Source organism: Chiloscyllium punctatum, chromosome 24, assembly GCF_047496795.1.
Source record: "Chiloscyllium punctatum isolate Juve2018m chromosome 24, sChiPun1.3, whole genome shotgun sequence".
In the NCBI taxonomy this organism is placed as follows: Eukaryota; Metazoa; Chordata; class Chondrichthyes; order Orectolobiformes; family Hemiscylliidae; genus Chiloscyllium; species Chiloscyllium punctatum.
The window spans coordinates 63693056-63835836 of record NC_092762.1 but is presented as its reverse complement, the minus strand read 5'-3'; the positions used below and the strand labels follow the sequence as shown (position 1 = coordinate 63835836).

General features: G+C 39.7%; 1 protein-coding gene across 1 annotated transcript; it reads left to right on the top strand.

The window, feature by feature from the left end:
• The first annotated feature begins 26419 nt into the window (after nucleotides 1-26419).
• LOC140494637 (uncharacterized) lies at nucleotides 26420-117347 on the top strand. The gene is made up of 134 exons (XM_072594035.1): nucleotides 26420-26547; nucleotides 33498-33644; nucleotides 33946-34092; nucleotides 34411-34581; nucleotides 34902-35051; nucleotides 35353-35487; nucleotides 35894-36052; nucleotides 36373-36537; nucleotides 36840-36986; nucleotides 37305-37475; nucleotides 37796-37945; nucleotides 38247-38381; nucleotides 38788-38946; nucleotides 39267-39431; nucleotides 39734-39880; nucleotides 40200-40370; nucleotides 40691-40840; nucleotides 41142-41276; nucleotides 41683-41841; nucleotides 42162-42326; nucleotides 42629-42775; nucleotides 43095-43265; nucleotides 43586-43735; nucleotides 44037-44171; nucleotides 44578-44736; nucleotides 45057-45221; nucleotides 45524-45670; nucleotides 45990-46160; nucleotides 46481-46630; nucleotides 46932-47066; nucleotides 47474-47632; nucleotides 47953-48117; nucleotides 48420-48566; nucleotides 48886-49056; nucleotides 49377-49526; nucleotides 49828-49962; nucleotides 50370-50528; nucleotides 50849-51013; nucleotides 51316-51462; nucleotides 51782-51952; nucleotides 52273-52422; nucleotides 52724-52858; nucleotides 53252-53410; nucleotides 53731-53895; nucleotides 54197-54343; nucleotides 54662-54820; nucleotides 55141-55305; nucleotides 55610-55756; nucleotides 56075-56245; nucleotides 56566-56715; nucleotides 57017-57151; nucleotides 57559-57717; nucleotides 58038-58202; nucleotides 58505-58651; nucleotides 58971-59141; nucleotides 59462-59611; nucleotides 59913-60047; nucleotides 60456-60614; nucleotides 60935-61099; nucleotides 61402-61548; nucleotides 61868-62038; nucleotides 62359-62508; nucleotides 62810-62944; nucleotides 63337-63495; nucleotides 63816-63980; nucleotides 64282-64428; nucleotides 64747-64905; nucleotides 65226-65390; nucleotides 65695-65841; nucleotides 66160-66330; nucleotides 66651-66800; nucleotides 67102-67236; nucleotides 67643-67771; nucleotides 68092-68241; nucleotides 68543-68677; nucleotides 68923-69084; nucleotides 72105-72266; nucleotides 72397-72561; nucleotides 72862-72996; nucleotides 73315-73485; nucleotides 73622-73789; nucleotides 75298-75411; nucleotides 76255-76412; nucleotides 76502-76569; nucleotides 77028-77197; nucleotides 77817-77843; nucleotides 79539-79699; nucleotides 79849-79916; nucleotides 80446-80615; nucleotides 80771-80797; nucleotides 82132-82292; nucleotides 82444-82511; nucleotides 83050-83216; nucleotides 83392-83418; nucleotides 84037-84197; nucleotides 84347-84414; nucleotides 84950-85116; nucleotides 85292-85318; nucleotides 85952-86112; nucleotides 86247-86314; nucleotides 86903-87072; nucleotides 87239-87265; nucleotides 88799-88959; nucleotides 89107-89174; nucleotides 89635-89804; nucleotides 89963-89989; nucleotides 91774-91922; nucleotides 92011-92078; nucleotides 92938-93107; nucleotides 93259-93285; nucleotides 95116-95264; nucleotides 95450-95517; nucleotides 96604-96773; nucleotides 96931-96957; nucleotides 98278-98426; nucleotides 98517-98584; nucleotides 99377-99546; nucleotides 99705-99731; nucleotides 100727-100875; nucleotides 100968-101035; nucleotides 101870-102039; nucleotides 102198-102224; nucleotides 103123-103271; nucleotides 103365-103432; nucleotides 104965-105134; nucleotides 105309-105335; nucleotides 106672-106832; nucleotides 106939-107006; nucleotides 109462-109631; nucleotides 110015-110187; nucleotides 110400-110467; nucleotides 110924-111084; nucleotides 113743-113855; nucleotides 115427-117347. The coding sequence occupies exons 1-134, from the start codon at nucleotides 26478-26480 to the stop codon at nucleotides 115517-115519; spliced, it is 18147 nt and encodes a 6048-aa protein (XP_072450136.1). The 5' UTR covers nucleotides 26420-26477; the 3' UTR covers nucleotides 115520-117347.
• Nucleotides 117348-142781: the final 25434 nt, after the last annotated feature.

Here is a 142781-nt window from a genome sequence, read left to right as displayed (position 1 = left end):
TGTCTTCCCGCTGTTGCCTCAGTTTCTTAGAAGTAGGTGTTGTGTACAGTTGTGCTTGAAATTATTGTAAAGCTCCCCCAAATTTTTCTGACAAAATGGCATCACAAAGAAACAAGTATACAGCATGGTTTAAACTAAAATTTATTGAAGGTGCAGAGAAGACCAACAATAGCATAGCAGCAAGAGAGTTCTGTTTCTAAAAAACTTGTTTGAGATTGGAGGAAAAAAGCCACACAGTTAAAGGCTATGCCAAAACAGCAATATGCAAACCGAGGAAAGCTGAACAAGTGACCACAACTAGAAGAAAAGATTGCTGACTGGGTAATTCAGTGTCATCAGAACGGAAACATAATGACTCAACAACATATAAGAATATGTGCTAAAAACAAAGCAAAAAAAGATGGATTCAGTAACTTCAAAGCCAGTGCCGGATGGTGCAGTGGCTTTATGAAAAGGTATGATTTAGTGCTTAGACAGAAAACCAAGATTAGTGGTGCTGGAAGAGCACAGCAGTTCAGGCAGCATCCAACGAGCAGCAAAATCAACGTTTCGGGCAAAAGCTGCCTGAACTGCTGTGCTCTTCCAGCACCACTAATCCAGTATTTGATTTTCAGCATCTGCAGTCATTGTTTTTACCTTAGAAAACCAAGATTGCCCAACGTCCACCAGCAGAACTTAATGACAAGTTAATTGGGTTCCATCGCTTTGTACTCAGAAATTGGAAGAAAAATGAATACAGGCTCTCATACAATTGTCTAAAAATTCTGGTATTTTTCATATACCTCTTGTGTAGGTATAAGCTCCATTGAAGTTTGATATGCCGGGGAACAGATCTGTGGACAAGATTGGAGCAAAAACAATATTGGTTAAGACTACTGGCCATGAAAGAAGTTGATTCACTTTGGTACTTGGTTGTATGGCCGATGGAACAAAGTTAAAGCCTATGGTGATTTTTAAATGGAAAACTCCACCCAAACAGAAATTTACGAAAGGCATTGCTGTCCTCCTCCATGAAAAAGGGTGGATGGATGAAGGTGGCTGCAAGATTTGGATTAGGGAGGTCTGGAATATGTGACCAGGTGGACTGAGAAAGGAAAAAAGCTTACTGGTATGGGATGTGTTCAGATCACACAGAGTGAAGTGTTATCAGTGAACTTCGAGCTAACAACACTGACATTGCAATGACTCCTGGAGACCTTACAAACATGGGGCAGCCACTGGATGTTAGCATCAATAAAACCTTTTAAGGACTTAGTATGGAAGAAATGGGACACTTGGATGCAAGAAGAGGAAAAAGCTTCACAAAGGGTGGCAACATGCATGTGAGTGGACTGTTGAGTCCTGGAAGGAGGTGAGAACTGAAATTATTGTGAAAGCCTTTAAAAAATGTGGAATTTCTAATGCTTTAGATGGTACTGAGGATGTCTGTTTATGGTCAGATTGAAGTGATGATTCCCTTGAGAGTGCAGATGAAGATGATCCATACGATATGTTTGACCCAGGCGACTGGAATAAATTATTCAGTGGTGCAACTGCTGAGGACAGTGAATTTGAAGGATTTTAATGGACTTTTGCATGTACTGGTAACTTTTGTTTTAAGCAGCTATCCCATAATATTTGTGATATACTGTGAGAAGAGGTTTTTGCTGTGAATATAAGTTTTTTGATGTGATGTGTTTTTCATACATTATAAATAGTTGCATGCAGTCTTTTCAAATAAAATAATATCAAACTTTTTTCTTGTTTTTACTGCTCCTCTGTTTTTATTTCATGAATTGTGTGTTATACCAATACCCCCGGTAGATGGCCTGACCACCTGCTGGTATGCCTATTACCTTTTGTGCCTCTGTGTAAACCTACATGCATTTTACAGTACTGTTAACTGGAATACTTTATGACATTACCATTCTACCATAGTAGGCAGAATGGAGACAGTTATTTTAGAACATAGAACATAGAACATTACAGCGCAGTACAGGCCCTTCGGTCCTCGATGTTGCGCCGCCTTGTCATACTAATCTGAAGCCCATCCCACCTACACTATTCCATGTACGTCCATTAGCCTGTCCAATGACGACTGAAATGCACTTAAACTTGGCAAATCTATTACTGTTGCAGGCAAAGCATTCTATACCCTTACTACTCTCTGAGTAAAGAAACTACCTCTGACATCTGTCTTATACCTATCTCCCCTCACTTTAAGGTTGTGTCCCCGCGTGTTTGCCATTCCCATACTTGGAAAAAGGCTCTCCCTGTCCACCCTATCTAACCCTCTGATTATCTTGTATGTCTCTGTTAAGTCACCTCTCAACCTTCTCTCTAACAAGAACAGCCTCAAGGCCCTCAGCCTTTCCTCATAAGACATTCCTTCCATACCAGGCAACATCCTAGTAAATCTCCTCTGCACCCTTTCCAAAGCTTCCACATCTTTCTTATAATGCAGTGACCAGAACTGTACACAAAACTCCAAGTGTGGCCTTTTTACAGCTACAGTACAACCTCCTGGTTCCAGAACTCAATCCCTCTATTAATAAAGGCCAAAACACTGTATGCCTTCTTAACAACCCTTTCACTTTGGGTGGCAACTTTCAGGGATCTGTGTACATGGACACCGAGATCTCTCTGCTCATCTGCACTCCCAAGAAGCTTACCATTAGCCCAGTACTTTGATTTCCGTTTACTCCATCCAAAGCGTATCACCTCACACTTTCCCACATTAAACTCCATTTGCCACCTCTCAGCCCAGCTCTGCATCCTATCTATGTCTCTCTGCAACCTACTACATCCTTCGTCACTATCCACAACTCCACCAACCTTAGTGTCATCTGCAAATTTACTAACCCACCCTTCTAAGCCCGCATCCAGGTCATTTATAAAAATGACAAACAGCAGTGGACCCAACACCGACCCTTGCGATACGCCGCTAGTAACTGGAAACCAAGATGAACATGTTCCATCAACTACAACCCTCTGTTTTCTTTCAGCAAGCAAATTACTGATCCAAACTGCTATGTCTCCCACAATCCCATTCCTCCACAGTTTGTATAATAACCTCCTGTGGAGAACCTTATCGAACGCCTTGCTGAAATCCATATACACCACATCAACCAGTTTACTCTCATCTACCTGTTTGGTCACTTTGTCAAAAAACTTAATAAGATTCGTTAGGCACGACCTACCCTTCACAAAACCATGCTGAATGTCCCTGATCAGATTATTCTTTTCTAGATAGTTATAAATCCTATCTCTTATAACTTTTTCCAACACTTTACCAACAATTGAAGTGAGAGTCACTGGTCTGTAATTATCAGGGTTGTCTCTACTATCCTTTTTGAACAAGGGAATCACATTTGCCATCCTCCAGTCCTCAGGCACTATTCCTGTAGACAATGACGATTTGAAGATCAATGCCAAAGGCTTGGCAATCTCTTCCCTTGCTTCCCAGAGGATCTTAAGATAGATCCCATCTGGCCCAGGGGACTTGTCTATTTTCACACTCTGCAGTATTTCTAATACCTCTTCCTTGTTAACCTCAAAGCTTCTAGTTTAGATGCAAGTATCTCTGTATCTTCCTCGCCAACATTTTCATTTTCTATAGTGAACACTGTTGAAAAATATTTATTTAGTGCTTCCCCTATCTCCTCTGACTCCACACACAACTTCCCACTATTATCCTTGATTGGCCCTAATTTAACTCTCGTCATTTTTTTATTCCTGACATACCGATGGAAAGCCTTAGGGTTAACCCTGATCCTATCCGCCAACAACTTCTCATGTCTCCTCCTGGCTCTTCTGAGCTCTCTTTTTAGGTCTTTCCTGACTTTCTTGTAACTCTCAAGTGCCCTAACTGAGTTTTCACATTTTGACCTAACATAAGCCTTCTTCTTCTTTTTGACCAGGGATTCCACTTCCTTAGTAAACCACGGCTCACGCGTTCTCTATCTTCCTCCCTGCCTGACAAGTACATACTTATCTAGGACACCCAGGAGCTTTTCCTTGAATAAGCTCCACATTTTTAATGTGCTCATCCCCTGCAGTTTCCTTCCCCATTCTACACTTCCTAAATCTTTCCTAACTGCATCATAATTTCCCTTTCCCCAGCTGTAACTCTTGCTCGGTGGAGTACACCTATCCCTTTCCATCACTAAAGTAAACCTGACAGAATTGTGTCTCCTAAGTGCTCACCTACTTCCAAATCTAACACCTGGCCATGCTCGTTACCCAGTACTAAATCTAAAGTGGCTTCGCTCCTTGTAGGCCTGTCTACATACTGTGTCAGGAAGCCCTCCTGCACACACTGGACAAAAACTGACCCACCTATAGTACTCGTACTGTAGTGATCCCAGTCAATATTTGGATAGTTGAAGACCCCCATGACAACTACCCTGCCTCACTCACTCCTATTGAGAATCATCTTTACTATCCTTTCCTCTACATTTCTGGGACTATTTGGAGGCCGAAAGAAAACGCCCAGCATGGTGACGTCTCCTTTCCTGTTTCTAACCTCAGCCCATACTACCTCAGTTAACGAGTCCCCAAACATCCTTTCTACAACTGTAATATTGTCCGTGATCAACAATGCCACACCTCCCCCTCTTTAACCATCTTCTCTGTTCTTACTGAAACATCTGGTAAATATTCAAAATTGGCCATAATACTGTTCCCTTTTGTTGTTTATTATTTTATCTAGACATCTGGCTCTTTGTCCACTTTTTGACTCATGCCAAGCATACATTTCATTCCTTCGAAAGCAATAACTCGTATATAAGCTGACCCCCTAATTTCAGCTTTAAAAATGGTCTTCAAAACTTGACCAATACACAAGTAAATATGGTACATTTATTTTAAACTTGTATCATTTTTAAAAAATCTTTCAATAACTAGTCCTCCCATCACCTGCTGCCGACAATCAAAATTTATATTGTGTTTTAAATATGCAAGATGAAAGTGCTAAATGCACTTTGCAGGGATCAGAATGTCAAACAAATGAAAATAGTTTAGGAGGATTTTATTCAATTATTTCATGGGTTTTATTGGCAATGCCAACATTGATTACCCACCGAACTAAGTCAGATAACTGGGACAGTAGAGAAGAATGTAAACTAAATAATGGAAGGGAGGGATTAAGTTTGGGAAGGTTCACTGGATGAAGAAGCTCCAAAAACCCCATCAGGTCTTTTTTTGTGACTCAGACTTGCTTCAGTAACACATCGTCCTGTTCCCTGGCCAACATCTTTGTCTCAGGTATTCCTGCAATGCTCCAGCAAAGCTCACCGCAAGCTGAAACAACAGCACATCATTTTCCACTTGGAGACCGTCCCTCCCTCCTCAATATCGAGCTCAATGATTTTAGATCCTGATCTCTCCCATGCCCGAGCCCCCTATCCTACACTTGAGACTTTGTTGCCACATCGGCTGCCGTTACACATTATCTACTGTTTGTCGCTAACAGGCCCCATTAACAACTATTCAACCTCCAAGCCAGATTCTCATCCATTTCTTTGTCTTTCCAACTGTTCTTCTCTCTCTTTGAGCTCTATCCCCACCTATCATTTATTCCTTACCCCTCCCTCCACCCTATCTTCTGCATATGAATGGACATTTTCCTAGCTACCATCAGTTCTGAGGAAGGGTCACCAGACCTGAAATGTTAACTCTAATTTCCCTTCACAGATGCTGCTAGACCCGCTAAGCCTTTCCAGCAACTTCTGTTTTTGTTTGTGATTTAGAGCATCCACATTTTTTTCAGTTCTAACTTTGTCTCGTAGTTTAGACCTCTGAGCTAGGTACCATTTTGGCTTTCCCGCTTCTCTATTGTCACTAAATAGTGGGAATCCTTGGTATAGCACATCATCCAGAGTTCCACAGCAATTCCATAATGGCCATTTCAATATCTTGTATAGATTCCTTCATACCTTCTGTTAGGATATCTCCTGTTTCTCTAGTTATAGATTTCAAGATCCATGTAGCTTTTCTGATAGTGCAGACGCACATTGTTTTGTTCATTCAAACGTCCTTCTATGTCTCAGACAATTGCTCCAGATTGAAGATAACTAGCTTCCATTCCAGGTCGATAGGTTTTGAGATGGCCAGTAAATCCAAAGCATAATCTACAGACTCTATCATATGTGGGATATCTGCAAATTGAAGTCAGATACACGAATTGTTGGGAGGTTTGTGTGCTCTCTCTGCTTTTTCAGCACTGCCTTTGAGTGTTCTTTGATTTTGATGTACCTTCCTGAATAAATCCTCTCTGTTTAGCTTGGTCACATGCGAGGGGTCCCGAAGACTTTTGACCTCTTCATGGATACATTAAGGGTATCCCTAAAGCTTTTCTGTCATCGTCTGCGGAGGTTCCAGTCAGGAACAAGTTCTGAGTAAATCTCTTCATAGAATTCCTACAGTGAAGAAAGAAGCCAATCAGGTGATTCAGTCTGTACCGACAATTTGAAGACCATCGCACCCCTTACTTGTGACCTCACATTGGGTTTTTAACCATGACTATCCCACTTAACCTGCATATCCCTGAAGATCACAGGGTAACATTTACCATAGCCAATCTACCGAACCTGCAAATCCTTGGACAATGGGAAGAAACTGGAGCATTCGATGGAAATCCATACAGACACAGGGAGAATGTGCAAAGTCCACACAGACAGTTACCCAAGTCTAGAATCAAACCTGTGTCCCTGGCACTACAAGGCAGCAGTGATAAGCACGTTCCTTGCAAAATTAGGGTCAGACATGCAAACAACGTATCTTACTCTGTGGAACTGGCTCTACATACTTAAAGGTTTCAATAGGCTATTTGCCAGCACCCAAAATGATCTCCTGCTAATATTGAAATGAACATGTTCAGAGATGTTGTTACACATCTCTGGAATACTGAGGCTAAAACACTGGCCTCCTGGCTCAGAGATATGGACACAAACACAGGGCCATGAGATCTCCAAAGTTCTCTTCTGTACTCTGTTCCTTAAACCAGAGGCAATTTTCCCTTTTTTTTGTGTGTGTGGGGCAGGCATGTTATCTTGTGAGTATCTTGCTGTCCTCACTGGAAAGACATCAAACTATATCGCCTGTCAATCAGATCATGAAAAGCTGAGCTGAGTATCTCTCCATCAGAGCCCTCAATATTGTCAATTCTGGGTCCTAATGCCCACTGCTCATTCCCACCACACTCCCTGAGAGATACAGCAGCAAGAAGAAACCTTTTCTTTCTTCTCTTAGGGTGTGTGTCCCTGGGGAGGAGGGTCAAAGAATTAGAGTCGGAGACAGAGAGTTGGCATTCAGAGGCTGCACCCTTTTCCACCATCGATACCTTCGATTGTCCCCATAAAGGGACGTGGTGAGTTAAGACTCTTAAATGACCATCAATTGAACCTTAGGTGCTGCTGAGTCCAGAAAGCCGACCACAGCCCTTCTCAAACAGAATTAATTGCAGAGGTAACAAGAAGATAGTGAGTATCTCTCCAGGGCAAAGTCACTCAATTATTTCCCCTTCTTGCCACCTCTTTTACTATCTTCAGAGGAAGGTAAATTCCATCCAAGTTCTTCAGACTGCAATCACTACTATTGTTTTAGTTTGACGTGGATAGGCATAATAGCTTATAAATGTGGTAAGCCCATGTACAGAAAGTTCAAGATGTGAAGAATGACTCAAATTTTTTCAGCATTAACATTTAGGAAAGGAAAACAATGGCCTTCAGCTTGATTTAGGGTGGAGCCAAATCTCCACACCTTTTATTTATGTCTGTAGCTATGGACTACTGAAGACATTCCGCACAACATCCAGTTGTTTCAGTGTGCAAAATAAGGTGTAGCCATTTGAAAATATCATACATATTTTCTATTGGTCTTTAAGTAATGTTTGTTCCGACTGAATGGATGAGTAGAAAAGAGCTTGGTAGCATCACAGGTAAGAGGTTGTGACAAGTGTCAGGTCTTGTCTTGAATATACTCTCATGCATTGAAGCAGTAAACACTTATAAGTGTCAAATGTCGAGGTGTTGAGGGCATTTCGTATACATTTACTATTTTGTACCATTTTGCATTATAGTATTTGGGGTTTTTTACACTGCTCAATATCTAACCATATGATGGCATAAAACAGATACATAACAATCAAACTCTCATGATATAAATTGAATATTCATGTCTTCTACAAAATGCTCCTCAATATGCATCTTCAAATTTTTAAGAGCTAAGAAAATGTTTTCTCAGAACAAGATGACATACATTTGTTATTGCTCTAAGAAGCCAACATTTAATGGCGACTCTGCCATTAGATAGCACCAGTGAAGAGCTGACACCTATCAGTTGCTCAGCAACATCAGAGCACATCTTTGAGCCACTTATGACTTTTGCATAGCTGCTTTCTCAGGGTTGCTTGCTTATATCTAACAACAACTCCCAGATTTCCACAAATCCAGAGTTTCTGTTCAATTTAGAATCATAGAATCCCTACTATATGGAAAGAGGTCTACCCTGTCTCCAAAATTACAATGGCTAATCTATCCAGCTGGCATATTCCTGGACACTTCAGCATGGCCATTCCTGCACACCTTTGATCTATGGGAAGAAACCAACTGTCTGTGTGGAGTTTCTCCACACAGACAGTCACCTGAGTCTGGAATAAAACATGGGACCCTGGCACAGTGAGGCAGCAACCATGCCACCGTCTTACCCATTTCCCTTGCAATGATTCACATGTAATGACAAAATCTAACATAGCAGCTGAGAAAATCCATGGCTGGAATAATCAACAACATTCTTAAAAAAAAGTTCATTCATCCTATCTGCATGTGTTAATGGATCCTTTAAAACATTCCAGCTTTTGTTAAAAACTAACCTGTTCTTCATTGGTCTATACCCTGTCTGTGTACCATGTTCGGTTGAAATTGTCTATTAGTTTTTTGTTTACATTGCTTCTGAATAAACTGAATCAAAAAATACCTTCTTCCACCTTCGATAGTAAAAGTAAAGACTTTGAAATATGCCGTAGCAAGATAATAGAAAAGTCTCAATGGTCTGTAAAGAGCCCAAGTGTCAGCTAAACAAAATCTCCATAAAGGTTAAATCTAGTTATCTCAAAACTGTGCAAAAAGGAGAATGAACTGAAGACGGAGGAGGAAAGGACAGGCATTAAAGAGCAGCTGAAAGGGGCTTTCTCCAAATTGGGGAATTATATGAAAAAAGTATTTGACTTTGGAAACTCATGGCACTGAAGAGCATTTCTACAATTTTCATTCATGGAAATGTTTTGAAATTTGTTATCAGAATCCAAAACATTTAGACATTCTGCTCATTCTCCACCCAGTAGATGATTAATCAAGGAGATATTAGGGAGGAGTGCCATAAATTCCTAAGAAGTTTGGAAATGTTGTTCCCTTCTTTGCAATCTCCAGAAACAGAAATACTATTTTTTGCTTAATCAGGTCAGAAATAAGGGGTTTCCTTTTATAAAAATACACTTAAAACTGACAGCAGTGAAAAAAGAACTTCTTGAATTAGAATCATTCAGAACAGGGAAAAAAATATCATTCCATTTAGCTCTGTGAAGGAGTTTTCACTTAGTCCTACCTCTGGCTCTTACTCTGAGCGTCAGAAATTAACACACTTCAAGGGGAGGCGGGGAATGTGTGGGGAGGGTTGGCGGGTGGTATTCCTGGAAAGGAAGTTAGCTTGAAGCTGCTTTTATATTGGAAACCTGCTGCCACGGGAATATGAGGCCACTGGTCTAAATGGACGAACTGTGAGACTTCTGCTTCAGAGGAGCTCTCACCCTCGGTCAATCTCATTGTCAGCACCAGCAAGTGTGTGCAGCCATTACAGCTCTCAGGCTGCTTAGAACTTGACCTAAGGTACTTCCAAGTATTGGGCATATTTTGGTGTGGGCAACATACTTATTTATTATTGATTTGCTTTTGCTTTCTCTGTGAATTAAGCTGTACCCTCAAAACCTTCAGTCATTCATGCACTGGGACACTCAGATCTCTCCCGATCTTAGGCCTCTGAAACCTCTCACCATTTGGATAACTTATCTAATTTCATCACCCTTTCAAGCAGTTCATTTTAGACCATAACTTCATATCTCAATAAAATTATCCAACATTCCTCACTGATTCATTTCGCAGCTATGTAAAATGCATGTCCACCAGATACTGATTTTGTCCCCAGCAGAAGCATTCCTCCCCTTCCTTTGCTATCAAAATGTTTCATATCTTTATTAAATTGCCTCGTGATCTTTAATGCACCAGGGAAAACAATCTCCCTGCTCTCAAAATCTGATTTTCATTCCAGTAAACCTCTTCCCCACTGCCTTCAAAGCCTTAAAATCTTTCAGAGTGCTCCACCCATGTTAGATCACAATTCCCCAGCTGAGGCCTACAACCAGAAGATTGTAATATTTCACATAATGTAATTGGTTTTGCACTCTATGTCTTTATTCATAAAGCCAATGATCCCATATAGTTCAGTAACATATTTATTCATCACGTTCAATGTAATTGTGCATTCCAAAGCATTTAATGCACATGAACATTATGAAAGAAGGTATGATGGAGACCTACATAAGGTGGTGTTATGACAGTTAACCAAGAGGTTGATTAAAGAGGTAGATTTTAAAGAGGGCTTTAAAGCAAGGGAGTGAACTAGAGGTGCATAGAGTTGTCGAGAGGTTAAGGGACGAGTAAAATGCTGGCAGAGTTGGCAGGGTAGGCAGCATTCTGGCACCTGAGCCTGTCTGTTCCCCAGCACTAGGCCACCACAGCCTTCTTCCTCCCTTTCTACTTTTCTCTTTCATCTTCATAGTTTTCTTCTTTTCGGCAGCCATGGCAAAAGAAGGCGGTATCAAGAGTGGAAGCATGCAGCGCAGGATGGTGAGAACAACAGCAGGCAGCAAGGGACAGTGAGGGAGAGAGCAGTCAGGAAGGGACGATGAGGGAGGGAGTAGGCAGCACAGGACGGTGAGGGAGAGGGAAGGCAGAACGGGACAGTGTGAGAGAGAGAGAGAGTAAGCAGCACGGGACAGCCAAGGAGGGAGTAGGCAGCACGGGATGGTGAGGGAGAGAGCAGGTAGCACATGATGGTTAGAGAGGGAGTTGGCAGTATGGGACATTGAGAAGGGAGAAGACAGCATGGACGGTGAGAAAAGGAGTAGGCAGCACGGGACAGTTAGGGAGGGAGTAGGCAGCATGGGACAGTGAGTGAGGGAGTAGACAGCATAAAACGGTGAAAGAGGGTGTAGGCAGCATGGGACGGTGAGGTAGGGAGTAGGCTGCATGGAATAGGGAGTGAGGGAGAATGCAGCATGGGACAGTGAAGGAGGGAGTAGGCAGCACGGGACGGTGAGTGAGGGAGCTGGCAGCACGGGACGGTGAATGAGGGAGAAGGCAGCATGGGACGGTGAGTGAGGGAGTAGGCAGCACGGGACGGTGAATGAGGGAGAAGGCAGCACGGGATGGTGAGGGAGGGAGTAGGAAGCACAGGATGGTGAGAGAGTGTAGGCAGCATGGGACGGTGAATGAGGGAGCAGGCAGCATGGGACAGTGAGTGAGGGAGTAGGCAGCACGGGACAGTGAGTGAAGGAGGAGGCAGCACAGGACGGTGAGAGAGAGTAGGCAGCACGGGATGGTGAGTGAGGGAGTAGGCAGCATGGGACAGTGAGTAAGGGAGTAGGCAGCATGGGACAGTGAGTGAGGGAGTAGGCAGCACGGGACGGTAAGTGAGGGAGGGAGTAGGCAGCACGTGACACTGAGGGAGGGAGTAGGCAGCATGGGACAGTGAGTGAGGGAGTAGGCAGCACGTGACAGTGAGTGAGGGAGTAGGCAGCACGGGATGGTGAGTGAGGGAGTAGGCAGCACGGGACGGTAAGTGAGGGAGTAGGCAGCACGTGACACTGAGGGAGGGAGTAGGCAGCATGGGATGGTGAGTGACAGAGTAGGCAGCACAGGACAGTGAGTGAGGGAGTAGGCAGCATGAGACAGTGAGGGTGGAAGAAGGCAGCATGGAACGGCGAGGGAGAAAGTAGACAGCATGGGATGGTGAAGGAGGATGTAGGCAGCAGGGGACAGTGAAAGAGGGAATAGGCAGCACAGGACAGTGAGGGAGAGAGTAGGCAGCACGGGACGATGAGGGAGAGAGTAGGCAGCATGGGACAGTGAGAGAAGGAGTAGGCAGCACGGGACAGTGAGGAAGAGAAGACAGCATGGGACAGTCAGTGAGGGAGTAGGCAGCACGGGACAGTGAGTGAGGGAGTAGGCAGCACGGGACGGTGAGGGAGAGAGTAGGCAGCATGGGACGGTGAGGAAGAGAGTAGGCAGCATGGGACAGTGTGGGAGAGAGTAGGCAGCACGGGAGGGTGAGAGAGAGTAGGCAGCATGGGACGGTGAATGAGGGAGTAGGTAGCATGGGATGGTGAAGGAGGATATGGCAGCACGGGACGGTGAAGGAGGGCATAGGCAGCATGGGACAGAGAAGGAGGGAATAGGCAGCACAGGACGGTGAGTGAGGGAGTAAGCAGCATGGGATGGTGAGTGAGGGAGTAGGCAGCACGTGACAGTGAGGGAGGGAGTAGGCAGCACGGGACGGTGAGGGAGGGAGTAGGCAGCACGGGACGGTAAGTGAGGGAGTATCAGCACAGGACGGTGAGGGAGAGAGTAGGCAGCATGGGATGGTGAGGGAAAGAGTAGGCAGCATGGGACAGTCAGTGAGGGAGTAGGCAGCATGGGACAGTGAGGGAGAGAGTAGGCAGCACGGGACAATGAGGGAGAGAGTAGGCAGCATGGGATGGTGAGGGAGAGAGTAGGCAGCATGGGATGGTGAGGGAGAGAGTAGGCAGCATGGGACAGTCAGTGAGGGAGTAGGCAGCATGGGATAGTGAGGGAGAGAGTAGGCAGCACGGGACGATGAGGGAGAGAGTAAGCAGTACGGGACAGTGAGAGAAGTAGTAGGCAGCACGGGACGGTGAGTGAGGAAGTAGGCAGCATGGGATAGTGAGGGAGGGAGTAGGCAGCATGGGACAGTGAGTGAGGGAGTAGGCAGCATGGGACAGTGAGTGAGGGAGTAGGCAGCACCGGACGGTGAGAGAGAGTAGGCAGCATGGGACAGTGAGTGAGGGAGTAGGCAGCACGGAATGGTGAGTGAGGGAGTAGGTAGCATGGGACAGTGAGTGAGGGAGTAGGCAGCACAGGACAGTGAGTGTGGGAGTAGGCAGCACGGGACGGCGAGGGAGAGAGTAGGCAGCATGGGATGGTGAGAGAGGGAGTAGGCAGCACGGGACAGTAAGAGAGGGAGTAGGCAGCATGGGATGGTGAGAGAGGGAGTAGGCAGCACGGGACAGTGAGTGAAGTAGTAGGCAGCACAGGACAGTGAGCGAGGGAGTAGGCAGCACGGGACAGTGAGGGAGAGAGTAGGCAGCATGGGACAGTGAAAGAAGGAGTGGGCAGCATGGGATGGTGAGTGAGGGAGTAGGCAGCATGGGATGGTGAGAGAGGGAGTAGGCAGCACGGGACAGTAAGAGAGGGAGTAGGCAGCATGGGATGGTGAGAGAGGGAGTAGGCAGCACGGGACAGTGAGTGAAGTAGTAGGCAGCACGGGACAGTGAGCGAGGGAGTAGGCAGCACGGGACAGTGAGGGAGAGAGTAGGCAGCATGGGACAGTGAAAGAAGGAGTGGGCAGCATGGGATGGTGAGTGAGGGAGTAGGCAGTATGGGATGGTGAGTGAGGGAGTAGGCAGTATGGGATGGTGAGTGAGGGAGTAGGCAGTATGGGATGGTGAGTGATGGAGTAGGTGGCACGGGACAGTGAGTGAGAGTGTAGGCAGTATGGGACGGTGAGATAGGGAGTAGGCAGCACGGGACGGTGAGGGAGAGAGTAGGCAGCATGGGACAATGAGTGAGAGAGTAGGCAGTACAAGGCGGTGAGGGAGGGAGTAGGCAGCATGGGACAATGAGTGAGGGAGTAGGCAGTACAGGGTGATGAGGGAGGAAGTAGGGAGCATAGGACGTTGAGTGAGGGAGAAGGCAGCATGGGACGGTGAGGGTGGGAGCAGGCAGCATGGGACGGTGAGGGAGGGAGTAGGCAGCATGGGACGGTGAGGGAGGGAGCAGGCAGCACGGGACGGTGAGGGAGGGAGTGGACAGCACAGGACGATGAGGGAGGGAGTAGGCAGTCTGGAGTGGCATCTGCGAGAGCAGGAGTGGACAGCCCAAGGCAGTGGTGTGTGTAAGGTCAAACTCGAAGTGGGAGTGATCCAACCCCTGTGAGGAGTACAAATTCAGCATGACCAGGCTTTTATGGACTTCGGTGTTGATCTGTTAACGATGTTTCCCAATGTTTAACATGAAGGATGTAATGTTTAACTTTATAACTTTGTTTTTCGTATTTTTTTGCTTTGGAGCTAAGATTCTGAACCTACATTTATATCTAAGATGGCGCCATCACTGACAATGTGTAAACTCTCCACATGCACTGAGTCCATGTGACAATAAACCTAATTCAGTTCAAATTCCAGCATTCAGAAATTACATGCGGAAGAGACCAGGTTACAGGAGCATAAACATCTCTGAGTGTTGTGCGCCTGGAAGACATAGGGTGTGGTGAGGCCATGAAAGGATTTAACAACACGAGTGAGAATTATAATAATAATCACAGGGTAAGAATTTCAAAATCAAGATGCTGCTTCACTGGGAGCCAATTTTGACCCAGTTAGAGACAAAAAAGTCTACAGATGCTGGAAGAACACACAAGCCCGGCAGCATCAGGAGGTTGAGATGTCAACGTTTCGGGTGTAACTCTTTTTCAGGACTGACCCAGGGACAGCAAAAAACAATGATATATTTCCAAGTCAAGGTGGTGAGTGGCTTGGAGGGGAACTTGCAGGGGGTGGTGTTCCCATGTATCTGCTGCAATTGTCCTTCTCGATGGACGTGGTCATGGGTTTGGAAGGGGCTGTCTATTGATTAGGGAAGAGTTGTTGTGAATTAAAGCATGGACATAGAGTGTTAGATGACATCAGGTTTACAAAGAATAGAATGTGTGAGAGTAATTAGGAGTGTATTGGAACACGTAAGTCTTGAGGTCATGAAATATTAAATTGGGTTTCAGCAGCACATGAGTTCAGGCAGGTGTAAAGCTGGGTAACATAGAAACATAAAGAATTGGAGCAGAGTAGGGAATATGGCCCTTTGAGCCTGCTCCACCTTTCAATATGATCATGGCTGATCATCTAACTCAGTATCCTATTCCTGCTTTCTCCCCACATCCTTTGATCCCTTTAGCCCTAAGAACTGTATTGAAAGTCTTCAATATTTTGCCTCCTCAGTTTGCAGTGGCAGAGAATTCCACAGACTCACTACGTTTTGGGTAAAGAGATTTCTCCTGATCTCCCTGAGTTATGTTATGTGGAACCCCTTTTACAGGAAATTGAATTGAGGGGGGATTTGATTAAGGTTTACATGATTATGATTGGTTTGGATAAGGTGGATAAAGAAAAACTGTTCCCATTACAGAAGTAGAAATAACCAGTCTTTTTGATGACACCATCACGAGGTCAGACGCTCACCTTCAATCAGATGTGACAACCAGTTTGCAACAGATCGGCTTAATCTCAGGTTGTTGTCAGGGAGAGTGGAATCCGTTGTTATGAGCTGGGGAATGGAGATTGGAAACAATGCCTTCAATCTTCATAATATTTAATTAGTGGCAATTTCTGTTCTACCAGTGCTGCATGTCAGATAAGTAGTTAAGCAATTGTGATGATGATTATTTATGATATATGATAATAACTGGGTAATCTGGTTTTATGTGTTGATTGAAGGAGAAATAATAGTGAACTCCCCAACTCCACTTTAAAATAATGCATGGCTTTTATTTAACATTTCATCCAAAGGGAACACTGAAACAGAGGCATCCCTCAATACCCCACTGCAGTTCAATATATGCTCACCTCTTCAGCGATTTAGCCTTTTGATTCAAACAGCATTACTCACTGATCTATGTGTTGCAAGGTTTTGTCAAGAGCCTGGATGTCCACTCCACATCAGTCAACACTTGCACAAAGGCTCTGGTCATTATTCATATGGAATGTTATTATGTTTTTTTTTCCCCAGCTCTTGAATATGCAATTAATAATATATGATATGAACAAAGAACAAGATAGGCCATTCAGCCTTTCTGTTCAAATTATCTGCCATGTCTTTATCCTCCATTAGCATCTCTTCCACTTCCCATACCTCTGCCTTTGAACCTTACCCCTCCAACCACAAAGAATAGAACCCCTGATCCTCGCTTTCCACCCCACCAATCTTCGGATACAGCGCCTTATCCTCCACCATTTCTGCCACCTACAATCAGACCCCCCCACCAAAGATATATTTCCCTCCCAATCCCTACCTGCATTCTGCAGAGACCATTCCCTCTGCAACTCCCTCATTAGATCCATGACCCCCACCAACCATCGTCCACTCCCAGCACCTTCCCCTGCTGCCACAAGAGGTGTAAAACCTGCGCCCACATCTCCCCTCACCTCCATCCAAGGCCCCAAGCGATCCTTCCACATCCAGCAGAGATATTCCTGCACTTCCACACACGTCATCTACTGTGTCTGTTGCTCTCGATGAGGTCACCTTTACATCGTGGAAACAGGACGCCAACTCATGGAACGTTTCAGGGAACATATCTGGGACACGTGCACCAAACAACCCACCGCCCTGTGGCTGACCACTTCAACTCCCCCTCCTACTCTCCCAAGGACATGCAAGTCCTGAGCCTCCTCTGCTGCCAAATCCAGCCCACCTGACGACTGGAGAGTCCAGCCTTGGGACCCTCCAACCACATGGCATCAACATCGATTTCACAAGTTTCCTTCCCTCCACCCACCTCATCCCAGATCCAACCCTCCAACTTGGCACTGACCTCTTGAACTGTCCTACCTGTACATCTCCCTTCCCACTTATCCTACCTGTCCGACCTATCACCATCACCCTCCACTAATTCATTAGCTCTGCTTTCATGTCCTCATAATTGTCCTTGTTTAAGTTCAAAACAGTAGTCATAGAGTCATAGAGTCCTACAGCACAGAGACATGCCCTTCAGCTCAAACTGGACAATGCCAATCAAAATGTCCATCAACATCAACCCATTTCCCTGCACTTGGCCCATATCCTTCCAAGTCTTGCCAATCCATGTATTTGTCCAAATGCCTTTCAAATATTGTTAATGTATGCACCTCAACCACTTCTGCTGGCAGCTCATTCCGTACGTATACCACCCTCTGTGTATAAAAAGTTGCCCCTCAGGTTCCTTTTTATTCTTTCCCTCTAACTTTAAACTGATGCCATCTCATCCTCGATTCCTCAACCCTGGGAAAAAGTCTGAGTGTATTCACCCTATCCATGCCTCTCATGATTTTTTACACTTTTATAAGATAGTGTCAAACTCAAAGAAAACTCAGATAATTGTGTAAAGTAGGTGGTAGATCAGAAGACAGTACATAATATAAAATGCAAAGAATTACTAAAAGATTAATGAGGGAACAGTTAGAATCCAAGAGAAAGTTAGTGTAGTGAGTGGAACGAGGTTGGCCAGGTGGATCTCATTGATTATGATCTCGGATCCACACTTAAACTGGATGTAAAATTCAATCACATTATCCAAGATGTGCTTTCACTAAGAGGTCAGTAATTAATCCTATCTCATTGATCAATACCAGGTCTCGGAGAGCCTGCTCTCTGGTTGATATCATAATGTGCCTGTCTAAGCAACTGATCCAAAACTATGCAACAAATTCATTGAACAGTCTATATTTTTCCCCATCTGATTTTTCTGGGTCTGTGTGTAGGTTAAAATTCCCCCTGGTAATTGCTGTATTCTTTTGTCAGGTTCCCATTACTTTTTCCTTGATGCCCTCTTCTACCACAGCTGACAGGGGACCTGTATGCAATTCTTACAAGGGACTCTTACCTTTATCATTTCTCATTTTGACTAAAACTGCTTCTAAAACCTGACTTGCTGAATTTAAGTCATCTCTCTCCACTGTGCTGGTATGACCTTTATTTAACAGTGCCACTCCTTCACTCTTGCCTAACTCCCTGTCTTTCCTAAATGTCACATGCCTTTCTGTATTCAGTTCTCAAACTAGGTCATCCTGCAGTCACATTTCAGTTTGGCCATTAGATTGTAACTATTCATCTCAATTTATACTATTCATTCACCCGCTCATAAAAAATGCTACATGCACTCAAATGTGACTCCTTAAGTTTTGTCCTTTAACCAGTTTTGAAACCTCTAGTTCTATCGGCTGATGTGGTCTTAGATCTGAATTCTCTGCCTCTTCCTGTCATTATCTGTTTATCATTTCCCACATTAATTCCTTCTTCTGTTGCAGTTTCCATAACATCCCAAATTTGGGCTCTAAAGTCTGCTCCATAGTTTAGTCCCTAGCTCCTCATACTGGCTATGCAGAATCCACTTCGACCTATGTCACTGGTGCCGGTATGAAACATGCCAATTGGATCCTCCCCTTCCCACTGCCATGGCTCAATACACGCTCAATGACTTGGCTTACACAGCCCTCTGCCACTATGCATTCCACAGAGTAACCACCCTCTGGCTGAAGAAAGTCCTCCTTATCTCAGTTCTAAAGAGTTGTCCCTTTGCTCAGAGGCTATGGTCTTGGGTTCTAGTCTCTCTTACCAGTGGAAACATCTTCTCCACACATCCACTCAAACCAGGTCTCAGTATTCTGTAAGTTTCAATGAGATCCCCTTCATCCTTCTAAACCCCATCAAATACAGACTCCTCAAATGACAAGCTTTTCATTCTTTAGATCATTCTTGTAAACCTCATCTGGACCCCCTCCAACACCACTACATCCTTTCTTGGATATGGGGCCAAATATGCAGCTTATAATATTCCAAATATGGTCTGGCCAGAGCCTTATAGAACCTCAGCAGTACATCTTTGCTCCAGTATTTTATCCATCTTGAAATGAATGCTAACATTCCATTTACCATCCTTACTGTCAATTGAACCTGCCAATTAACATTAAGAGAATCCTGCTCTAGGACTCTCAAGTCTCTTTGTGCTTCAGATATCTGAAGCTTTTCCCCATTTAGATAATAGTCCATTCCTCAATTCTTCCCACCAAAGTGCATAACCTTGCATTTTCACCCATTGTATTCCATCTGCATCTTTTTTGCCCAGTTTGCCAGCTTATCCAAGTCCTTCTGTAGCCTCCCACCTGCTCAGCACTACCTGTCCTGCCACTTGTCTTTGTGTCATCTGCAAACTTAGCAACAATATCCTCAGTTCCTCTGTCCGGATTGTTAATGTATAACGTATAATCTACAGTTGTGGTCCGAACACTGACCCTTGTGGAACCCCATTAGTCACTGGCTGCCATCCTGAAAAAGAACCTGTTATCCCTGCTCTCTGCCTTCTGCCAGTCAGCCTGTCCTCTATCCATATCAGTACTTTGCCCCTAACACCATGGTCTTATCTTCTTTCACAGTCTCCTGTGTGGCATTTTGTCAATGGCCTTCTGGAAATCCAAATAGATCGTGTCCATTGGATCTCCTTTGTCTAATTTGTTCAGTACTTCCTGAAAGAATTCTGACACATTTGCCAGGCATCACCTCCTTTCATGAAGCAGTGTTGACTCTGCCCTATTTTACCATGCACTCCTAAGTACTCCTCAAACACTATCTTAATGATGGACTCTAAAATCTTATCAACAACTCAGGCTAACCAGCGTATCATCTCCTAACTTCTGCCTCCCTCCCTTTTTAAATAAGGGTGTTATATTAGCAACTTTCCAGTCCTCTGTATGCTTCCTGACTCCAGTGATTCCTAAAAGCTCATTATCAATGCTTCTACAATCTCCTCAGCTACAGAATTCTGGAGTGTAGTCCATCTGGTTCAGCTGATTTATCTACCCTCAGACTTTTCAGTTTCCCCAGAAACTTCTCCTTAGTGATGGTCACTACACTTCCCTCTGCCCCCTGACTTTCTTGAAGTTCTAGTACGTTACTGGTGTCTTCCATCATGAAGACTAATACAAAGTGTCCACTATTTCTTTGCTCTCCATTACCAGTTCTCTAGCCTCATTTTCCTGTGGACCAATGTCCAATTTTGCCTCTCTCTTGCCTTTCATATATCTAAAAAGTCTCTTATTATCTTCCTTTATATTACTAACTAACATACCCTCATATTTCAGCTTCTCCTGCCTTATTGCTTTTTTATTTGTCCTCTGCTGGTTTTTAAAGGCTTCGCGATCCTCTGGTTTACCACTATCGTCACAACATCTTCTGTAAATGTTCACTTACTTTGCCCGACAGGTCACACAAAATAAATTGTTGATCCTTTTGCCTATCTGATGTTAAGATTCTGAATTAGGCTTTCCCTTTAAGGCCTGCACCCTTGTATAAACTGGTGTAACCAGTCCTTGGAGTGATTTAAAATTGATTGTTTTTCTTTCACAGGTAAGTAGCTGCCTGCTTCTTTTTATACCAACAAGTTCAGATTAACTCGGGAAACAACAGTGACAAAACTGATATGTTGTTTGTACAGTTTGTAACACTTAACTTTGATCCATTTTTCACTTTGTTGATGTTTAAGTGTGTTATCCAAACTCTGACATTATATGACTGACATGCTCAAAGAAGATATAAATAGCTAATTTCAATCAGAAAAATAGTGAAAATACTCAGCGGACTTGGCATATCTGTCAAAGAGAAAGAGAAGTAAGGGTTGCAGATCTGTGACTTTTCATCAGAACTGGGAAAGAAACAGATTTTGAGGAAATGATTGGATGAGGGTGCAAAGAAGAATGAAAGGTCTATGGCTGGGTGGAGTGCAGGAGAAATTGACACACAAAAGGTCTCAGAGTGCAATAGGTCAAAGGATTCAATAACAGAAAATACGTGTAGTGGAAGTTTCAATGAACATAAACATAAAGAATAGGTGCAGAAGTATATCCTGCTGCCCCTGAGATCTGCCCTTCCATTCATTTGGTCATGGCTAAAGTGCTTCAACTCCACGTTCCTGCACGCTGATCGCTATCTTTTGGGTTCTATGGGACACAAAATAATCTGTCTATTCCAGCCATTAATATTTTCAACAACAGAACATCTACAATATTAAGGAAATGAATTTGAATGATTTCCAACCTGTTAAGTGAAGAGATTTCTCCTTATCTCAGCCCAAAACAACTGACCACTCCCCCTGAGACTGTGACCCTATAATAAATCATAAGGTATAGGAGCACAATTTGGTCATTCAGCCAATAGCTTCTTCTTTGCCATTCAATGATTTCATGGCTGTTTTGATTATCTTTAACTCCACTTTCCAGCCTTATCCTCAGAATCCTGGATTTCTTTCATGATTAAATATCTGTCTATCTCAGCCTTGACTAAACTCAACAACCTAGCCTCAACAGCCCTCTGCAGTAAAGAATTCCACAAATTCACTATCCTCTGAGAGAGAAAATGGGTAACAGCTTACTCTGAGATTGTGCTGAGATTACTCTGAGATATCAGACTCTTCTATAAAGGGAAACAATCTGTCTGCATCTACTCTTTCCAACTACCTGGAAATCTTCTATATTTGAATAAGGTCACTTCCTATATTTTTAACTCAGAAGGGTACAGGCTCAAACAAATGGATGTGGCTAAGGAAAGGTAAACTGTGTGCCTGGTGTTTAAACTGCAACTGGTGTAGAAATATGCAGTTGCAGGTGTAAGCAAGTGTGAGGCATGCCAATGTACCACAGGAGGTTTTGGTTTGTGGCTGATGTTCTACTATGTTGATGGTGAAAGGCAGTTCCGACTGCCAATGCTTGTCTGGGAGCACAGCTGAAAGTCAAGCATGGTGCCGGCACCATACTTCCAAGGATTCCTGGCTGTGGTGAGTACTTCCACCCACAGTGACTGGGAGAATTCAGGTTAGAGAAAAGAAGCATTAAAGAGTCCTGGGACATGGCATATGAAATTGGAATGATCACATCAGAAAACTCAAGTGCCTTCAGAGAGAAACCCTGCCTGAAATTTGACAGAACTGACACTTAACCAAATTCTAATAAGATTCAATCCAAACAGACAATGTTAGCTCTCTTGATTGGTAACTTGTTAATTTTAACCTGCATTTATTCTGACATTTGTACTTAAATAATATCAGGAACCAAGCTCCAAAGCACTGACTTCTAGCTTTAAATTGAAACAAATTAGCTTGTTCATACACACCCTCCTCAGGAAATGTGGGTTACCTATTAACATGTCCTAATTTCTCCCTCAGAGTAAAACTTCAACATACTTTTCATAACAGATCGTGTTTTCCAGCAACTGAAAGAACTAATTAAGTATTGCAGTAGATAGTTGTGCAGCTGTTTTCATACTGATGCACTTTTGTTGCAATTATACTTTCTACACTTTGCAGGGACTTCAGTTTCCTCTCACAATCCAGATATGTGCAGGTTAGGGTGAATTGGCCATGCGAAATTGTCCCATAGTGTTCAGGGATGTGTAGGGTAGGTACATTAATCAGGGGTAAATGTAGGGGAATAAGTCTGGATGGGTTACTCTTTGGAGGGTCGGTGTGGACTTGTTGGGCCGAAGGGCCTGTTTCCACACTGTAGGGATTCTGTTAGTTGATTTTTATCAGAAGGGTGCGTGCTGTATTGATTGCCTTAGATTGGACATTGGGGGTATGAGCAAAAAACTGGTCATACTGTTGGGAGAATTACAGGTTGATGGTAGAGAGCAGCCCAGCCGTAACAGTGTGCAGCCTTCAGGAGGTGTTTCAGTGTGTACACAGGCTGAATTTCCTTGACATGTCAGAAAGCCAGGAGGCTTTCAGGAGGCACAGAGTGTGATGTCAGGTGGTGGCAGACATCTGTAGTCTCTGGGAAAGAGATATACTGTCTGCTGGACCTGGTGATTGCATGTTGCCAGTGGCTGTCAAAATCACCAGTCCTCTCCACTGTTTTTCTTCCTACTTTTCCTCTGGCTCTGCTGGAGACATATCCTCAATTTCCCAGGTGTCTGTCCACAAACGCATGTGACTGTTGTCTGATGGATTACTCGCCAGGCCAGCAACTATGTGAAATTTGTCTGCAGCAATGTCTGTGAGACTGAGCAGGTGCTCAAACTTGCAAGTGTGCCTTTTCTCCACAGATGCATGGAATACCTCCATGGCATACCTGACATCCTCTGATCACTCAGTTATCTTCATGAGTCCCCAGGAATGCATCAATGTACAAGTGCTGTGCAACCATAAGAAGATATGTTTGCGTATACGCCAGTCCCTCAGAACAGAATGATGCTGGGCTCATTGCAAACACCTGCACGCAGAGACCTTTAAAGTGGGAAGGTTTTTGCACTGACATTACTGCACTGTTATAGTTAAACAGATAACTTTTCTGCCCTTATGTCTGCCACAGGGGCTTTGGAAGGATTTCCAGGTTCCAGACAATCAACCTGTCTGATATATCTGCCACCGCCTGAGATAGAAATTAGTCATAAAGATATACAGCACGGAAACAGACCCTTCAGTCCAACACGCACACACTGATCAGATATCCGAAATAAATCTAGTCCCATATGGCAGCATTTGGCCCAGTCCCTCTAAATCCTTCCTAACCATATACCCATCCAGATGCATTTTAAATGCTGTAATTGTACCAGTCTCCATCACTTTCTCTGGCAGTTCATTCCATACACACACTGCCCTCTGCTTGAAAAAGTTGCCCCTTAGGTTCCTTTTAAATCTTCCCCCTCACCTTAAACCTATGCCCTCTAGTTTTGGACTCCCCCACCCCGGGAAAAAGACTTATCCTAGTCATGCCCCTCATGACTTTATAAACCTCCTTAAGGTCACCCCTCAGCTTCCAACACTCCAGGGAAAACAGCCTCAGTCAATTCAGCCTCTCCCTGTAGCTCAAGCCCTCCAACCCTGGCAACATCCTTGCAAATTCTTTTTTGAACCCTTCCAAATTTCACAACATCCTTCCTATAACAGGGAGACTAGAATTGAATCTGTAGATTCCAGCCCAGACAAAGGGACACTACTGTGAACTCCTGTTCATAAGACGATTTTTATTGTAGATTTATGTAGGATTCTCAGTGAGATTTATCATCTTCCTTTTCTCATTAGATACATTGCCCTTTTTAAAACTCAATGCCTGTACATTGAGCATGTATTCGATGTTATGTTTTAGTGTTTTCCTTGAGATTTGTAAGCAATAAAACTCTTTATTTTGCTCTAGAAAACCTTGCAGTTTACTTCTTCAATTTTGAGTTCACAAGAGGCGGGTGGTGGCTCAGTATGACTACCTCACAGTCCTAGGGACCTGGTTTCAATTCCAACCTGGAACAACTATCTGTGTGGAGTTTGCACATTCTCTCCGTGTCTATGTGGGTTTCCTCAGGGTGCTCTGGCTTCCTCCCACAGTCCAAAGATGTGCAGTTTAGGTGAATTGGCCACGCTAAATTGCCCGTAGTGTTAGGTGAAGAGGTAAATGTTGGGGAATGGGTTTGGGTGGGTTGCGCTTCGGTGGGTCGGTGTGGACCTGTTGGGCCGAAGAGCCTGTTTCCACACTGTAAGTAATCTAATCTAAACTGTTTGTAGTGCCTAGGCAGTGCAGGCGAAGTAGATTAGCCAATGGAAATGTGGGGGTATGGGAATAAGGTACAGGACTAGGTCTGGATGGGATCCTGTTCAGCGAGTTGATGCAGAACTTGATGTGCCAAATGATCTCTTACGATGTTGTAGGGTTTCTATGCAACTGCATTGTATTTGAAGTGTGATTAAAGAATTAAACTTTTTTGTTGCGGGTCTTCAAAAAAGAGTGCAGCTGATTCACCTTTCCTCAGCTGGTCATAACATGTTGGCATCCTTGAGAAATCAAAATCCAACGCCATTACAATTAATGCCTCCAGATATGTAATAGAAGATGACACCAGAGGGCTGAAGATACATCTTAAGTGCCACAGAGGTTCTGGTGGTGGCATCTCATAGTCCACCCCAGTCAGAACAGCTGTAACATGCTGTCCAATACTGCTCAGCAATGAGCTTTGAACATGTAGGAGCAAGGAGGGGCAGAATACAGATCTTCTGAAGTCAACTTTAAGAAGGAGGAATGTAAGGAAAGGGAATGGAATGAAGAGAACTGCACCACTGAGTGCTCATATTGCCATCTGAGGCATTTTTATTCATGTGGGAATCACCTAGTTTCAGAAGTGGACCAATGTGAGCACTATTTGCAATAGCCACATGTTCCCAACCATCAGCCATCCAACGTCACTGATACAAAGCAATTCTACGACATACTGCCCCACTCAGATAATTTGGGAACGTGAGCTGCAGTTAATCGGGTTGTTAGCAATCAATAATCCCCCCCTTGTGGGCAACCCCTGCTCCCTAACAAGAATCTTGCCTCAATGCCTGGGACTTTTGATTAAAGATAGTGAGCTGCTTCCAACATCGAGATAGTCCTCACTGGATTTCTCAAGTAATTCTGCCATGTTTCTCACCATAGCCCACATTGTCCAGACCCCTACAAGATTCAACCCTTTCTTTCTGTTCTCCAATTCCACCTTTGGATTGGCCTTTCAAATTCTAGCCAAATTGAGATCATGCCATATTGGTCCTTATATCTCAACCAATGCCGTGCAATCCACTGCCAAAAGCAAACATGTAAACCCGCTCATTCTAGATGTTTTTAGGAAAACCACTGAAGCCATCAGAACAGGATGCTCTAAGAAAAGAATCTTTACTTTCTCTCGAACAAGAAACCGGTCATGAGTTTTACTCATTAAAACAGAAAAGATTGCATAAAATATCTGCTTCAAATGATAAATTCTAACTAATTAGAAAATACCTACAGTATAGTGTCTCACTTAATTTCTTAACCTCGTGTATTCTGAACTAAAGAAAAATACTAATGCCAGTTAAAATGGAAAGGAACGTCTACATTAGAACACACCCATAAGTACATTATTGCTGAGGCTAGGATACGAAGTCTTCTGTCCATTCTGTTTCACTTGAAGTATATAAAGTATTGCACAGTTTCTGTGGTAACAGGAAACATTATTTTATGCTTTTCACTTGTCTGACGGCTGTTATATTTATAAATAGTCTATGTCTACGTCTAAAAGTTCCTTCATAACTAGAGAGACTGATTAGTCAGCTCATGGATATTACGGAACAGACAATATCAGACTGAAGAACTTTTGGGTGGGGAAGCTCTTTCTGTGGTCACTACAAAGGTTACACCTTTTACTACGTATTAAACCTATCTTTCTGTCAGTGAACAAAATAAGGTGTGGTTTTATTTGAGACGTCAGGCATACCAAAACACTTCATAATTTGAAGATGTGATATATTTGATTTTAGCAAGGCTTCAATCACTACTGAACTGCTTTCTGTGGGAGAGGACAGACTTGATTTCCTGCAATTAGCAAATTTCAACTTCTGGAAAAATGAATTGTAAAAAGTTTAAATCAATCATGTTATTTTGGCATGTGATTGTGAGTAGCCTCTGTCTTTCAGGTAAGAGTTCAAAGTGACAATACATTAATTAATTATGACAACATGTAGAGTGATTATTCTATTTTTCAGAAGTATTATGGTAATCTTTGCTAGCAAGAGAGGAAAAATAGTGGTTTGAATAGTCAGGTTAGTTTAGTATTTTTCATTGCAATAATGTTTCATCTTCTTGGATTTAGTTTCTCATTGTTCCTAGATTATAGAAATGAAGGAAGCCTTTACAATGAGATAGTCAAGAATATATTCATAATGAGAAATGTGGTAAAATCTGATTTGTTTATGTTAGATATAAGACTAGTTTAAGACAAGACTGTTTCATGAGGTGAAGTGCAGGTCTGTGAAGAAATGTGCACATGATAAACGTTGATTGCAAAACACTTTGCAAGTTCAGCTATATTGACAGTTTAGGGCACTTTACATATTTATGAGACAAATCTTTTTCACAAAACGCGCTGCCTGGAAGTATGGTGGAGGCATGTTCAGTTGATATATTCAAAAGGACATTGGATAATTATTTAAATAGAAACAAGGCAAAAGGCAGAAGACTAGCACTAAGTCACGATGTTCATTTGGTGATCTGGTACAGACCAATGGGCTGATTGGCTCCTCTTCTGTAACACTTCTGTGATTATGATTTTTGCAAACCATTGCCACGACACATCAAATCTGACAAAACAAATGAGAGCTGCTGGAATACTCCTGAATCCAATGTTTCAACATGAATCATTTTCTGTTTCAGATCCTTAAGTGTAGTGATCTTGTATCTAATTAGAAAATAGTAAACATCAATGAGATAAGTTTGGGACTGGTTTAAATTATGTTTCACTGTGGAGAATTACTAACATCACTGGAATAATAATCCAGAACCCAAGTCTAATGTTCTGGTGACATGGGTTTGAATCCCAACATGACAAATGGTTAAATTTGTAATCCATGAAAAGAAACTAGAATAAGAGGAAGTGAATAAAAACCCACCTGTCTCACTAATGTACTTGAGGGAAGGAATTCTGCCATTCTTACCAGACCTGACCAACATGTGACACCAGATGTAAAATAATCTGTTGGAATTTTGACAAGGTGGAGGCAGTTGATGTGGTGTATTTGGACTTTCAGAAAGTGTTTGACAAAGTCCCACATCAAAGATTATTGTGCAATATTAAAGCACATGGAATTGGAGGAAGTGTATTGAGATGGATGCAAAACCAGTTTGCAGAGAGGAAACAAAAAGTAGGAATTAATCAATCCTTGTCAAATTGGCAGGCAGTAACTAGTGGGGGTGCCACAGGGATTGGTGCTAGATCCCCAACTATTCACTATATATATATTAATGATTTGGATGTGGGAACGAAATGTATCATCTCAACATTTGCAAATGATACCAAGTTGGGTGGGAGGGTGAACTGTGATGAGGATGCAGAGATCCTTCAGTGTGATCTGGACAGATTGGATGAGTGGGCAAATTAATGGCAGGTGCAGTATAATTTGGATAAATGTGAGGTTATTCACTTTGGAAGCAAAAACAAGAAGGCAGATTAAGCCTGGAATGGGTGTAAACTGGGAGATGGGAGTGTGCAGCAGAACCTGGGTGTCCTTGTGCAGCAATTGCTTAAGGTAATCATTCAGGTGTAGCAGGCAGTAAAGAAGATAAATGGTATGTTGGCCTTCATTGTGAGAAGTTTTGAGTACAGGAACGGGGATATGTTGTTGCAGTTACACAGGGCACTGGTGAGGCTAAGTCTCCTTTTTTGAGGAAAGATGCTCTTGTGCTTGAGGGAGCAGTTTACCAGACTGATTCCAGTCAGTGGGACTGATATATGAAGTGAGATTGACTCGGCTAGGATAGTATTTGCTGGTGTTCAGATGAGTGAAGGGGGAATCTCATAGGGACTTATAAAATTCTAACAAGACAAGACAAGGTAAATGCAGGGAGGATGTTCCCAATGGTGCATGTATCCAGAAATGAGATCACAGTCTGACAATTTGAGGTGGACCATTTAGGAGGGAGATGAGGAAACATTTCTTCACTCAAAGAGTGGTATGCCTGTGCAATTCATTACCACATGAAATAGTTGATGCCAGAACATTGAATATATTCAAGAGGTAGCTAGATATAGCACTTGGGAAGAATGGGATCAAAGGTTATTGGGAGACAGCAGGATTGGGCAGCTACCTGGATTACACCTCTTCCCACCCTACCTCTTGCAAAAATGCCATCCCGTATTCCCAATTCCTCCGCCTCCACCGTATCTGCTCCCAGGAGGACCAGTTCCACCACAGAACACACCAGATGGCCTCCTTCTTTAGAGACCGCAAATTCCCTTCCCAAGTGGTTAAAGATGCCCTTCAATGCATCTCATCTACATCCCGCACCTCCGCACTCAGACCCCACCCTTCCAACCGTAACAAGGACAGAACGCCCCTGGTGCTCATCTTCCACCCTACCAACCTTTGCATAAACCAAATCATCCGCCAACATTTCCGCCACCTCCAAAACGGTCTCACCACCAGGGATATATTTCCCTCCCCACCCCTTTCCGCCTTCCGCAAACACCGTTCCCTCCGTGACTACCTGGTCAGGTCCACGCCCCCCTACAACCCACCCTCCCATCCTGGCACTTTCCCCTGCCACCGCAGGAACTGTAAAATCTGCACCCACACCTCCTCCCTCACCTCTATCCAAGGCCCTAAAGGAGCCTTCCACATCCATCAAAGTTTTACTTGCACATCCACTAATATCATTTATTTTATCCGTTGCTCCCCATGCGGTCTCCTCTACATTGGGGAGATTGGGCGCCTCCTAGCAGAGCGCTTTAGGGAATATCTCCGGGACACCCGCACCAATCAACCACACCGCCCCGTGGCCCAACATTTCAACTCCCCCTCCCACTCTGCCGAGGACATGGAAGTCCTGGGCCTCCTTCACCGCCGCTCCCTCACCACCAGACGCTTGGAGGAAGAACGCCTCATCTTCCGCCTTGGAACACTTCAACCCCATGGCATCAATGTGGACTTCACCAGTTTCCTCATTTCCCCTTCCCCCACCTCACCCTAGTTCAAAACTTCCAGCTCAGTAACTGTCCCCATAACTTGTCCGGACTTGTCCTACCTGCCTATCTCCTTTTCCACCTATCCACTCCACCCTCTCCTCCCTGACCTATCACCTTTATCCCCTCCCCCACTCACCTATTGTACTCTATGCTACTTTCTCCCCACCCCCACCCTCCTCTGCTTATCTCTCCACGCTTCAGGCTCACTGCCTTTATTCCTGATGAAGGGATTTTGCCCGAAATGTTGATTTTGCTGTTCCTTGGATGCTGCCTGAACTGTGCTCTTCCAGCACCACTAATCTAGAATCCGGTTTCCAGCATCTGCAGTCATTGTGTTTACCTTATTGAGTTGAATGATTGGCCATGAAAGTGATGAATGGCACAGTAGATTTGAAGGGCCAAATGGCCTCCTCCTGCTCCTATTTTCTATATTACATTGACTTTTAACTGCCCTCTGGGCAACTAGGGATAACCAGTGATAATAAATTCCATGAATGAATTAAAAATAAACTTCAGGAACAGAAAGAGATAACAAATTAAGTTATGAAAACGTGACAGGAATAGGAATTCCAGAAGACAAATCTTGAATTTCTTTCAATCTATTTTAATCAGTTTGTGTTTAGCTATTCAGACAATATGTTTAAATTTAAAAGGCCTAAAGCATATAATTTGCCTCAATATATTTTGAATTAGAAAACTTCTGAAATGAAATTATGTGACTGCTTAATAAATAAAATATTCCATAATAAGGTGGAGGATTTGGTCATCTGCATATGGAAGAGCATAAAAATATCCAATATTATTTTCTTTAAAATTGATGCAAATTGACCCATCACAACATGCTGGGAAAAGATTGAAATTGATCATCAACAATCATCATGTGCTTTTTACAAACAATTTTGGCTCTTTAAAGTTGACTATGTTGCAAGCTTATAATATTCTTTAGTGAACATCATTTCAATATGGCTAAAGAAAAAATAAGGCCGTGCTGATACCGAATTTGCTGCAATGCTCATCAAAATCTGTCAGTGATCATTAGGTGTTCTAGCTCAGTAGCAGACAATTACTACAAAAAAATTAATTAACTTATGTGATTAAATTTTAAATTAACTTGCAGTTATGTTGTAGTTTTAGTTATGCAAAACATATTGCAATACATGCTACTACAAGCATGTCGTAAATTCAAATTCTGAGGAGATTCACTTACATCGAAACAATTTGTAAAACATGTTGGTTCTATGCCTACGATGCAATGCAAAAATAAAAACTGGAGGATTGTTTTCTAATATTTTAACTGGACATATGTAATACAAAGAGATCAGAACAACATTTGGTGCCAACATGTGCTGTCTCAGCATTGTTCCTTTGATGTTTTGACTAATTTAGATGAGAAACCATTGCCTTTACAGAATGGCTAATTGCCAAAATGTTGCTGCAATCAGACTGGTTTCACAATTTTTAACATATATTCATTTCTATTTCTATGACCTTTTTCTATTGTCTTCATACATTTGAGGTCACGTTGCTTTTGGGCAGAGTCCAATGTTTCATTGGGAATAAGATTTTGCAAGACTATAATGCTGACACAGTACTGCTGACTACAAACTGCAATATGTGCAGCGTCACATATGTGATTGCCCACATCATAAATTTTGCAGCAACGAAAATTAGGGAGCAAGAATAGACTGACCTAAGACACAACCTGAGCTGCATTTCAGATTTGTACACTAATTACAGTCTTGTTTCACAGCAGATTTTATCTTTCTCTCATTTATTCTACCTTTGCTTAAATAGCACCTATGCAAATATGGATATACCTATTTGACCGGCCTGCCTTGCAGATAAAGACTTAAAACTGGCTTGCAATTCTGTTGTGCTTTTTTAACTATTACATATGTTTGATTTTCTTGCTTCTTCTTTCTATCTTTACTCATGCATGTTTTCATTCTAACATTGTTTTGATTGCAAGACAGATATCAATAGTTTACTGGAGCTTTTAGGTATTCCTATCATTTTGAGTCAGATTTGACCCATTGGTAGAAACATTGTCAGCTATTCTTTTTTCAGGTCTGCTATTTATCCCTTGTGGTAGACTGGTCCACTCGGGATATCAATGACTCAATATATCACAAATACCCTCTTAAGCTCCTTTTGCATGGTTGTTAGGTGCTCAGATAATGGGGGGGTCAAACAATTTAACATATTGTATGAGTTGAGCTTTACACCCCCTTCCACCTGTATAGAAGCTTTATCGACCTTGTGCATATCTACTCATTCCCAATTTGGGCTGGGATCTATGGGTACGAGTACACATAGTGATCAAGCAGTGGACCTATACAGCTGTCTTACTGAAATTCAGTTGTGTTGAACTTGGCTGCAGGGATTGTAATGGAGCTGCTTGTAGTTGTTGATTCTGTTGTACAGGTGGATGTAATAGTTAATGTTGAACTCAATACTCCAGTAGTGGCCACTGTACTTGCATTTGAGGTTTCTGCTGTTGCAGAGTTGATGCATAGTTGTTGCATAGTTAATGGCATAATTGAAATTTAAGATCAATTCATATTAAGGTACACAAGTACATATTGCATTTATGTACGGTCTGTTCTTGCTATTCTGTGGTTTTTGTTGAGCAATGGAATAGTTAATGGTATATTTGAGACTCACATCAAATGTAATCAGATGGACGCAATTATGCATATTTTAGAAAGAGTACTTACCTGCCAGCTGTCCAAACTATTTTAAATTGCCCAGAATTTGATGTGTTATATTAAAACTGAAGCAGAAAGGGGTTTGACATTTATGCTTCTCTCCTACATCACCACAGTCATTAACATGAAAGTGGTAATGTTCTGAGTTTATCGTCTGGCAGCCACACTACTCGTTCTATTGAATACGTAACAGATAGAATTTTTCACAGATAGTGACCAGATGAAGTAGTGCCCTGTGCTGTTGAAACTGTGAATGATTCCACTGCTGATGTTGAGGGGGAGCTGCTTGCAGTTGTTTATGCTGTTGAACCTGTTGCTCCTGGCAGTCGTTGCTGTAGTCGCTGTCTCAGTTGTTGTCTGCACTGGTAGTTGAGCTCAGTGATGTGACTGTGAAAGTGATTAATGACAGTTTCCAGACTATCCGGCGACTTGGAGGCAAATATTACAATTGTTCACCATTACAAATCGCTAAATTCTCTTTGTGCCACTGTACTAGAAAATTTGCAATAACATAAATGTGTGAAAAACTGAAACAGGCCAAATGCATAACGAGCCATAAGCTTCAGCGCTGGGTTAACAAAAATGCACCTGAAATGTTTTCATAAATTTACGACCTCACTCAGAATGGCTACAATGCACTGAAATCAAGGAAATGCTGAAGGTCCAGGGCAGACAGTTCCACACAAACCAAGATCTCGTCACACAAAAGCTATTAATAAATAAAGTAATAAAGGATATACTGCTTTGAACCAACACTATCAAAAAAAATTTTTGGCCTAAGGCAGATGTAGGTGGAAATAGTACCAATGAATGATTGACTAATTTGTCCAGGAAATCAGGTTAAGGGCAACACAGTGGCTCAGTGGTGAGAACAGCTGCTTCAGAGCAACAGGGGCCAGGATTTGATTCCACCTTTAGGCTACTGTATGAAGTTTGCACATTCTCCATGTGTCTGTGAGGGTTTCTGCTGGGTGATTCGCTTTCCACCCACACTCAAAATGTGCACATTAAGTGGATTTGCTGTGCTACATTGCCCACAGTGTTCAGGAACAATGAGGTTACGTGCATTAGCCATAGGTAACACATTGAGAGGGTAAGAGGATAGGTATGGGTGGGTTGCACTTTGGAGGAAATAAAAATGCAGTTTGCAGATTCTTGTACATTTCAATTCTGGCATTAATTATATTCACTGAAACAGCAGAAACATCAACAGCAAGTACAGAGACCACCACTGGTGTACCAAGCTCTACTTCAACAGCTGAATCAACAACGACAAGCACTTCCACTACAACCCCTGCAGCTGAATCCATGACAACTGAAACAACACAAGGACCTACAACAACTGGTGAGAATCCTAGTCCCATTGGCTGTAATGTATTGATTTATAATGTTGAGAAATACAGGTACAACAAACTCAATGAAGAAACAATAAATGTTGTTCCCAGATTCTGGTAATTTTACAGAGAGGCGTATTGATTTGCCATCTTCACATTCACAGTTTGATCTTTCACGATGAAGTTTGGAAAGCAGCTGTACATCTCATTGTGAATAAATCAATGCAGTTTGCACATTGAAACACATTTGTGTGTATGGTTTTCCTTGTACACCTATCTGAATCGCATGTTCGACTTTCACTGCACCAACAGCAACATCAACTACAAGTACAGAGACAACCACTGCACTGGCAACCTCTTCATCAACTCTTGCATCAACTACCCCACCTGGTGCAACAAGCACCGTGACCTCCACTCCAGCATCGACAAGCATCTCAACATCACTGCTCATGACAAGTGGTGAGTTTGCAATATACAATTATCGCCAGTTCCACCCGATTGATTGAAATCCAGTGTAGCAACTGAAGAAATTCAGGAAGTTTAAAAAACATTTCTTCCACATCTACTTTTAGAACTATGACACAGCAGGTGTCAGGTGTAGAGGTTGTTGGTGGTGCATTTCACAAGCTTCAATTTTTTATATATTTATCGTCCTGCAAAATTTCATAAACCGTGGTTCTAAAATAATATACCAAATTATCAGATGGGTGAACATTTGCACCATTCGATTCCAAATGGCCTGATAGCCTGACCAAACCTATTATTTACTTTTCACAGTCACTCCAGAAACCTCGACACCCAGTGCAGAGACCACGACTGAGACAGTGACTACAACATCAACTCCTGCACCAACAAGTTCAACAGCACAAACAACTGCAAGCAGCTCCGCTTCAACATCAGCAGTGGAATCGACAACAGTTTCAACAACACAGGGCACTACTTCAACTGGTCAGTGGAAATAAAAAATTCCATATGTACATTAAATTTGGTTACATTCATTAGAAAACTGCATAATGAGAATTTGCTGGATTAAGTCAAAATATTACTGCATTTTTGTTCATAATTATGAGAACGAAAGTGAGTCACATAAGTTTTCTTCCCACTTCTGTTTCAATGAGACATCATCCCACCATTACATACTGAATCAATTAGAATAGTGAGGACTTATCGCAGATAAAGGCAATGTGTAAATTAATACATAACTAAAAATATTTTAAAAAATTGAATGTAAGTTTCAATTAAGTCATTAATTCCATTCACTACAACAGCAGAAACATCAACTGCAAGTACAGTGACCACTACTGGAGTACCGGGTTCTACGTCAACTGCTGTGTCCACCAATACAGCAGAATCAACAACTACAAGCTCTGCAGCTGAATTCACGACAACCGAAACAACACAAGGACCTACAACTTCTGGTGAGTTTCCTATTACCTTTGTGTTGTCAAATATTAATATCTCAATTTGAGCAGTACTTGGTCAAAAACTCAATGAAGAAACAATAAATGTTGTTCCCAGACTCTAGTAATTTTACTCAGACGTTAGTTGATTTGCCTGGTACGCATTCTCAGTTTGATCTTTCCCGATGAAGTTTGGAAAGCAGCTTTACATCTCATTGTGAATAAATCAATGCAGTTTGTAAATCAAAACACATTTCTGTGCATGGTTTTCCTTGTGCACATATCTGAATCGCATGTCTTCCTTTCACTGCACCAACAGAAACATCAACTGCAAGTACAGAAACAACCACGGCACTGGCAACCTCTTCATCAACTACCACGCCTGGTGCAACAAGCACCGCAAGTTCCACTCCAGCATCGACCAGCATCTCATCGTCACCGCTGACTACAAGTGGTGAGTTTGCCATAAACATTATCGCCAGTTCCACCTGATTGATGGAAATCCAGTGTAGTATCTGATGGAATTCAGAAAGTTTAGCAAACAATTCTTCCGCTTCGACTTTTAGGTCTATGATTGGGCAGGTCTCAAGAGTACGGGTTGTTTTGGCGCATTTCACGAGATTCAATTTTAATGATTCGGAGATGCCGGTGTTGGACTGGGGTGTACAAAGTTAAAAATCACACAACAACCTGGTGTTGTGTGATTTTTAACTTCAATTTTAATATGTTTATCGTCCCGCAAAGTTCCAGAAACTGTGGTAGTAAAAGAATATAGCACACTATACAATGGGTGAACATTTGCACCATTCGATTCCAAGTGGCCTGATAGCCTGACAAAACCTATTATTTACTTTTCACAGTCACTCCAGAAACCTCAACCACCAGTGCAGAGACCATGACTGCGACAGTGACTACTACATCAACTCCAGCACCAACAAGTTCAACAGCACAAACAACTGCTTCAACATCAGCCGTGGTATCGACAACAGCTTCAACAACACAGGGCACCACTTCAACTGGTCAGTGGAAATAAAAAATTCCATATGTACATTAAATTTGGTTGCATTCAACACAAAATTGCATTCTGAGAAGTTGATGGATTCAGTCAAAATATTACTGCAGTTTTGTTCATAATTATGGGAACATAGATGAGAAACATTAATTTTCTTCTCACTTCTGTTTCAATGCGACATCATCCCGCCATTATATACTGTATCAATTAGAATAGCGAAGATTTATTGCAGATTCAGGCAATTTGTAAATTAATACATGACTAAAAATATTAAGACAAATTGAATGTACGTATCAATGATGCCATTAATTTCATCCACTGCAACAGCAGAAACATCAACTGCAATTACAGTGACCACCACTGGAGTACCAGGTTCGACATCAACTGCTGTGTCCACCAGTACAGCTGAATCAACAACTACAAGCAGCTCCACTACAAACCCTGCAGCTGAATCCACAACAACCGAAACAATACAAGGACCCACAACAACTGGTGAGAATCCTATTACCTTTGTGTTGTAATATATTAATATCTCAATTTGAGCAGTACTTGGCCACAAAGTCAAGGAAGAAACAACAAATGTTGTTCTCACATTCCAGTAATTTTACTGAGATGTTAGTTGATTTGCCAAATTCACATTCTCATTTTGATCTTTCCCAGGGAACTTTGTAAAGCACTTTACATCTCTCATTGTGAATAAATCAATTCAGTTTGTAAATCAAAACACATTTGTGTGTATGGTTTTCCTTGTACACCTATCTGAATCGCATGTTCTACTTTCACTGCACCAACAGCAACATCAACTACAAGTACAGAGACAACCACTGCACTGGCAACCTCTTCATCAACTCTTGCATCAACTACCCCACCTGGTGCAACAAGCACCGTGACCTCCACTCCAGCATCGACAAGCATCTCAACATCACTGCTCACGACAAGTGGTGAGTTTGCAATATACAATTATCGCCAGTTCCACCCGATTGATTGAAATCCAGTGTAGCAACTGAAGAAATTCAGGAAGTTTAAAAAACATTTCTTCCACATCTACTTTTAGAACTATGACACAGCAGGTGTCAGGTGTAGAGGTTGTTGGTGGTGCATTTCACAAGCTTCAATTTTTTATATATTTATCGTCCTGCAAAATTTCATAAACCGTGGTTCTAAAATAATATACCAAATTATCAGATGGGTGAACATTTGCACCATTCGATTCCAAATGGCCTGATAGCCTGACCAAACCTATTATTTACTTTTCACAGTCACTCCAGAAACCTCGACACCCAGTGCAGAGACCACGACTGAGACAGTGACTGCAACATCAACTCCTGCACCAACAAGTTCAACAGCACAAACAACTGCAAGCAGCTCCGCTTCAACATCAGCAGTGGAATCGACAACAGTTTCAACAACACAGGGCACTACTTCAACTGGTCAGTGGAAATAAAAAATTCCATATGTACATTAAATTTGGTTACATTCAATAGAAAACTGCATAATGAGAATTTGCTGGATTAAGTCAAAATATTACTGCATTTTTGTTCATAATTATGAGAACGAAAGTGAGTCACATAAGTTTTCTTCCCACTTCTGTTTCAATGAGACATCATCCCACCATTACATACTGAATCAATTAGAATAGTGAGGACTTATCGCAGATAAAGGCAATGTGTAAATTAATACATAACTAAAAATATTTTAAAAAATTGAATGTAAGTTTCAATTATGTCATTAATTCCATTCACTACAACAGCAGAAACATCAACTGCAAGTACAGTGACCACTACTGGAGTACCGGGTTCTACGTCAACTGCTGTGTCCACCAATACAGCAGAATCAACAACTAGAAGCTCTGCAGCTGAATTCACGACAACCGAAACAACACAAGGACCTACAACTTCTGGTGAGAATCCTATTACCTTTGTGTTGTCAAATATTAATATCTCAATTTGAGCAGTACTTGGTCAAAAACTCAATGAAGAAACAATAAATGTTGTTCCCAGACTCTAGTAATTTTACTCAGACGTTAGTTGATTTGCCTGGTACGCATTCTCAGTTTTATCTTTCCCGATGACGTTTGGAAAGCAGCTTTACATCTCATTGTGAATAAATCAATGCAGTTTGTAAATCAAAACACATTTCTGTGCATGGTTTTCCTTGTGCACATATCTGAATCGCATGTCTTCCTTTCACTGCACCAACAGAAACATCAACTGCAAGTACAGAAACAACCACGGCACTGGCAACCTCTTCATCAACTACTACGCCTGGTGCAACAAGCACCGCAAGTTCCACTCCAGCATCGACCAGCATCTCATCGTCACCGCTGACTACAAGTGGTGAGTTTGCCATAAAGATTATCGCCAGTTCCACCTAATTGATGGAAATCCAGTGTAGTATCTGATGGAATTCAGAAAGTTTAGCAAACAATTCTTCCGCTTCGACTTTTAGGTCTATGATTGGGCAGGTCTCAAGAGTACGGGTTGTTTTGGCGCATTTCACGAGATTCAATTTTAATGATTCGGAGATGCCGGTGTTGGACTGGGGTGTACAAAGTTAAAAATCACACAACAACCTGGTGTTGTGTGATTTTTAACTTCAATTTTAATATGTTTATCGTCCCGCAAAGATCCATAAACTGTGGTAGTAAAAGAATATAGCACACTATACAATGGGTGAACATTTGCACCATTCGATTCCAAGTGGCCTGATAGCCTGACTAAACCTATTATTTACTTTTCACAGTCACTCCAGAAACCTCAACCACCAGTGCAGAGACCATGACTGCGACAGTGACTACTACATCAACTCCAGCACCAACAAGTTCAACAGCACAAACAACTGCTTCAACATCAGCCGTGGTATCGACAACAGCTTCAACAACACAGGGCACCACTTCAACTGGTCAGTGGAAATAAAAAATTCCATATGTACATTAAATTTGGTTGCATTCAACACAAAATTGCATTCTGAGAAGTTGATGGATTCAGTCAAAATATTACTGCAGTTTTGTTCATAATTATGGGAACATAGATGAGAAACATTAATTTTCTTCTCACTTCTGTTTCAATGCGACATCATCCCGCCATTATATACTGTATCAATTAGAATAGCGAAGATTTATTGCAGATTCAGGCAATTTGTAAATTAATACATGACTAAAATTATTACGACAAATTGAATGTACGTATCAATGATGCCATTAATTTCATTCACTGCAACAGCAGAAACATCAACTGCAGTTACAGTGACCACCACTGGAGTACCAGGTTCGACATCAACTGCTGCGTCCACCAGTACAGCTGAATCAACAACTACAAGCAGCTCCACTACAACCCCTGCAGCTGAAACCACAACAACCGAAACAATACAAGGACCCACAACAACTGGTGAGAATCCTATTACCTTTGTGTTGTAATATATTGATATCTTAATTTGAGCAGTACTTGGCCACAAAGTCAAGGAAGAAACAACAAATGTTGTTCTCACATTCCAGTAATTTTACTGAGATGTTAGTTGATTTGCCAAATTCACATTCTCATTTTGATCTTTCCCAGTGAACTTTGGAAAGCACTTTACATCTCTCATTGTGAATAAATCAATTCAGTTTGTAAATCAAAACACATTTGTGTGTATGGTTTTCCTGGTACACCTATCTGAATCGCATGTTCTACTTTCACTGCACCAACAGCAACATCAACTACAAGTACAGAGACAACCACTGCACTGGCAACCTCTTCATCAACTCTTGCATCAACTACCCCACCTGGTGCAACAAGCACCGTGACCTCCACTCCAGCATCGACAAGCATCTCAACATCACTGCTCACGACAAGTGGTGAGTTTGCAATATACAATTATCGCCAGTTCCACCCGATTGATTGAAATCCAGTGTAGCAACTGAAGAAATTCAGGAAGTTTAAAAAAATATTTCTTCCACATCTACTTTTAGAGCTATGACACAGCAGGTGTCAGGTGTAGAGGTTGTTGGTGGTGCATTTCACAAGCTTCAAGTTTTTATATATTTATCGTCCTGCAAAATTTCATAAACCGTGGTTCTAAAATAATATACCAAATTATCAGATGGGTGAACATTTGCACCATTCGATTCCAAATGGCCTGATAGCCTGACCAAACCTATTATTTACTTTTCACAGTCACTCCAGAAACCTCGACACCCAGTGCAGAGACCACGACTGAGACAGTGACTACAACATCAACTCCTGCACCAACAAGTTCAACAGCACAAACAACTGCAAGCAGCTCCGCTTCAACATCAGCAGTGGAATCGACAACAGTTTCAACAACACAGGGCACTACTTCAACTGGTCAGTGGAAATAAAAAATTCCATATGTACATTAAATTTGGTTACATTCAATAGAAAACTGCATAATGAGAATTTGCTGGATTAAGTCAAAATATTACTGCATTTTTGTGCATAATTATGAGAACGAAAGTGAGTTACATAAGTTTTCTTCCCACTTCTGTTTCAATGAGACATCATCCCACCATTACATACTGAATCAATTAGAATAGTGAGGACTTATCGCAGATAAAGGCAATGTGTAAATTAATACAGAACTAAAAATATTTTTAAAAATTGAATGTAAGTTTCAATTATGTCATTAATTCCATTCACCACAACAGCAGAAACATCAACTGCAAGTACAGTGACCACTACTGGAGTACCGGGTTCTACGTCAACTGCTGTGTCCACCAATACAGCAGAATCAACAACTACAAGCTCTGCAGCTGAATTCACGACAACCGAAACAACACAAGGACCTACAACTTCTGGTGAGAATCCTATTACCTTTGTGTTGTCAAATATTAATATCTCAATTTGAGCAGTACTTGGTCAAAAACTCAATGAAGAATCAATAAATGTTGTTCCCAGACTCTAGTAATTTTACTCAGACGTTAGTTGATTTGCCTGGTACGCATTCTCAGTTTGATCTTTCCCGATGAAGTTTGGAAAGCAGCTTTACATCTCATTGTGAATAAATCAATGCAGTTTGTAAATCAAAACACATTTCTGTGCATGGTTTTCCTTGTGCAAATATCTGAATCGCATGTCTTCCTTTCACTGCACCAACAGAAACATCAACTGCAAGTACAGAAACAACCACGGCACTGGCAACCTCTTCATCAACTACCACGCCTGGTGCAACAAGCACCGAAAGTTCCACTCCAGCATCGACCAGCATCTCATCGTCACCGCTGACTGCAAGTGGTGAGTTTGCCATAAACATTATCGCCAGTTCCACCGGATTGATGGATATCCATTGTAGTATCTGATGGAATTCAGAAAGTTTAGCAAACAATTCTTCCGCTTTGACTTTTAGGTCTATGATTGGGCAGGTCTCAAGAGTACAGGTTGTTCTTGGCACATTTCACGAGATTCAATTTTAATGATTCGGAGATGTCGGTGTCGGACTGGGGTGTACAAAGTTAAAAATCACACAACAACATGGTGTTGTGTGATTTTTAACTTCATTTTCATATGTTTATCGTCCTGCAAAGTTTCACAAACTGTGGTAGTAAAAGAATATAGCACACTATACAATGGGTGAACATTTGCACCATTCGATTCCAAATGGCCTGATAGCCTGACCAAACCTATTATTTACTTTTCACAGTCACTCCAGAAACCTCGACACCCAGTGCAGAGACCACGACTGCGACAGTGACTACTACATCAACTCCAGCACCAATAAGTTCAACAGCACAAACAACTGCTTCAACATCAGCAGTGGAATCGACAACAGCTTCAACAACACAGGGCACCACTTCAACTGGTCAGTGGAAATAAAAAATTCCATATGTACATTAAATTTGTTTGCATTCAACACAAAATTGCATTCTGAGAAGTTGCTGGATTCAGTCAAATTATTACTGCAGTTTTGTGCATAATTATGGGAACATAGATGAGAAACATTAATTTTCTTCTCACTTCTGTTTCAATGCGACATCATCCCGCCATTATATACTGTATCAATTAGAATAGCGAAGATTTATTGCAGATTCAGGCAATTTGTAAATTAATACATGACTAAAAATATTAAGACAAATTGAATGTACGTATCAATGATGCCATTAATTTCATTCACTGCAACAGCAGAAACATCAACTGCAATTACAGTGACCACCACTGGAGTACCAGGTTCGACATCAACTGCTGCGTCCACCAGTACAGCTGAATCAACAACTACAAGCAGCTCCACTACAACCCCTGCAGCTGAATCCACAACAACCGAAACAATACAAGAACCCACAACAACTGGTGAGAATCCTATTACCTTTGTGTTGGAATATATTAATATCTCAATTTGAGCAGTACTTGGCCACAAAGTCAAGGAAGAAACAACAAATGTTGTTCTCACATTCCAGTAATTTTACTGAGATGTTAGTTGATTTGCCAAATTCACATTCTCATTTTGATCTTTCCCAGTGAACTTTGGAAAGCACTTTACATCTCTCATTGTGAATAAATCAATTCAGTTTGTAAATCAAAACACATTTGTGCGTATGGTTTTCCTGGTACACCTATCTGAATCGCATGTTCTACTTTCACTGCACCAACAGCAACATCAACTACAAGTACAGAGACAACCACTGCACTGGCAACCTCTTCATCAACTCTTGCATCAACTACCCCACCTGGTGCAACAAGCACCGTGACCTCCACTCCAGCATCGACAAGCATCTCAACATCACTGCTCACGACAAGTGGTGAGTTTGCAATATACAATTATCGCCAGTTCCACCCGATTGATTGAAATCCAGTGTAGCAACTGAAGAAATTCAGGAAGTTTAAAAAAATATTTCTTCCACATCTACTTTTAGAGCTATGACACAGCAGGTGTCAGGTGTAGAGGTTGTTGGTGGTGCATTTCACAAGCTTCAAGTTTTTATATATTTATCGTCCTGCAAAATTTCATAAACCGTGGTTCTAAAATAATATACCAAATTATCAGATGGGTGAACATTTGCACCATTCGATTCCAAATGGCCTGATAGCCTGACCAAACCTATTATTTACTTTTCACAGTCACTCCAGAAACCTCGACACCCAGTGCAGAGACCACGACTGAGACAGTGACTACAACATCAACTCCTGCACCAACAAGTTCAACAGCACAAACAACTGCAAGCAGCTCCGCTTCAACATCAGCAGTGGAATCGACAACAGTTTCAACAACACAGGGCACTACTTCAACTGGTCAGTGGAAATAAAAAATTCCATATGTACATTAAATTTGGTTACATTCAATAGAAAACTGCATAATGAGAATTTGCTGGATTTAGTGAAAATATTACTGCATTTTTGTTCATAATTATGAGAACGAAAGTGAGTTACATCAGTTTTCTTCCCACTTCTGTTTCAATGAGACATCATCCCACCATTACATACTGAATCAATTAGAATAGTGAGGACTTATCGCAGATAAAGGCAATGTGTAAATTAATACATAACTAAAAATATTTTTAAAAATTGAATGTAAGTTTCAATTATGTCATTAATTCCATTCACCACAACAGCAGAAACATCAACTGCAAGTACAGTGACCACTACTGGAGTACCGGGTTCTACGTCAACTGCTGTGTCCACCAGTACAGCAGAATCAACAACTACAAGCTCTGCAGCTGAATTCACGACAACCGAAACAACACAAGGACCTACAACTTCTGGTGAGAATCCTATTACCTTTGTGTTGTCAAATATTAATATCTCAATTTGAGCAGTACTTGGTCAAAAACTCAATGAAGAAACAATAAATGTTGTTCCCAGACTCTAGTAATTTTACTCAGACGTTAGTTGATTTGCCTGGTACACATTCTCAGTTTGATCTTTCCCGATGAAGTTTGGAAAGCAGCTTTACATCTCATTGTGAATAAATCAATGCAGTTTGTAAATCAAAACACATTTCTGTGCATGGTTTTCCTTGTGCACATATCTGAATCGCATGTCTTCCTTTCACTGCACCAACAGAAACATCAACTGCAAGTACAGAAACAACCACGGCACTGGCAACCTCTTCATCAACTACTACGCCTGGTGCAACAAGCACCGCAAGTTCCACTCCAGCATCGACCAGCATCTCATCGTCACCGCTGACTACAAGTGGTGAGTTTGCCATAAACATTATCGCCAGTTCGACCTAATTGATGGAAATCCAGTGTAGTATCTGATGGAATTCAGAAAGTTTAGCAAACAATTCTTCCGCTTCGACTTTTAGGTCTATGATTGGGCAGGTCTCAAGAGTACGGGTTGTTTTGGCGCATTTCACGAGATTCAATTTTAATGATTCGGAGATGCCGGTGTTGGACTGGGGTGTACAAAGTTAAAAATCACACAACAACCTGGTGTTGTGTGATTTTTAACTTCAATTTTAATATGTTTATCGTCCCGCAAAGATCCATAAACTGTGGTAGTAAAAGAATATAGCACACTATACAATGGGTGAACATTTGCACCATTCGATTCCAAGTGGCCTGATAGCCTGACTAAACCTATTATTTACTTTTCACAGTCACTCCAGAAACCTCAACCACCAGTGCAGAGACCATGACTGCGACAGTGACTACTACATCAACTCCAGCACCAACAAGTTCAACAGCACAAACAACTGCTTCAACATCAGCCGTGGTATCGACAACAGCTTCAACAACACAGGGCACCACTTCAACTGGTCAGTGGAAATAAAAAATTCCATATGTACATTAAATTTGGTTGCATTCAACACAAAATTGCATTCTGAGAAGTTGATGGATTCAGTCAAAATATTACTGCAGTTTTGTTCATAATTATGGGAACATAGATGAGAAACATTAATTTTCTTCTCACTTCTGTTTCAATGCGACATCATCCCGCCATTATATACTGTATCAATTAGAATAGCGAAGATTTATTGCAGATTCAGGCAATTTGTAAATTAATACATGACTAAAATTATTAAGACAAATTGAATGTACGTATCAATGATGCCATTAATTTCATCCACTGCAACAGCAGAAACATCAACTGCAGTTACAGTGACCACCACTGGAGTACCAGGTTCGACATCAACTGCTGCGTCCACCAGTACAGCTGAAGCAACAACTACAAGCAGCTCCACTACAACCCCTGCAGCTGAAACCTCAACAACCGAAACAATACAAGGACCCACAACAACTGGTGAGAATCCTATTACCTTTGTGTTGTAATATATTGATATCTTAATTTGAGCAGTACTTGGCCACAAAGTCAAGGAAGAAACAACAAATGTTGTTCTCACATTCCAGTAATTTTACTGAGATGTTAGTTGATTTGCCAAATTCACATTCTCATTTTGATCTTTCCCAGTGAACTTTGGAAAGCACTTTACATCTCTCATTGTGAATAAATCAATTCAGTTTGTAAATCAAAACACATTTGTGCGTATGGTTTTCCTGGTACACCTATCTGAATCGCATGTTCTACTTTCACTGCACCAACAGCAACATCAACTACAAGTACAGAGACAACCACTGCACTGGCAACCTCTTCATCAACTCTTGCATCAACTACCCCACCTGGTGCAACAAGCACCGTGACCTCCACTCCAGCATCGACAAGCATCTCAACATCACTGCTCACGACAAGTGGTGAGTTTGCAATATACAATTATCGCCAGTTCCACCCGATTGATTGAAATCCAGTGTAGCAACTGAAGAAATTCAGGAAGTTTAAAAAAATATTTCTTCCACATCTACTTTTAGAGCTATGACACAGCAGGTGTCAGGTGTAGAGGTTGTTGGTGGTGCATTTCACAAGCTTCAAGTTTTTATATATTTATCGTCCTGCAAAATTTCATAAACCGTGGTTCTAAAATAATATACCAAATTATCAGATGGGTGAACATTTGCACCATTCGATTCCAAATGGCCTGATAGCCTGACCAAACCTATTATTTACTTTTCACAGTCACTCCAGAAACCTCGACACCCAGTGCAGAGACCACGACTGAGACAGTGACTACAACATCAACTCCTGCACCAACAAGTTCAACAGCACAAACAACTGCAAGCAGCTCCGCTTCAACATCAGCAGTGGAATCGACAACAGTTTCAACAACACAGGGCACTACTTCAACTGGTCAGTGGAAATAAAAAATTCCATATGTACATTAAATTTGGTTACATTCAATAGAAAACTGCATAATGAGAATTTGCTGGATTAAGTCAAAATATTACTGCATTTTTGTGCATAATTATGAGAACGAAAGTGAGTTACATAAGCTTTCTTCCCACTTCTGTTTCAATGAGACATCATCCCACCATTACATACTGAATCAATTAGAATAGTGAGGACTTATCGCAGATAAAGGCAATGTGTAAATTAATACAGAACTAAAAATATTTTTAAAAATTGAATGTAAGTTTCAATTATGTCATTAATTCCATTCACCACAACAGCAGAAACATCAACTGCAAGTACAGTGACCACTACTGGAGTACCGGGTTCTACGTCAACTGCTGTGTCCACCAATACAGCAGAATCAACAACTACAAGCTCTGCAGCTGAATTCACGACAACCGAAACAACACAAGGACCTACAACTTCTGGTGAGAATCCTATTACCTTTGTGTTGTCAAATATTAATATCTCAATTTGAGCAGTACTTGGTCAAAAACTCAATGAAGAATCAATAAATGTTGTTCCCAGACTCTAGTAATTTTACTCAGACGTTAGTTGATTTGCCTGGTACGCATTCTCAGTTTGATCTTTCCCGATGAAGTTTGGAAAGCAGCTTTACATCTCATTGTGAATAAATCAATGCAGTTTGTAAATCAAAACACATTTCTGTGCATGGTTTTCCTTGTGCACATATCTGAATCGCATGTCTTCCTTTCACTGCACCAACAGAAACATCAACTGCAAGTACAGAAACAACCACGGCACTGGCAACCTCTTCATCAACTACCACGCCTGGTGCAACAAGCACCGAAAGTTCCACTCCAGCATCGACCAGCATCTCATCGTCACCGCTGACTACAAGTGGTGAGTTTGCCATAAACATTATCGCCAGTTCCACCGGATTGATGGATATCCATTGTAGTATCTGATGGAATTCAGAAAGTTTAGCAAACAATTCTTCCGCTTCGACTTTTAGGTCTATGATTGGGCAGGTCTCAAGAGTACAGGTTGTTCTTGGCACATTTCACGAGATTCAATTTTAATGATTCGGAGATGTCGGTGTCGGACTGGGGTGTACAAAGTTAAAAATCACACAACAACATGGTGTTGTGTGATTTTTAACTTCAATTTTCATATGTTTATCGTCCTGCAAAGTTTTACAAACTGTGGTAGTAAAAGAATATAGCACACTATACAATGGGTGAACATTTGCACCATTCGATTCCAAATGGCCTGATAGCCTGACCAAACCTATTATTTACTTTTCACAGTCACTCCAGAAACCTCGACACCCAGTGCAGAGACCACGACTGCGACAGTGACTACTACATCAACTCCAGCACCAACAAGTTCAACAGCACAAACAACTGCTTCAACATCAGCAGTGGAATCGACAACAGCTTCAACAACACAGGGCACCACTTCAACTGGTCAGTGGAAATAAAAAATTCCATATGTACATTAAATTTGGTTGCATTCAACACAAAATTGCATTCTGAGAAGTTGATGGATTCAGTCAAAATATTACTGCAGTTTTGTTCATAATTATGGGAACATAGATGAGAAACATTAATTTTCTTCTCACTTCTGTTTCAATGCGACATCATCCCGCCATTATATACTGTATCAATTAGAATAGCGAAGATTTATTGCAGATTCAGGCAATTTGTAAATTAATACATGACTAAAAATATTAAGACAAATTGAATGTACGTATCAATGATGCCATTAATTTCATCCACTGCAACAGCAGAAACATCAACTGCAATTACAGTGACCACCACTGGAGTACCAGGTTCGACATCAACTGCTGCGTCCACCAGTACAGCTGAATCAACAACTACAAGCAGCTCCACTACAACTCCTGCGGCTGAATCCACAACAACCGAAACAACACAAGGACCTGAAACAACTGGTGAGAAGCCTATTACCTTTGTGTTGCAATATATTAATATCTCAATTTGAGCAGTACTTGGCCACAAAGTCAAGGAAGAAACAACAAATGTTGTTCTCACATTCCAGTAATTTTACTGAGATGTTAGTTGATTTGCCAAATTCACATTCTCATTTTGATCTTTCCCAGTGAACTTTGGAAAGCACTTTACATCTCTCATTGTGAATAAATCAATTCAGTTTGTAAATCAAAACACATTTGTGTGTATGGTTTTCCTGGTACACCTATCTGAATCGCATGTTCTACTTTCACTGCACCAACAGCAACATCAACTACAAGTACAGAGACAACCACTGCACTGGCAACCTCTTCATCAACTCTTGCATCAACTACCCCACCTGGTGCAACAAGCACCGTGACCTCCACTCCAGCATCGACAAGCATCTCAACATCACTGCTCACGACAAGTGGTGAGTTTGCAATATACAATTATCGCCAGTTCCACCCGATTGATTGAAATCCAGTGTAGCAACTGAAGAAATTCAGGAAGTTTAAAAAAATATTTCTTCCACATCTACTTTTAGAGCTATGACACAGCAGGTGTCAGGTGTAGAGGTTGTTGGTGGTGCATTTCACAAGCTTCAAGTTTTTATATATTTATCGTGCTGCAAAATTTCATAAACCGTGGTTCTAAAATAATATACCAAATTATCAGATGGGTGAACATTTGCACCATTCGATTCCAAATGGCCTGATAGCCTGACCAAACCTATTATTTACTTTTCACAGTCACTCCAGAAACCTCGACACCCAGTGCAGAGACCACGACTGAGACAGTGACTACAACATCAACTCCTGCACCAACAAGTTCAACAGCACAAACAACTGCAAGCAGCTCCGCTTCAACATCAGCAGTGGAATCGACGACAGTTTCAACAACACAGGGCACTACTTCAACTGGTCAGTGGAAATAAAAAATTCCATATGTACATTAAATTTGGTTACATTCAATAGAAAACTGCATAATGAGAATTTGCTGGATTTAGTGAAAATATTACTGCATTTTTGTTCATAATTATGAGAACGAAAGTGAGTTACATAAGTTTTCTTCCCACTTCTGTTTCAATGAGACATCATCCCACCATTACATACTGAATCAATTAGAATAGTGAGGACTTATCGCAGATAAAGGCAATGTGTAAATTAATACATAACTAAAAATATTTTTAAAAATTGAATGTAAGTTTCAATTATGTCATTAATTCCATTCACCACAACAGCAGAAACATCAACTGCAAGTACAGTGACCACTACTGGAGTACCGGGTTCTACGTCAACTGCTGTGTCCACCAATACAGCAGAATCAACAACTACAAGCTCTGCAGCTGAATTCACGACAACCGAAACAACACAAGGACCTACAACTTCTGGTGAGAATCCTATTACATTTGTATTGTCAAATATTAATATCTCAATTTGAGCAGTACTTGGTCAAAAACTCAATGAAGAAACAATAAATGTTGTTCCCAGACTCTAGTAATTTTACTCAGACGTTAGTTGATTTGCCTGGTACGCATTCTCAGTTTGATCTTTCCCGATGAAGTTTGGAAAGCAGCTTTACATCTCATTGTGAATAAATCAATGCAGTTTGTAAATCAAAACACATTTCTGTGCATGGTTTTCCTTGTGCACATATCTGAATCGCATGTCTTCCTTTCACTGCACCAACAGAAACATCAACTGCAAGTACAGAAACAACCACGGCACTGGCAACCTCTTCATCAACTACCACGCCTGGTGCAACAAGCACCGAAAGTTCCACTCCAGCATCGACCAGCATCTCATCGTCACCGCTGACTACAAGTGGTGAGTTTGCCATAAACATTATCGCCAGTTCCACCGGATTGATGGATATCCAGTGTAGTATCTGATGGAATTCAGAAAGTTTAGCAAACAATTCTTCCGCTTCGACTTTTAGGTCTATGATTGGGCAGGTCTCAAGAGTACAGGTTGTTCTTGGCACATTTCACGAGATTCAATTTTAATGATTCGGAGATGTCGGTGTAGGACTGGGGTGTACAAAGTTAAAAATCACACAACAACATGGTGTTGTGTGATTTTTAACATCAATTTTCATATGTTTATCGTCCTGCAAAGTTTCACAAACTGTGGTAGTAAAAGAATATAGCACACTATACAATGGGTGAACATTTGCACCATTCGATTCCAAATGGCCTGATAGCCTGACCAAACCTATTATTTACTTTTCACAGTCACTCCAGAAACCTCGACACCCAGTGCAGAGACCACGACTGCGACAGTGACTACTACATCAACTCCAGCACCAACAAGTTCAACAGCACAAACAACTGCTTCAACATCAGCAGTGGAATCGACAACAGCTTCAACAACACAGGGCACCACTTCAACTGGTCAGTGGAAATAAAAAATTTCATATGTACATTAAATTTGGTTGCATTCAACACAAAATTGCATTCTGAGAAGTTGCTGGATTCAGTCAAAATATTACTGCAGTTTTGTTCATAATTATGGGAACATAGATGAGAAACATTAATTTTCTTCTCACTTCTGTTTCAATGCGACATCATCCCGCCATTATATACTGTATCAATTAGAATAGCGAAGATTTATTGCAGATTCAGGCAATTTGTAAATTAATACATGACTAAAAATATTAAGACAAATTGAATGTACGTATCAATGATGCCATTAATTTCATCCACTGCAACAGCAGAAACATCAACTGCAATTACAGTGACCACCACTGGAGTACCAGGTTCGACATCAACTGCTGCGTCCACCAGTACAGCTGAATCAACAACTACAAGCAGCTCCACTACAACCCCTGCAGCTGAATCCACAACAACCGAAACAATACAAGGACCCACAACAACTGGTGAGAATCCTATTACCTTTGTGTCGTAATATATTAATATCTCAATTTGAGCAGTAGTTGGCCACAAAGTCAAGGAAGAAACAATAAATATTGTTATCACATTCCAGTAATTTTACTGAGATATTAGTTGATTTGCCAAATTCACATTCTCATTTTGATCTTTCCCAGTGAACTTTGTAAAGCACTTTACATCTCTCATTGTGAATAAATCAATTCAGTTTGTAAATCAAATCACATTTGTGTGTATGGTTTTCCTGGTACACCTATCTGAATCGCATGTTCTACTTTCACTGCACCAACAGCAACATCAACTACAAGTACAGAGACAACCACTGCACTGGCAACCTCTTCATCAACTCTTGCATCAACTACCCCACCTGGTGCAACAAGCACCGTGACCTCCACTCCAGCATCGACAAGCATCTCAACATCACTGCTCACGACAAGTGGTGAGTTTGCAATATACAATTATCGCCAGTTCCACCCGATTGATTGAAATCCAGTGTAGCAACTGAAGAAATTCAGGAAGTTTAAAAAAACATTTCTTCCACATCTACTTTTAGAACTATGACACAGCAGGTGTCAGGAGTAGAGGTTGTTGGTGGTGCATTTCACAAGCTTCAAGTTTTTATATATTTATCATCCTGCAAAATTTCATAAACCGTGGTTCTAAAATAATATACCAAATTATCAGATGGGTGAACATTTGCACCATTCGATTCCAAATGGCCTGATAGCCTGACCAAACCTATTATTTACTTTTCACAGTCACTCCAGAAACCTCGACACCCAGTGCGGAGACCACGACTGAGACAGTGACTACAACATCAACTCCTGCACCAACAAGTTCAACAGCACAAACAACTGCAAGCAGCTCCGCTTCAACATCAGCAGTGGAATCGACAACAGTTTCAACAACACAGGGCACTACTTCAACTGGTCAGTGGAAATAAAAAATTCCATATGTACATTAAATTTGGTTACATTCAATAGAAAACTGCATAATGAGAATTTGCTGGATTAAGTGAAAATATTGCTGCATTTTTGTTCATAATTATGAGAACGAAAGTGAGTTACAAAAGTTTTCTTCCCACTTCTGTTTCAATGAGACATCATCCCACCATTACATACTGAATCAATTAGAATAGTGAGGACTTATCGCAGATAAAGGCAATGTGTAAATTAATACATAACTAAAAATATTTTAAAAAATTGAATGTAAGTTTCAATTATGTCATTAATACCATTCACCACAACAGCAGAAACATCAACTGCAAGTACAGTGACCACTACTGGAGTACCGGGTTCTACGTCAACTGCTGTGTCCACCAGTACAGCAGAATCAACAACTACAAGCTCTGCAGCTGAATTCACGACAACCGAAACAACACAAGGACCTACAACTTCTGGTGAGAATCCTATTACCTTTGTGTTGTCAAATATTAATATCTCAATTTGAGCAGTACTTGGTCAAAAACTCAATGAAGAAACAATAAATGTTGTTCCCAGACTCTAGTAATTTTACTCAGACGTTAGTTGATTTGCCTGGTACGCATTCTCAGTTTGATCTTTCCCGATGAAGTTTGGAAAGCAGCTTTACATCTCATTGTGAATAAATCAATGCAGTTTGTAAATCAAAACACATTTCTGTGCATGGTTTTCCTTGTGCACATATCTGAATCGCATGTCTTCCTTTCACTGCACCAACAGAAACATCAACTGCAAGTACAGAAACAACCACGGCACTGGCAACCTCTTCATCAACTACCACGCCTGGTGCAACAAGCACCGAAAGTTCCACTCCAGCATCGACCAGCATCTCATCGTCACCGCTGACTACAAGTGGTGAGTTTGCCATAAACATTATCGCCAGTTCCACCGGATTGATGGATATCCAGTGTAGTATCTGATGGAATTCAGAAAGTTTAGCAAACAATTCTTCCGCTTCGACTTTTAGGTCTATGATCGGGCAGGTCTCAAGAATACGGGTTGTTCTTGGCGCATTTCATGAGATTCGGAGATGCCAGTGTTGGACTGGGGTGTATAAAGATAAATATCACACAACAACCTGGTATTGTGTGATTTTTAACTTCAATTTTAATATGTTTATCGTCCTGCAAAGTTTCACGAACTGTGGTAGTAAAAGAATCTAGCACACTATACAATGGGTGGACATCTGCACCATTCGATTCCAAGTGGCCTGATAGCCTGACTAAACCTGTTACTTACTTTTCACAGTCACTCCAGAAACCTCAACCACCAGTGCAGAGACCACGACTGAGACAGTGACTACTACATCAACTCCAGCACCAACAAGTTCAACAGCACAAACAACTGCTTCAACATCAGCAGTGGAATCGACAACAGCTTCAACAACACTGGGCACCACTTCAACTGGTCAGTGGAAATAAAAAATTCCATATGTACATTAAATTTGGTTGCATTCAATACAGAACTGCATAAAGGGAAGGTGCTGGTTTCAGTCAAATTATTACTGCACTTTTGTTCATAATTATGAGAATGAAAGTGAGTTACATAAATTTTGACCCCGCATCTGTTTCAATGGGACATCATCCCAGTATTAGATACCGGATCAATTAGAATAACAAGGACTTATTGCAGATAAAGGCAATGTGTAAATTAACACATCTTTAAATATATTAAGACAATTTGAATGTAAGTTTCAATGATGCCATTAATTCTATTCACTGCAACAGCAGAAACATCAACTGCAAGTACAGTGACCACTACTGGAGTACCGGGTTCTACGTCAACTGCTGCATCCACCAGTACAGCTGAATCAACAACTACAAGCAGTTCCACTACAACCCCTGCAGCTGAATCCACAACAACCGAAACAACACAAGCACCCACAACAACTGGTGAGAATCCTATTACCTTTGTGTTATAATATATTAAGACCACAATTTGAGCAGTACTTGGTCAAAAACACAATGAAGAAACAATAAATGGTGTTCCCTGATTTTAGTAATTTTACTGAGATGTTAGTTGATTTTCCAGGTTCACATTCTCATTTTGATCTTTCCCGATGAAGTTTGGAAAGCAGCTTTACATGTCATTGTGAATAAATCAATGTAGTTTGTACATCCAAACACATTTCTATGTATGGTTTTCCTTGTACACCTATCTGAATCGCATGTCTCACTTTCTCTGCACCAACAGAAACATCAACTGCAAGTACAGAGACAACCACTGCACTGGCAACCTCTTCAGCAACTCTTACATCAACTACCACACCTGGTTTAACAAGCACCACGAGTTCCACTCCAGCATCGACAAGCATCACAACATCACCGCTCACTACAAGTGGTGAGTTTGCAATAATCAATTATTGCCAGTTCCACCTGATTGATTGAAATCCAGTGTAGCAACTGAAGGAATTCAGGAAGTTTAAAAAAACTAATCTTCCACATCTACTTTTAGCTCTATGACACAGCAGGTGTCAAGAGTAGAGGTTGTTGCTGGTGCATTTCACAAGATTCAATTTTTATATATTTATCATCCTTAAAAAATTTCATTAACTGTGGTACTAAAATAATACACCAAATTATCAGATGGGTGAACATTTGCCCATTCAATTCCAAGTGGCTTGATAGCCTGATCAAACCTATTATTTACTTTTCACAGTCACTCCAGAAACCTCGACTACCAATGCAGAGACCACGACTGAGACAGTGACTACTTCATCAACTCCTGCACCAACAAGTTCAACAGCACAAACATCTGCTTCAACATCAGCATTGGAACCGACAACAGCTTCAACAATACAGGGCTCTACTTCAACTGGTCAGTGGAAATAAAAAATTCCATGTGTACATTAAATTTGGTTGCATTCAACACAAAATTGCATTCTGAGAAGTTGCTGGAATCAGTCAAAATATTACTGCAGTTTTGTTCATAATTATGAGAACATAGATGAGAAACATTAATTTTCTTTCCACTTCTGTTTCAATGTGACATCATCCCACCATTATACACTGGATCAATTCGAATAGCTAAGACTTATTGCAGATTCAGGCAATGTGTAAATTGATACATGACTGAAAATACTAAGACAAATTCAATGTACTTGTCAATGATGCTATTAATTTCATCCACTGCAACAGCAGAAACATCAACTGCAAGTACAGAGACCGCCACTGGAGTACCAGGTTCGACATCAACTGCTGCGTCCACCAGTACAGCTGAATCAACAACTACAAGCAGCTCCACTACAACTCCTGCGGCTGAATCCACAACAACCGAAACAACACAAGGACCTGAAACAACTGGTGAGAATCCTATTACCTTTGTGTTGCAATATATTAATATCTCAATTTGAGCAGTACTTGGTCCATAAAGTCAAGGAAGAAACAACAAATATTGTTCTCACGTTCCAGTAATTTTACTGAGATGATAGTTGGTTTGCCAGATTCACATTCTCATTTTGGTCTTTCCCAATGAACTTTGGAAAGCAGCTTTACATCTCTCATTGTGAATAAATCAATTCAGTTTGTAAATCAAAACACATTTGTGTGTATGGTTTTCCTTGTACACCTATCTGAATCGCATGTTCTACTTTCACTGCACCAACAGCAACATCAACTACAAGTACAGAGACAACCACTGCACTGGCAACCTCTTCATCAACTCTTGCATCAACTACCCCACCTGGTGCAACAAGCACCGTGACCTCCACTCCAGCATCGACAAGCATCTCAACATCACTGCTCACGACAAGTGGTGAGTTTGCAATATACAATTATCGCCAGTTCCACCCGATTGATTGAAATCCAGTGTAGCAACTGAAGAAATTCAGGAAGTTTAAAAAAACATTTCTTCCACATCTACTTTTAGTTCTATGACACAGCAGGTGTCAGGAGTAGAGGTTGTTGGTGGTGCATTTCACAAGCTTCAATTTTTATATATTTATCGTGCTGCAAAATTTCATAAACCGTGGTTCTAAAATAATATACCAAATTATCAGATGGGTGAACATTTGCACCATTCGATTCCAAATGGCCTGATAGCCTGACCAAACCTATTATTTACTTTTCACAGTCACTCCAGGAACCTCGACTCCCAGTGCAGAGACCACGACTGAGACAGTGACTACAACATCAACTCCTGCACCAACAAGTTTAACAGCACAAACAACTGCAAGCAGCTCCGCTTCAACATCAGCAGTGGAATCGACAACAGCTTCAACAACACAGGGCACTACTTCAACTGGTCAGTGGAAATAAAAAATTCCATATGTACATTAACTTTGGTTACATTCAATAGAAAACTGCATAATGAGAATTTGCTGGATTAAGTCAAAATATTCCTGCATTTTTGTTCATACTTATGAGAACGAAAGTGAGTTACATAAGTTTTCTTCCCACTTCGGTTTAAATGAGACATCATCCCACCATTACATACTGAATCAATTAGAATAGTGAGGACTTATCGAATATAAAGGCAATGTGTAAATTAATACATAACTAAAAATATTTTTAAAAATTGAATGTAAGTTTCAATTATGTCATTAATTCCATTCACCACAACAGCAGAAACATCAACTGCAAGTACAGTGACCACTACTGGAGTACCGGGTTCTACGTCAACTGCTGTGTCCACCAGTACAGCAGAATCAACAACTACAAGCTCTGCAGCTGAATTCACGACAACCGAAACAACACAAGGACCTACAACTTCTGGTGAGAATCCTATTACCTTTGTATTGTCAAATATTAATATCTCAATTTGAGCAGTACTTGGTCAAAAACTCAATGAAGAAACAATAAATGTTGTTCCCAGACTCTAGTAATTTTACTCAGACGTTAGTTGATTTGCCTGGTACGCATTCTCAGTTTGATCTTTCCCGATGAAGTTTGGAAAGCAGCTTTACATCTCATTGTGAATAAATCAATGCAGTTTGTAAATCAAAACACATTTCTGTGCATGGTTTTCCTTGTGCACATATCTGAATCGCATGTCTTCCTTTCACTGCACCAACAGAAACATCAACTGCAAGTACAGAAACAACCACGGCACTGGCAACCTCTTCATCAACTACCACGCCTGGTGCAACAAGCACCGCAAGTTCCACTCCAGCATCGACCAGCATCTCATCGTCACCGCTGACTACAAGTGGTGAGTTTGCCATAAACATTATCGCCAGTTCCACTGGATTGATGGATATCCAGTGTAGTATCTGATGGAATTCAGAAAGTTTAGCAAACAATTCTTCCGCTTCGACTTTTAGGTCTATGATTGGGCAGGTCTCAAGAGTACAGGTTGTTCTTGGCACATTTCACGAGATTCAATTTTAATGATTCGGAGATGTCGGTGTAGGACTGGGGTGTACAAAGTTAAAAATCACACAACAACATGGTGTTGTGTGATTTTTAACATCAATTTACATATGTTTATCGTCCTGCAAAGTTTCACAAACTGTGGTAGTAAAAGAATATAGCACACTATACAATGGGTGAACATTTGCACCATTCGATTCCAAATGGCCTGATAGCCTGACCAAACCTATTATTTACTTTTCACAGTCACTCCAGAAACCTCGACACCCAGTGCAGAGACCACGACTGCGACAGTGACTACTACATCAACTCCAGCACCAACAAGTTCAACAGCACAAACAACTGCTTCAACATCAGCAGTGGAATCGACAACAGCTTCAACAACACAGGGCACCACTTCAACTGGTCAGTGGAAATAAAAAATTTCATATGTACATTAAATTTGGTTGCATTCAACACAAAATTGCATTCTGAGAAGTTGCTGGATTCAGTCAAAATATTACTGCAGTTTTGTTCATAATTATGGGAACATAGATGAGAAACATTAATTTTCTTCTCACTTCTGTTTCAATGCGACATCATCCCGCCATTATATACTGTATCAATTAGAATAGCGAAGATTTATTGCAAATTCAGGCAATTTGTAAATTAATACATGACTAAAAATATTAAGACAAATTGAATGTACATATCAATGATGCCATTAATTTCATCCACTGCAACAGCAGAAACATCAACTGCAATTACAGTGACCACCACTGGAGTACCAGGTTCGACATCAACTGCTGCGTCCACCAGTACAGCTGAATCAACAACTACAAGCAGCTCCACTACAACCCCTGCAGCTGAATCCACAACAACCGAAACAATACAAGGACCCACAACAACTGGTGAGAATCCTATTACCTTTGTGTCGTAATATATTAATATCTCAATTTGAGCAGTACTTGGCCACAAAGTCAAGGAAGAAACAACAAATATTGTGATCACATTCCAGTAATTTTACTGAGATATTAGTTGATTTGCCAAATTCACATTCTCATTTTGATCTTTCCCAGTAAACTTTGTAAATCACTTTACATCTCTCATTGTGAATAAATCAATTCAGTTTGTAAATCAAATCACATTTGTGTGTATGGTTTTCCTGGTACACCTATCTGAATCGCATGTTCTACTTTCACTGCACCAACAGCAACATCAACTACAAGTACAGAGACAACCACTGCACTGGCAACCTCTTCATCAACTCTTGCATCAACTACCCCACCTAGTGCAACAAGCACCGTGACCTCCACTCCAGCATCGACAAGCATCTCAACATCACTGCTCACGACAAGTGGTGAGTTTGCAATATACAATTATCGCCAGTTCCACCCGATTGATTGAAATCCAGTGTAGCAAGTGAAGAAATTCAGGAAGTTTAAAAAAACATTTCTTCCACATCTACTTTTAGAGCTATGACACAGCAGGTGTCAGGAGTAGAGGTTGTTGGTGGTGCATTTCACAAGCTTCAAGTTTTTATATATTTATCGTCCTGCAAAATTTCATAAACCGTGGTTCTAAAATAATATACCAAATTATCAGATGGGTGAACATTTGCACCATTCGATTCCAAATGGCCTGATAGCCTGACCAAACCTATTATTTACTTTTCACAGTCACTCCAGAAACCTCGACACCCAGTGCAGAGACCACGACTGAGACAGTGACTACAACATCAACTCCTGCACCAACAAGTTCAACAGCACAAACAACTGCAAGCAGCTCCGCTTCAACATCAGCAGTGGAATCGACAACAGTTTCAACAACACAGGGCACTACTTCAACTGGTCAGTGGAAATAAAAAATTCCATATGTACATTAAATTTGGTTACATTCAATAGAAAACTGCATAATGAGAATTTGCTGGATTGAGTGAAAATATTACTGCATTTTTGTTCATAATTATGAGAACGAAAGTGAGTTACATAAGTTTTCTTCCCACTTCTGTTTCAATGAGACATCATCCCACCATTACATACTGAATCAATTAGAATAGTGAGGACTTATCGCAGATAAAGGCAATGTGTAAATTAATACATAACTAAAAATATTTTTAAAAATTGAATGTAAGTTTCAATTATGTCATTAATTCCATTCACCACAACAGCAGAAACATCAACTGCAAGTACAGTGACCACTACTGGAGTACCGGGTTCTACGTCAACTGCTGTGTCCACCAGTACAGCAGAATCAACAACTACAAGCTCTGCAGCTGAATTCACGACAACCGAAACAACACAAGGACCTACAACTTCTGGTGAGAATCCTATTACCTTTGTGTTGTCAAATATTAATATCTCAATTTGAGCAGTACTTGGTCAAAAACTCAATGAAGAAACAATAAATGTTGTTCCCAGACTCTAGTAATTTTACTCAGACGTTAGTTGATTTGCCTGGTACGCATTCTCAGTTTGATCTTTCCCGATGAAGTTTGGAAAGCAGCTTTACATCTCATTGTGAATAAATCAATGCAGTTTGTAAATCAAAACACATTTCTGTGCATGGTTTTCCTTGTGCACATATCTGAATCGCATGTCTTCCTTTCACTGCACCAACAGAAACATCAACTGCAAGTACAGAAACAACCACGGCACTGGCAACCTCTTCATCAACTACCACGCCTGGTGCAACAAGCACCGAAAGTTCCACTCCAGCATCGACCAGCATCTCATCGTCACCGCTGACTACAAGTGGTGAGTTTGCCATAAACATTATCACCAGTTCCACCGGATTGATGGATATCCAGTGAAGTATCTGATGGAATTCAGAAAGTTTAGCAAACAATTCTTCCGCTTCGACTTTTAGGTCTATGATTGGGCAGGTCTCAAGAGTACAGGTTGTTCTTGGCACATTTCACGAGATTCAATTTTAATGATTCGGAGATGTCGGAGTAGGACTGGGGTGTACAAAGTTAAAAATCACACAACAACATGGTGTTGTGTGATTTTTAACTTCAATTTTCATATGTTTTATCGTCCTGCAAAGTTTCACAAACTGTGGTAGTAAAAGAATATAGCACACTATACAATGGGTGAACATTTGCACCATTCGATTCCAAATGGCCTGATAGCCTGACCAAACCTATTATTTACTTTTCACAGTCACTCCAGAAACCTCGACACCCAGTGCAGAGACCACGACTGCGACAGTGACTACTACATCAACTCCAGCACCAACAAGTTCAACAGCACAAACAACTGCTTCAACATCAGCAGTGGAATCGACAACAGCTTCAACAACACAGGGCACCACTTCAACTGGTCAGTGGAATTAAAAAATTTCATATGTACATTAAATTTGGTTGCATTCAACACAAAATTGCATTCTGAGAAGTTGCTGGATTCAGTCAAAATATTACTGCAGTTTTGTTCATAATTATGGGAACATAGATGAGAAACATTAATTTTCTTCTCACTTCTGTTTCAATGCGACATCATCCCGCCATTATATACTGTATCAATTAGAATAGCGAAGATTTATTGCAGATTCAGGCAATTTGTAAATTAATACATGACTAAAAATATTAAGACAAATTGAATGTACGTATCAATGATGCCATTAATTTCATCCACTGCAACAGCAGAAACATCAACTGCAATTACAGTGACCACCACTGGAGTACCAGGTTCGACATCAACTGCTGCGTCCACCAGTACAGCTGAATCAACAACTACAAGCAGCTCCACTACAACCCCTGCAGCTGAATCCACAACAACCGAAACAATACAAGGACCCACAACAACTGGTGAGAATCCTATTACCTTTGTGTCGTAATATATTAATATCTCAATTTGAGCAGTAGTTGGCCACAAAGTCAAGGAAGAAACAACAAATATTGTTATCACATTCCAGTAATTTTACTGAGATGTTAGTTGATTTGCCAAATTCACATTCTCATTTTGATCTTTCCCAGTGAACTTTCTAAAGCACTTTACATCTCTCATTGTGAATAAATCAATTCAGTTTGTAAATCAAATCACATTTGTGTGTATGGTTTTCCTGGTACACCTATCTGAATCGCATGTTCTACTTTCACTGCACCAACAGCAACATCAACTACAAGTACAGAGACAACCACTGCACTGGCAACCTCTTCATCAACTCTTGCATCAAGTACCCCACCTGGTGCAACAAGCACCGTGACCTCCACTCCAGCATCGACAAGCATCTCAACATCACTGCTCACGACAAGTGGTGAGTTTGCAATATACAATTATCGCCAGTTCCACCCGATTGATTGAAATCCAGTGTAGCAACTGAAGAAATTCAGGAAGTTTAAAAAAACATTTCTTCCACATCTACTTTTAGAGCTATGACACAGCAGGTGTCAGGTGTAGAGGTTGTTGGTGGTGCATTTCACAAGCTTCAAGTTTTTATATATTTATCGTCCTGCAAAATTTCATAAACCGTGGTTCTAAAATAATATTCCAAATTATCAGATGGGTGAACATTTGCACCATTCGATTCAAAATGGCCTGATAGCCTGACCAAACCTATTATTTACTTTTCACAGTCACTCCAGAAACCTCGACACCCAGTGCAGAGACCACGACTGAGACAGTGACTACAACATCAACTCCTGCACCAACAAGTTCAACAGCACAAACAACTGCAAGCAGCTCCGCTTCAACATCAGCAGTGGAATCGACAACAGTTTCAACAACACAGGGCACTACTTCAACTGGTCAGTGGAAATAAAAAATTACATATGTACATTAAATTTCGTTACATTCAATAGAAAACTGCATAATGAGAATTTACTGGATTAAGTGAAAATATTACTGCATTTTTGTTCATAATTATGAGAACGAAAGTGAGTTACATAAGTTTTCTTCCCACTTCTGTTTCAATGAGACATCATCCCACCATTACATACTGAATCAATTAGAATAGTGAGGACTTATCGCAGATAAAGGCAATGTGTAAATTAATACATAACTAAAAATATTTAAAAAAATTGAATGTAAGTTTCAATTATGTCATTAATTCCATTCACTACAACAGCAGAAACATCAACTGCAAGTACAGTGACCACTACTGGAGTACCGGGTTCTACGTCAACTGCTGTGTCCACCAGTACAGCAGAATCAACAACTACAAGCTCTGCAGCTGAATTCACGACAACCGAAACAACACAAGGACCTACAACTTCTGGTGAGAATCCTATTACCTTTGTGTTGTCAAATATTAATATCTCAATTTGAGCAGTACTTGGTCAAAAACTCAATGAAGAAACAATAAATGTTGTTCCCAGACTCTAGTAATTTTACTCAGACGTTAGTTGATTTGCCTGGTACACATTCTCAGTTTGATCTTTCCCGATGACGTTTGGAAAGCAGCTTTACATCTCATTGTGAATAAATCAATGCAGTTTGTAAATCAAAACACATTTCTGTGCATGGTTTTCCTTGTGCACATATCTGAATCGCATGTCTTCCTTTCACTGCACCAACAGAAACATCAACTGCAAGTACAGAAACAGCCACGGCACTGGCAACCTCTTCATCAACTACCACGCCTGGTGCAACAAGCACCGCAAGTTCCACTCCAGCATCGACCAGCATCTCATCGTCACCGCTGACTACAAGTGGTGAGTTTGCCATAAACATTATCGCCAGTTCCACCTGATTGATGGAATCCAGTGTAGTATCTGATGGAATTCAGAAAGTTTAGCAAACAATTCTTCCGCTTCGACTTTTAGGTCTATGATCGGGCAGGTCTCAAGAGTACGGGTTGTTCTTGGCGCATTTCATGAGATTCGGAGATGCCAGTGTTGGACTGGGGTGTACAAAGATAAAAATCACACAACAACCTGGTATTGTGTGATTTTTAACTTCAATTTTAATATGTTTGTCGTCCTGCAAAGTTTCACGAACTGTGGTAGTAAAAGAATCTAGCACACTATACAATGGGTGAACATTTGCACCATTCGATTCCAAGTGGCCTGATAGCCTGACTAAACCTGTTACTTACTTTTCACAGTCACTCCAGAAACCTCAACCACCAGTGCAGAGACCACGACTGAGACAGTGACTACTACATCAACTCCAGCACCAACAAGTTCAACAGCACAAACAACTGCTTCAACATCAGCAGTGGAATCGACAACAGCTTCAACAACACTGGGCACCACTTCAACTGGTCAGTGGAAATAAAAAATTCCATATGTACATTAAATTTGGTTGCATTCAATACAGAACTGCATAAAGGGAAGGTGCTGGTTTCAGTCAAATTATTACTGCACTTTTGTTCATAATTATGAGAATGAAAGTGAGTTACATAAATTTTGACCCCGCATCTGTTTCAATGGGACATCATCCCAGTATTAGATACCGGATCAATTAGAATAACAAGGACTTATTGCAGATAAAGGCAATGTGTAAATTAACACATCTTTAAATATATTAAGACAATTTGAATGTAAGTTTCAATGATGCCATTAATTCTATTCACTGCAACAGCAGAAACATCAACTGCAAGTACAGTGACCACTACTGGAGTACCGGGTTCTACGTCAACTGCTGCATCCACCAGTACAGCTGAATCAACAACTACAAGCAGTTCCACTACAACCCCTGCAGCTGAATCCACAACAACCGAAACAACACAAGCACCCACAACAACTGGTGAGAATCCTATTACCTTTGTGTTATAATATATTAAGACCACAATTTGAGCAGTACTTGGTCAAAAACACAATGAAGAAACAATAAATGGTGTTCCCTGATTTTAGTAATTTTACTGAGATGTTAGTTGATTTTCCAGGTTCACATTCTCATTTTGATCTTTCCCGATGAAGTTTGGAAAGCAGCTTTACATGTCATTGTGAATAAATCAATGTAGTTTGTACATCCAAACACATTTCTATGTATGGTTTTCCTTGTACACCTATCTGAATCGCATGTCTCACTTTCTCTGCACCAACAGAAACATCAACTGCAAGTACAGAGACAACCACTGCACTGGCAACCTCTTCAGCAACTCTTACATCAACTACCACACCTGGTTTAACAAGCACCACGAGTTCCACTCCAGCATCGACAAGCATCACAACATCACCGCTCACTACAAGTGGTGAGTTTGCAATAATCAATTATTGCCAGTTCCACCTGATTGATTGAAATCCAGTGTAGCAACTGAAGGAATTCAGGAAGTTTAAAAAAACTAATCTTCCACATCTACTTTTAGCTCTATGACACAGCAGGTGTCAAGAGTAGAGGTTGTTGCTGGTGCATTTCACAAGATTCAATTTTTATATATTTATCATCCTTAAAAAATTTCATTAACTGTGGTACTAAAATAATACACCAAATTATCAGATGGGTGAACATTTGCCCATTCAATTCCAAGTGGCCTGATAGCCTGATCAAACCTATTATTTACTTTTCACAGTCACTCCAGAAACCTCGACTACCAATGCAGAGACCACGACTGAGACAGTGACTACTTCATCAACTCCTGCACCAACAAGTTCAACAGCACAAACATCTGCTTCAACATCAGCATTGGAACCGACAACAGCTTCAACAATACAGGGCTCTACTTCAACTGGTCAGTGGAAATAAAAAATTCCATGTGTACATTAAATTTGGTTGCATTCAACACAAAATTGCATTCTGAGAAGTTGCTGGAATCAGTCAAAATATTACTGCAGTTTTGTTCATAATTATGAGAACATAGATGAGAAACATTAATTTTCTTTCCACTTCTGTTTCAATGTGACATCATCCCACCATTATACACTGGATCAATTCGAATAGCTAAGACTTATTGCAGATTCAGGCAATGTGTAAATTGATACATGACTGAAAATATTAAGACAAATTGAATGTACTTGTCAATGATGCCATTAATTTCATCCACTGCAACAGCAGAAACATCAACTGCAAGTACAGAGACCGCCACTGGAGTACCAGGTTCGACATCAACTGCTGCGTCCACCAGTACAGCTGAATCAACAACTACAAGCAGCTCCACTACAACTCCTGCGGCTGAATCCACAACAACCGAAACAACACAAGGACCTGAAACAACTGGTGAGAATCCTATTACCTTTGTGTTGCAATATATTAATATCTCAATTTGAGCAGTACTTGGTCCATAAAGTCAAGGAAGAAACAACAAATATTGTTCTCACGTTCCAGTAATTTTACTGAGATGATAGTTGGTTTGCCAGATTCACATTCTCATTTTGGTCTTTCCCAATGAACTTTGGAAAGCAGCTTTACATCTCTCATTGTGAATAAATCAATTCAGTTTGTAAATCAAAACACATTTGTGTGTATGGTTTTCCTTGTACACCTATCTGAATCGCATGTTCTACTTTCACTGCACCAACAGCAACATCAACTACAAGTACAGAGACAACCACTGCACTGGCAACCTCTTCATCAACTCTTGCATCAACTACCCCACCTGGTGCAACAAGCACCGTGACCTCCACTCCAGCATCGACAAGCATCTCAACATCACTGCTCACGACAAGTGGTGAGTTTGCAATATACAATTATCGCCAGTTCCACCCGATTGATTGAAATCCAGTGTAGCAACTGAAGAAATTCAGGAAGTTTAAAAAAACATTTCTTCCACATCTACTTTTAGTTCTATGACACAGCAGGTGTCAGGAGTAGAGGTTGTTGGTGGTGCATTTCACAAGCTTCAATTTTTATATATTTATCGTGCTGCAAAATTTCATAAACCGTGGTTCTAAAATAATATACCAAATTATCAGATGGGTGAACATTTGCACCATTCGATTCCAAATGGCCTGATAGCCTGACCAAACCTATTATTTACTTTTCACAGTCACTCCAGAAACCTCGACTCCCAGTGCAGAGACCACGACTGAGACAGTGACTACAACATCAACTCCTGCACCAACAAGTTTAACAGCACAAACAACTGCAAGCAGCTCCGCTTCAACATCAGCAGTGGAATCGACAACAGCTTCAACAACACAGGGCACTACTTCAACTGGTCAGTGGAAATAAAAAATTCCATATGTACATTAACTTTGGTTACATTCAATAGAAAACTGCATAATGAGAATTTGCTGGATTAAGTCAAAATATTCCTGCATTTTTGTTCATAATTTTGAGAACGAAAGTGAGTTACATAAGTTTTCTTCCCACTTCGGTTTCAATGAGACATCATCCCACCATTACATACTGAATCAATTAGAATAGTGAGGACTTATCGAATATAAAGGCAATGTGTAAATTAATACATAACTAAAAATATTTTTAAAAATTGAATGTAAGTTTCAATTATGTCATTAATTCCATTCACCACAACAGCAGAAACATCAACTGCAAGTACAGTGACCACTACTGGAGTACCGGGTTCTACGTCAACTGCTGTGTCCACCAGTACAGCAGAATCAACAACTACAAGCTCTGCAGCTGAATTCACGACAACCGAAACAACACAAGGACCTACAACTTCTGGTGAGAATCCTATTACCTTTGTGTTGTCAAATATTAATATCTCAATTTGAGCAGTACTTGGTCAAAAACTCAATGAAGAAACAATAAATGTTGTTCCCAGACTCTAGTAATTTTACTCAGACGTTAGTTGATTTGCCTGGTACACATTCTCAGTTTGATCTTTCCCGATGACGTTTGGAAAGCAGCTTTACATCTCATTGTGAATAAATCAATGCAGTTTGTAAATCAAAACACATTTCTGTGCATGGTTTTCCTTGTGCACATATCTGAATCGCATGTCTTCCTTTCACTGCACCAACAGAAACATCAACTGCAAGTACAGAAACAACCACGGCACTGGCAACCTCTTCATCAACTACCACGCCTGGTGCAACAAGCACCGCAAGTTCCACTCCAGCATCGACCAGCATCTCATCGTCACCGCTGACTACAAGTGGTGAGTTTGCCATAAACATTATCGCCAGTTCCACCTGATTGATGGAAATCCAGTGTAGTATCTGATGGAATTCAGAAAGTTTAGCAAACAATTCTTTCGCTTCAACTTCTAGGTCTATGATTGGGCAGGTCTCAAGAGTACAGGTTGTTGTTGGTACATTTCATGAGATTCAATTTTAATGATTCGGAGATGCCGGTGTTGGACTGGGGTGTACAAAGTTAAAAATCACACAACAACCTGGTGTTGTGTGATTTTTAACTTCAATTTAATATGTTTATCGTCCTGCAAAGTTTCACAAACTGTGGTAGTAAAAGAATATAGCACACTATACAATGGGTGAACATTTGCACCATTCGATTCCAAATGGCCTGATAGCCTGACTAAACCTGTTACTTACTTTTCACAGTCACTCCAGAAACCTCAACCACCAGTGCAGACACCACGACTACGACAGTGACTACTACATCAACTCCAGCACCAACAAGTTCAACAGCACAAACAACTGCTTCAACAACACAGGGCACCACTTCAACTGGTCAGTGGAAATAAAAAATTCCATATGTACGTTAAATTTGGTTGCATTCAATAGAAAACTGCATAATGAGAATTTGCTGGATTTAGTGAAAATATTACTGCATTTTTGTTCATAATTATGAGAACGAAAATGAGTTACATAAGTTTTCTTCCCACTTCTGTTTCAATGAGACATCATCCCACCATTACATACTGAATCAATTAGAATAGTGAGGACTTATCGCAGATAAAGGCAATGTGTAAATTAATACATAACTAAAAATATTTTTAAAAATTGAATGTAAGTTTCAATTATGTCATTAATACCATTCACCACAACAGCAGAAACATCAACTGCAAGTACAGTGACCACTACTGGAGTACCGGGTTCTACGTCAACTGCTGTGTCCACCAATACAGCAGAATCAACAACTACAAGCTCTGCAGCTGAATTCACGACAACCGAAACAACACAAGGACCTACAACTTCTGGTGAGAATCCTATTACCTTTGTATTGTCAAATATTAATATCTCAATTTGAGCAGTACTTGGTCAAAAACTCAATGAAGAAACAATAAATGTTGTTCCCAGACTCTAGTAATTTTACTCAGACGTTAGTTGATTTGCCTGGTACGCATTCTCAGTTTGATCTTTCCCGATGAAGTTTGGAAAGCAGTTTTACATCTCATTGTGAATAAATCAATGCAGTTTGTAAATCAAAACACATTTCTGTGTATGGTTTTCCTTGTGCATGTATCTGAATCGCATGTCTTACTTTTCCTGCACCAACAGAAACATCAACTGCAAGTACAGAAACAACCACGGCACTGGCAACCTCTTCATCAACTACCACACCTGGTGCAACAAGCCCTGCAAGTTCCACTCCAGCATTGACCAGCATCTCAACGTCACCGCTCCCTACAAGTGGTGAGTATCCAATAAAAAAAATTTCATTTACTCCATCGTGATCCTAGCATTATAAAAATGCATTAATTGCAGTCGCTACTTTGGTTCTGTCACAGGCTGCCATGTTAGTCTGTGGACCATTTATGTTTGTTCAAAATGGCTGCAAGTTAAAGCAATTTGGAAGTTAATGCATATTTTTGTTTGCATTATTCTCAGTTGATGGTTGTGCTGAAATAAATCATTAATTATTTCTGCTTCTGCACCAGAAGTTTCTACTGCAAGTACAGAGACCACCACTGGAGTCCCAATCTCTACGGTACCTGTTGCACCATCAAATGCAACAGCATCAAAAACTACAAGTAGCTCGAGTCCAACACCTACAGTTGCATCCACAACATCTGATACAACACAACCATTGACAACAACTGGTGAGAATCTTGTACAATGGTGGCTGAGAGAACTTTTGATGAGGACCCGTCTACTGAGGTAGTGTGGGCTGAGGTTAGTAACAGGAGAGGAGAGGTCATACTTCTTGGAGTTTTTTATAGGCCTCCGCAGAGTTCCAGAGAGATGGAAGAGAGGATTAGTAACACTATTCTGGCTAGGAGTGAAAGGAACAGGGTGGTCATTATGGGGGACTTTAACTTCCCCAACATTGATTGGAAATGTTATAGCTTTAGTATGTTGGATGGATCAGTTTTTGTCCAATGTGTACAGGAGGATCTTCTGACACAGTATGTCGAAGGGCCGACAAAAGGGGAGGCCACACTGGATCTGGTGCTTGGTAATGAACCAGGCCAGGTGTTTGATTTAGATGTACGTGAGCACTTTGGAGAGAGTGACCATAATTCAGTTATGTTTAGTTTAGCAACAGAAAGGAATCGGTACAAGCCACAGGTCAAGAGTTATCGATGGGGCAAGGGCAATTATAATGCGATTAGGCAGGAATTAGGATGCATAGAATGGGGTAACAAAATGCTGGGGATGCAGACAATCGAAATGTGGAGCTGGTTTAAGGAATAGATATTGCGTGTCCTTGATAGGTATGTCCCTGTCAGGCAGGGAGGAAGTGATAATGTAAGGGAACTGTGGTTTACTACAGAAATTGCATCTCTTGTTAAGAAGAAGAAGGAGGCTTATGTGTTGATGAGGCAAGATGGTTCAGATGAGGCGATGGAGAGTTACAGATCAGCCAGGAAGGATTTAAAGAGAGAGTTAAGAAGACCAAAGAGAGGACACGAGCAGTCTTTAGCAAATAGAATAAAGGAGAACCCCTAAAGCTTTCTATAGGTATGTGAGGAATAAAAGGATGATTCAGGTAGGAATAGGGCCAGTCAAAGACAGAAGTGGGAAGTTGAGTGTGGACCCTGTAGAGATTGGAGAGGTGCTAAATGAATATTTCTCATCGGTGTTCTCTCAGGAAAAGGACGGTATTGTAGAGGAGAAGAATGAGGTACGAGATATTAGACTAGAAAGGATTGAGGTTAGTGATGCACAGGTGTTATCAATTCTAGAAGGAGTGAAAGTAGATAAGTCCCTTGGCCGGATGGGATTTAACCGAGGATTCTCTGGGAAGCTAGGGAGGAGATAGCAGAGCCTTTGGCTTTGATATTTGAGTCATCATAGGTACTAAACTGTAGACAGAGGAATGGAGGATTGCAAATGTTGTGCCCTTGTTCAAGAAGGGCAGCAGAGATGACCCAGGTAATTGTAGACCAATGAGCCTTACTTCTGTTGTAGGAAAGCTTTTGGACAGGATTATGAGAGATAAGATTTATAATCATCTAGCACGCAACAATTCGATTTCAGATAGTCAACATAGTTTCGTCAAGGGCAGGTCTTGCCTCACTGAATTTTTTGAGAAGGTGACCAAGCATGTAGATGAGGGTAGGGCAGTTGACATGGTATACTTTGACTTCAGTAAAGCCTTTGATAATGTTCCACACGGCAGGCTGATGGAGAAAATGCAGAGGCATGGAATTGAGGGTGATTTAGAAGTTTGGATTAGAAACTGGCTGTCTGGAAGAAGGCAGCGAGTGGTGGTTAATGGAAAATATTCAGCCTGGAGTCCAGTTACTAATGGTGTGCCACAGGGATCTGTTTGGGACCACTGCTGTTTGTCATTTTTATAAATGACTTAGACGCAGGCATAGGTGGATGGATTAGGAAATTTGCAAATGACACTTAAGTTGGTGGAGTAGTGGACAGTTTGGAAGAATGTTACAGGTTGCAGGGGGACTTGGATAAACTGCAGAATTGGGCTGAGAGGTGGCAAATGGAGTTCAATGCAGCTAAATGTGAGGTGATGCACTTTGGGAAGAATAACAGGATGACAGAGTACTTAGTCAATGGAAAGATTCTTGGTAGTGTGGATGTGCAGGTGGATCTTGGAGTCCTTGTGCATAGATCCCTGAAAGTTGCCACCCAGGTGAATAGTGCTGTTAAGAAGGCATATGGTATGTTAGGTTTCATTGGTAGAAAGATTGAGTTCTGGAATCATAATATCATGCTGCAACTAAACAAAATGCTGGTGCGGCCACACTTGGAATATTGTGTACTGTTCTGGTCGCCCCATTACAGAAGGGATGTGGAAGCATTGGAAAAGGTGCAGAGGAGATTTACCAGGATGTTACCTGGTCTGGAGGGAAGGTCCTATGAGGAAAGGCTGAGAGACTTGGGTCTGTTCTCATTGGAAAGAAGAAGGTGATAGATTTAAGACAGATGTCAGAGGCAAGTTCTTTATGCAGAGAGTCGTAATGGCATGGAATGCCCTACCTGCTAAGATAGTCAACTCCGCCACCTTAGGGAGATTTAAACAATTCTTAAATAAGCACATTGATGATTTTGGGATAGTGTAGGGGGATGAGCTGAGAATAGTTCACAGGTCGGCATAATAATGAGGGCCGAAGGGCCTGTTCTGCGCTGTATTGTTCTGTTTTCTATGTTCTATGTTATTTTTGTGTTGCAATCTATTTTATCCAATTTTAAAACTGTATTTGAAGTGTAAACTGTTGTAAGTATATCAATGATAGTGTTTTTCCTGTTTATAACAACATAATGATTGGAACTCTAGTTTGCCAGATGTCCCTTTTCTTTGTCTTTTCCAAATTAATTTGGCCAAGTAACATTTATGTGTAGTTGTTCACTAATTATTGCAAATTGGAAGTCGATCTGATTTTCTAAGTGTTCTGTTCCTGACCCAAATGATAATAATCTGATTATCCATCATACTTGTGCATTTTTGACCACTGTGATAGAGATTCAAGAATTTGCAGATGTTGCTTAATGTATTTTCCCTGCTGTAATTTTGATCCATTTCTCCCAGTAAGTAATTTGCACTAAACCAAAATATAAAGATCAACAGCAGCTTGTAAATGAATTTATGTTCTTTATATTTGAGTTGGCTTCATTTCAAAAATGTCATTAATCACTTTCACAACTGCATTAGAAACCTCAACCACCAGTGCAGAGACCACGACTGAGACAGTGACTACAACATCAACTCCAGCACCAACAAGTTCAACAGCACAAACAACTGCAAGCAGCTCCGCTTCAACATCAGCAGTGGAATCGACAACAGCTTCAACAACACAGGGCTCTACTTCAACTGGTCAGTGGAAATAAAAATTCTGTCTGTAAATTCAATGTTTTTGCAATCAAATTAAAACATGCTTGTGTGCCTCTTACTTCAAATTGATTGTAAATTTCAATTATGCCATTAATTATTTCCACTGCAACAGCAAAAACATCAATTACAAGTACAATCACCACTACTGGAGTACTAAGTTCTATGTCAACTGCTGCGTTCAACAGTACAACAGAATCAACAACTACAAGCAGCTTCACTACAACCCCTGCAGCTGAATCCACAACAACTGTAATAACACAGGAACCTACAAGAACTGGTGAGAATCCTGTTACCTTTCATTGCAATGTAATGATTTCTAATGTTTAGCGATACTTGCAGAACAAACTGAATGAAGAAACAACAATTGCTTTTTCTTGATTGCATAACTTTTACAGACAGACGGGTTGATTTACCAGCTTTCCCTTTTCTTTTTGTCTTTTCCAAATATCTTTGTAAAATAGTTTTACATCATATTATGAATAAATCAGTGTAGTTTATAAATCAAAACACATTTCTATGTATGGTTTTCCTAGTACACCTATCTGAATCGCATGTCCTAATTTCACTACACCAACAGAAACATCAACTGCAAGTACAGAAACAACCACTGCACTGGCAACCTCTTCATCAACTACCACGCCTGGTGCAACAAGCACCGCAAGTTCCACTCCAGCATCGACCAGCATCTCAACGTCACCACTGACTACAAGTGGTGAGTTTGCAACAAACAAGTATCACTAGTTCCACCTGATTGATTGCAATCCAGTGCAGCATCTAAATCAATTCAGGAAATTATGAAAACATTTCTTAGACAGACTTTGAACTTCATTATAATGCAGGGTACAAGCTTACAGGGATGTTACTAGGTGCATTTCACAAGTTTCTATTTTCATACATTTATCTTACTTGACAATGTTACTTACAAAGTGGCTTTAACAGAACGTGGCAAATTATAAGCTGGGTGAACATTTGTCACATTTGATTCCAAGTGGTGTGATAGTCTGATAAATGCCATTTATCGTTTTCACAGTCACTCCAGAAACCTCGACCACCAGTGCAGAGACCACGACTGAGACAGTGACTACAACATCAACTCCAGCACCAACAAGTTCAACAGCACAAACAACTGCAAGCAGCTCCGCTTCAACATCAGCAGTGGAATTGACAACAGCTTCAACAACACAGGGCACTACTTCAACTGGTCAGTGGAAATAAAAAGTTCTATCTGTTCAATCAATTCTATTGGTTTGTCTGCATGCCGGTTTAAACTCAAAATATTGTTTATGACTATGGACATTTGCCTGTTGCTTCAAATATGCCTTTACCTAACCTCACAGCATCTACAGAAACCTTGAGTGCAAGTACCCAGACTATCTTCACAGGACCATCCTCTACATCAGCTGAGGCATTGACAAGTACAACAGCAGCAACAACTGCAGGGAGCTCTACCGAAGCACTAACAACTGTATCAACCACAATAACAGTAACATCACTCACAACAAGAGGTGACTTGAAAATATATTTGTATCACCAGTTGTATTTTTCTTCAACCTAATTCATATTCTGAATATTAAATGATATAATGGCTGAATTTTGTTTAGTTCTGTTATTCCCGATATAATCCAGGACAAAAACATGTGCTTGCACTTTGCCCATTTGCCGTTATTGCATCATTATCTTATGAAGTAAATTTCATTAGCTCTAAATGTGAATGAAGCATTATTGTTTTCTATGCAGAAAGATAATGCGATTCAAAAGTTACTCTTTATACCATTGATAAAAGCTGCTTAAATTTATTTAGTCCAGTCATATGTGCACTAGTGCTTGTACTGTGGAATATACCTGTCATATCTGATCTGATTTCGAAATGTGCTGCTCTAACATGAAGAATTCCAGGCGTCCTGAGCAAAATGTTATCTGATTTGATCTGTTCTTTGTGGCACATGCTCATAGCTCAGAGCATCGCCTATGCCCACTTATATAACACAGATCATTTCAGGATGTACCTCATCACAGATGCTACAAAGACAGGTGGGGGGACAGATTGTGTTGAGGAAGTTGGGAATTAGCAGAAGGACTTGGACACACTAAGCGAGTGGACAAAGAAGTGACAGATGGAATACAGTGTGGGTAAATGGGAGGTTCTGCACTTAGTGGGAAGAATAGAAGTGTAGACTATTTTCTAAATAAGGAAAGGCTTCAGAAATCTGAAGCACAAAGCAACTTGGGAGTCCTGGTTCAGGATTTGCTTATGCTTAACTTGAAGGTTCAGTTGGTAGCTGGCAAATGCAATGTTGGTATTAATTTCGAGAGGGCAAGAACACAAGAATGGGGATGTACTGCTGAGGCTATAAGGCTCAGATTGGACCACATTTGGGATATTGGAGCAGTTTTGGGCCGTGAATTTAAGGAACGATGTGCTAGAGTTTGAGGGGATTCTGAGGAAGTTGGAGAATGACCCTCTGGATGAAAGGGTTGTTAAATGAGAAGCAGTTGAGGACTCTGGGTCTATAAATGATGGCACTAAGAAGAATGAGGGGGGGAGTCTGATTGAAACTTACTTAGAATACTGAGAGGCCTGGGTAGAGTGGATGTGGAAATGTTTCCACTAATAAGAGAGACTAGGACCTGAGGGCAGAGCCTCAGAGTAAAGGGGTAACTCTTTAAAACTGAGATGAGGATGAATTTCTTCAGCCAGAGGGCACTAAATCTGTAGAACGAATTGCCACAGACGGCTGTGAAGTCCAGTTATTTAGTATATTTAAGACAGAGAATAGATAGGGTCTTGTTTAGTAAGGGGAACACCAGTTATAGGGAGAAGGCAGGAGAATGGCATTGAGAAACTTATAAGCCATAATCATATGGCAGAGCAGACTCGATAGGTTTCTGCTCCAAACCTGATGGCCTTATGGTAGGTGGATCATAGCATATTATAACATCACATAAAAACTTTAGACTAAATAAGACTGCTCCATGAAGATTGGCATAACAATATGAATCTTCTATTCATCAGCAGAAATGACCTCTCCATCTATTCAAACCTCAACAAATTTCCCTGTCACAAGCTCAGCAATAACGGTCTCCACCAGTGAAGCATTGACAACAAACACAACCCACTTCTTCACAGGTACAGACTAGAACAAATTGTGAGATAATAAACAAACATTTTTCTGACAGTACCTACATCCAGAGATTTTTAAAACCAGCGTGATGTTTTTCTGAAATGTATATTTTTAAACCATTATTCAAAATACAAACAACAATTGAAATATCCCTCAGTTTTAATAAAGAAATGGGGCCAGTGTGTACCCCAAGAAGACCTCAAATACTTTGTTAGTGGAGTGACTGGGCTGGATGCCCAATTCGCCTGAAACATTTGTGCAGTTGGCCTTGTTAACACTGGGGTTTGGCTACAATATGCCAGCCTGCCTGCTGAAGCCCCTCACTATCATGTAGTCCAGTCAGCCTCTGAACAAGGAGCAGAAAAGTTCATGAGGGCTTTAAGCTTAGTGAAGAAAGACAATAAAATGAAGGAAATTGTCAAATCTGTCAAGTCAGGGAGGGAGCTGGGCAGTAATTCCTGCCATTTTTGAAGATGGGTTCTCTATGTGCATGTGCATCAGCCTTGTCCAGTTCTGATATTCTCTTTGAGAAGCTGGTATCGTGTCACCAAATCACATTTTGTTTACATGTGGAAAGTTTTTGACATTAATCCAGCTTCCTCAGAGCCAGCCCTCAGAGTGTGTGAGAATGTCTGACATTCTTGTTCTTATCTGTTAGCCAGGATTCCCTGATTGGATCAGATTAACAGCCCCAATCAGGAAACTCATTCTCTGAGGTCCACCTGACTGACCTCATTGTAATCACGACAAGACCAAATCTAGAAGATGTCACTTAATATATTGTCATATTTATTTGAACGGATTTAAGTGTTTTCATCAAATTTTACTTGCACCTCTTTGTCTTACAGTTGAACCCCCCATTGTGCCTAAAACTGACAATCCAATTCAAACTCAAACAAAAAAATTTAATGTAACATTTACTGTGCTCTCACTGCCATTCACACCAGTTCTACAAAATCTCACTTCCCCATTATACCTGGCTGAATCGAAAAATATTCTTGAGGAGGTAAGCATGATATCCAAGTGAAGAAGGATGAATGGATTCTATGTCATTTGATTCTTGTAATAAATGTTATTTTTTTAAATTTTCTACAGCTCAATAATCTGTATGCAAACAGCAAAGTAAATTCAACATTCTTGAATTGTCAACCAATATCTTTTAGGTAAGCAATTACATTTTACTGCAGAAGTTGCTAATTAGAATGATTACACTCTCTATATAAATTCAATTGGTTTGTATTTTATTGGTATCCCCAAAAGGCAAATTATGTTTAAAAAAAGCATTTTCTTTTTGTCATACTCCGATGACGCTATTCCCTCACGCAATAATATGATCCCATACTTACAATCTTCTCAATTTTCATTTCACTCATTCATTGGATGTGGATGTTTGTTTCTGTAGTAAACTTCCTGCTATTGAATAACCTCAGCTTGAATTGTGCAGATGCATAATGCTGGTTATCTTTTCAAATGTCATGCAACATAATTAAGTCAAAAGGGAAGAATATGCATTAGGTTGATTTCAGAAATCAGTTCTTCAAACACAATAAATTAATTCGGTTATTTACTATTATGTTGATGATGTTATAATAAATTAATCCCTGGTATTTTTGTGTATCAGACCTGCAAATGATGGTAACAGTACAGTTGAAGCATTCTGTACTTTTATAAAGCTTGTTAGTGGCCAGCAAATTGATGAAGTTCAACTCTACCATGAATTTCGAGACAACACAAATGGCATCACCAGCTTAGACAACTATTCATTGGACAGCAACAGCCTCTATGTAGATGGTACATACTCATTTTCATTAAATATTTTTGACTTATCTTACTTACTGATTTTTATTCACTCTGTAACACTCTATTTTATAGTCAATTTCAAGTTGAAATGTGATCCTGTCACCATCTGTCTTGCTTGAGGTGTTCTGTTTAACCAATTGCCCCACACTCTGACCCCTGAATTGCCAATTCCTTGCCATTTCTGGTCTACTCTTTCTCACAATCATTATCTAATGCCTCATTCCTAATCTACTGTCTCTCACATTCTGATCTACAACCTGCTATTCACTCCTTATCTTTGCTTCACTCATTGATTTCTTTTATCCTTATCTCCCGACACTTGTTCAATCACTTCCAGTCTTCAGGTCTTGCTAATTGATTATGTAATCAACGAGATAAAAGCTTTCAAACATATTTTATTTAAAGGCTGATTTTCATGCAGAGTGCTGATGGTGGGCTTCCTTTAACATTCCAATGTCTTCAACTTCTAATCAAATGTAGAAAATCTTATCTAAGCTGTCACCTCTATGCTTTACTGGAATTATTTATTTCTTAATTGCAGTTAATTATATGCCACTAAAATATTTTTGAATAAGCTTATTCATCTTTTTCAATATATTTGCTTTTCCAGGTTACCACGAATCAGCAGTTCTAACAAGTAAGATATTTATCTCTCAGTTAGTATTACTCTTCAACATTTTTAAATATTGAACCAGTTTAACGTAATATCTTGTCCAGAATCATTTTGGGAAAATTTCTTCCACCTGCTAAGCATATCATAAGTACATTCTTTGCAGATGATCTAAGGATTCTATTACAGCAAGTACACAATAGATATTCTTCAAACATAAATTTTAAAATAATGAAAGCCAACAGCATAGCCCCAAGCACCAATGGCTGTTATTAAAGGACGGCAACTGATGCTAAGCTTAACCTAAGGGTCAGCATTCCTCAGGTGATAATGAGAAAGTGGGGCTTTTGCAGTAAGCACAGCTAGTACAAGAATTGTACCCATGCTGTTGTCACTATTCTGCATTGCAAACTAGCTATCCAGTCAACTGAACCAACCAACCCCCTTTTAAGAATAGACAATACAATTGTTGAAACATCTGGTAAGATAATTCATCATTTAGTCAGTATAATTGGAGATCTAGGAGACCTAGATTTAAAATCTAGGACCTGTTTACATATTACAGTCATTACCTGATAACTGCCCCTATTATACAAAGGCATTCCTCTCTTTGCTAAAAAAAACCTGTTTAATAATAAAATCTCAAACATTTGACATATTAATCAGTTCCCAGAAATTCAATCCCTGTTGAAAATTACAGTCTAATTGTAGGATAGGAATCAATTGTTTTAAAGCAGAAAGGTAAACATGAAACACTATTATCCTTTTCAACATGTTCCCAAATTTATCAGTTATAGGAGATCATGAAATTATCTGAAGTTTTAGCTAACACTTCCTTACAAAGTCAACAATCACACAACACCAGGTTATAGTCCAACAGGTTTAATTGGAAGCACTAGCTTTCGGAGCACCGCTCCTTCAACCACCTGATGAAGGAGCATCGCTCCGAAAACTAGTGCTTCCAATTAAACCTGTTGGACTATAACTTGGTGTTATGTGATTTTTAACTTTGTACAACCCAGTGCAACACCGGCATCTCCAAATCATGACTTCCTTACAAGGATTTCCCACAAATATCTTCTGAAAGTCCCCATGAATTGCATTCATTGATATTCCTCTTTTACTTTTTAATCACCTCTTCAAAAAACTGAATCACATTCGCTGAGTCTCTCTGAGTTGCTGAAAAATTTCAGACTATTCACACTATGCTTAATTATTCAAGTGGTTTGCCAACAATTTTTCCTATTCTCTGTTCTATGATCATTGGTCGACAACATAATTTCCCTCAAATTTCCCAGTATCTCATTCAAATCATCAATCACTTCATCTCAGTGGGCTTTCAGGCCACTTCCATTTGCTGCTTTAAAAAAATTCTCCATATTACTCCTGAAAATCTTATGCAAAATCTTAAACTTGTGGCTTCCAATCATTGCAACACCAAATGGAAAACATTTTGCTTTTATCTGCATTGCAATGTCATAATCCTTTACAAATGAAGTGTGAATTGCCATTCCTCTTAGGAGAAAATCTTTCACATTGCCAATGTAACTCGACAGCAACCTATCTGCCAGCATCTCAACAATTCCTCATATGTTGTCCAATCTCTTGCAAATCATGATAAGTTTCCAGATTTTGTATATTTTGGCAGGAAGTCAAAAACAAATGGAAAGGCTGATGCTCATTGTGTTCTCAGAATAATGTACTCTTTTTGTCTCCTGTTAGCAATAATACCAGCAGTGACAACAACGCAAACTCCAAATTTGGGAGAGAAGCCCATTGAATTTAATGTGACATTTGTCATCACTAACCTAGAGTTCATACAAAGTCTACAAGATTCCAGTTCCTTGTTGTTTAATTCTACATCAAATGATATTTCTGGACAGGTAACAAATTGAATATGTCATTATATGAGCAACTAATGTAGTTTTTTTAAAGATTAAGAGCTGTCTAATTAAGGAAGTGTTTCATAGATGCATTTTTATAATCTTTGAAAGTGTCATCCCCTAACAGTGTAATTATTACCTTTTTTCAGCTTACTACCCTATTCAATGAGAGTAAAATTAATGCAACATTTTCACATTGCAAAGTTGTTTCCTTCAGGTGAGTTCCTTTTATCTTTTAAAAAATTACATTTCCATTCAAGATTAATTAAAAATACCATTGCATTGTTTAAAGGGAGAAGGTAGTAATGATTGGAGCCATGTAAAGATGACTCAAAACACTTATATTTAGGCAGTGTAATACACAGGTATACTTACTGGCTGTATCTTGTGTGCAGTGTTTGTTTGCCATGCGATTGTCTCATATTTGGTTTACATCGGTGCATTGAAATCATCATTAGTTCTTCCACATTACATTTAAAATTGAATCACTGAACTGCTTTCCTTTACTCTTTCACTCTTCCATCCTCTTGACATTTAACTATACAAATATTTATAATGGAGGACAGATCCTGTGTTTCAAAGTTTTGAAAACTGATAATTGGGAAGTTATTTTAGCTACTGTTACAGGGGATGAATGAAGGTCTATTGAAATAGCTACAAGGTATGAATGTAAACTAGATTATACATTGCTATTTTTGGAATGATTTCACATTCAGTCAATCAACAAAGTGCTTTTTTTTTAACAGTTTGGCAAATGGTGGCAGCACCAGTGTGTATGCAATCTGTACATTTAGAAATGATTCCACCGCTGAGGAGATTGATAAAGTTACTGTGTACCGTGAATTCAGAGACAACACAAAGAACATCTCTACCTTAGGAAACTATTCGCTGGACAGCAACAGCCTCTACGTAAATGGTATTTAGCATTTAAAGGACATATTGTGTATATTTCAGTTTATATATGTTTGAATAGTTCATTCATCTTAAACAATGCACAAAAGATAGCATACTTTTTCAGGAATGTTTCCACGTGATGGATCTTGCTCACGATATTTATATCTTTTTCCATAGGTTATCATGAATCAACACTTTTCCCAAGTAAGTAAACTTTCCTTTCTTAATTCCATTATTGTTCCACTTTCAATCCTGCATTAAAATGAAGGCAGGACCCTTACTCATGAATGTCCCTATATTCTGAAATCAACCAATCTTATTGAGGATGCAGTGTTTCCAAGGTAGTCCTTGTGTGTCATTTATTTAAATTATTAAATTGAGCATTCTTTGAAGGCTCGACCAATGGTTGCATTTGTTACCTCATATCCATTATGCATGATCCACAGAATGACACAGCTGATCCCAAATCTGTAAGAAACAAGGAAATCAGATATTATTTGAAACAGCACACATCTGAGATGCCCCATGAAAAGACATAGTCAGTACTCAAGAATAAATTAATGTTAAGATGTTGTAGTTGTTCAAGTGAATTAAGGATCCAAACATGGCAAATATTTTAATCTACCAGTCTGCACACAAGAATACTGCTCAAAAGATACTGTGCAATGAACAAAGTTTTCTTTACGTAATTAGACACATTACAGTGATGCCTGTGACTCTGTATTGCATGTTGTCACGTCCCCTTAAAATGCAGGAAATAATTACATGCATTTTAAGGGGATGTGTCATATTAGATTGCAGATCTCTCATTTGGATACAAATGGTGAGGATAAATACTTCTCATTGTTTAGCCTTACAATCTCCTATTAAGTCCATGTCCCAAGATCATGAAACTGCAAATAGATCTCTGTTTGCAGAAATTTCTCTTTGTAATGTTAAAACAAGTTGCTTCTATAAATACAGCATTGTGGTGGCTGTATTATAATTTGTGTTCCAAAGAAGAGTCACTGGACTCAAAATACTACCTCTGCTTATCACCCAACAGATGTTGCACAGATCTGCTGAGTTTCTCTAAGACTTCATATATTTTCATTCTCATAGTTATACTCCTTGTGTAGCTTAGTGGCTTATATCTCCTCTAGGTTTGTGCAGAATTAAGCTGACATTCAAAAAGGTGTATTTTATTCATTCAATTGCTGCAGCTCATGTCATGCCTACACGAAGCTCCGATCCTGCTGTATGCATATAGTGCCCATTCTGTAGTTGTGCAATTAATTTCTTACCTGTGTGTATCCACACAAGATATTTGCTAACACAGCCTTAATATGTACTGACACCATGCAGGAAAAATTAAAATAAAATCACGTCTCAAATGAATAAGCCTCTCTGTCATTAACCATCTGCTACTCATTTTTACCATTGTTATTTAGATAATAAGCTAGATGCACAAATACTTGACCTGGTGTCCACTTCATGCTCAATTGAAAAATTGATGTTTATTGTATTCACAGACTAGTGTTCTCTTTATGTCTCCTTAGCAATAACACCAGTGGTGACGACAACACAAACACCAAACGTGGCAGACAAGCCCATTGAATTTAATGTTACATTTATAATCACCAACCTGATGTTTACACAAAATCTACAAGATTCCAGTTCCTTGTTGCATAATTCTACATCAGATATTATTTCCAAGCAGGTAACAAATAGAATCTGGTATTATTCCAACAAGTATTTTATTTCTGATAAGTTAAGAGCTAGGCTACTGGTAAAAGAAAATGACTCGGCAAAGTATTTTTAAAATCATTGTGCAGTTCAGCCTGTAACAGAATGATGTGAATTTATTTCAGCTCACTGCTCTGTTCAATAAGAGTGAAATTAATGAAACATTTTTACATTGTCAAGTCATTTCCTTCAGGTAAGTTTCAGTTGTTTCAAAAGTGATAATTTCGGGAAAAGTTATTAAGAAAATCAATGTGCATTTTTTAAAACCTAATAGTGATATGCTTCAAATCCTGTAATAAAGTTTAAAAATGTGAACATCTGTACAACAGAGAGCTCACAAAGGTGCATTTCATGGCTGAATGTTGTACAGATGTTGAGTGATTTGTGATGCTAATGTTTCACATTAGTTTTACACTTGTGTGTTTAATCATGATAATTAATACATCATTTAATTCACTTGAAACTGAACCAGTGAATTGCTTGGTTCACTTTTTACTCTCTTTGATGAATTTGGCATCTAATAATTCATTTAATCGGTGAATTAGCAGACATTTATTCATGACCAGAAAGACAATTGGAAATTATCCAGATTAATAATATGCTGAAAGATTTCAACTTTATTGAAGTACACATACTATTCCTGAGGGGATGAATGCTGATTAGCGTGATAATGCAATTTTCATAACACTTTCTTTTTTAGCTAACCTCTGAAATGCCTTTTGTTCTCACAGTGTGGCAAATGTTGCCAACACCAGCGTGTATTCACTCTGCACATTTAGAAATGATTCTACGCAGGATGTTGACAGGGTCACTGTGTACCACGAATTCAGAGACAACACAAACAACATCTCCACCTTAGGGATCTACTCATTGGACAATAACAGCCTCTACGTAAATGGTATGGAACATTTAAAGATATATGTTGTGCACTTGAATTTTATTCTACATGATTACTCATATCATTCAGAACGATTTAAGTCCATTTCAAGAAATGCATGAAATTTTGCTCCAATTTCTAAACTGTAAATTCCACACGGTACATGACACTTACAACATTTCAATCTTTTGTACAGGTTATCATGAAACAACACCTTTACCAAGTAAGTCTGCTTCTTATTCTTAGATTCATGCAAAGTTTGTAGTATTCCCATGGTAAACGAAAAGCAATTCTTCCACTTATGAGTGTTACTGTATTTTCAAATAAAGCTATTTATGTGGGGACTCAATGGTTTCCATATTCTCTTGGGCATTAATATTTTTCTCTGTAATGTTGAAGCTGAATTCTGGCATTGAGAATTTCTTGAATTTTCAATTAATGTTTGTCTGTTATTTTGCATCCAACCTTCTTGGTATAAGGAGTTTTGCAAACTGTTAATTAAATCTAGATGGCATTATGCAGAATATAACACTTGCTCATAAACTGACAACAGAAATCTGAAATTTCCAGTGTGAAGATATTTATTCAGTTTAAACAGTTCATTCCAAGACATCTGGACATATAGATTGTCTGCACAGACAGCATGCAGCAAAATCAGAAAAAGCAAGCACTCAAATAGACAAATATATCTCTCAACATTTACAGAATGCTTTGTTGTTTGAACTTTGTTGTTTGGATATTTGTTTAGACCTTTACGGCTTTTGTGGGTTGCAGGAAGGATGTTCATCTGGAAATGTATATTTTATTTTCAGACTAATGTTCTCTTTGTGTCTTCTGCTAGCATTACCACCAGCATTGACAACAACATACACTCCAAATGGGACAGAGAAGCCCATTGAATTTAATGTGACCTTCACAATCACCAACCTTGAGTTTACACAAAGTCTACAAGATTCTAGTTCCTTGCTGTTCAGTTCTGCATCAAATATTATTTCTCACCAGGTAACAAATAGATTTCAGTATTATCGCAACAACTATATGTCGCAGATAGATTAACTCTTATGTTACTGGTAAAAGAAAATGGTTTACTCTTCTTTTTCCAATCATTGAGAGTTTCACCCTGTAACAATATGATTTCTACTTCATTTCAGCTCACTGCCTTGTTCACCAAGAGTAAAGTTAATAAAACATTTTTCCATTGCAATGTTGTTTCCTTCAGGTGAGTTCAGTTTGTGTTTAAAAATGACAACTTCTGCAAACGTTATTGAAATAATCAATATGTATTTTTTTAAATTGGGAAATTAGATGCATGAAATGATGTAATAAAGTCTACAAATGTGAACACCTATACAACAGAAAATCACAAAGATATATCTCATGGTTGAATGTTGCATATACTGTTGAGTGATTTATGATCCTGTTGTTTAATATTTTAGTTACATGGTGCAGTGTAATTGTGACTTTTAATTCATTGAATGGTCTTTGATCTTGAACCAGGGAACAGCTTCCTTCACCTTTTTATTCACTTTGACTTTCTGACCCTTCATTTCTCGTATAATCAGTGAATATTTAAACACCCGTGTTTCATACTCGAGTTTTAAAGAATAGAATTAGTTGTAAATTATCCATATAGGTGGTACATTGAATGATTCCAACTTTAGTGAAGTACCTATAATATTCATGAGGGGATGAATGATGATTAGCGTGATAATACAATTTTTAGTTAATCTCTGAAATGCCTTTTGTTCTCACAGTGTGGCAAATGTTGCCAACACCAGCGTGTATTCACTCTGCACATTTAGAAATGATTCTACGCAGGATGTTGACAGGGTCACTGTGTACCACGAATTCAGAGACAACACAAACAACATCTCCACCTTAGGGATCTACTCATTGGACAATAACAGCCTCTACGTAAATGGTATGGAACATTTAAAGATATATGTTGTGCACTTGAATTTTATTCTACATGATTACTCATATCATTCAGAACGATTTAAGTCCATTTCAAGAAATGCATGAAATTTTGCTCCAATTTCTAAACTGTAAATTCCACACGGTACATGACACTTACAACATTTCAATCTTTTGTACAGGTTATCATGAAACAACACCTTTACCAAGTAAGTCTGCTTCTTAGCCTTAGGTTCATGTACAGTTTGTTGTATTCCCATGGTAAACGAAAAGCAATTCTTCCACTTATGATTGTTACTGTATTTTCAAATAAAGCTGTTTTTGTGAGGATTCAATGGTTTCCCTATTATTCTTGAGCATTATTTTTTTCTGTGTAATATTGAAGTTGAATTCTGGTATTGAGAATTCCTTGAATTTTCAATTAATGTTTGTCTGTGTTGCTTTGCATCCAATCTTCTTGGTATAAGGAGTATTGCAAACAGTTAATTAAATCTAGAAGTTATTTTCCAGAATATAATACTTGCTAGTAAACTGACAACAGAAATCTGAAATTTCCAGTGTGAAGATCTATTTATTCGGTTTATTCATTTTAAACAGTTCATTCCAAGACATCTGGACATATAGTTTGTCTGCACAGACAGCATGCAGCAAAATCAGAAAAACAAGCACTCAAATGGGCAAATATATCTCTCAACATTTACAGAACGCTGTCAATAATCTTGAACTTTGTTGTTTGGATATTTGTTTAGACCTTTACGGCTTTTGTGGGTTGCAGGAAGGATGTTCATCTGGAAATGTATATTTTATTTTCAGACTAATGTTCTCTTTGTGTCTTCTGCTAGCATTACCACCAGCATTGACAACAACACACACTCCAAATGGGACAGAGAAGCCCATTGAATTTAATGTGACCTTCACAATCACCAACCTTGAGTTTACACAAAGTCTACAAGATTCCAGTTCCTTGCTGTTCAGTTCTGCATCAAATATAATTTCCCACCAGGTAACACATAGATTTCAGTATCCAACAACTGTTTTGTTTCAGTTCGTGATAAAAGAAAATGATCTACTGAAATTATTTTACAATTCATGAAAGCTTTACCTTCCACTAAAAGTTTGTTTATGTCTTTATTTCAGCTCACTGCCCTGTTCAACAGGAGTAAAATTAATGCAACATTTTCACATTGCGAAGTTGCTTCATTTAAGTGAGTTATTTTTGTGTTAAACCATAATAATTTCTCTGATGGTTAAGTGAAAGATTGACAAGTTAACAATTTTTGGAACAATGTTAGTTCACTAATATCATCTCAAGGGCAATTGGAGATGGGTAATAAATGTTGGTCCTCATAGCCCACATCCACTGGATGAACTATTTAAAAATAGTTTGAAAGTGCTCGGATTGACACAACATAAAACACACAAAGATATCTTTCGAAGTTGAATGTTACACATACGGCTGAATGTTTTCTGATGCTATTGCTTCATATTTGTTTTATACTGGTGCATTTTAATCATCGTCACCAGTTCTTCCAAATGGTATGGGAAGTTACCCTGTGAACTGCTGGTTTACCTTTTGTCTGGAGGATGTTTTGGACACTTACTTCCTCAAGTACTGTGTTAGAGGACTGACACTTTGAGAACAGTGACAATTGAAAGCTATTTTAATCAATGGTGCATAGGACAATTGAATTGCCCAAAGTTTGTGCACTTTAGAATGTTAATTAGAATGATGAATAATATTTTCAAGACAGCTTCCTTTTTGGTTAATTTCCACAAATCATTTTTTTCTGCAGCCTTGCAAGTATTGGAAACACCAGCGTGTATGCAATCTGCATGTTTAGAAATGATTCTACTGCTCAGGAAATTGATAAGGTTACTGTGTACCATGTGTTCAGAGACAACACAGAGAACATCTCCACCTTAGGAATATATTCATTGGATAATAACAGCCTCTACGTAAATGGTATTGATCAGTTAATAATGATATTATGTTCAATAGAATTTTATTTTTGTCATTTAAATATAGCATTCAAATTGAATTCAGTTCATTTCAAACAATACACAAGTTTTATTCCACTCTTTAATGATAAAATTTTATCTTTCACTCACATATGTTTTTTTTTATATAGGCTACCATGAATCAATTCCTTTACCAAGTAAGTACACTTCCCATTACTTAGTTCACTTATTATTTCTTTTGTAACCTCATGGTAAAATAACGCAGAATTCTTTTCTGCAATAAAACAAAATCCAATAATTCCCATACATTCCTTGTGAATAATTCTTTTTCTGTATGATGACTGAGTTAAATTCTGTAATTTAGAATACTTTTAAGATTCAAACAATCGCTTGTGTGTCTCTTGCATCCAGTCTCCTTCATATGTGGACTTTTACAGCCTAACACCATTTGGGATAAAACAGTCCACTAGGCACTGTGGTCGAATCCCTCTACCTCTGGGCTAAGATCTGGGTTCAATTCCCACCTGTCTCAGACATGTGTCATCACATGCCTGAACAGGAGATTAAAGTAACTAAATCAGCCCCTTTGATTGCATCCCATCCACAAACTTCAGCATTCACTCCTTCAGCAACAATTTTCAATGACAGGAGTGTGGACTATCTAAAAGATGCACTACATTAACTTAAGAAGGGTCTTCCAACAGCAGCTTCCAAAACGCAACTTCAACCACATAGCGGAAAAAGGCTGTATGCAAACATGACCAACAGCAAGTTGCCTTCTAAGTCATTCAATCTTGTCTAGGAACTATAACACTGATGCTTCATAATTCATGGCATATCCTGGAACTCCTTCAAAACTGCACCGTGGTTGTCCCTACTCACCAAGGACCGCAATGGCTCAAGAAGGCAGCTCACTATTATGTTTTCTAGGGCAATTAGGGTTGGGAAATAAATGCTGGCTTAGACAGCAAGTCCACATTCCCTGAACGGATAGAAAAGTAGAAAAAAAATCACAGAAATAATGCTTGTAATTAGATCTGCAAGACTGGAGGCAAAAGACTTGGAAAAAATATTCAGTTCAAGACAACTGACGATATGGGCATTTTGTTTTATTCTTGGCTGGAACATTTGTCTCACTGTTGAGTCGGGCAATTGTTGCCAATCACAAATTGCCTTTGAACAGAGGTGCTTACTAAACATTCCAGAAAGCATTTAAGAATCATCCATATTGCTATTGGTCTCAAGGTGCAAGTAGATCAGCCAAGGTAAGGGCAGCTGATTTCTTTCCCTTAAAGACATTAGGAACCCTCATCTTCCCCGACCTTGATGCATAAAGCCAGCAGGTAGACGGGAACACCAATTTGTTTACCATTACCGAGACCAGGTTTGAATTCCACATTTCATTCAGTAAATTTGTACTCCACAAACTGCTGTGGTGGAAAACTTCTCCCCAAAGTATTAGCTTAGGTATCTTAATTATTCTTCCAAGATACCTTTGCACTATCTCAACCAAATCAAGTACCCACTTATACCCACGTATATCACATAGTAGAAGAAAAAAAACTGTGTTCTGCAATGCTCAAACATATCATGACAATATGTCAACAGTTCTTACTTGTCAACATTGTTGTAAGGATCTTTTTCTGGATTTGTGTTTATTTTGCCTGAAATACAAAATGACGATGTTTACTGTACTCTCAGACTACTGTTCTCTTTATGTTTCCTGTTAGCGATAACACCAGCAGTGTCAACAACACAAACTCCAAGTCCAGAAGAGCAATTTATAGAATTCAACGTGACCTTTGTTGTCATTAACTTAGAGTTTACACAGCCTCTACAAGATTCCAATTCATTGCTATTCAAGTCTGCTTCAAATATTATTTCTCACCAGGTAATAAGCAGATTACAGCATTATACCAATAACGACTACTTCTCAGAAAAAAAGGAAGTGTAGCATTGACTGATGCTTTCATTGAAATAAAATAATTTAACTGTAAGAGATTTTTCTTCTAAAACTGTGATTATGATTTTGTTCCAGCTCACTGAACTGTATGGCAAAAGCAAAATTAATGCAACATTTTTAACTTGCCAAACTATTTCTTTCCGGTGAGTGGCCATTTCTGTAATTGCAAATTAGACTGAAGATTAATTAAAATTATGAAGCCACAGTGTTCAATGTTAAAAGGTAACAATGCCTGAAATTATGTTCTACTTGTTGTATATTATACTTGGCAGAAAACAATATTCACTCTGAGAATCTTGTGCATACCTCCATTGCATTTGAAGTATTAGCCAAAGAAGTTTTTCTTTTAGCTGTTCCTTTCCAGCTTTGAAGTTTGGAGCACCCTGATAGTCAGTGATGAAGGGCATACTCCTGTGTTTTAAACATATTTTTGAGAACAGAGTTAATGGGAAAGTATTTCAATTGCTGGAGCAGAAGTTAATTCCAATTCATTTGAATTCTAAACATTATTAGTGATTATCACAATGTTAATTGTAAAAAAAACTTGACAGATCAACTTTTATTCTTTGCTAAACCTTCTAACTGAATTTTATTTTACAACAGTCCAACAAATATTGGCAGCACCAGTGTGTATTCAATCTGCACGTTCAGCAATGAATCTACATCCGAAAAGGTTGATAAAGTTATTGCCTACAATGTCTTCAGGAACAACACAAAAAACATCTCTACCTTAGGAGCATACGCACTGGACAATAACAGCCTTTACGTAAATGGTATTGATCATTTAAAGAGAATATTCTGTTCCATTATATTTTCCATTAGAATTTCAATATATTATTCAGATGCAGTTCAATTAATTTTAAACAATTTTTTTTTGCGGAGATTCCAATTAACATACTTTGTACCAAATATTTGTAATTGTTTTTTTCAGGTTACCATGAATCAACTCCCTTGCCCAGTAAGTCTTATATTGTTTCTTAGTTCCATTAATAGTTCTCATTAGTAGTGAGAGTGGCACAAATGCTGGTTTTAGTTTACTAGCTTTATCGATACATTATTAAATGGCGCTATTATTGCAAATAAAATGTTTCTCTTTTCTTAATCAAACTTTTAGTAAAATTCTCAGCTTGAAAATCTGCTTTTAGTTCAACTATAAGTTTTTACACTTCTATTAATTTTACTTAATGTGTAGATTTTGAATAGACTGAGTTTCATACCTGCCACCTGAAAAGCTGAAATGCATTGCTATCGATGCTGGCTGTCTAGCAGGCTCCAACAAGTTTTAATTAAAATGAGATTTCCACCCCTCATCTGGGAGAAAGTTAAACCACAAAGAGTTACCAATAAATCTGATTGACAGCAATTCCATAGCCCCAGGTGCTGCATATAGCAAGCTGCCCCCAGAGTTTAAGTCTTAGGGTTTAGTCTTTGATAGCTCCTTCCAAACCCCATGACCTCTACCTTCTAGAAGGACCAGCAGATACATGGGAATAACATTCTAGCAAGTTCCACTCCAAGACCTTCATCATCCTGACCAGACACTATATCATTGCTCCTTCAGTATCACTGGATCAGCATCCTAGCCCTAACTCTCTAATGACATTGTGAGTGTACCTGCACCAAATGGACTGCAGCGGTGGCTTAGTGATTAGCACTGCTATGATCTATGATCGATTCCAACCTTGGGTGATTGGAGTTTGCACATTCTCTTCTTGTCTGTGTGGGTTTTCACTGAGTGCTGTGATTTCGTCCCAGAGTCCAAAGACTAGGTAGATTCGCCATACTAAATTGACCTTAGTGTCCAGGGATGTGCAGCTTAGATGGACTAGCTATGGGAAATGCAGGGTTTCAGGCTTTGGGTGGGGGGTCTGTGTCTGGGTGGGATGCTTTTTGGAGATTTGTTGGGCCAAGTGGCCTCTTTCTGCACACAGTCAGGATCCTACGATTCTATGAAGAAAGCAGGTCACAGCCACTTTCTTATGGACAAATTAGTGATGGACAATAAATTCTCACCCAGCCAACAATGCTGACATCCCATGAATGAATAAAAAAGAAAGGTACAGGCTAAGGTTACGCCTGGAACCTCCCACCCATCCCCATCTACTTCCCACACTGAGCAAGTTCAATTTCAGTGACTCCCTTCAGCTCCAGACCCCTCCTGCTAGACTAAAAATTGAAGCTGGGCATCCATTTGTTTGCTCCTTAACAACTTCAATTGAGGCAGGGACTGACTGAGGTCTCACACTCACCACCATAAAATTGCAGAAAAGTCAGGAGAGGTGTGAACTTGACCCTCCACCTCCCCTGCACACCTACTGGTGGAAGAACATAAAACTCTGATATCTAAGTCAGTAAGAATGAAAAAATGTTTCTTAACAGAGAAGCAATTAGTCACACACTCCTTGGCTGGGCAGCTTTTGTACCAAACACGTTTATCAAAGCAACCTTGGGTGACTGGTTGTGTGGAGTTTGCACATTCTCTTCTTGTCTGTGTGGGTTTTCACTGAGTGCTGTGATTTCGTCCCAGAGTCCAAAGACTAGGTAGATTCGCCATACTAAATTGACCTTAGTGTCCAGGGATTTGCAGCCTAGGACAAACTTTTCCATCCCAACCTGCCATAAAGTATTTTGATGTGATTTCTGTTTTCTTGGTTTATTCAAACTTCACTCTGGAAGAGAAACGATACAATTGCAAAGATTATTTTACTCCCAGTTTAACATTTCTTCAATTTATTTTAACAGCACCAGTTGTGACCACAACTCCAAACCCGCAAGTCGAGTCCTTCGATTTTAATGTGACCTTCATTATTACTAACTTGGTACCAACAACAAATCTAATAGCATCCAATTCTGCACTACACAAATCTGCCTCAAATATTATTAATTTCCAGGTTAGTTGATAATTTAGTTATGAATACAGATATATTATTTCATTAAATACAGAATTTTCCCAATACTGTGTCTGTTCCTTTCCTTCAGTTAAACAACGTGTTTACAAACAGCAACATCAATAGGACATTCTCAAGCTGCAGAGTTCAATCATTTAGGTAAGGAATGTTGACATTACTTCAGTCTTATTATTGTTATTATCATTACTATTTCTAAACTTATTAAGAATAATTAATACTGCAAAAATAGCAGAACTATGATGTATTCTATCAGGTTCTTATTGCTGGCTCAGTACTCAACTCTAATTAGTATACTCGCTGAAGGAAATTGTTTGTGGCTTTGATCGATATTTGTTCCATATGACTTTGTGTGCAATGGGGCATGATAAAGCATGGTGTCATGGTAAAGCAAATTATGTTCCAAAAAATTGCTGGTCTTAATAAGATCGCTCGCCCCCAAACAACCCAGAGAACAGGGTGAAAATGTTGCACTCTCAGGAGGGCAGTCTGTTCCCTCCCAGTGCCCTCACTGCTTGCTCCTCTAGCTAGCACACCCAGAATTCTGCTATCTACATCAGGAAGGCATAGCTTACAAGTTGGCCTCCTAATCTCAATGCTTGAAGTCATCTTCCAAGGTCATTTGTACTCACTTCCACTGAACATGTAGCCTGCACTTTCAACAGCAAGCACTTAGAGCTGGTAACCAGGACTGTGGAGTTAAATAAGCCAAATATTCAATTCCTTTCAAAGATATGCATCTTATGGGCAATCTGTCAACTAGGGAATACTTAGCAACTGTGTCTTAAATAGAGCAAATGCAAGTTGAGGGTGTTGAGTTGCAAATAATTATTCAGCAAAAACTCTGAGCTGGCATTCATTTTAGTTGCAACACATAGAACTTACATATATTTTGATGCTATACATTGATGTCCAAAAGATCACAGAAGATTCTCTCAGGCAAATTGAATTTATGGTGTTTCTTAATTTATTTAATTAAATAACATTTTCCATTTTACAGTCCAGCAAGTGCTGTGAGTACCAGTGTGTACACAATCTGTACATTCAGAAATGATTCCAATCCTCAGGAAGTTAATAGAGTTACTGCTTACCACGAGATCAGGGACAACACAAATGGAATTTCCACCCTGGGAGCATATTCACTGGATAGCAACAGTCTCTACGTGAATGGTATTTATCATTTAAAGATCTTTTCTTTCATGTTGAATGTGTTTCTGTGATCAATTTGAGAAAGTGTAACTAAACTAATGTATCCTGTTGCACGAAGTGATGATGAATTTCCATCTGACTCATTTTACAGAAGACATATTTTGATTTTCAGGTTACCATGAAGAGGCTCCTTCAGCCCGTGAGTATGGTCCCTGTTTCTATTGTCTCTCATGATTTTCTTTATTGCAATAGAAAACCTTTATTCAATTCTATTTATAAATTGTCAAATACACACACATCATAGAGCTAGTTCACCATTATTTTCCAGTTGGATTGTACATCTAAATTCTTGGACTGAGAGTGTTTATGACTTAACTTCTGTAAATGATGTGTTATCCTTTCCCCTTCACATGAAGCATTTCTTGACAGGCTAATAAGACAGCTGTTTCTTGCTGTTAAAAGAAGCAACTAACAGTATCTGAAATTAGATACTGTTGGCCAAATTTAGACATAAGGGAATTTAGACATTGGGGAAATTAAATGGCTATTGGCCAGCCAATATTGGTGCCAGTGTGTTCACCAATAGCCATTTAATTTCCCCAATCAAATATTAATTGGCAGGAGTCGTGACTTCTACCTTTCACTCAGGAGGAAGTCCCAACTCAAGGAGCTTAGCATTCAATGTGATTGCTGACACCTCTCTAGCAGCACTAGAAGCTACAGTGAACAGGACTGGGACTGCAAGTAATCCTCAGGGTCTAAGTTCAGGGAACAGAATCAAACAAGTGTGCAGGAGGGGTTAAAGGCTTGCAGGGGATCAGTGTGATTTTGGGTGTGGGGATGTTGTTTGTGAAAAGATTAAGATGTGTGTTGTGGTATGCATACCTGTAAATCACATGTACAACTGAACTCATGAATCAAACATCATTAAGAGAAAAGAGACCATATATAATGAGTATGTGAGGAGAGAGGTGTCAGCCACCAGACAGCTGTAATTGCTAACCAATGTGTACAGATGCAAACAAAGGGCTGTTATAATTCGCAAGGAGTTGAAGAGCCTTACTTAGTGATAGGAGCAATGTAGCCGAAAATGTGTTGCTGGAAAAGCGCAGCAGGTCAGGCAGCATCCAAGGAGCAGGAGAATCGACGTTTCTGGCATGAGCCCTTCTTCATGAGCCATTCTTCCTCCTCCAGCATCTGCAGTCCTCACCTTCTCCCTCTCCTGCTCCTTGGATGCTGCCTGACCTGCTGCGCTTTTACAGCAACACGTTTTCGGCTATGATCTCCAGCATCTGCAGTCCTCGCTTTCTCATAGGAGCAATGTAGGCTCATGGATTGGGTATGCACAGACAGCCACGCCCTAAAGATATCTCCAGTTCGTATTCTCATGGTACATGTAAGAGTAATGCCTCAAGCCTCAAGAGAAAGGTTCATCCATAGCTTGTGGGAGGAGCCCTTGATGTTGAAACTGTTGTAGGAGACATACCCCATCCTTCCCACTCAAGGCCTGAGCAGAGTCACATCCCCCATTCCCCTAAATGTCTCCCGTCTTCTTGGAAATTTGGCTGTAAATGGGCTATAAGCAATGATGAATCCAGTTGGGGCCAGGATGGATAGGCTGACCAATGGCACTCACCTGTCCCATGGAAAACTATGGCAAGGTGGATTAGTAAGGCCAATTTAGAGATTCCTCCTCTCCCTCTACCTCTCTGCATACCCACCAAGAAGGCAAATGAAATATTCTGCAATCCAAATCGGTAAGAAAAGTTGAGAGCCGTTTCCACACAGAGAAGCAATCAGTTGCAAATGCAATGGTTAAGACAGCTTCTGTACCAAGCACATAGGCGTTCTTTGTGAAAGGGTGAAAAACTCTCCATCCTGCCTCAAAGGTCTCTAACAATGACATGAAATATTCTGATGTAGTGTCCAAATTCTTGACTTATTTTACCTTCAATGTGGAATAGAAATGATAGAGTTGCAAAGGATTTTTTAGCGCTCAGCGTAATGATTACTTAATCTTCCTTAACAGCACCATTTGTGACCACAACTCCAAACCTGCAACCACAGTCTTTTGATTTTAATGTGACCTTCATTATTACTAACCTGGCTGCAACAGACAATCTAATATCATCCAATTCTGCACTACACAAATCTGCCTCAAATATTATTGCTTACCAGGTAAGTTGGCAATTTACCTGAAATTTACCTACTGTATCCAGGAACCTTTGTACCTAAGGTGGCGCATTTGAGTACACATGACAGTAAAGTTAATCAATTCAATTAAATTACCTATCCATACAAATATATGTTACCATTAATTATAGTATTTACCTTCTAATATTGGACTATTCCTTTTATTCCAGCTGAACAACCTGTTTAGAAACAGCAATATCAACAAAACATTCTCAAGTTGCGAAGTTCAATCGTTCAGGTAAGTAACATTAATAAAGAAAATTAACATCTGTTTCCAGTTTATTACTAATTTTAGTAATAAAAAATATTACAAAAATGGATGAATCATTTTGACATTAATCAGATTACTGATTGCTGTTTCAGTGCTCTAACCAGTAGATGTCTGATCATCTTTGATATATTTACGAATGATAAATGGTTTGATTGTTGTGAGCAGTATTTGTCCTACATTATTGAAGATTATGTTGTGGAAAGGGCAGGGCTTCCCAAGTCCCAAGTGGGGTCATGAACTGAACCTCTGAACGAGGTTTAGCATCTATGCTTCTTCTCCAATTGAGCCTTGCTCTCACAGACTTTCCCCTGTCCTAACTCAATGCTATCACCAGTCTAACTGCTCCCCCCAACCCCTCCTACTTTCATCACTCTTATTGGAGGATTTCAACAATCTTCAAACTTCAGAATGGGTCACTGTTGGAAAATATTTGGCAAGCGCTGGAAAAGGGGTTTGCAGAGTGGCACAACAATCCAGAAATCTATCCAACAAAGATGCTGCCACAGAAAATGGGCAGTGGCTTCATGAAACATGAATATCCTGCAATCCCATGAAGGTAGTCTCTCCAACTGTATCTTTTTTACCTGGCCTTCCCAAACATATGCCATTCATACCTGAAGGGCACAATCAACAATGGAGCCTTCAAAGCCCACTGTTTGAGGCTATGCTCCAAAGCCATCTGCAGTCTCACCCATTGAACATCATTAGCCTGCACTCTCACTAAAAGGCTCAGAGAGTAGGCAGCCAGGATTATGGGACATAATAGGACAAACATTCAATTCCTTTCAAAGATACTAATTTTCTGGTGCTCAAATTATGAACAGAAAGATACTCAGCAACTGGAACTGCAGAGCAAAGTGCAAACTCAGAATCCTGAGGTGCAAAGAGATATTTAGAAAGATTCTGAGCTGGCACTCATTTTAATTGGAACAAATTCAAACTTAGCTCTCAATATCATAAACTGATGCCCACAAGAGCACTGAAACATCAATTCACCAACCTTATTTTATCACAATATTTCTTAATGTAGTTTAATAACTTTGTATTTTACAGTCCAGCGAATGCTGCCAGCACCAGCGTGTACACAATCTGCACATTCACAAATGATTCAAATCCTCAGGAGGTTAATAAAGTTACTGCATACCATGAGATCAGGGACAATACAAAGGTCATTTCCACTTTGGGAGCATATTCACTGGATAGCAACAGCCTCTATGTGAATGGTATTTAGCATTTAAACACCTTTCATTTTATCAATTTGAATGATTTTCTTCTGAATGATTTGGGGAATTTAACCCAAACTAATAGATTTTATTGCACTAACTGGTGATGAATGTCCATCCGACTCATTTTATAGAAGAAACTTCTTTGATTTTTCAGGTTACCATGAAGAGGTTCCTTCAGCCCGTGAGTGTGGTTCCTGTTTCTATAGTTTCTTAATACTTCGTATAATTGTTGTGGGAAATAATAAAATCAACCTATACTAATCTCAGTTCATCAATTGACAAACACATGCTCCTCATTGAGATTACAATGTTTCCCATTTCAACTATTATTTTCTGGTTTGATCACTTTGATAATTGCTTGAATCCAGAACATTTATGACAAGGAGACTTTGTGAGTGCTGTCCTCCTCTCCCAACAGCCTGTTAACTTACCTGCATGTAACATGTAACAAAAATCAAGCACTACTTAAATTAGACCAGTTGCCCAAATATAGATATAAGCATGAAACTCTGGCCAGGAATTTTAGGATGATGGGATTTCCTTTCTTGCTTGCTGAATACTTCCTGTTGAATGTATTGCTATCATTGCTGGCTGCCTGCGCCATTCAGTGATTGAATGAACTGGGGATGGGATGTCTGCCACTTACTGCCAAGCCCTAGAGTGATGCTAGCCAGTCTGGTTGGTTGGCAACTCCCTAGATCAAGCAGTATCCTATATTGTAGTGGACAAGACAGCAAGTCGCCCTCAGACTAAAGTCCTAGGAGTAGTACAAGGCAAATGTGGGGATCTCAGTGTATGGATGGACAGTGGGAGTAAGAATTGGTGGACAGACTTCGTGGGGTGAGGTGAAAGGAGCTGGTTACTGCTGGAGAGGACAAGCTTGACGCTACCATCCATATATAACATCTGGACCATCCATATATAACATCTGGGAAAGCAGTTGGTGATGAGCCTTCCATTGCTATCCAAGGTGTGTGCAGGATCACTTTCCAGGATTCTTCCTTGAACCTGAATGCCTCTTTGTTTGCTTGAAATTTAGGCAGGGCAGAAAATGGTCTTTCATTAATAGGCACTTAAGGAACTCACTGGAAAGGGTGAGCAGGCTGGGGTGTATGCCTCGCCTGTGACACCACAACATTATGGGAAGACTGGGGAGAGTAGATTGGTACTTGTGTAGTCAGTTCTATCACCTGCTGATGATAGAATGTAAAATGTTGCACTCCAAGGCTGTAACAAAATTCAGGGAATTTCTACAAAGAGAAGCAATTAGCCACTTGGTTATTGATTTGTGTCCCAAATTCATGGGACAGAAATAGGTATTCCTTGTCAAAAGGAGACAATAATAGCCAAGACACTATACTTTAAAAACCTTGATCGGCATTCTAAAATAGTCTGATGTGGTTTCTATATTCTTGATTTGTTTTCCCTTTATCTGGAACAGAATGCAATTATGGGCTTTTTTCAATCTCAATTTAATGCTTATCTATTCTTTTCTTAACAGCACCATTTGTGGCCACAACTCCAAACCTGCAAACAGCTCCTTTTGAATTTAATGTGACCTTCGTTATTACGAACTTGGTCCCGACCACAAATCTAATATCTTCCAATTCTGCATTGCACAAATCTGCATCAAATATTATTGCTTACCAGGTCAGTTAACAATCTGCTTATCAATACTGATGTATAATTTCATTAGATACAAAATCTCCCCTAATACACTGATGTTCCTTTCCCTCTCAGTTGGACAACCTGTTTACAAACAGTAATATCAACAAAACATTCTCAAGTTGCAGAGTTCAATCGTTCCGGTAAGGAATTTAAAAATTAATTTAAAAAAGTCTATTCCAACATTTAAAATTAATAATACAAATATGACTAAAATATCTTGGTATTATTCGGCATCCTGCTTTTCTTTTCAGTGCTCAGATCAGTAATGTTTGAGTTCTGATAATTTGTTGATTTAACACATACACTTACTGAAATGTTTAGAGGGCTGTGAGCAATATTTATCCTATTTATCTAAGGATTGCAATGTGCAAAGGGACATTCAGTGTCAGAACAGTTCAGCAACTGATCCTCAGACAGACTGCCTCCCTCGAAAATGGGCATTGATGGAGCATGAATGTGCTGCACACTCAGGACAACCTGTACCCTCCAAGATTGACCACTTCACCAGCTCTTTCCCTGCTCTCTGGCGACAAGCTAGCCAACTCTATCTCCCGAAATCTATATCCTCCAAAGTCATCTGAGGTCTCCTCCACCGAATGTCAGTAGCCTTCCACTTTCAACAGTAAGCACCTAAGGCAAGCAGGCAGAATTATGGCACATAGTAAATCAAACCTTTCAAATCCTTCAAAAGATATTCAGATGACTTATCTGATCTGTGAAATATCAACTGGAGGATACGCAGTAATTATATCTCCTGCACAACCAAATTGGAAAGAGTTATTCAGTAAAGATTCTCATTCACTCCAGCTGTAATACTTTGAGGCTTATTTCAAACAATTGATGCTCTTATTAGCACAGAGGCTTCTTTCTCTAACCTCATTTTGTGGTGATGTTTCCTAATTAATTTTGTTTATTAACATTGTATTTTACAGTCCAGCAAATGCTGCCAGTACCAGTGTGTATACAATTTGCACATTTAGTAATGATTCCAATCCTCAGGAGGTTAATAGAGTTATTGCGTACCATGAGATCAGGGACAACACAAAGGACATTTCCACCTTGGGAGCATATTCACTGGATAGTAACAGCCTCTATGTGAATGGTATTTATTATTTTTAAGATTTTCTTTCTATCATAGTGAACATGTTAGTGTGATCAAATTGGGGAAATTTCAACTGATCTAACGTATCTTATTTCACTAATTGATAATAAATTTCCACTTGACTCATTTAATAATAGACATATTTTTGGGTTTCTTAGGTTACCATGAAGCAGCTCCTTCAGCCCGTGAGTGTGATTTCTGTTTCTATATTTTCCTAAGACTTCCTTTTATTGCTGTGGGGAATAACAAAATAATTCTACATTAATAAATTGTAAAACACATGCACATCAATGGGGAGGAGGGGATGTTTCGCAATGATTCACTATTTTACAGTTTGCTCATCCATGTAAATTCTCAAATTGGAATATTTATGTCTTAACAAAGATTTTATATGCTCTATGTTACCCTCTTCCCCTCACAGACAAGTAAAAGAGATAATAGGAACATATAAGGACAAGCTATCAGTAATTGAAATCTGACCTGCCACCCAAAGTTGAACCTAAGCACTAGATTGCACCCAGGAATTTTTGAATGGTGGGATGTTCCTTCCTTCTATCTGAAGTATCAGTGGCAAACATATCACAGCCAATACTAACCAGACCTAGTGGTGAGCCACCTCACTTTCTGACCTTTCCCCATCACTGAAATACTCCTGCCAGCCCAATAATTTAGTTTGGATGGGAAACGATCAATAACCAATCATTAATGGATAATTTCAGAGCCTCAAAGGGAGCAAGGAAAGGGCAGATCATCCTGTATTCCTCAACTGAATCCTGCAATAAAATCCAGGTGGTTGACTCCAGGGTAAAGACATCTGAAGAATTTTGCTGGCTACCCAGTTCCCTTGCACACCTTTCAATAGAGGAGCAGAAATTCTGCCTTCCAAGGTTGTAACATAAAAAGGAGAAGTTTTTATGTGAAGGAGCAATCAGTTATATTGTCACTGGTTAGGGGAGTTTCATTGCCAATCACATTTATGAGAGTAAAAGGTTCTCTTTGCTAAAGGAAGACAAACTTTTCTATCCCATCCTGTCTCAAAAGACTCTGACAACAGCATAAAATATTCTAATGAGGTTTCTATATGCTCGGTTTATTTAAACTTCATTCTGGAATAGAAATGTTACAGTTAAGAAATTCTTTTATTCTCAGTTTAATAACTATCTTTTTTTTTTCTGAACAGCACCATTTATGACCACAACACCAAATGTGCAATCACAATCTTTTGATTTTAATGTGACTTTCACTATTACTAACTTGGTTCCAACAACAAATTTAATATCATCCAATTCTGCACTGCATAAATCAGCCTCAAATATTATTGCTTACCAGGTAAGTTTGTAATTTACTTATCTATACAAATGTATATTGACATTAATTACAGAATTTGGTCTCTAATATTGTGGCTATTCCTTTCCTTCAAGTTGAACAAACTGTTTACAAACAGCAACATCAATAAAACATTCTCAAGTTGCAAAGTTCAATCGTTCAGGTAAGTAATGTTGACAATAAACTATATCAGTATCTGTTTCAAGTTCATCAGGAGTACAAAAATGGTTAAAATCTCTTGCTATCTTTCAGAATTCTGCTTGTTTTCTCAGTGTTAAAACATTAATATTAGATCTGTTCATTAAATTGATATAGTTTAGATAATTGGGAATATTATGTTTCAGAACTGCAATGTACAAATGTGTTTTAATAGTGTCACTATAATCTAGCAATTTGTCCTCCAACAGTTTGTTTAAATGTCTGTTTAGACAATGAGTAATGATTCCAAAGATCATGACATTCCACTTTCAGGAAGATAGCTTGTGCCCCCCATGGCTTGCTACTCTCATGCCCTCCCTGCCCTCTGCCTGCCAATTAGCTCAGCCACAGGTCTGCCCTCCAGGTCAGGCAGGTGAAACCTACATGCAAGCCTTCTAGCTCCACTAATTGAGACTGAAATCCAAGGCCCTCAATAAACTCCTCCGTTAAACACTTTAAACAGCAAGTCCTGAGTGCAAGTAGCCAGCATTTTGCAGCATAATAAGCCAAACTTTTCAACCCTGTTCAAATTTACTTCTCTGATAAACAAATTATCAAGTGAAGGATACTCAGTGTCTGCAATCCTGCAGAAATAAATGCAAACTCAGTCCTCAAGTGTAAAAAATCATTCAGCAAAGATTCTCGGCTGACATTTACTTTAGTTCTAACAAATTGACATTTAGTTGCAACATTATAATACTATACCATAGAATATACCATAATAGTGCAGAAGCTTCTGCCTACCAACCTGATTTGTTGCAATGTTTCCTAATTTATTTAACAACTTTGTTTTTTACAGTCCAGCAAATGATGCCAGCACCAGTGTGTACACAATCTGCACATTCACAAATGATTCAAATCCTCAAGAGGTTAATAAAGTTACTGCGTACCATGAGATCAGGGACAACACAAAGGCCATTTCCACCTTGGGAGCATATTCACTGGATAGCAACAGCCTCTATGTGAATGGTATTTAGCATTTAAAGATATTTTACCTAATCACATGGAACAATCTTTTGTGAATAATTTGGTGAAAATTTAAGCAAAACTATTGCATCTCATTACACTAATTGATGATGAATTTTCATCTGATTGATTTTATAGAAGACATGCTTTTGATTTTTCAGGTTACCATGAAGTAGCTCCTTCAGCCCGTAAGTATGGTTCCTGTTTCTGTTGTTTCTTAAGACTTCCTTGTGCGACAAAACAAAATAATTCGTTATTAAACTCTGTTCATCGTTTGGCGGACATGCACACTGCACTGTTGATGATACCCATTTACAACTGATTCCCCATTACTTTCCAGTTTGTTTATTCAGATAAATTGTCAAATGAAATGCTTAAGTTTAATAGAAATTTTGCATGTGCTTTTATTATATCTCTGCAGTCCTTAATGATTAACCAGCTGATAACATAGTTGTGAGCAACATTTAAGGAGAAGCTACCAGCAACTGAAATTATCTCAGACTTAGCACAAGACTCCAGATATTTTACAGACTCAACAAATTCAGGAGAACTTTCTATTTCAATTTGCAATCAGTTATGTGACCAATGATTCGAGCAAATTTTCTCCCAATACCACATGTAGATATGTATAGGTACCAGAGAGCTTGGGTTTAAGGTAAGTGGGGAGAGATATCAAAGGGTCCAGCGGGGCAATTTTTTCATACAGAGGGTGGCGAGTGTCTGGAACAAGCTGCCACAGATAGCTGTGAAAGCAAGTTCAATTTCATTATTTAAGAAACATTTAGATAGGTACATGGATGGGATAGTTATGGAGGCATGTGGACCAAACACAGGCAAATGGGACTAGTTTAATTGTGAAAATGGGGCTTGCATAGGCAAGTTGAGCTGAAGAGCTATCGACCTCCTTGACTGTATGAGGTACTCTTTGAAAAAGACAAACTCTACCATCAGTTCTCAATTGTAGCCTCATGTTCTTATATTCATTTCTTTATTTTTGATTTATTTTCATCTCTGGAGTGCAAATGGTGCAATTGGGAAGATTTATTTTCATTCTCAGTTAACGTTTATTTACTTTTTTCTTAACAGCACCATCTGTGGCCACAACTCCAAATCTGCAAACAAAGCCTTTCGATTTTAATGTGACCTTCATTATTACTAACCTGGTTCCAACAGCAAATCTAATATCGTCCAATTCTGCTTTGTATAAGTCTGCCTCAAATATTATTGCTTACCAGGTCAGTAAACAATGTCATTATTAATATGAATACATACTTACATTAGTTATAGAATTTTTTCCTCTAATACTGTGTCTATTCCCTTTCTTCAAGTTGAACAACCTGTTTATAAACAGCAACGTCAACAAAACATTTTCAAGCTGCAGAGTTCAATCGTTCAGGTAAGGAAAGTTCATACGAAATCCAATACTAGTTTCAACAATGTTTCTAATTTTGTAAAAAAAGTATTCTAATAATGTTTAAAATTATAAACCTTCTTCAGGATTCAAGCTGTTGTTTCAAGACTCAGATTATTCTGCTTACTAATATAGTTGCTGCTTTAGCCAAAAGGGATTTCTTGTAGCTCACCAAATAGTTGATCTTATTTTGGTGTGAGAACTAGAGTCCCTGTCATGTAGACAAGAAAATGTCTCAGCTGGCCAAACTCTTCCATTCTCTTCATCTTACAGGACAAACTAGGAGAAAGTGAGGACTGCAGATGATGGAGATCAGAATCAAAAAATGTGGTGCTGGAAAAGCACAGCTGGTCAGGCAGCATCTGAGGAGCAGGAGAGTTGATGTTTTGAGAATAAGCTCTTAATTAGGAATGTGGGCAAGCTATCAATTAGATAACGGTCAGCAATCAAGAGGAGGCAATAGCGTAGTGGTAGTATCACTAGATTGTTGATCCAGAGACCTAGGTAATGTTCTGGAGACCTGTATTCAAATCCTGCTGTGGCAGATTGAGGAATTTTAATTCCCCAAAAATTGGGGGTGGCACGGTGGCTCAGTGGTTAGCACTGCTGACTCACAGCACCAAGGTCCCAGGTTTGACTCCAACATCGGGTGACTGTCTGTGTGAAGTTTGCACATTCTCCCCGTGTCTGCGTGGGTTTCCTCCGGGTGCTCCGGTTTCCTCCCACAGTCCAAAGATGTGCAGGTCAGGTGAATTGGCCATGCTAAATTGTCCATAGTGTGAGGAGAATTAGTTAGAGTGAAATGGGCCTTTGGAGGGTCAGTGGGGACTTGTTGGGCCGAAGGGCCTGTTTCCACGCTGTAGGGAATCTAATCTAATCTAAAGAAATCTGGAATTAAGAGTCTTATGATGACCATGAAATTGTTGTCAACAGAACTCATCTGATTCACAGATGTCCTTTAGAAAAAGAAGTCTATCACCTTTACATGGTCTGGTCTGCATGTGGCTTCAGACCCACAATAATGTGGTTGACTCTTAATTGCCCTCTGGATAATTATGGGCAATAAATGCTGAGCTGGCCAGCAATGGCCACATCCTGTGAACGAATAAAGACAAATAAATCTGTTGCTTTCTGTGAAGAACATTGCAAACTTGAGGTGGGAGATATTCTTCAGTAAGAATTTTCAGTTGGCATTGATACGAGCTACAATTTTGGCCCCAGTCCTCAATGTTGTACATTGATACCTGTAGCTCATGTAGGCTTGTGTCTGCCAACCTGACTTTGAAGCAGAGCAGACATTCATCACAGAAAATGTCACAAAATAGTTGGTATCGAATCAACAACTCATTATTTATAGCACTTGAAATTTAATTCCACAGACTGTAATAATCCTAAATATCAGACATTAAGTACAATGAGTAGTCAATCTAATAATGTTCACTTGGCACTATTACCTAAGACAAATTTCTACCCAACGTTTTCTCACTCATTTAATTAACTATCTGTTTGTCTTACAGTCGAACAAATGTTGGTAGCACCAGTGTGCATGCAAACTGCACATTCAAAAATGATTCTAATCCTCAGGAAGTGAATAGAATTACAGTGTACCATGAGATCAGGGACAATACAAAGGAAATTTCCACCTTGGGAGCATATTCACTCGATACCAACAGCCTCTACGTGAATGGTACTTAGCATTTAAAAGAAATGTTCTGTTCTGTTACATTTAAGTCGATTTGAATATTTTACTCCAAATGAATCAGAGAGATTTCAAGCAATCACATTAATTTTTAGTCTGCTCATTCATAATGCACTTCAACCTGGTTCACTTGATAGAAAACATGCGTTTTTGGTTTTTCAGGTTACCATGAATCAGCTCGTTTAATCAGTGAGTATTATTTTCATTACAATCATAGCACTCACCTTATTATTTGTTCAGAATAGGCCAACTTTTGATGAAATATCCAACAGTTTAGTAATCAGGCACTAATGCAGTCCTGGAAGTCAAGATTTGAAATCAAGAGTTGGGAGTTGAACGATCCAATCCAGGACATTAAAAAAAACTGTGTTCTTTGCACCCAGTGATAGTGAGGCAGAAGAGACTGGACATGCCTTTCATTTGTTCCCATTGTCTGAATCCAGTACATGCACCTTGGTTGCACTGATGTCATCTCTACCAGAAAATCCTAAGGTGGTATTCGATATTGGGCAAAATGCCTCTTTGACTGACTGTGTTTAACACACAACCAGATTGAGCACACATACCAGTTTAAGTGTAGCGGAGATCTGGCTTTGTGCTATTTTAAGTTGTTTAACAGGTGATTCCTTGATATGTCACCCAGTTTGAACAGGCTAGAGAGATTCTATACACCAGAACAGTTTTGGATACTTGCAAACTGAGGTTCTTGGAGCTTAATACAATCTATGAAGAAGCTATATTTATTTACTGACTGGATGGAATGACTGTCTTTCCAGATGTTTTTCACTGCCAGTCATTAAAAAGTGATCCTACTTTTTCGATGATTTGATAAAACCAGGAATGAACAATTATGCCACTTTTATAGTGCTCCTTTTAAAATCACAGGGTGGAGACTGACCCTCCCTGAAGGTGGCTAGAGAATATATAATTGGGCTCTGGACAGATTCCTGCCCCCTTCTCAACACCTTACCATTAAGATTTTGATGTGAAGATGGGACCTTCTTGGCCTATCATCCATTAAGGCCCTTTTGTGGTGTATCAATGGTCAGCACCAAATATGCCTGCTTCCATAATGAATCCCAGAAGGGAACATTGCAGCTGCAGTTCTTTCACTCCAAAAGGAAATACTTCTATCGTTGCATATGTTTCTATGTTTGCCTATGAGGATACTGGTATATATGGTTGCATATACCAAAATAAATAAAGATATGTTATTCACAAAAAATAAACAACCAACAAGGTGTCCAAATTTAAAATAAAACAAAAATCCATGTTTTAACTTGAATATAAATGTATTCCAGAAAGTAGCCTTTTCTCACATTATCCAATGGAACAGATGGATTAAATACAATCAGATTTGTAATACTATAGCATTTGGCAAGGCAATGCTACAGGCCAGAGTTTAACTGAGAAGTGCTGATCTCAGAATCAGAACTTTTTAATTTATATATAAGTAGTAAAGTTAGGAAATATTTTGTTATAGATTATTGTATTGCCTGTATAATTATTTAGTCTTTCCTTATAGCGGAAGCACCTGTTGTGGTAGTGACGCTACAACCAAATAAAGGGACAAAACGCAATGACTTTAATGTCACTTTCACAATAAAAAACCAGGAATTTGGATCAGAATTACAAAATATCAATTCTGCTGAATATACAACTACATCAAGAAATGTTATTAGTTTGGTAAGTTGACACTGGAATTTTGTTTAATTGATTGATATAAATCAGAATGCTTTGATGATGTGTTTCTCTGTCCCAAACCAATTCCTTTGCATATTTTTGTTCACAGCTTGACAATTTGTACAAAAGCAGTAAGATAAATGAAACATTCACGAATTGTGAACTTGTATCTTTCAGGTAAGATCTGTTGAATGTTCAGTGTCTTCATAGGATGTTTCTTTTGAGAACTATGAAAGCTTTAATAAGATCTTAAAATATTTAATTGGAGAACTTAAAAATTCTGGAAGCAGTAAGGAGGATATTATCTGGAGAAAGAACAAATAAGATAACCATTAAGATGAGGGCTTGTTGTCACAAATGTAAGAATATACAGATAAACTGCATTTGAGAAATATAGAAGCATACATACGTGGAAAATAAAACAGATATGAACATGCTAACAGGAAAACAAAATATGGTTTAATCACTGAAACGTCATTAGCATGAGACAGTAGGAGGCTCAATGGAAGAAACAAGAGAAACACAGGATGTTTCACGGTACAAGAAACATGGTACAAGTGCTGGAGTACTGTAAGATGCACAATAGAAAGGTAAAGTGTTTTTACATTTGCATGGAGCATCGTTAGAACATTAAGCTACAGAAACATCAGTGGAAGTAGGAGAGATATCTAAGTTATGTGGGACAGAAATCTAGGAGGGACATTCCTCAGGGTGGAGGTGTTCAGCAACAAAATTGCCTCAAATTAAAATCTTGTCTTTGGTTTACTAAATTATTTATAAAAATACAGGTACTATAATTTAGAAAATTAATTTTGGTCATTTGCACATCCACAAGAATCCACTCCTTCTATCACTGATATTTAGTAACAGCAGTGTGTACGACCTACAAGAAACTCGCAAAGATCTTTAGACACATTTTCCAAGCCACAACCACTTCCATCTAGAAGGAAACGGATAGCAGATACATGGGAACACCACCATTGCAAATTCCCCTCCAAAATCACTCACCACTCTGACTTGGAAATATATCACTATTCCTTCCACAGTCACTGGGTCAAAATCCTGAATTCCCTCCCAAATAGCAAGTGGACTCAGCAGTTCAAGAAGACAGCTCACCACAACCTTCTCAAAGGCAACTAGGGATGGACAATAAATGCTGTCCAGTCAACAACATCCTTCAAGTGAATAAAAATAAATTGCCTTTCACTATCAGATGATTGTATAAATCATACTCATGCTAACTCTGCCACGGAATCTTCAAAATAAATCATTTTGGTGAAAAACAATGTCTGTCTACCACTCATTTTCCTCAGCAATAAATCTTCCTGCCAAATGCATCATATGTAGCCATTGGCAATGTAAGATAATAGAAACAGGAGTAGGCAACTCAGCCCCTCAAGCCTGCTCCACCATTCAGTAAGATCATGGCTAATTTGTGACTTGAGTCCCTATGCCTATCTTGGGTCCATATCCCTTGATACCCTTGCTTAATAAAATATTTGTCTATCATATTTAAACTTCACAATTGAACTAGCATCGACTGCTATTTGAGAAAGAGAGTTCCAAACCTCCACTACTTTTTGAGTATAGAAATGCTTTCTAACATCTCTCTGGAATGGCCTGCCCTAATTCCTGGACTATGTCCCTTGGTTCTAGATCTTCAACCAGGAGTAATAGTTTACCATTATCCACCCGGTCTTTCCCTGTTCCCTGAAGACCTTGATGAGATCACTGCTTAACCTTCCAAATTCTTAAAGAATACAGGCTTAATTTGATGAATCTATCCTAATCAGTTAACCCCTGAAGATCAAGTATCATCCTTGTAAACCTGCATTGAGTGTTGTATAGGACAAAAACATCCTTCCTAAGATGGGGTTGTGGTGCCCAGGTCTGCTTGCAATACTTTAAGTGGGTCTAACTCGGGTTTTGTATCATTGCAGCATAACGTATGCAGGCCTTCCCTCCAGGTCCTTCGTTTTAATCTAATGAAGAATATAAGTTTTGAATATCTTTGAAGTATGGTAATGACACTCATACCCAACACTATGCAGCTGATCCTGGCAGAATCTGCCAGCTGTGGGGCACATGGGCTGAGCCTCAATGCCAAATGATGTCATTTGTGTCTGTAGAAAGCAGGGTCACTGGTAGAGAGAATGGGGTGGCTACCAAGAAAACAGCTGAATTTGGTCCAGATGGTCATCTTTCTGGGGTTGCTTTACAAACTTAATAAGATAATACCGGGTGAAACTTGTGTGCTAAGCTGATGGTACCTCAGGTAATAAATGAAGGCCAAGGAACTGGAACATCTAAAGGACTAATTGTCCTTATTAACTACAGCATTCCTCTTCTTTGAAACTGACACAAGTAAGTCAACTGACGTAGCTGGTGGGGGTCAAGATTAGAGTGGTGCTGGCAAAGCACAGCAGGTCAGGCAGCGTCGAAGGAGCAGGAAAATCGACATTTTGGGCAAAAGCCCTTCATCAAGATGAAGGCATTCATTGCATTAAGGCAATTAGCTATTTTCCAAATGATTCTTATTTCTGAAAACTTTGCATTATCAGTACACATTAATATCTCAGTGCTAAAAAAGGCTGTGTTCGGAATGATTTTAACATTGTTTTTCCTTGAACAGTTCTGCAAATCAAGGCAATACTAAAGTTGAAGCACACTGTTCTTTTAAAAATAATCCCGCAGTTCCAGGAGTTGATAAAGTCACTGTTTATAATGAGTTCAGAGACAACACTGAAAAAATTACCACATTAGGAATATATGCACTGAACCAAGACAGCCTATATGTAGATGGTAAGCATTGTGTCTAATTAAATGATTTTCCTTGTAAAATAAAACATATATTGCATTTTTTTCACAGCTTAAACTTAAAATTAATCACATTTGAAAGGTTTTCAGCAGTTATGAACCATGCAAACTCCAAAGGTGTCAGTATAGTAAAAGAAAAAAAACATTAGCAGCCATGCTTGCTGCTGATTTCGAATCATCCTCAAAGTTTGTACGGATTATCAAGATGCAGATCACAAGACCAGAGATAAAAGATGGTTCATTTTTCATTTAAAACAGAAAATAAATATAATTGTGAATCTTTTAATTGTCTTGAAACTAATACATTACAGGTGATACCCTTGCTGAAACCCTACATGAGAGATTTACATTTCACCTTTTAATTTTAGGTTATCACGAATTGGAACCAACTACAGCGCCGGCAATATTGCCACCTGAAGTCCGAGAAGGCGATTTGCCATTTGAGGTTAACTTCACCATAATAAACAGAAATTTCACTGAAGCACTTAACAACCTAAATTCCCCTGAATACCAAAGCATTGTTGCCAATGTTACCAAAATGGTAAGAATTATTTTCCAGTCATTCTATAAATTTAAACTTGAAGAAACCAAGTGCAAAATTATTTTCTAAGTGAACGTTTTCTTCATCTGTATTTAATAACTGTACTTTTGTTGACAAATATATAAACATTCAGTTTTTTCTGTTAGACTTATTGCACATTTCTTGAAAAGTTTGCAATGCAAAGTATATTTACTACTGTGTATACTTTGCAGCTTGAACAGTTGTATAAAAACAGTGCTTTAAAGGACAGCTACCGTATCTGTAAAGTTACAGGACTGAGGTAAGGGGATTTACTTCGCCTATTAGGCATTGAGATAAAACAAAGAATTCATCTTTTAGATTGAACACATAACCAGCAAACTAAACAGAAACCAAATCTGACATGTGAACTGCTTACTAATACAATTTTTAAACTTGTATCTGGAATTAAATTCAAACATAGATATTAATAGATACTGACCAATTGCAGTTAAACAATTAATTTATGTACATATAGATTTATGGAGCTTAAGATGGTGTTCTGATTAACTGTGCCTTGTGAACAGTGTCACAAGGGATGTAACAAACAGAAAATTTAGCCACAGAAAGTGTCCTCAAGTATAAGTAGACATTTGCAATATACATTGAATCACTGAATCTTTAATGATACTTTGGGATAAGTGTTGTTCCAATTACTCTACTCATTTAAGTTATAATTGACTGAAGTCATCATTCTTCCTGCCATTCTTACCAACAGAATTGGATCAGTGAAATGTACCTGCACATGTTACTTCGATCCTGCTGCTGAGAGTGAACCAGTGACAGCAGAACAAGTCAAAGCAGAGTTTGCCACTGGAACAAATGCAACAAACTTACTTGGAAATGTATACCAGCTGAGAAATACCAGCTTGGCAGTCGGTAAAGTATTGATTTTAAATGTATTTATTTCTAACAATTCTATTATTACATGTTAATCATTAATTAACAATATTGAGTTATTAATTCTGAAGAAAGTGGATAGTGGATTTTGTAAGGGAATCATTTAATAATATTGAAAAGGATTGTTTAGTTCGTGTCAAGTAGGCCACATCTCAAGTTTTGCTTCTATTAATAACTTATACATCTTATTACAGTGATGGTAATTATAACTTTTTTCATGTTGGCACATTTGTTCGCCTAGATTCTGGAAAAGCTTTCCAGTATTCCTTGGTAATATCAATTTGGTTTTAGCTTTCCAGGTTTGGGGTTTGAGGGGATTAGGAACAAATACCTGTTTGGTAAAATTAATTTTTGTTATCCAGCATGATTCCTGTAACACTTTGAATTGCAACTAATTTCCAAAGACATACATTTCCCATGCAAATTTGAGGTAAATTAACACCAAAATTAGCATCTGCAAAACAGGAAAAGTATAACCATATCCACTGAAAATGAGAAGTGTGAGAACATTTTCAGGAGGGAATGTGAGACTACTTGGGTTTCACACCTGGTGCAACTAGCCTCGAATTCACAAAGAAGCAGGTTTTCATTTAATAATTGAATGGCCCAGATTTTATGGTTGAAACAATAGTGATTCTATCAGTGCTCGACCACCGTTCCATTACGACAAATGTGCCATTAAATGCAAAAATGAGGAAATCTGAACTCTCTTCTTCGTTCAAAAGCTTCACAACAACAGTGAAATAAAACAAAGAACAATGGATACTGAAAATACTGAGTTCTTCAACAAGATACTGTTTCACTACAATAGCATCTTGTGAGCAACTCACCATTCAAATGTGTGCAGTATAAGAAATTCAGGTACTCATGTGAGTGACACCAACTAAATACACAAAAAAGTTAGATTTTAGTGCTTGATTAGTCTTGATTATTTACTGTCAATCACTATGACACCAAAAGTTGATTTAATTTACAAAAGTATCATTTCTTCAGAGTTGGTAATTGTATTGTCAAAAAAGTTATCCAAATTTACTTACATTTTTGTCCCTTTAATCTCTCATTATAATCCCATGTGTTTCATTTATTTATTTTGCTTTCTGCACAACTTTGCTATTAAATTGACAGCAATAACTTGTTCATCCAAATTCAGACATTGCAACTATAAAATTATTTCCTTTGCACCTAGTTAGTGCTACAAGTGGCTTTTTCCATTTGTAGCACACATGCAGATTTCTGGTAAAAGTTGCAGTAGACACCACTTTCATGAGTGACAGAGTTAACAGAGAGCCTCCCCCACTGGCTGGAGTCCTGCATCACACCTTTGGGGAAGACCTAAATGACACTTGGGTGAATGATGCTCAATTAAGGACCTCAACCTACCACCACTAATATTTATCCAAGGATTTTTCCTTCAAAATTAGTCGTCCCTTTTGCCATTTTAAAAAATTCAAAGCCTTTAAAAATGCAAAGAATGCCTCCAATTAAAGCGTCTGCCTTTCATCCTTAAGTGGAGATGAGCATGATGTCTGGCTTGTAGAAACATAGAATATAAGACCATAAGACCATAAGACATAGGAGTGGAAGTAAGGCCATTCGGCCCATCGAGTCCACTCCGCCATTCAATCATGGCTGATGCGCATTTCAGCTCCACTTGCCAGCACTCTCCCCGTAGCCCTTAATTCCTCTAGACAACAAGAACCTATCAATCTTGGCCTTGAAGACATTCAGCGTCCCGGCTTCCACTGCACTCCGTGGCAATGAATTCCACAGGCCCACCACTCTCTGGCTGAAGAAATGTCTCCGCATTTCCGTTCTGAAATGACCCCCTCTAAGTCTAAGGCTGTGTCCACGGGTCCTAGTCTCCTCGCCTAACAGAAACAATTTTCTAGCATCCACCTTTTCAAAGCCATGTATTATTTTGTACGTCTCTATTAGATCTCCCCTTAATCTTCTAAACTCCAACGAATACAATCCCAGTATCCTCAGCCGTTCCTCATATATAATATAGAAGCAGGAGTAGGCCATTTGGCCCGTCAAGTCTACTCCACCAGTCAGTAAGATTATGGCTGATTATTCAAGTCAGTTCCCGTTTTTTCCCCATACTCTTTGATCCCTTTGACCCGAAGAACCATATCTAACATTAAAGGTGTTGCTGTCAACTGTTTTATGTGGCAGAGAATTCCACAGGCTCACAACGCTTTGAATAAAGAAATTTCTCCTCACCTCAGTCGTAAATGGCTTACCCCATTTCCTCAAACTGTGATTCCCAGTTCTGGACTCCCCATCATCAGGAGCATCCTTTTTGTATTTAATCTGTTTGGCCAATCCAGGTGAGATCTTTGTTGAATATTTGCTTCTGACCCAGTGCAGTATCAGAACGTGCATTTGACTCCAATGTCAAGACTCTCAACCAATAATGGAAAATCATGTCATCTCTCTCTGGCTCCATTTCTTCTTAATGACAGTGGCCCCAGTTTAAGTGCAAGATTACACAATCACATCATGTAATTCTAAACTATTTAGGCTACTGAGCTAAAACTGCACACTAACTTAAATTATAATGCATCCCTGAAGATGGTTAGGGGAGCAAATTATAATTTGTATCATGGTTAATTGTTCCAAATTTACTTTGTGCAGAAGCTAAAGCACCAATCTTCAGTGGCAGGACAGAAATACCATATTGGGCAATCATATTGATCGTGTTGGGGATACTGCTCATCCTTTTCCTGCTCTTCCTCCTTTGTTTATTTGTAAGTATATGTAATTGTTCAATATTGTGCAAAGTTGAATGCTAGAAATGAGAATCATATAATAAAAAATAACTCACTGATTGTGAGGCCAACACCAGTAAGGAGACATGATATCTTAGATCATTGATTAATTCAGTGACAGGGATCAATTGTCTTCAAGATTCATTTGAATAGTGTATTCTGCATTTGAAATGGCAATGTTATCAGACTTCATTTAGAATGAAAAGAAAAACAATCCTGAAAACACCAAGCAGGACAAGCTGCATCTCTGGAGGGAAAGGACAGGTCAATATTGCAGGAAGAGTCTTCCCTTTCAGGGTGGGGGGGAGAGAAATAGGTGAATGATTTGATTTGATTTATTGTTATCACATGTACCTAAATACAGTGAAAAGTTTTGTTCTGCATGCAGTACAAGCAGATCATAACATACAAGAAAATACAGATCAAAGGATGTTTAGACAGAGCGAGGCATCCAAGTTTACGGCTGTACAGGAGGTACACAAAAACAAAATCAACATTAGACCTGAAATTAAAGTTGTCCATTCAGCAGTCTGATAACAGCCAAGAAGAAGCTGTTCCTGAACCTGTTGTAACATGTCGTTATCCATCTTGGATGCTCCAAATCCCAGAGAGGGGGTCCCAGGTGCCCCTAGAGCCACCTCGAGGAGTTTGCTTTCCCCCCTTGACCACCTATTGTTTAGTATAAGTTGCTTTTCTGAGGGCACCTCCATTTTGAGGGACCCTGAGGAGCTGACCAAATTTCAATGGGACCCACTGCTCCTGGTTGTCTACTGAGGTATCAGGGTTGCAGATCCTCTGGTTGGACCAGCAGAACCAGGAGCCTGCCTGTTATTCTGAATTGAAAACACACAGCTGGACCCACTGTCAGCAATCACAAGCTCAGTTCTATTTCTCATCCTGACTTGTGGATCCCAAAACCTGTGGTGAAATTTCAGCCCAAATATTTAGTGTCTCAGTACATTGTGATCAGCTCCAGTTCTATGTAGCACAATGGACAGCAAGATTCCTCTACTGGCTCCAATGCATGACAACCTCCTTTGAACATATTCTCAAATTTTGTTTTAGCCAGCAGATCCTTTTTTTCCCCATCTGGTGGCATCCAATCAACTGCCAGTCTTGCTATGCATCTATCTAGGAAATGAAATACATGTTCTGCCATTCTCAGTTGTATCTCTGTCAGAATGTCCTGTTGGAGTCTCTGACTAATCTGTGCAGCACTCCATTGGTGATATTGTCTGTCCAAGTGATACCCAAGATTTTGTCAAGGCAACACTGGTGGAAGTCATTCAACTTATTTGATATTTTTGCTGCTGTCTTCTGTGTCTTTGTAGCATAAATTGAATTTGGCATTACAATGAAAATACTGTAAAATAATCTTTCTTTATTAAAACAAACTGAAAAGAGAGCTGAGCTGTACTTAGTTGGTAAGAAGGGCAGTTCAGTGATATACATAGATAATATCACAGAATTTTATCTACAGAAGTTATATAATGTTCTCAAACAAATTATAACATCTGGTATTTTACTCATGGAACATTTTGATCTTTCAGATTACATTATGTTTGAAAAAGAAGTTTCATGGATCCTACAACATGATGCAAAATCCTATTGGAGTCTATTTTCCACATCAGAAATTCTACTGATCAATAACAAACATGCAAATTACTTACATATTTACCAATCATGCAGTACTGAAAAGAACATGATTACAGTTATGTAGTTACTATTTAATGTTGGATTCCAAATTGAGAATGCATGCTTATTACTGAAAGCTAAATTCTGCCTAAAAGCACGAAAAAAGATACATAATAAATTAGAAATAGTGATCATTATGAATATTGGGCAGAAATAATTATTTTAATCAGTTAAATATTTTAAGAAGAAATGAACAAAGTTATGATTAATAAACACAAGAAACATCTTCACCCAAATTATTGTAGAATTCAAAGATTTGTCTCTAATTGGTCAATCCTTTTGAACTGCTAATTAACTCAATATAAGCTGCCTTAATAATTAGGAAGTAATTGACGAAGGTGTTAAATATAGCACTGTCATCACTCAGTTCACTTTTCTTATTAGTCATATTCCAATGAAAGAATAAAAACTTCCAGATGTTTTATATTCATGAGGGATACATTCAAGATTCTATTTGGAGTATGACACATTCAAACTCCATTCATTCATTGAGGAATAGATAAATAAGACAATGTCAAAACTGACAAACAGCTGAGTCCATTTGAAGTAAATATTTGGGAGGCTGGAAAAACACAGCAAGCCAGGCAACTCCAGGAGGTGGAGAAGCCAATGGGGGGTTTTGGATATAACCCTTAGTCCTTTCCTTGTAAATCACTTTCAGTAATTTATTATCATAATTGGTTGTCTTCTGCATTATCTCAAATGTTATATTTATCTGTATTATATTCAATTCAACATCCACTATTGTTGTTGTGATCAAATAGTAATATTATATATTTGTAATAAATTATTTTAAATAATTTACATAACACGATAAAAGTATTTATTAAAATGTTATTTTTCTGGGAGCTGAACATTTACAGTGTAGTCTATTTTTGTAAGTCCTGGCACATAATGAAATCCAAGAATAAACAATGCTTTGTTATATTTCATTTTTTTTTGCTCATTTATAATTCAAATATTACAGAATATGACTGTTGGATTAGATTTAAAAGATTGTAAATGGAAAACATTGACTGAGAAACTAGGAATAATGCTAATGTCAATGCAACTGGTACAAACTTGAGTTAATTAAAACTAATCATTGTAATGTAATGAAGGTCAGATAAAGAGGTTTAAACATTTAAACAATACATGTCTCCTACTTAAATCCTAAGTAGAGCCATGACATCTGCAGTTATGCCAATAGGTTTTTAAACTATACATGCAGCTTCTTCTCAGATGAAGTTGAAACAAAATTGATCAGCCAGGGAGTTCCTTGTTAGGGACATCCATTAACAAGATAAATTATTTATGTAAGACCATAAACCGTTACAGCAGAAGTAGGTCATTTGGCCTATTGAGTCTGCTCCATGATTCAATGAGGTCATGGTTGATAATCCTCAACTCCACCTTCCTGCATTTTCCCCAAAACCCTTGACTCCCTTACTGATTGAAAACGCCTACCTCAGCCTTGAATATACTTGATTTGGAGATGCCAGTGTTGGACTGGGGAGTACAAAGTTAAATTAAAAATTACACAACATCAGGTTGTAGTCCAATACCTTTTCTTACTGAGAATGTAACTTTTTAAAAAAGTTTTGTGATTTACATATGAAAGAACTGAAACCAATGTAGTCATTCTAACAGATGAGAGACTTAACAAACAATCCGGGTCTTTTTCAATATATTTTCAGTTATATCACACTGTAAACTTTTGCGATAAATTCTGTGTCTTACAATCTTATACTCCAAACTACCTGATGAAGGAGCAGCGCTCCAAAAGATAGTGCTTCCAAATAAACCTGTTGGACTAGAACGTGGTGTTGTGTGATTTTTAACTTTGAATTTACTTAGTGACGTAACCTCCATAGCCCTCTGTGGTAAAGAATTACATTTGAAGAAGGAATAAGACTATGCTCCTCAGCCCTTTGAATTTGGTCCATTATTCAATTTTAACATTAACTCTACATTCCTGCACCTTCCTGATAATCTATCAACCTTGTGCTAATCTTAAATCTATCTACCTCTGCCTTAAAAAAATTAAAGATTCTGCATCCAATTCCACAGACTGACTACCTTTCAGACAAGAATTTCCATCTCATTTCTGTCCTGACTGGATGACCCCTTACTCTCAGATTATCTCCTCTAGTTCCAGACCCTCCCACTAAGGGAAACATGCTCACTGCATTTAACCTGTCAAGCAGACTGAAAACAGCATGGAGTACAGGGCTAAACTACTAAACATTTCCTCATAAGACATCCATCCATACCCAGGATCAACCTAAGGAACTTTCTCTGAAACTGCCTCCAATACAAAATATCTTTCTTTAGATAAGGGGGCTGAAACTGTTCACAGTATTCCAGTGTGGTCTAACTAGTGCCTTGTATGTTTTTAGCAAGGCTACCTTATTTATGTACTCCATTCTTTTTGTGAGTTACACAATCAAAGAGTAGTACTGAAAGTAAAGTAAACCATTTACATTTCTGTATGGGAACATTACAGAGCTTGCCACATTAGTATTGAAGAAGGCTTCAGGGACAGGAGGCTATTTTGTTTAATTTACCTGGGTGTCCTCTCAGAAAACAAGCAGGAGCAGTTTGCTTTGGTTCATTCAACTTAGAGGAGTGAAGCAGCTGGAGAGAATTTCAAGTCAAGTTTGCACTTTAAGCAAACAGAATTCCAGCTTTAATCATTTACCACATGAATTGTGAGTGCAACTCAACTTCAGTTTGGAATTTCTGATGAAGCTAAAAGATTTGCCTGGGAATTGGAAGAAGACTTGTACAGCACAGCAATGTTTTTAGATTAGATTAGATTAGATTAGATTACTTACAGTGTGGGAACAGGCCCTTCGGCCCAACAAGTCCACACCGCCCCGCCGAAGCGCAACCCACCCATACCCCTACATCTACCCCTTACCTAATACTACGGGTAATTTAGCACGGCCAATTCACCTGACCTGCACATCGTTGGGAGGAAACCGGAGCACCCGGAGGAAACCCACGCAGACACGGGGAGAATGTGCAAACTCCACACAGTCAGTCGCCTGAGGCGGGAATTGAACCCAGGTCTCTGGCGCTGTGAGGCAGCAGTGCTAACCACTGTGCCACCGTGCCAATGTTGTAAATAAAGCCTTAGCCATTTTTTCACTTTGAATGTTTGACAGAAATAGAGTACATCAAAGCTATCTTTCAGGACAATGAATAGCCTGGTAGATCACTATTTACTGTATACCATGTAAAATCACTAGCCTGCCATTTTCAGAAATGAAAAGTGCTCATTTACCTCAAAGTACCCTGGAAAAGTCAAAGCATTTGAAAACCTAAACAGGAAGTTAAGTAAGCTGTTTTATGTTGCAGTGTCTATGCAGTGATATTTTCCATGACCAGAATGTTGCGGTTAGTCCAAAAAAATGTTTTGCCTACCAGACAATTAAGCAATGTTGTGCCTGAGTTTCATGTCAGTATGATATCAGGTATATACAGCATACATCCGACCTTCAGCTGATGTAATCGAACAGAATGTAACTTCAATTGTCCGTAACAGGTATCGTATAAAATCATTCTAAACTATACTTTCATAACCCAAAACAAGATGCTAGATATGTACTTACTGAATAGGCTTGAGTCAACTACTAGCTAAAATAAGTGCCAATTTAAGATAATCAGTTGTTATGTAGCTCATTTAATTTAGCTAGGAATGACACACATTCACATGTACGGACCGATTCCCTGCAAACAAAAGGAATAAGTACAAACCTTGCTTCTTTATTGAATTGACCAGGAGACTGGGGAACCTATAAAGGAATATAACAATTACGAGCAGGAATGAGTAGTTTGGTGCATTGAGCCTACTCTGCCATCTGATAATCATGGTCGATCTGATTGTGGTCTCAATTCATCCTTCCCGTCTGCCTACACACCACTTGACATACTTGACCATCAGGCAGGTGGAATTTAATTTAGATTAATGTGAGGTGCTGCATTTTGGAAAAGTAAATCAGAGCAGACCTTATACACTTAATGGTAAGGTCCTAGGGAGTGTTGCTGAACAAAAAGTCCATGGAGTGCAGGTTCATAGTTCCTTGAAAGTGGAGTTGCAGGTAAATAGGATAGTGAGGAAGGCATGTGATACGCTTTCCCTTATTGGTCAGAGCATTGAATATAGGAGTTGGGATGTCATGTTGCAGTTGTACAGGACATTGGTTAGGCCACTTTTGGAATATCACGTGCAATTCTGGTCTTCTTCCTATGGGAAGGATGTTATGAATCTTGAAAGGGTTCAGAAAAGACTTACAAGAATGTTGGCAGTTTTGGAGAATTTGAGGTATAGGGAAAGGCTGAAAAGGGTCGGACTGTTTTCCCTGGAGCATTGGAAGCTGATGGGTGACCATATAGAGGTTTATAAAATCATTAGGGGCATGGATAGAATAAACAGACAAGGTATTTTTCCCTGGGGTGGGGAAATTCAGAACTAGGTAGGTTCAGGGTGAGAGGGGAAAGATATAAAAGGGACCTAAGGGACAATGTTTTCATGCAGACTGTGGTACATGTATGAAATGAACTGCCAGAAGAAGTGTTGGAGGCTGGTACAATTACAGCATTTAAAAGGCATCTGGATGGATATATGATTAGGAAGAGTTTAAAGGGATATGGGCCAAGTGCTGGCAAATGGAACTAGATTAGGTTAGGATATCTGGTTGGCATGGATGAGTTGGACCAAAGGGTCTGTTTCTGTGCTGTACATCTCTATGATTATGACTCTAAAGATTATCTAACTAAACCTTGAATATATTTAATGAGCCAATTTCCATTGATTTCTAGGGAAGGGAATTCCACATTGTGTGAAAGAAACAAAAATTTCTTCTTTCAGCTTTAAATGGAACATTCTCTCATTTTTAATTGAGTCTGCAATTCTAGATCCACCCCCTCCATGAGAAACATACTTGTTCAAATTCCATCACTGATTTTAATAGCTGGGACTTCTATAGATTGAATAGTTTGAGAAAAATACTTATTTAATTTTGCAGGGATCGTTCCCTCCGGGATAGCTTAGTGCATTCCTCAACCACCACCACCAACCCCCTTCTCATAGCACCTTGCCATGTAACTGCAGAAGGAGCATCACCTGCCCCTTCACCTCTTCTCTGCTCACCATCTAAGGGCCTAAACAGTCTTTCCAGGTGAAGCAGCATTTCACCTGCACCTCCTCCAATCTTGTTACTGTATTTGCTGCATCCAATGTGGCCTACTCTACATTGGATAAACCAAACACAGACTGGGTGACCAATTTGCAGAACACCTCTGGTCTGTGCACAAGCATGACCTTTCCATAGCTGGTCATTTTAACACATTCTGCTTGTTTGTCCTTGGTGTGCTGTAATGCTACAATGAATCACAGTGAAAACTGTAGGAACAACATGTATCTTACAACCTTCTGGGCTCAATATTGATTTCAACACTTTCAGATTGTGAACCCATTCCTTCCCTTTCTTTTAGCTTTGCTTGTTACATTCTCTGTCACCATGTCCTTTCTCTCCTCCCTCCACTCAAGTGGGATTGTCTGTTCTTTCCAGTTTGGCAGTTATACACACCATGGTTTTGCCATTCTCACATTCCAATCACTTAATCTGAACTATCAACATCCTTTCTCCCCCAGCACTCCAACACCTACTCCCTCCACTCCCCAGGCCACTATTACATAAATGCTACCCCCTCCACACTTCATGTGAACTCTGATGAAAAGTCATCTAGACTCGAAATGTTAGCTTGCTCTTTCTCCATGAATGCTGCCTAACTCATTATGATCTCCAGCACTTTTTATTTTCAGCCACAGAAATTAGTTGGCCAGACAAACTAACAAGTGTTGTAAAATTAAGCAAAATTGTCTGAACCCAGATTAACATTTTTAATCAAAGGGCACTGAAACTAATGCACCCAGTCAGGAGTGAAGAGCCCCATATTTCTTATTTCAATCTACACCATAATGCTTAATGTCACATACTGGAGTTTAAATACCTTGCATGTAATTATTGAGTGTGAAAACAATGAATTTAGACTTCTGAACACAGCAGCTAGGTGAATTTAAGGCAGCTCCTTTAGATATAGCTGATCAGGAATCTTTTAGCCTGGAACTACCTGGATAAAGTTTTGTCTCTTTGGCATCTCAAGGAACAAAGCACCTGGTGACGTTATAGTATCCCAACACTTTGTTTGCTCTTAGCAAACCAAACTGATCAGTGCTATAATATGTAACCTCTACACCATGAGCTCTTACTTTGTACTAACCTTTGATGTGAACCCTTATTGAATACCTTTCAGAAATCGAAGTACAACATTATAAGCCATCTCCTTTATGCACGAATAAGAACAGAAATTGCTGGAGAAACTCAGCAGATTTGGCAGCATCTATATGGAGAATTCAAAGATAACATTTCAGCGACCTTTCTTCAGAACTTATGGCAGTTAGGAAAAGGTTGGTATTTATGCAGAATATAGGGTGGGGCACGGGTGAGAGTAAACGTTAGGTGGCCATGGAGCCAAAGAGAGGGAAAAACAGTTGGACAGAAAAAGGGATGGGCAAAGCTCAGCCTGGAAGTACAAATAGCTGCTAATGGAGAGTATTAGTAGCTGACAATGTGTTGTGTATGGTAACAGCCCATGTGATGACAAGCCTGGTGTGTGGATTGGGGGTAAGGATATGGGAGAAGGTGCTCAAGCCCCAAATACTTTGAACTCGACATTGAGTCCAGAAGGCTGCAGAGTTCCCAAGTGGAAACTTAGCAGCTGTTCCTCCAGCTTGCGCTGAGTTTCAGTGGAACACTGCAGCTAGCTTGAGAGAGAGATGTTGGCCAGGAAGTATGGTGTTTTGAAATGTCAGGCAGCTGGAAGCGTGGAGTCGATTTTGGGGATAAAATGTAGGTTTTCTGCAAAGCGGTTTGTTTCCAAATGTATATGAAACCACATTGTGAGCAATGAATGCAGTAGACTAGATTGTGTGAAGTTCAGGTAAAGTGCTGCTTTGCCTAGGTGTACTTGGGGCCTTGAATGGTGAGGAGAGAGGAAGTAAATCGGCAGATATTACACCTTCTGTGATTGCAGGGGAAGGTGCCGTGGGACTATGAGGGAGGTGCTGAAAGGGAAGAAAAACTGGACTAGTGTGACCCAGAGGGAACACTCCTTGCGGAAAGCTGACAAGGGAGGGGAGGGCAATATGTGCCTGGAGGTGGCAGAAATGGTGCTAATGATCATCTGGATGTGGATGCTGGTGGGATGGTAGGTGAGGACAAGAGGACCCCTATTGGTGTTCTGAGAGGGAAGAGAGGGAGTGAGAGCTGAAGTGCAGAAGATGGGTCAGTCCCAGCTGAGGGCCCTGTTAACTATGTTACTGGTGAACCCTCAGTTGAGAAAGAATGTGGATATTTCAAAGGTCTTCTTATTGAAGTTGGCATCAGCAGAATAGAGGAAACGGAGATGGACGACCTTTGAGAATGGAATAGAGTCAAAATAGGAAGCAAGGTGTGAGGATGTAGTCAAATTAACTGTGGGAGTCAGTGGATTTGTGGTGGATACTGTTGGTGAGCCTACCTCCAGAAATGGAAACAGAAATGTTGTGGAAGGGAAGGGATGCGAGGAGTCAGGGATGACCCAGGTGAAGGTGAGAGCAGGGCCAAAATTTGAATAGATAAATGTTTCTCAGATTATGTTATTGATATATTGGAAAAATAATTGAAATAAGAGGAGATTTATTTTGTGGGGTAGGATCAGGCAGAAACAATGGGTCTACCCAAGAAGCCCTGTTTATGGATTTGGAAAGGAGCTGGCTGTGCAGAGTTGGGAGACTATGATGTTCGAGGCAGTGGAGTAGAGATCACCAGATGAAAGTAGGGTACTGACCGTTGTGGATACAATGGCCTGGTGGGTGTCATAGTCCAAGGGGAGATAGGAGGGGGTATCTGAGAGCTGGCACTCAGCCTTTGCAATGAGAAGTTAATATGCCAGACTATAACCGCACCGATTTTGTCGGCAAGCTTAATTACAAAGTCAGGGTTGGATCTAAAAGCACGGAGTGCAGTCATTGCAGGGTAAGGGGGTGGGGGGGAGCTGAAAAATTGATGAAATCAATGTCGCGTCAACAGTACTTAATGAACAGATCAAGTGTAGTTAAAAATCACAGGGAGGGGTCCAAGTGAAGGGGCAGTGTTGGAGGTGGGCAAAGGGGTCTGTGGGATGGGGTGAGGACACTTGTCCAAAGAAATAGACACAGAGGCAATGGCAACAGAAAAGTTCAATGTCACATTGTGACCAAAATTCATTCAGGTGTGGGTGCAGAGGGATAAAACAGAGTCTTTTGCTGAGTAGAATGTTCAGCATCAGAGAGTGAAAGGTCATAAGGGATAGTAAACATCAGAAGGTAGGACAGAGAGAGGGGAGGAAGGTTCCAAGGGAGGTGTGTGTAACCTTGATTTAGTGAAAAAGTAATTAATATGCATCTTGTGTTGCTTATTGCCTGAAATGAAAAGAAAGACTTCTTGTTAGGATATCAAAATTGGCAAAGGATGAAGTGGAACTGGATGCAGGTCTGAGCCATTGTGAGGCGATCCCCTTGCTGCAACTTGCTTATTATTTCCTCAAATAACTTTAAGAGATCATCACTGGAGATATGAAGCCACCAGAGCCTGTGAGCAGATATGTTTTTTATGGGTATTTATCACAGGGCAAGGGGTCACAGGGAAGAGAGAGTCACAGAACAGGGTGAGCGGTAGTGGGGTTTTCAGTGGGCACTTCCTTGATCCCTCATGCCTTCTGTCAATAACCTTGTAAAACCTTTCTCACCAGCTGGGAAGGCTGATAATCTAATTGGCAGCTGGTTGAGGACCTTAAGTGGGCTGTTATTTTACTATATGCATTAATTAGTGGTGAGTCAAGAATGTGGCTAAAGGATCTCTCTATCTTGTACTTAATTTCTAAGGTGGTAAGAAGGGAGTGAGTATCCTCTGGGTCTAACTCACCCAATTATTTTTCTTTCTCACCACCTTTGTCTTCACCTGTACAGTCATTCTTTCTGTGCTTATTTTCTCCATGCCAAAGCCTCAATCAAAAATTTGACAGCTTTGTGTTTATCTTGATATCCATAAGAATATAAGCTTCTTTTCTCAGCAATATTCAATAAAGCTTGCTTTTGTTTGAAAGCCTGAAATCGAGTGAGGTAGTTCTGTCAGCTAATCACTAGGTGGTCAAATTTCTCTTTAAATGTTAACAATGGACATGTCTCAGTATTATTATTTGCTGAATATTGTTGAATAAGTTACATTAGAATTACATATTTTATTCTATTAGTATTGGTGGTACTGAGAAGAACAGTTCAACTTACCTCCCTCTCTCACACAAGCATTAGTACCAGGATATCTGGTAATCCATTCCTGACAAAAACATTCATTGAGAAGAGGAGTAAGCAGAATGCTAGCAATCCAGCTACAGGAGCTGGCAAGACATGTTGCCAAGTCTTCCAGTCCCTGGATCATTGGAGGCCAGAAGTTTGTTTGAAGATGCCATCAGATTCCTGCAGAAATCCTGACCTGGGACAGAATGGCCAGGATCTTCTTGTTTGTGACTCTAAGTTAGATTTGAAGACTTCAAAAAATTCCTAGGTATTTAGAAAATAATTTCCCTGGAAATGCTCATCAGAAAAAGTCCAGTTGAACTCCTGGGTAACTCCAAAACTGCACTCCATTCACTCATTCAGACCCCTTGGCGACCACCCCGATCTCCCTGATGTCCAAACCTTGATCTCACAAATGCTCCTCATTTGACCAAAATCTGACTACCCTACAAGCCTTTAGTTCATCTACCCACCAATAATGATCCACCTCACCCACCCTATTCAAATACTAACCTAACCACCTCATCCATCCTAACCATGAATCAAAACTGTCTCTCACAATTTCCCATTTATCCATTTCTCAAACTATTAATCTCATCCACCCTATTCATCACTGCACGTATCTACCCATTGGCTAAAATTAAAAGACTATTCCTTTAAATTTCCTTTATGGTAGGTGGTGGTGTAAAAATGGTATATACCCTGCTTCAGTTCTGCTTTTGAAGCCACACAATGGATTCTGAACTCTACATTCCTGAAGGACCCAGAAGAAACATTGAGTGAGGGGAATTTTTAAGTGGATGTGTGGCAGGCCAATACTGTATATGCTGCTGCTTCTTGGAAGATTTGAGGCACAGTGAAATGCCAAACCGTGGACACCTGCACAGTTATAATGCCTGTAAAACAATAGCTTATATTTATATAGTGCTTTCACTACAACCAGATGTCTCAAACTGCTTTAAAACCAATAAATGCTTTGTAATTTTCAGTTATTGTTGCATTTTTGGAAATACGATGTCTAATTTCAGTAAACTCCTGAAAACCACAATGTGATAATGACTGGATAATCTGTACTCTTTTACAGTGGGACAAATATTTGCCAAAACACTAGCTTTAGGTCCTTTGAAACAGTACCAAGCATTACATCCATACTTATGGGATCTTCCTTTAAAGATTCACCCAAAAGGCAGGACTTCTGATAATATAGTACTTCTTCAGTGATGCACAATACCAGCCTTTACTTCATGTTCAAAATCTACAGTGGAGCTTGAACCCAGAGCCCTTGCAATTTAAGGGCATTGTGCTGCCAACTGAGCACAGCTGACACCATAAACAGCAACTCAAAGCTTCCAATATCTGAATATAAATTGTGAGATTAATGTTGGAATGCCAAGGAAGTCCTAATGCCACACCCGCATGGAATTTGCCCAGGAAATGTACATTTTTGATATATTGCCTCATTAATGAGCCCAGTCAAGCTTCAGTGTAAAGAGACTTGGGCCAGATACATCAAATTCACCTGGATATTTACCCTGGAGATGTTATGCTAATTAATACTTGAGCCAGAGCAGTCAGCATAACTCAACCGAACGCCAGAAAAATCAGCATTTTTTGCTTAAACATCCCTTCTGACATGAATCGAACTGAGAACCTACTTGACCTGCAAACCACATGACAACACCTCCCCGACCAATGATCTGAATAACGTCTACCCACCTACTCCCACAGCTCTAACCTATCACCTACCACAAGTCATGAAGCTTTGAAATCTGACCTGATTACGGTAGATACTGTCACGAAAAGGGGACATGTTTTCCCTTCTACCAGTTTTTCTTGGAACTTGGTCTTCTCCTAGATTGGTTGTGCTGACCCTTTGATGCTTCAGACAGGAACAGAAATCCCCAAAATTTGGTATCAATGAGTAGTAACGATATAAACCATATATTTTATTATCCTACATTAAGCTAATCCCCAAGAATAATCTTTCCCCATCCCGAAACTTTTCCATGTTAAATTCTCATCCATCTACATTTGACTGTAAAATAAAATATTATGCTTATTATATAGTAATTTATTTTCCAACATATTCAGCTTCGTTTATATTAAAACAAAACACCAGGGCAAGTTGGAATTCTTCTCAACACCAACATGGAGTTATGAGCCAACATGTGGATTATTATTATAATCTATGTGCCCTGAGCCACATGCAAATTAGCATAGAGACTCGAGAATAAAGGAAGTAAATACAAGGCTAAAAGAGTTGTGTGGGAAAGAGGGGTTCCTTTTCATGGGGCACTGGCATCATATTGGAACAGGAGGGTTCTGTACCATTGGGACAGTCTCCACCTGAACCGAGCTGGGACCAGTGTTACAGTGAAAAGGGCAAATAGGATGGTCAGCAGCACTTTAAACTAGAAAGTAGAGGGGAAGGGAAGGATAAAACTCCAAGAAGTACATTGATCAATGGGAAGCAATGCTGCAGATTAACATCTGTGGGGGTGGATTCAACTGCACTGAAAAATACAAAAAAAAAGGAAGGAGAAATCAGGAGAGGTTATTAAGGTCTCCAGTACACAAAACATGACAAAGTGTTTTGAAAGGATTAGGAATCAAACTTCGAACACACTGGATAAATGAATAACAATGAGAAGAGGGACAGCCATTACAGGACTGAAGGTGTTGTATGTGAATGGGTGTAGTAAGTGAACTTGTGGTGCAGATCGAAATCAGCAGGTATGATGTGTTGGGCATCATGGAGATGTGGCTGCAAGGAGATCAGGACTAGGAGCTAAATATCCAAGGATAAACATCCTATTAAAAAGACAGGCAGGTGGGCAGAGGGAGTGGGGTTGCCTCGTTAGTAAAAAATAAAATTTATCAATAGCAATAAACAAATTAGGGTGAGATGATGAAGAATCAGTGTGGTAGAGTTGAGGAACCACAAAGGCAAGAACATCATAATGGAAGTTAGCTACAGGCCTCCAAACAGTAGTCAATATTTGGGGCATCAGATACACCAAGAGATAGAAAAAGGTGTGTAAGGAAGGCAAAGTTACAGTGATCATGGGGGGATTTCAATGTGCAGGTGGATTGGGAAAACTAGGTTGGTAGTGGATCACAAGAAAAGGAATTTGTAGAATATCTACAAGATGGCTTTTTGAAGCAGCTCGTGGTGGAACCCAGTAGGGAACAGGTATTTCTGGATTTAGTGTTGTGCAATGAGGCAGACTTGATAAGGGAGCTTAAGGTGAAGGAACCCTTAGGAGGCAGTGACCATTATGTGATAGAATTTACTCCACAGTTTGAGAGGGAGAAGGTGAAATCAGATGTAATGGTATTACAGTTGAATAAAGGCAACTACAGAGGCATGAGGGAGGAGCTGGGTCAAATTGACTGGGAGAGGAGCCTAGCCGGAAAGACAGTGGAACAGAAATGGCAGGAGTTTCTGAGAGTAATTCGAGAGGCATAGCAAAAATTCATCCAGAGGAAAAGGAAGCATTATAAGAGGAAGATGAAGCAACCATGGCTGACTAGGAGAGCAAGGGACAGCATAAAAGCAAAAGAGAAAGCATATAATTTGTTGAAGGGCAGTGGAAGCCAAAGGATTGGGAAGCCTACAAGCATTAACAGAGGACAAGGAAGAAAGAAATATAATCATAGAATCCCTACAGTGCGGAAACAGGTCCTTCAGCCCAACAAGTCCACATTGATCCTTCGAAGATTAACACACCCACACACATTTCCTTACCTTACTATTCTACATTTACCCCTGACTAATGCACCTAACCTACACAACCCCAAAACACGATTGGCAATTTAGCATAGCCAAACCTGCGCATCTTTGGATGGAGAGAAAAGATTAAATATGAGGTAAGCTAGAGTTTCTTTAGATATATAAAGGGCAAAAGAGAGGCAAAAGTTAGATATTGGGCCAGTGGAAAATGATGCTGGAGAAGTAGTAATGGGAAACAAAGAAGTGGCTGAAGAACTGAATAAATCCTTTGGGTCAGTCTTCACGGTGGAAGGCATGAGTAATATCCCAAAAATTCAAGAGAGTTGGCGGTGAGAGGTGAGTATAGTGGCCATCACCAAGGAGAAGCTGCGAGAAAGATTGAAAGGTTTGAAGATATATACATCGCCTATACCAGGTGGGCTATGCCCTTTGGTGCTGAAGGAAATAGCTTAAGAGATAGTGGAAGGTTTAATAGTGGTCTTTCAGGTATCACTGGAGTCAGAAATGTCCCAGAGGACTGCAAAATTGCTAAAGTAACCCCCCCCCCCCACTTTAAGAAGGGAGCAAGGCAAAAGATGGGAAATTATAGGTCAAATAGTCTGACCTCTGTTGTTGGTAGGATTTGGGAGTCCATAATGAAGGATGAGATTTCTGAATAGTTGCAAGTGCACAGTAAAATAAGGCAAAGTCAGCATGGTTTCATCAAAGGGACGTCATGCCTAACAAATCTGGTTGAATTATTTGAGAAGTTAACGAGCAGGTTAGACCAGGTTAGACCAAGCAGAGCCAATGGGTGTTGTCTATATGAACTTCCAGAAAGCACTTAATAAGGTGCCATACAGGAGGCTGCTGAGTAAGATAAAAGCCCATGGCATTATAGGGTAGGTACTCACATGGATAGAAGATTGGCTGTCTGGCAGAAGGCAGAGCATGGAGATAAAAGGGTCCTTCTCAGGATGGAAGCTGGTGACTAGTGGTATTCTACAAGGGTCAGTGTTGGGATCACAACTTTTCACTTTATACATTAATGATTTGGATGAAGGAACTGAGGACATTCTGGGTAAGTTTGCAGATGATACAAAGATAGGTGCAGGGGCAGGTAGTATTGAGGAGGCAGGGAGGCCTCAGAAAGATTTAGACAGGTTAGGAGAGGAGACAAAGAAGTGGTAGATGAAATACAATGTGGGAAAGTGTGAGATCTTGCACTTTGATTAGAATAATAAAGATTTGGACTATTTTCAAAATGGAGAGAAAATTCAGAAATCAAGTCAAAGAGTTTTGGGAGTCCTATTTCAGGTTTCTGTTAAAGTAAACTTGCAGGTTGAGTCAGTAGTTAGGAAAGCAAATACAATGTTGTCATTCGTCTCGAGAGGTCTAGAATATAAAAGCAGAGATGTACTTGTGAGAATTTATAAGGCTCTGGTCAGATCACATTTAGCGTATTGTGAGCAATTTTGGCCCCCATACCTCAGGAACGATGTAATGCCCCTGGAGTGGGTCTAGAGGAGGTTCACGAGAATAATCCCAGGAATGAAAGGCTTAACATATGAGGAACATTTGAGGACTCTGTGACTACAGAGTTTAGAAGGATGAGGGGGAACCTGATTGAAACTTTCAGCATACTTGGCTTGGACAGAGTGGACATTAGGAAGATGTTTCCATGGGCTAGACTTGCAGAGTTACATTGTATGTTGATCAAAAATTGCATGAATTCATGTAAAACTCTGAGCTCAAAAACTGCATGAATTCATGTAAAACTCTGTTATCTCACTTGTTAGATTAGAATCAATCTAAACATCATGGCATAGACAGAGAACACAGGGGGCTAACACCTTCAACATATTGTCTAGCTATCACCCATTGTTACAGTTAACCTGAGAATGCAACTTTTAAAAAAAAAGGTTTTGTGATTTACACATGAAAGAAGTGAAACTATCATGGTACTCAAACAGATGAAAGACTCAACAGATAGTCAAGGTATTTTCCAATTGATAATTTCAGTTATATCACACTGTAAATATTTGCTATAAATTGTGTCCTAGGATTGAGTCCTCCATTATCACCTGATGAAGGAGCGACGCTTCAAAAGCTAGTGTGCTTCCAATTAAACCTGTTGGACTATAACCTGGTGTTGTGTGATTTTTAACTTAGTACACCCCAGTCCAACACCGGCATCTCCAAATCATCTGTTTTGAGTCCTCGTTATCTGCCATAAGCTTCCCTTTTGAACTTATTCAATCCAATACACTTGTGTCCAAGACACTAAAATTCTCTGGACTGCTTCGTCCTATCTTTCACTTGTCTGGGGAACATGGTGGCCCTGTTTTCTAATTTTTTAAAATAAATATCTCCCATTGCTCTAGTGAAGATTTTTCTACAAGTAGCTGCCCACAGTTCACTTTTGTCCAGCTCCCATCATATCATATTAAAATCAACTTCTCCTAAATTCAGAGCCTTTATTTGCAGTTCATCTTTGTCCTTTTCCATAAGGACCTTAAATCTTACGATGACTAGTACCAAAACAGATCTCTACTGTTACTGCTACCACTTGTACAGCTTTGCCCAAAATTAAGTTCAGCATCACCCCTCTCTTGTGGGACTCTCTACATGTGACTTATGAAGATTTCCTGCATACATTTTAAGAATTCTAGCCCTTCCAAGCTTTTCATACTTTGCCGACTCCAATTAACATTCCCTGATTATTTTTTCATTTCTCTGAGATTTGTTACATATTTGTCCTTCTATCTCACCCAGACTCTTTGGGGATTTGTAGTATACCCCCAATAATATGTTTTTTTTTTGGTTGATTTGCTGCACTTGGAATGTCTCGCTTATTGGCTCTTCCCTGGCTGTGACTTCAACAGCATATTCCAGTCCATAACTATGTAATAATAATCATTGGTGAAATCTGCTTTTAACCTTTCTTTCATATTTTCCTGGAAGTGGAGATCACAAAAATATTGCCAAGAAGTAACTCTGCTGAGAGCAGGAAGGAGGTTGGGGCTAGCAATTGTTAGGCTCTCATTCTTCTAAAGAAATACGTAAATTGCTGGATCAGAAACATCAGCTCTGCCTTCTCTCCATCGATGCTGCCAGACCTGCTGAGTTTCTCCAGCATTTTCTGAATTTGTTTTGGATTTCTAGCATCCATAGTTCTTTGTTCTTTTCACCTCATTATTTCAAGTCATTATCTCCCCTTTTGAAGTTTCTTTGACACTTTTAAGTGTTACATTCCATCGATTCCACATAGAAGTTTTGCCAGCCAACCCCTGAATTTACATCTGAAGTTATTTTGTCTCTATAGCAGACCTCTTTTGAAAAAAAAAACACATTTTGGAATTAATGGCTGAAATGATCCGTACTATTTTGGAAATTACCACCCAGTCACTCCAAGGACCGACAGTGAGAATGCAAGGACAGCGAAATAGTTCCAGGTCAGAATTATGTGTGGCTTTGAGGTCTCAGATATGAATAAAAGATAGTAGCAGGCTCATAGATTACAACTCTCTCATAAGACCATAAGACCATAAGACATAGGAGTGGAAGTAAGGCCATTCGGCCCATCGAGTCCACTCCGCCATTCAATCATGGCTGATGCGCATTTCAGCTCCACTTACCAGCGTTCTCCCTGTAGCCCTTAATTCCTCTAGACAACAAGAATCTATCAATCTCGGCCTTGAAGACATTTAGCGTCCCGGCTTCCACTGCACTCCATGGCAATGAATTCCACAGGCCCACCACTCTCTGGCTGAAGAAATGTCTCCGCATTTCTGTTCTGAGGGGGACAACTTTTTTCCCATTAGTTAAGCCTTCCAGCCACTATAAAGCCTGTTCCAAGGGAACTAATTCACACACCTATGTATTTTGACAGCTGGCCCAATCTCATTGCCACCAACATTAGAAGGCCAATGCTATATAGGAAGCCGAAAGAGCTTAGATGCACAGGCTGATGTCAGGAAAACAGGTTCTGCAGGCCTCTGGGGTATTCAGATGCATTCTCTAACTTTCTATGTAACTCTATGTAACTTTCTCTAGAGGCCTCGTCACCCTGGTCCTCACGCCATCCTTCACCCCATTTGCCAATACTGGATGGCAGGTCTCAGCTCAAGGTCTCAGCTCAATCCTTGGGTCTATCCTTTATTGAGTGCTTATGCATGGAAAGACTGTAAAGGCTATCAGTCCTGGCAGGTTATTGTGGTGATGGCGCTGCAGTTTAGCTGATTAGCTAATCACCCACAAAAGCAATTGAAGTCTTGCAATAAAGCAAGTGACACTGCTCTTAGCATTCAATTGCTGTGGGGCTACTGGCAAGACTGTAAACGGGCTCACTGTGCTAAAACTTTACCCAGGTGTTGGGGTTGAGGATGATAATTGAGGTATTAACTATGAATGAATTATTCTTGATTGAAAAAAGATTCCATTTTTCATTGATCTTTATCTCAATAACAAAAGTAACTATCCTAATTTTATATTCTAACAGTGATTTCAGTCTAGATTCCATTCGTAAAACCTGCAGCAACAGCCTCTCAAGAAACAGAGCTGAGCTCTGTATGGGGTGGAGTGAGGAATGAAGGAGTGGTGGTTCCTGAACTTTCTGAACATATTGGATAAGCAGCCATTTGGTTCAGTAGTAGTGATAGGTAGGCATTGACGCTTCATTCAGTTGCAATTGGGAAAACGAGAAGAGATTGAATACATTTTATCTTGAGACTTTCTCTCAATTAGTGGCAACCTTATTTTCATTGAACTAGCAAGCAATAGGTGTTCTCTTTCAGAAGTGACTTCTCCTAAATTATATCTTGTGCGTTGGTGATGTAAGTCTGTAGTCACACCATTTCTCTTCCATTTCAAACAACGTCAATGTCCTGGAATAAGAAGCTGATGAAGATTGTATACTTTTTTCCATTTTGTATCATGGAACTGTTACCTTCATATAAAATTTTGAGACATTGGACTAGAAGTAGGCCATTCAATAAGTTTGATTCACCGCTCTCTTGTCTTTTATCTGTAACCACTTGACTGTTTTACAGATTAAAAATCTGTCAATCGCAACTTTGAATATATTTAATGACCCAACCTCAACAGTCCTCTTTAGTAAAGAATCCCACAGATTCACAACCTGCTGATAGAAGAAATTGCTCCTCATCTCTGTCTTAAACAGCTGACCCCTTATTCTGAGGTTATGCCCTCTTGTTCTACACTCTTTCATAAGGGGAAACAATCTATTCACACTGATTCTGTCAAGTCCTCTATGAATCTCGCATGTTTCAATAAGGTCAAGTCTCATTCCTCTATATTCCAACGAGTAGAGGCCCAATCTAAGTCTCTCCTCATAAGATACCTGCTATCAGCCCAATTAACCTTCTGTGACTAAGCCGAATGCCAGTCTTTCCATAGTTTTAGCAATACCTCCTTACTTTTATATTCTATTTCCTTTGAAATAAATGCCAACATTCCATTTGCCTTCCCTGTTACCCACTGAATTTGCTGCTTGCATTTTGTGATTTCTCCACTTAAATAATATTCAGCTTTTTTCTTCTTGTCAATGTATATTAATTCACATTTCTGCCATATTACATTTCATCTACCAGGTATTTCGCCCATTCACTTAACCTGCCTTTGTCCTTTTGTAGACTCTTTGTGTCATCCTCAACACTTGCCTTTCTATCTATTTTTGTGTCATCTGCAAATTTGGCGACAGGACATTCACTTTCCTCATCCAAGCCACTAAAATGTATTTTAAGTTATTGTGGCTCCAACACTGATCTCTCTGGTACACCGCTGTTTACAGATTGCTCGTCTGAAAATGCCCCACCTTATTTCAATTCTCTCTCTTCATTTAATTAATAAATTCTCTAACAATACTAATATACTGCCTTCAACAGCATGGGTTTTAACATAATATGTACCTTTTATTGATTCTGCTTATTATCTCCTCAAAGAATTCTCGTAACTTTGTCAGGCATCATTTCCTCTTCATGAGGCCACGCTAACATGTTCCCTAAGTAAACATCAAGCTAACTGGCCTTTAGTATCCACCTTTTGTTTCTGTACCATTTTAAATACATGGGTTACATTGGAAATTTTCCAACTGCCTGGCATTCTTCTCGATTCTAAGAATTCCTGGAAAATTACTACCAGTGCATTCACTGTCACTGTCATTGCTTCCTTTAATAGTCTTGGATACATCCCATCAGATCCGGAAGACTTACTAGGATTTAGCACCATTCATTTCCCTTGCATATTTTTTCTAATAATATTTTAATGTGATTTATTATAGAAGTTATTTACAGGTTATATATTAACATAAATTAGCTGCCCACTCCATGATCACCGATTTTCATTAATGCCAGGTTACCCTGAGAAAATATGTCAATCTATCTGTCACTGCAGACCTAATCTGCAAACATAAAAATCGAACTGTACTTTTTTCCAGCAGGTGTCATGCTCATCTGTTCAGAGGAAGCCATAAGTAATGTGACTAAGGTAGAAACTGTAGATTTGATGTACTAGTATTTCTAAAGGGCTTTTGATAAGGTGCTACATCAAAGGTTACTGAACAAAATAACAACTCATGGTGCAGGAGTGCCATATTATTATAGGTAAATGAGTGGTTAGCTATCAGGAAGCAGCCATTATGGATAAATTGATCTTTTCCAGGTTAGCTAGCTGGAACTATTGTGATCACTTTTCAGCACCACTTTAATCTTCACTCTCTTGTGACCACTGCCTGGGCTTTAATTATCTGTGCTTTATATGAATGACTTGGATCAAAGGGCTGAATGCATCATAGTTAAATTTGTTAAAGACACCAAGATAGATATTAAATTGTTAAGCTGAGGTTTAGAGCATACAAGGGATAAAGATAGATGAAATATTTGGGCAAAAATTGCCAGATGGTGTACAATGCAGGAAAATATGAATGTGTTCACTTTGGCAGGAAGATCAGTACAACTTGCCATGGTTGTTCCAATAACTGTATGTGATGAGGCAGGGTTTAAAACAATTACAACAAATTTTAAAAATTTATAAATCTGCAAATAAATCTGTAATTTGACACCATTATGCTTGAACAGCAACAACCAAGAGTGTTAGTTCTACATGATCCTCCTCCATGCTATCATAGCTGGCAATAAATCACAACAATATTTTGTTATTCTCTCATTTTTTTAAACTTGCAGTTGATTGTAAAGAATCAGGGAGGTTCAGCTGATAAAACTACAAGAGCACTCAACGCTTATTGACTGTTAGTGTTTTGACTGTTAGTGCATCTATGATCAATGCTTCAGTGGAGCTCACTTATTACGACAGGAGCTGCTGTGAAAGTCTGTACTGTAATTGATGTCTATGTGCAGTTGATCTTGCTTTCCTAGTTTTTAAAAGCGATAATGATGTTATTCCGTCAAAGGTGTGTTTTGGTAAAACTCAGATTTTGTAAGCTTCTCAGTAACCTAACATAGATGGGCTGATCAGTAAAAATCACCGAGTGTTATTTTTGCGTGTATTTATTCCTGCAAAGCTTTTTCTGATGACACACTACCATAATAGTTTGTTCGTTTCTAATTTATTTGCAACGAATTAAATGAAATCAGTATGGAACAGCAGGTTAGGGAGCACTAGTTTACTCACCAGTGATTTTGTGATTGCTGTTGCTTCAGCTGTCGACACTTCAGCAGAGCTCGAGGTAGTTGCTGATATTATTTTACTTATAGAGTGGAGTGTCATAGTGGAGACTTTTGTTTTGCAGTGTCTTTCTGTTACTAAATGAGGTGACATTGTTATTCAGGTAAACAGAAACTATCCTAATATATCATTTTACACGGGTTAAACTCGTGTATAATGTACCTGATTCAGTAACACCACAAATAAATGCTGCAATAACAATAGAGATCAGAGGGTACTAATATAAATAGCCACTGAAATTAGGCATGGGTCCTCTAAAAGGAGAGGTACATTACTATTGCAGAAGTATATGGAACTTGTTGAAGAGCAGTTGAAGATCAGGAAGCACCAACAAACATTGAAATAGACTGCAGTGACTGCAACATTCAATTAACTGTCAGTTTAAAATCACGCAGGCAACATGTAAACTTTGTATAGCCTGACGATTGTGATGTGCACCTAGTGCTGGATGGCTGCATAGGAAGCTCAAGTTCATGTGAGGGTAACACAATATAACTTTCTTCACTTCTTAAAGTTAAATTGAAATGCTTAAAGGTGAAGTGCATCTGGTGACAGCACGAATTGGAACTGGTTAAAGGGTGTATTTGAAAACCAGCAAAAACCAACAAAAGAATCAGAGAATGTTCTCCATATATTTTCTAATGCCATGGAAGTCCCAACATAAAGTAGGTAGGTTAGAGAAGAGAAATTCTGATTCCTCATAAGTAATGAATTCTGACTGTGTGGTGTTTGCACATTCTCCCTGAGTCTGCATGGGTTTCCTCTAGGTGCTCTGGTTTCCTCCCACAGTCCAAAAAAAAAGATGTGCAGGTCAGGTGAATTGGCCATGCTACATTGCCTATAGTTGGATGCATTAGTCAGGGATACGTGTGGGGGATGGGTCTGGGTGCATTGCTCTTTGGAGGGTTGGTGTGGACTTGTTGGGCCGAAAGGCCTGTTTCCACACTGTAGGGAATCTAATTACAGATAAGTTAATAGGGATAGGAAACCCAAAGTGATCTACTTATTTTACATTTCTCATGTCTCCCTACATTGCTGGACCAGCTTTTCAGATCAGTGTGGACAGTCTAGCCACTGGGCTGAAAGTAGCTTACTGACTGCACACAAGTGGTCAAACTCGGTCAGTGCAACTTCAAATGCCATATTCCATTCACTTTAGCACTAACTTTATTTTCTTTCTCTTGCATGCCAACACTCTTTATTAACTGTGATTCATAGTTGAATACTTACCTCACCCTCACATACAATGCTGCAAGTTGCATATCGACATTTAACAGTTTGCACACACTGCCAATCCTTAAATTTAAAGAGGCTGGAAGTTTGGAAAGTATTACTGAAGTAACTTTGGTGAGTTGATGTGGCAGAGAGATCACTAAAACAAGCTCTTCATTATCTTGGCACTTTTCCTGCCCTCTTACAAAAGTTTGTCCACAATAGGTTAACATTCAGGAAGACCCGACCATTGACTCCAGTTGTCAAGGGAATTTCAGGTAAGACCAGAAAGTGAAACAAAGGATGTCTTAAGATTCCATTAAATGCTGATGTCTACCAATTACTGCCCTCCCTGAAGGAATACTCTGCCAAACTAAACATCAATTAGAAGAAGCAATGTGGGTGGCAAGGACACAGGCTGCTTTCTTGTGTGAAATTTCATTACCTGTCATTAGCTATGGCTTGTTAGCCTGATGAAGCTGGCTCAGACACCTTGGACATTTCCATCTGACTCAGTCTGCAGCGTGTGTGAAAGAACAAGCCAGAGGAAAAAACTTACTTGACATCAACTTCACTGCACAGCCCTTGTGGTTACAAATTCCTAATTTTAAAATAGAACAACCCTCATGCAGGTTATGGCATCATCACCATTCTAAATAGGATGGACTCAAAACGAATAAAGCCCTTCAAAATTGGGTTTCCATGAAACACAGTGGCCACTAGGAAAGCAGAATTGTATTTGAACGCAATCAGTTTCTGTTCAATATCATTCATGGGTCTTCATATTTCTCACTAGACCAACATTTATTGCCTATCTCCAGTTGCATTGAGAAAGTGTTGGTGTGGTGCCTCCTCAAGCCGTTGCAATCCAAGGGGCGAGCTACATCCACAGTGCTGCTAGGGAGGGAGTTCCAGAACTTTGATGGTGAAGGAGCAATGAAAATTCCAAGTTAGGATGCATGTGTCTCGGAGGTGAACCTGTATGTTCCCATGTAGTCCTTAAGATTATAGGGGCTGCAAGTTTGGAAAGTTTTATTGAAGAAGTTTGGGCAAGTTTCTGCAGTGCATCCTCTAAATGGTACACACTGCTGTCAATGTGTATTGGTGATGCAGGGAGTGAATGCTGAGCTTGGTGATTCAGGTGATTAGTCAAGTTGGGTGCTTTGTCTTGAATTGTGTCATGAATCCTGACTGTTGTTGTGAAGAAGGCGATTGGTATGCTTTCCTTTATCGGTCAGAGTATTGATTACATGAGTTGGGAGGTCATGTTGCGGCTGTACAGGACATTGGTTAGACCACTGTTGGAATATTGCATGTAATTTGGGTCTCCTTCCTATCGGAAAGATGTTGTGGAACTTGAAAGGGTTCAGAAAAGATTTACAAGGATGTTGCCAGGGTTGGAGGATTTGAGCTATAGGGAGAGGCTGAACAGGCTGGGGCTGTTTTCCATGGAGTGTTGGAGGCTGAGGGGTGACCTTATAGAGGTTTACTAAATTATGAGGGGCATGAATAGGATAAATGGACAAATTTTTTTCCCTGGGGTGGGGGGGGGTCCAGAACTAGAGGGCATAGGTTTAGACTGAGAGGGGAAAGATATAAAAGTGACCTAAGGGGCAACTTTTTCACGCAGAGGGTGGTACGTGTATGGAATGAGCTGCCAGAGAAAGTGGTGGAGGCTAGTACAACTGCAACATTTAAAAAGCATTTGGATGGGTATATGAATAGAAAGGGTTTGGAGGGATATGGGCCGGGTGCTGGCAGGTGGGACTAGATCAGGTTGGGATATCTGGTCGGCATGGATGGGTTGGACCGAAGGGTCCTGTTTCCATGCTGTACATCTCTGTGACTCGATGATTCTATCTTGACAAGTGGAGAGTATTCCATCACACTCCTAACTACAGACAATGAACAAATTGTGAAGAATTAAGGTACTTGCTGTAGAATTCCAAGATTGTAACTTGTTCTTGTAGACACAATATTTATAGATTAGATTCCTTACAGTGTAGAAACAGGCGCTTCGGCCCAAAAGGTCCACACCGATCCTCCGAAGGGTAACCCACCCAGACCCATTTCCCTCTGACGAATGCAACTGACATTATGGGCAATTTAGCATGGCCAATTCACCAGACCTGCACATCTTTGGACTGTGGGAGGAAACTGGAGCACCCGGAGGAAACCCGCGCAGTCACAGGGAGAATGTGCAAATGCTATGCAGACAGTCAACCTCTGAGCCACCATGCTGCCCCAATCTGGCTGGCTCAGTTCAGTTGCGGGTCAAACGTTGTACCCATGATGTTGATAGCAAGGATTCAGCAATGTTAATGCTGTTGAATCTCAAAGGGCAATAGTTAGATTCTCTCTTGTTGGAGATGATTATTTCCTGGCATTTGTGTGTTGTAACTGCTAGTTGCTAATTACCAATCCAAGGGGGTAAAAACAATGACTGCAGATACTGGAAACCAGATTCTGGATTAGTGGTGCTGGAAGAGCACAGCAGTTCAGGCAGCATCCAAGGAGCTTCGAAATCGACATTTCAGGCAAAAGCCCCTCATCAGGAATAAAGGCAGTGAGCCTGAAGCGTGGAGAGATAAGCTAGAGGAGGGTGGGGGTGGGGAGAAAGTAGCATAGAGTACAATAGGTGAGTGGGGGAGGGGATGAAGGTGATAGGTCAGGGAGGAGAGGGTGGAGTGGATAGGTGGAAAACGAGATAGGCAGGTAGGACAAGTCATGACAAGTCGTGGGGACAGTGCTGAGCTGGAAGCTTAGAACTAGGGTGAGGTGGGGGAAGGGGAAATGAGGAAACTGTTGAAGTCCACATTGATGCCCTGGGATTGAAGTGTTCCGAGGTGGAAGATGAGGCGTTCTTCCTCCAGGCGTCTGGTGGTGAGGGAGCGGCGGTGAAGGAGGCCCAGGACCTCCATGTCCTCGGCAGAGTGGGAGGGGGAGTTGAAATGTTGGGCCACAGTGCTGTGTGGTTGATTAGTGCGGGTGTCCCAGAGATGTTCCCTAAAGCGCTCTGCTAGGAGGCGCCCAGTTTCCCCAATGTAGAGGAGACCGCATCGGGAACAACGGATACAATAAATGATATTAGTGGATATGCAAGTAAAACTTTGATGGATGTGGAAGGCTCCTTTAGGGCCTTGGATAGAGGTGAGGGAAGAGGTGTGGGCGCAGGTTTTACAGTTCCTGCGGTGGCAGGGGAAAGTGCCAGGATGGGAGGGTGGGTTTTAGGGGGGCGTGGACCTGACCAGGTAGTCATGGAGGGAACGGTCTTTGCAGAAGGTGGAAAGGGGTGGGGAGGGAAATATATCCCTGGTGGTGGGGTCTTTTTGGAGGTGGCGGAAATGTCGGCGGATGATTTGGTTTATGCGAAGGTTGGTAGGGTGGAAGGTGAGCACCAGGGGCGTTCTGTCCTTGATCCAAACCTGTTCAGATCTTGCTGCATAAGATCAAGATTGCTTCAGTATATGAGGAGTCACAAATGGTGCAGAATATTGTGCACTGATCAGCAAATATCCTCACTTTTGACCTTCCAATGGAAGGAAGGCACTGATGATGTAACTGAACATGGTTGGCTCTCGGACATTATCCTGAGTGATTCCTACAATGGCGTACTGGGCTTGAGACTTTTGACCTCCAACAGCTACAACCATCTTCCTTTGTGAAAAGTATGACTCCCAGTAGAAATTTTGTCCTTTGATTACCACTGACTTCTGTGTTGAAAAAGCCCCTGGACACCATTCTCGTCAAATGCTGACTGCAAGGGTAGTTATCCTCACCTCACGTTCCTTAGCACTGCCATACAAGACATTAACTCCAAGCCCCTTTTGTCCCCTCCTGTAGTCCACGGCACTTAGTATGTTCCCACCATCATTATCCTTTTCCATTGCCATAGACAGATATATCATTTTGTACATATGATAAACCTGGGCATGGACAGTTCTCAATGTTTGTGAAGAATTATGCAAAATCCTGCACGCTATGACATTTAAGAGCAAAAACAAATAGACTTCAGAATGCCTGAGCATGAAGATAATTTTCTTTAGAGGTTTACGCCTTTTTATATGTCACTGACATTTTTAAATAAGTTTGTTTTAAAACCAGCTTTAACAGTAATGTATGACCATTACAACAACATACATAACAACAACATATTAGCCACCTATTATTCCAGGTGACTTTGTTTTCAATAACGAAGTGAAAAAGCATTTAATGGAATCTTAAGACATCCTTTGTTACACATTTTAGGTCCTACCTGAGAAAGTCTGCTCCTGTTGACTCTGATAGTTTAGCCACGAATCAAACATTTGTGGGAGTTTTGGCAAATCTGAATCATGCAATAGCGTAACTGAAAGGATAACAAATAAAGATAATGGATATTCAAGTCTTTTGTATTTTCTACTTATTGTGCTAATATTTTCTGAAATGGCACTTGAAATCTCTTGTGAGATCAGAGATAAGTTGCTGATTTGTTTTATTTCACAAGCACGTGAAGGCACTGAATTCGGATTCAAAAAATTAAACGAATACAAGTTGTCATTACACATACTACAAAATAATGAACATACTTTTTTCCCCATCATCTTGTTTTATATAAGTCAATTGTTATTTATACTTTATTCATTTGGGGACATGGTGGTGAACTGTTTTCTTGAACTGATGTTCAGCATTTCATGTTGGTAGACCCACAATGTCATTAGAAAGGATTCAGACTAGCGACATTAACGAATGATATTTCCAAATCAGCATGACGAATAGCTCAGAGGATAACCTATCAGTAGTATCCCTATGTATCTGCTGCCCTTATTCTTTTCACTGGTTAAAGCCACAGGTTTAGAAGATGTTGTCTAAGGAGACCTTGTGAATGTCTGCAATATACCTTGCAGATATTACATACTACTGCTGATGAGCATTGGTGATGGAGGGAGTGAATGTTTGAGGATGTGGCTTCTTGAATGTTGAATTGAATTAATTGTCACATGTGCTGAGGCACAGTGAAAAGCTTTGTCTTCCAAGCAACGCAGACAGACCACATAGTTAAGTAGCATAGATAGTAAATAATAAGAAAAAAACAGAGGCAAAAACAAAAATACAGATACAGGCAAATGTTAAGAGTTTGTGAGTCCATTCAGTATTCTAACAACAGTAGGGTAGAAACTGTTACAAAACCTGCTGGTGCATGTGTTCAGGCTTCTGCACCTTCTCCCCAGTGGTAGAA

Excerpts from the sequence above, each read along its gene's own strand:
- LOC140494637 (XM_072594035.1), top strand. The coding sequence starts at position 26,478 with ATGAATTGTAAAAAGTTTAAATCAATCATGTTATTTTGGCATGTGATT. Across the intron at positions 51,014-51,315 it reads ACAAGGACCCACAACAACTG|CAACATCAACTACAAGTACA; the intron begins GTGAGAATCCTA and ends CTGCACCAACAG. Across the intron at positions 101,036-101,869 it reads TGCAAAGTTCAATCGTTCAG|TCCAGCAAATGATGCCAGCA; the intron begins GTAAGTAATGTT and ends TGTTTTTTACAG.